Here is a 120,851-nt window from a genome sequence, read left to right as displayed (position 1 = left end):
TGAGCCATCAGCCCAGAGCCCGACACGGGGCTCGAACTCACGGACCGTGAGATCGTGACCTGAGCTGAAGTCGGACGCTTAACCAACTGAGCCACCCAGGCGCCCCACGTTATCACTATTTTCATTATCAGTTCATGTCGTGGGAGACCCGCCCCATCCCAAGACTCCTTCTCAGGCACAGTGGCGGTGATCGACTGTGCAGATGAATTCCCACACATACGCTTCTAATATGAATATTTTTACGTGCTCACAAAATATTTCTTTAGGAGCTTTCAACCTTTTGTGGGTTTGGGGACCCTTTGGGACTCTAATGACAACTACAGACTTTTGTATGTGTGGTTAGTCCATACCCTTCTCTGAAAATTGCCCCTGGGTGCACAGGGATAGGTTCCTGCAGCTATGCTTGGACTCTGTGGGTGTTGGTGGGCCCCCACAGCTCGCAGGCAGCCTGGCTCACCCTAACGGGCATCCGGGGCTACTTTATCCAGCTTTCCAGCTGTGCAGGCTGTATACTGCCCCACTCTAAGGGGCGCCATGATGTAGACTACAATTCACAACCCTGGGGTTGTACAACATGGAGTCTTGTGAGCTTCTGATCCAGACTGGGGCTCCCCAACTCTCTCTCTCCCAAGGGAGTTTACGTGTTGAGAGTCTAAGATTAGTCTCTACTGGCAGCTCAAACTGAGGATACGTAAATGAAGACCATTTGGCCCTGGAGAGCAGCTGCTCTTGACTCTTGAGTGCTTTCCAGTCTCTCGTGGGACTCCTGGGTAAGAAAGATCTTGCACAACTTGAAACCACAGGCTCATGGAGCTCACAGTCTGGCAAAGGGTGGGAGTGGGTCCACACACACACACACACACACACACACACACACACGTGCACACGCGGGAAGTGAGAGGAAAACAAGGAAACATGAAACGTAATGAGAAAGCTCGGGAGCCTATGGGAAGGGCACCAAACCATCTCACAGCCTCAGGGAAGGTTTCCTAAGGCAGTGATATCTGTGACATCTGGGTCATGAGGATGAAGAGGAAATGGCCAGGCAAAGAATAGTGCAGGGAAAAGTAACAGCCAGAGCGTGAGCAGAGAGGTGGCGGTCTGCTGGCCTTAGGAATTGGGCAGAGGTCAGTTTTCTTCTCCTGAAAGAGAGGATTGAAGAAGCAGATGTGGCTAGAGGGGAAGGGGCTTGTGGTCTTGCAAAAGAGTGCAGACTTGATCTTGAGGCGGGGGGCGGGGGGGAGTCCCTTTTGCATCCATTTTCCCTCGGCAATCCTCATTTTCACTTCTGGTCTTTGGTCTCATCCCATCCCACGACATGCGATGTGAATTCTCTACTCCCTGGAGCTCAGCCTCGAATCTTCAGAAGGTAGATTGTAGAGCAGTAGAAGAAACAGGGATTTTGACATTAGATAAACCTGGATTCTAATCCTCAGGAAACTGAGGCCCACAGAGATTAAACAATTTACCCAAGGTAGATAGCAAAGGCAGGATTCAAACCCAGGCAGTCTGGTTCCAAAGCCTGGGTACATAACCAAGCCCTAATAAGGAAAGGAAGTCCCCCCTTTCAGAGAACTTATATTCTAATGGAAGGAGCAAACAATAAAAAAATAAGACAAATAAGAAAAGCAAGCATGTTACAAGGCGTAAATGCTAAATAGGAAAAAATAGAGCAGGGTAAGGGTGACGGAGAGTATGGCAAGAGACCGGTGGTTGCAGTTTTAGATGAGATGATCAGGATAAGCATCATCAAGGTGGTGACAGTTGAGCTAAGACTGGAAAAAAGTGAAGGAGTTGACCACGTGCACATCTGTGGAAAGAGCACTCTAGGCAGGGGGCGCAGCCAGTGCAAAGGTCCTGTGGCAAGAGTGTGCCTAGTATATTCAAAGAACAAGGAAGTCAGTGTGCCTGGAACAGAGGTGGAGAACAAGGGGAAGAGTAAGGGTAGATGGAGTCAGAGTGAGACAGGCTTATACAGGGACTTGCAGGCCATGTGGAAACTTGGCTTTTAGTCTGAGTGAAATGGGGAGCCATTAGAGGGTTTTAAGCAGTGAAATTACATGACATTTTGTATTCTGACATGATATTTTAAAGGATCACTTGTTTCTCTGTTGAGGGTAGACTATAGAGGAGCAAGGGTGGAAGCTGAGAGACCAATCAGAAGGTTCCTGAAGTAATCCAGGCACGAGATGATATGGCTTAAATCAGGCTGGTAGCAGTGAAGTGATGAGGAGTGGTGGATTTGGAATCGATTTCGGGTATAGATCCAACAGATGTCTCGATGTGGGGAAGGAGGTTTGGGGGGGGAAATCTAAAGTTCAGCTTTAGATACGTTAAGTTCAAGATGCCCCATCTGACTTCCAGGATCTTCAAGGAGGCAGATGGATAGAAGAGGCTGAAGTTCAGGAGAGAGGCCCAGGCTGGCGTTACAAGTTTGGGAATCATCAGGATCTGAATGGTATTTAAAGTCATGGGACGAGGTGGGATCATCAAGGGCCTAAGCACACATAGGAGAGGAGGTGACCAAGGACCAGGGTCCTCAGTGTTAAGAAACCAGAAAGAACAGGAAGAACTGACATACACAGGAGATCAAGAAGAAGTCACCAGTGAGGGAGGAAGAAAATCAAGACAGTGTGGTGTCCTGAAGGCCAAAGGAAGAAAGTAGCGTAAGAAGGCACAAGGAAGCTGCTGGAGGCCACGCAGGGTGAGAACTGAGCATTGACCACTGGGCTCAGCAATATAAGGGGTGTAGCAGTGACCTTGATGAGAGCAGCTGCAGTGGCTGGTGGGGGCAAGATTCTGATCAGAGGGAACGTAAGAGAATATTGAAGTTCAGGCCTCTTTCCAGAACTCCTACCTCTGTCCCCTGTGGCTCCGCGGCGCATGCTTCTGGGCCTCCCTGAGCTCGTCTCTCACCCTCCCCACCACTCAATCCCAGCAATATCCTGGGTTCTCCCGTTGATAGATGCAATTTGCCTGCGACCCGAAATTGATCGAAGTTATTTTACCGGAAAGAAAAATATTGGAGGAGAGGAATTGGGTACGGTGAATACAGCAGTGACTTTCAATCACTTCAGCTGCAAAGGGGAGCAGAGAAATGGGGCAGTGGCTGGGGGGAGAAGTCAAGAGGAAACGTTTTATCATGTGAGCTGTTGAGGCAAGTGTCTGTGCTGATGGGAGTGGTTTTTCTGTATTGTCTTCCTTCCCTGTCTTTGCTCATTCTGTCCCCAGCTCCCTCAGATCCTTCGGGGCTCAGCTCAGGTGCCCTTTCTTCTCTGAAGCCTCCCCAGCTTCCCTGAGCCACACGTGGAAAGTCTCTCTTTTCCCCTCCCCCACGCCTAATTCTCAGAGCACCTCTTTTTTTTTTTTTTAATGTTTATTCATTTTTGAGAGACAGACAGAGCATGAGCAGGGAAGGGGCAGAGAGAGAGGGAGACGCAGAATCCGAAGCAGGCTCCAGGCTCTGAGCTGTCAGCACAGAGCCCGACGCGGGGCTCGAACTCACGAGCTGTGAGATCATGACCTGAGCCGAAGTCGGGCGCTCAACCGACTGAGCCACCCAGGCGCCCCTCAGAGCACCTCTTCAAGGGCCTTTACAAGTTGCATCTTCTGATTATTTGAGTACAAGTTCCTTGAGAACTGCTCCATATCTTGCCCATCATTGTAGCCACAGCTTCCCCATTCCTCATTTTCCACTCAGGAATACACCTAGAATTGCTTGATGAATGTTGAGTGAACGAGTAAATTCCGGAGAGTCAGATTTGCACAGGCTGGTCCAGGAACCTTGAGACAGCTATTTCATAAGGAGTGTGCCTCAAACGCTTCCTCTGAATAGTCCTAGTAAAGTGAGTGTTTATGTAAGGGTGGTCTGGTAAACAACTTGAAGCAACTGGAAATTTCCTTGAAGGCACATGTTTTCTCTGGAAATTCCCCCAAATTGTGTAATTTATGCTGACACAGCCCTGGGTTTGTCTTATTTCCCCCAAATACTGTAATTTACTTAATGTTTGTTATTTCGTTTTCTCCCCAAAGTCTTGAAATAAAACTTATGCTTCAGAAAGGGGGCCACCATAGTAGCACGTGTCTCTCAGTTTGAGTATCCGATAGAGGGTTTGACATTTGAAGTAGTTGCTTCACAAAACAGGAAGGAATTTGTTAGCCTGAAAGATATTACGACAGTATTCTGTCGTATATTTTTAAGTTTTATTTATTTTGAGATAGCGCGAGAGAGCGCATGAGCATGGGAGGGACAGAGAGAGAGGGAGAGAGACCAACCCAAGCAGGCTCCATGCTGTCGGCATGGAGCCCCATGTAGGGCTCCATCCCACCAACCATGAGATCATGACCTGAGTCAAAACCAAGAGTTGGGCGCTTAATCGACTGAGCCACCCAAGCACCCCCAAGAGGCAATGTTTTCAAGTTAGGTAACATAGTTTGGTGATTAATAATAAAACAAAACAAAAAATAAACTCATGCAGACCTGGGTTGGGTTGGAATCTTGGTTATATTACTTGTTCATTCTGATTTTATACCAATTAACCTCTCTAAGCTTTAGCTTTCCCACCTGTAACACAGAGACAGTAAGAATAATGTTACCTGCCTCACTGGGTTGTTGGGAGTATTGAGTTAACTATTACTTGTATAGTCCTTGGCATTATGACCGGTACATAGGAAGTTCTGGATAAATAAATAGGTAGGCCGGAGGCCCAGATCAGCAAACAGGTGGTTACAGTCCACAGTGAGAACTGCTGTAGCGGGGGATACCAGGGTCTGTAGGAGTGCCTAGAAGGACATTGGGGAAGACTTCCTGAAGGCAGTGACATTGAATTTGGGCAGTTGAAAGGAGGTCAGGGGGTGTTATGGGTCAGCAGGAAGAATATCAAGAGGGCTCAGATCATATCAGGGATGGGGTGGTGAGAGATAAGGCAGGAGCAGCTAGCCATGCAAAAAAAAAAAAAAAGCTGGACTTCATCCAGAAAGCAATGGGACCATTGAAGAGCTCTAAGCAAGGCAGTATCAGATCAGACCTGTAAGACTGGGGGCAGGCAGACCCGTGAGGAGATAAGAGGTGGTATGGACTGGACTGGGGTTAGCCCAGAGAAGGTGGCCACATGTGTGAGACATTACGAGGCAGTGATAAGACTTGATTGAGTGGAAATTGGTGGAAGGAAACAGGGAGGATGACCCCGAGGGGGTGCATGGTGGTACCTTCCACTAAGACAGGGACAGAGAAGAAGCCAGATCTGAGGGCAGGTTCCAAGATGGCAAGTTCAGTTTTAGACATGTAGAGTTTGAGAGGTCTGCCTGTGATATAATCATGTGAAACCATCCCATAGGCAGTTGGATGCATAGATCTTAAACCAGAAAAGGGTCCAACGTGGAGAGAGAGCCTTGGAAGATGTGGTGGGCTCAATAATAGCCCCCAAAGATATCCAGGTCCTAATTCCTGGAACCTGTAAATGTTATCTCCTATGCCAGAAGGAATTTTGCAGACGTGATTAATTTAACGATCCTGAGCTGGAGAAATCATCCTGGATTATCTGGACGGGCCCTAAATATAATCACAAATGTGCTTATAAAATGGAGACTGAGGGAGATCTGACCATAGAAAAGAAAGCAATAGGATATGACACAGAGACAAGATGCCCTTGAAGATGGAGGAAGTCCGCTAGAGGCCAAAGGATATGAGAAACGCAGTTCTAGAAACTGGGAAACGCAAAGAAATGGATGCCTACCTAGAGCCTCCGGAGGGAGTGCAGCCTTGCTGTACTTTGGTTTCAGCGCAACGAAACTCATTTCAGAGTTCTGACCTCCTGAGCTGTAAGAGAATAAATGTGTGTTGTTTGCAGCGATTTGTTACAGCAGCAGCAATAGGAAACTAACACAGAAGGCGTCAACATTAATGGTATGAAGGAAGCTGGTAGGGATGGACAAAAGTGTCCAGGAAGCCTGGGTAGAGTGAGAAGAACAAAGGGTCTAGCAGAGAGCTCCCAAAGATCCCAGCAGTTAAGATACATGCAGAGGAAGACCATCTTAGAAAGGGCCCTGAGATGGAACAGCCAGAAAGGGAGAAAGACCACCATGGAAAATAATTGTCTCAGAATTCAAAAGAAAAAAAGTGTTTCAAGAAGGACAGCGTGGCTAACAGTACAAAATGCTCCTAGAAGTTAAGAAAAGGGCCTGTTGCATTTTAAGAGAGAGATCCTAGTTGACCTTGAAATAACTCTGTAGGAGTTCTGGCTGAAAACCAACTGGAGTGAGTTGAGAGGTGACTGGGGGTGAATAAGAGTTGTATTTCACAGCATATTTGTCCTATCTCCTCCACCAGACTGTACACATTGTTTCAACTTTAAATTCTATTATGCAAGTAGCATATGCTCCTTACAGAAAAGTTAGGATATACAGATTAGCCAAAGAAGAAAAATTACTCATAATGTCCTCAGCAGGTAATATCTTAGTGTGTATCTTTGTAGTCCCCCCTCCCCCCAGGTAAAGCATGTAATACTTTCACTCGCCTTGTGGAGTAAAATATTATTAGACCATTTGAAGAGTAGAAAATTCAGGTTTAGAGAAGCAAGCCCTTTGCTCAGCTGCACACAGCTGGTCAACAGCAGCACCGGGATTGGAACTTAGATCTATCAAATTCCAAAGCCAATATTGCTTCCCCGATTTTTTAACTGAAGAAATCTTTTCCGTAGGACTTCAGGCTCCAGAACGAAACCTAAGTAGATTTCTGAACCTCCTCTCTCATCCACCCAAGGACATAGATGGTTTCTAACAGGCAAGGGTTAATAGTGGGGGAGGAGTGGCAGTCTTCAGCCTGGTCAGGACAGTGAGCTGGGTTCCGGAGTGGAAGGCACCATACTGAGCCCAGGAAGAATGAGGGTGCAGCGAGAGGATCGGGAAAGGGGGAGCGGGTTGCAGAGCGCTTACTGGGTACACGCAAGGGTTAGGCTCTTTCCTCGCAACATCACCGTTAAGTGGGCAGCAGGCTTCTCACCTTGCAGACAAGGAAACTGAGGTTCCAAGAAGGAATGTACTTTCCCCCAAATCACACAGCTACCCAAAGGCACCGAGCCACACAGACTCCGCAGGGGCCAAAAGCCAAGGCGGGAGGGGGGGGAGGGGGGGAGGGGGGGGGAGGGAGGTGCGGCTCAGAGCCGAGGCTGAGAGCTGAGTGTACGAAACAAGGGAGGGATGGTGCAGTTGGGAGCGGAAGGGGGGCGCCGAGACCGGGTGGGCCTGGGGGGAGAGATGGGGGCCTGAGTCGGGGTAAGGCTGAAGGGGCGAGGTCAAGGGGGCTGGGAACGAACCCATAGGAGAGGAGAGGTAGATGAAAGGCTCACGAAGGGGGGGGCGCGGAGGGGGTGGGAGGGAGGCAACCTGGGAGGCCCAAGAGACGGATGAAAAGGGGAGTAGCTGCAGAGGGGCCGGGAGACAGATGCGGCTGAGCTTCCAGGGAGGCTGGGGCGGGGTTAGTGAGTTAGGGGCGGAGCTATCGGCCTGGGTGGCCTGGGGGCGGGGCCGAGGAGCCGGGCAAGGGGCGGAGCTCCTGGGCCCGGCGGCCTGGAGGCGGGGCTGGGGAGCCCGGCGGGGGGCCGGGGGCGGGGCAGTGAGTCAGGAACCGAGCTCTCAGGGGCTGTGAGGCCTGGGGGAGGGGCTAGGGAGCCCGGCTAGAGGCGGAGCTCTAGGGCTAATAGGCCTGGAGGCGGGGCTGTGGAGCCCGGCCAGGGGCCGGGGGCGGGGCAGTGAGCCAGGGGCGGAGCTCTGGATCTAGGAGGCCTGGGGGAGGGATTGGGGAGGCTAGTGAGGGGCCGGGGTAGGGGCTGGGGAGCCCAGCGAGGGGCTAGGGCCGCGCTGTCCTGGTTAAGGTCGGTGGGGAGAGGCTGGAAGGCCGGGGGCGGAGCCGAAAGGCGGGCGGGGTGGGAAAGCTCCGGGCTCCCAGGACGCGAGGCGAACCGGCGGTGCGGGTCGGAGGCAGTCGGGGGCGGGGCGGGGCGGGGCGGAGGGGGCGGGGCGTGCGGAGGCCCCTACGGTGCTCGCGGCTGGCTGTGAGGTCCGCCAAGCGCGGTGCAGCGAGCGCCCCCCGCGCCCCGCTCCGGCAGTCCCGGCGCCCCCACCCCGCGCCCGCCATGCCCGAGCAGCTCAGCGTTGCGGAGTTCTTGGCCGTCACCGCGGAGGACCTCAGCTCCCCGGCCGGGGCCGCCGCCTTTACCGCCAAGATGCTCCGGTGCCGTGGGGCTGCACTGGCGCGGGAGGAGGTGAGGGGGCCCTGGGCGGGCGGGGTCGGGGGTCCCGGCAGGGCCTCTCCTTGACCTTCACCGACGTGACCGGCGCTTCGATGGCCCTTACCCCTCCCCGGAAACCTGACCCCTCTCTAGATCTGTGAGAATCGAGCGCATCTCAAACATCTGCGCCCTCCCCGTTGAGTCCGCGGGGGGGCCCGCGGGGCCGTTTGGGGGGCGGGGGGCTTGAGTTCAACTCGATGAAGGACTTCACAGGTCAGGGTCATAACCCCAGTGCTGTTGTTGGTCGGTCCGGCCTCGTGTTTGCTCAGCGCCTCACTGCATCTGTTTGCGTTTTCATCTTTGGAGCCCCACAGATTTGTTCCCCCAGTCACTCCCCTTCTGGGAAAGAGGCCTTCCCGCCTCAGTCCTGAACTTCTCCCCGGCTGCAGGGAGGCCACCTCCTGCTGGCTGCTGGTTCTGAGATTTGGCCGGCGCTTGTGGGATGAATGCGAATGAGAAGGCGCCAGGAGCCGGGGTTCACCTTGGCCAGGCTGTTGGCAAGTTTGTAGTCTCCCCTCCCCTCCCCTTTCCTCTTTGTCTTTCCCAGCAACGCGTCCCAGGCCTTTTCTTTCGCCCTTGCAGGCTGCCCCACCCCATTCCCGTCCTTCTGGAGTTCCTTCCTCTTTCTGGACCTGCTTGCTGCACTTTCCTGGGCCTCCTCTGCAGGGACTATTCTAGGGCAGACACCCTGTGGCTTTGGGCCAAGGGAGAATAATGTAGTTTTGCCGTTCCCTTTCAGAGGATGCCCCAAACTGGATGGCATTTTGGACCTCAGCAGGGGCTCTCATCTCCCATCCTTCACCTTAAGAGTATTGAGCACCTACTGTGTGGCAGATACAAAGCTCAATAGTTCATAATACCCTGGGCCAATGTCTTGAGGAATATCTCCTTCTCCTCCTCTCCCTGGCAGGCTGAACTCCTATCCCAGAATCGGCGTGCATCTCTTTGCAGGGGTGATAGAGGATTGTGGAAAGGGCACTGATTTTGCAGGAGGCAGACCTGCAAATTCTGGCCCTGCAGTTTGCCAGTTGTGCGAGCTTGGGTATGTGACCTGATCTCTTTGAGCCTCACTTTTGGCATCTATAAAATGGGATAATAATGTTTACCTCACAGGGCTCTGGTATTACATGAGTCAGTGTGTGTTAAGCATGCGTCTTGATGAATGGAATGGCTATCAGGTTAATTGATGGACCTTTTTAGACAGTGACTGGGTCCCTTTTGTCCTCATTTCTCTCGCAGAGCCTCACCTAGTGCTCTGTACCTAGTAGGGTCACAGGCTTTAATTAAAATAAGAAGAAGCCAGTGACTTTTTGGCTTCTTTCCTTGGGCAGAGCCAGTAACTTAGAGTCCACTGCCTATGAATGTGGATTCTGTTTTTCTGGGAGGTTCACAGGGAAACTGTCATCTCGAGGGGAGAGACCTTCCTGAAGTTTGTCTTCACAGCCTCCCACGTCAAGACTTGGAAGACTTAAGTGCCATTGGTACCCTTAGGGCTTTCACAGCTCTCCCTCCTCTCTGGGTTCTTCATTAAAATGTTAAATCTGAGCTGGAGCAGGAGTAGGGGCTGTACTATGAACCTTTCTCCAGGGACAGAAATGCCCATTTATCCCTGTGCATCTGGCCTTGCCTGGCTCGGTGTGTGTCAGCACTTGTGTGTGCTGGGCCGGAGGTCGTGGGGGGGGGGGGGAACTCTTGGAAGGGGTCTGGAGGCTGTAATGGGCTCTGGTCAGAGCTCAGCTTTGCCCCGGTTCAGGCCGGACAAAAATCTGGGCTCCTTTGCCTTCAGGACTTTGGTTTGATGCATGCAAGCATTTTTTGTTTGTGCGTTTTTATTATTTATTTATTATTATTATTTTTTTAACTATATAATTTATTGTCAAATTGGTTTCCTGCAAGCATTTGTTTTTGCAGCAGGGAGGCTGGGGCACCCAAACACAGCTTTTCTCTTCAGCATTTCGGTGTCCAAAAAGGTTAGAATCTGACCTTTGGATTGGACTCTGCTGAGGTTTCCTGTTTGATTTTGCATTCATGTTTATAGTTACATGCAGTTTGATGCGGGCATCTGCCCACCTCCACCCTCCACTCCATCCCCCCCCCCCCATTCCACCCCTACCCCCATCCTGGGCATGACTAACCCACACCCAGGCTTGAGGTTCCCTTTGGCTGAATTAAAATGCAACAGATTCTTAAAGCAAGGCTTCCAGTCCCCGCTGGTTTCCTGGGAGTAACTGGAGACTCTTTCCCGAAACTTGCAGCCCCTTTTTTTGCAGTCCAACTAGGAAGGACCCTGGGCAGGCCACTGAAAACTGGAATGTCAGCATTGAGCAACCCTTTAAGATAGAAATCGCCTAGGAACTCTCATTGAAGTTGGGGAAACTGATGTCCAGAGAGTACAAGAGACTCGTCTAAGCTCCCATATCTAGGTAATGAAAGAATTGGCATTGGCACCCAAATATTCTAACCCCTGCTCCGATTCTATTTCCTTCTAAAGCCCAACTGCCTGTCCTCCCTATGTAACTTCTCTGAGCCTCAGTTATCCCACCCTTAAAATGGGTTAATAATCCCTCCTTGTTTACCTCTCTAGGTTGTTAAAGTTTGGTTTTGTTTTTTAACGTTCATTTCTTTTTGAGAGAGAGAGCTCGAGCAGGAGCGGGGCAGAGAGAGAGGGGGACAGAGGATCCAAAGTGAGCTCTGCGCTGACCGTAGTGAGCCCGATACAGGGCTTGAGCTCATGAACCGTTAGATCATGACCTGAGCTGAAGTCAGATGTTCAACCGACTGAGCCACCCCGGCGCCCCAAAAGTTTTTTGTTTTTAATTGTGAAACACTATACAAATGTGAGGGAGTGTTAAGACAGATGATCATTCTGTCAACCACTTTCCTGTTCGGGGCCCCTTTACAGCCATCATCTTATTGGTGGTCACAATACCACAGGTGACAGTGGGCCCGAGAAGGTTAAGGCAGTTGTCTCGTGTCACATGGTGGGTCTGTGACTCTGAGTCTGTTCTCTGTCCCGTTCCCTGTGCCATCTCTGGGCTAGGCACCAGGGACATAAAGATGCTACCCTGGTTTGCTGGCTGATTGGGGAGATGTAGCCTATCTTAGGGAGGTCAGTAGGAATCCCAGGAGTCTATCCTGAATGCCCAGAGAAAGGTACAGAGAGGCCAGTGGGGTGGGGAGCGAGAGAACAGTGAGGACTGGTGTCGTCAGGGAGAGCTTCCTGGAGGAGGTGACTTCCAGATGGGTCTTGAAGGATGGAAGAACTCCATCATTCAGTGGAGAGCATAAGTGAGTGAATTTGGAGACTGGTGGAAAGAAAGCATATTCAGGAACCAAGTAAACTGTTTGACCAGTGCTGAGAACTCATGCTATATTGTGCATCTCAAACTACTAGTGAACTTATTTTTCCTATTAGATCTTGGATAAAGCAGTCTTCCGCAAATAGATCTGCCAAGACTTGTGTTTCATATGTTTATTTGAAGGTTAAGGGAGTTTCAGTTGCACAAAGGACATCATTTTTATGAAGTTAAAATTTTTAATTCCAGTATAGTTAACATATAGTGTTATAAGAACATAATCATTTTTAATTAAAAAATTTAGGGGCGCCTGGGTGGCGCAGTCGGTTAAGCGTCCGACTTCAGCCAGGTCACGATCTCGCGGTCCGTGAGTTCGAGCCCCGCGTCGGGCTCTGGGCTGATGGCTCGGAGCCTGGAGCCTGTTTCCAATTCTGTGTCTCCCTCTCTCTCTGCCCCTCCCCCGTTCATGCTCTGTCTCTCTCTGTCCCAAAAATAAATAAAAACGTTGAAAAAAAAAAATTAAAAAGAGGGGCGCCTGGGTGGCGCAGTTGGTTAAGCGTCCGACTTCAGCCAGGTCACGATCTCACGGTCTGGGAGTTCGAGCCCCGCGTCGGGCTCTGGGCTGATGGCTCGGAGCCGGTTTCCGATTCTGTGTCTCCCTCTCTCTCTGCCCCTCCCCCGTTCATGCTCTGTCTCTCTCTGTCCCAAAAATAAATAAACATTGAAAAAAAAATTTTTTTAAAGATAACAGAAAAGGCAAAAGTCACCTCTGCCCACGCCTCACAATCCTTATACCCTCCCCGGAGGTAATTGCTGTGGAAATGTGTGTGCTTCCCAATGTACGTCCTCAGAGAAAACACATTATTGTAAGGGGATGGTGGTTACGAGGAATGTTTACCTCAATTAGTATCATGTCTTTTGTTTTGGTTTTTTTTTGAGAGAGAGAGAGAGAGAGAGAGAGAGAGAGAGAGAGGCAGAGTGTGAGTGGGGGAGAGAGAGGGAGACACAGAATCCGAAGCAGGTGCCAAGTATCATGTCTTATATTACATAGTTTTCAGTTTTATTGGAGTCAGATCTGTCTTTTCCTTTGTGACTTTTGCTTTTTTGGAATCTTGTTCTAGAAAGAACATTGCTGATTCTTTTTTTTTTTCTTTTAATTTTTTTTTCATTTTATTTATTTGAGAGAGAGAGTGAGAGGATGGGGCAGGGGGGAGAGAGAGAGAGAGAGAGAGAGAGAGAGAGAGAGAGAGAAAGAGAGAGAGAGAGAGAGAGAGAGTCTTAAGCAGGCTCCATGATCAGTGCAGAGCCCGAAGCAGGGCTCGATCCCACGACCCTGGGATCATGACCTGAGCTGAAACCAAGTTGTACACTCAACCGACTGAGCCACCCAGGGGCCCCCTCATTGCTGATTCTTAATACCCTTGTGACTTTCACATGGTGTTCCATCACGTGTCTTTATTTGTTTGACAAAAAATAATTAGAATTATGCAATCTTAGCGATTGTTTGTTTGCAGGAAACATAAGGCCTCTCAAGCTGTTTCTGTTGAAGGGAAACTTGTTTTAAGGACTCAGAGGTGCCTCATGGGACTGAAGAGGTATAAGTAAACGTGGACCTCGCCAGGGCCTCACTGGAGGCCGGGAAGCTGTCAGAACATCATTTTGGTTCTCTTGCCTCTCTTTCTTTCTGCACATCTGAACACTGCTTTTGCTCCCTTGTCATCACACAGGCCCCGAAGGGTATCACACAGTCTTCTGGGGAAGACAGGTGGCTTCAGCCCCCACACCCATGTGACCTCAGTGGTCTAGCCTCTGAAGGTGACCAAGCCAGTCTTGTGTCCCACTTCCCCGTTCCTGGCGGAGAGCTTGACGGCCCAGCTCAGCTTCTGGATGGGTTCTAGAAGTGGGTTTCCACCCCTGGTTTCATCAGCAGAGGTCATGGAAAGAGAGACTCAGGCCATGTATGCGTGTCTACAGAGACTTGTACTGCGGAAGGAACACTTCTCAGAGAAGAGGGGCAGAGCCTAGAGAGTCCCCACCCCCCAAGTATCCATGGCAATGGTGCTTCGTTTGGCACAATCGAAGATCCAGGGAGAGGCACTGTGCTCATCTTGTTTTCTGCCTACTTGGTTATCCAGGGGCAGATGAACCCCAGTTTGGAAAGCTCAGGTTTAGTGGACTTAAAAAGACAGAGGGCTAAAGGGTGTAGCATGACTCAGAAGGCCGTGAAGGCCAGTTCGTCACTTGGGCTTTTTGTTGGACAGTGGTGACCGATGGACCCAATCCTGTTGTCCAGGGAATGGATGAGGCCAGCCCTGCTGAGGGACACAGCGGCCAGTGAAGTACCTGGGGACTGCTCCATCGCGGGCCCCGTATTAGGCACTGGGTAGACACGTTGCTTATGAAAAGAGATGTAGGTCTTTGCCCTGTTGAGCTTACGGTCTTCTGGGGAAGACAGGTAGTCAACGGATTAACAAACAAATAAATAATTGCACATTGTGATAAGTGGCATGACGGCTCAGGTCCGAGGTCCTAGCCCCTCCCTAGCCCATCTCATCCACATCCATGGCTTCAGTCCTCTCTCATCTTTAGGCGACTCACACATCTGTATATCCAGCCCAGACCCTCATGTTCAGGTGCCCACTGGGCTGTTTCACTTAGACATCTCAGTATGTCCAAAACCACACTCGTGACTTTCCCCGCAGGCTGGCCCTTCCGGTATCCCCTCCTCTGTGAGTGGTACCTCCCTCATAGGTATATTTTGTATTTATTTGTATAATCATTTATTAAAATCTGGTTTCTTGGGGAGCCTGGGTGGCTCAGTTGGTTAAGTGTCCAACTCTGATCTCGGCTCAGGTCATGATCTCACGGTTTCATGAGTTCAAGCCCCACATCAGGCTCTGTGCTGACAGCGTGGAGCCTGCTTGGGGTTCTCTCTCTCCCTCGCTCTCTGCCCCTCCCCCACTCACACTCTCTCTCTCTCTCTCTCTCTCTCTCTCTCTCTCTCTCTCAAAATAAACATTAAATTTTTTTTAATAAAAACATAAAATCTGGTTTCTCACTAGATTTGGACTTCCATGAGAATAGAATCTAATCTCACCACTATACCCCTAGTATTTACCATAACACCATAGTAGGTGCTCAGAAAATATTGGTTGGCTAACAAATAAGTCAAAGAAGAAAACTAAAAAGGAGCATTAATAGAGAATAGTGGTGTGAGGGTGCTCCAGATGGAGGGAAGAGCTTAAGCAAAGGCCCTGAGGCAGGAAGGAACCTAAAGTATCTGTGACACTGAAGGAGGTCAGAGGGAAGAAGCATAGCGATGGGCAGATGAGAAGGGCAAGACCAGATGGGTCTGGGAAGGCAGGCAGGGGCTAGATCATACTCAAGCTTGTAGGCCCTGATAGCAAGTGTGGATTTTATCTCTTTTGCAGGCCAGCAGCATGATCCAATTTCTATTCTAGAAAGATCATATCAGCTGCTGTGTAGACTAGACTGGAGGGAGCAGGGGAAGACCCAAGGAGGCTGTTGCGGCTGTTTGGGGAAGAGATGACGGCGGTGTGGATAGTGTCACGATTGGTGGAGGAAAAAAATGGACAGATTTAGAAGTATTTTATAAGTAGTAACACCACGATTTGCTGATAGAGTGCGTGTAGGGAGTGGTCAAGAAAGGTTCCCGGGGTTTCTGAGTGGCTCAGTCAGCTGAGCGTCTGGCTTCGGCTCAGGTCATGATCTCACAGTTCGAGAGTTTGAGCCCCACACTGGGCTCTGTGCTGACAGCTCAGAGCCTGGAACCTGCTTCAGATTCTGTGTCTCTCTCTCTCTCTGACCCTCCCCTGCTTGCGCGCTCTCTCTCTCAAAAATGAATAAACATTAAGAAAAATAGAAAAAAAATAATAAAAAAAGAAAGGTTCCCAGATTCCCAATGGAAGAGTGCCATTTACTTTTTCCTAGGAAGGGGAGCTCTGGGAGAGAAACTGTTTTGGGGGGAAAGTCAGGAATTCTGTTTGTACATCTTACAGGTCTTTGAGACATCCAAGTGGAGATGTCAAGAAGGCGTTTTAGATATACGAGTTTGGAGATGAAAGGAGGAGGCTGAAGATACACACTGGAGATTGTCAGGGTTGAGAGAGCGAGTTTCAAGCTTGCATCTATGTGAGAACCACCCGATACCATTCCCAGAGGGTCCAATTCAGTAGCTGTGTCTTTCTTAGGCTTCTTATTACAAGTAACAGAAACCAACCTGAGCTGATTCACATAAAAAAGGAGTTCCCTGAAAGGGAATGCTCAGTAGTTTGCAGAATTTCTGGGAAGCTGGAGAACTGGGGTGAGGCGGCAGGCAGGATCTCCGCCAAAATCATTCCAATGAGCCAGTTTGGCGAGGACACTGTTGCCATGCGCTAAGTGCCACAGCTTGTTACTGCCACTGTCCCTGGAGACGGGGCTCCTTTGTTGCTGTTGCCACCAGCATAAGTGCGGATCTTCCACTCTCTCCTCCTGATTGGGATCCCAGTGCCTGCTTGGCCAAGACTAACTCATACACCTGTACCCTAGCTGCAAGGGAGTCTGGAAAAGCAAGAATTTCACCTGGTCAGCTTTTGTAGGACACAAGCTCTACCAAGACTTGCACAGCAAGTCGTTTTTCAGGTGGAGGAAGGAAATTCAGATGTCTCACTGGCAAAAACCTGGCAAATGCCCTCGGCAGGTTTGCCAAGCACGCAGGAGGGTGCCTGGGAATCTGCATTTTAACCACCACCCCAGGAGATGCTCGCACAGGCAGTCCACAGACCACATATGCGTACGTTACATTCGCTGGTGTTTAAAGCTGAGCAGTGGATAAAGTCACCCACGGAGAGGGATGAAGAGGGCCCAGGTCCAAGCTCTGGGGAGCTCCAAGGCCCAGAGATTGGGAGGGGAAGAGTAGTTAACGAAGGGGGCTGAAAAGGAACTGCCAGCGGGGAAGGAGGGAACTCAGGGCCCCAGAAGCCAGGAAAGGAAGATTTCAAGGAGGGACCAATGCTCAGCTCAGTCAGACGCCGCCTAGATGTCCAGAGGCAAAATAAGAAAATGGCAGATGCAACCCAAGGTTAGCAACACCGAGGTTGTTGATGAATAGGTTCCAAACAGGATTAGTGCTGTTTTCACCTCGACGCTGGCGTGGACTGATTTGAGGAGGGGGCAGATGAGAAGTTCTCCTGAGCTGGGGAACAGAACCATAGGATGATGGCTAGGGACCTGCATCCAGAGGGTCTTTCAAGATGGGCTTGGAACCCAACCTCTTGGTTGAACCCCACCTGAGCCCAACCTCTTTCTGTATCTGCCTCCGCACAAGAGCAGAAGGTCTTTCCCGGGGTGTCAGCCTCACGCCCAGCTTTGTGGAGTCTCCTCCCCTCTCTAAATTTCGGTCTTCAGTGTTCACTTCCTTGCCTGGTGTTCAGCTGTTTTTGGCCACTGAGGTGACACAAGTAGGTTTGAGGACAGAAACTGGAACCGCAGATCATGGCAGAAGGAAAATGCTTTCCCCGAAGGCAACTTGGTAGTCTAGACCTCAGACAGGCATTGTTGCTAGAAGATCCTTTTTTTTTTTCCTTAACTTTTTAAACGCTTATTTATTTTTGAGAGAGAGAGAGAGAGCATGTGTGTGCGAGCGGGGGAAGGGCAGAGAAGGAGACAGAGGATTCGAAATGGGCTCCACGCCAGCAGCAGAGAGCCCAATGTAGGGCTCGAACACATGGAACCACATGATCATGACCTGAGCTGGAGTCGGACGCATAACCAACTAAGCCACTCAGGTGCCTGGCTAGAAAATCCTTTTGATGGGCCTAGTGCCTGGGCTCAGAGCACCTGAGGCAGTGAGGCCCGTGGAGGCACAGTGAATGCCCCAGACTCAGAGGCAGGGCCCTGGGCTCCCTCTACCATGGGAACACTGTGCCTGGGCCTCGCTGGGGTCAGGGACGGGGCCTCACGGTGGAGGGTATAGGAGGCTGAGCTGGGAACAGCCGCTAAAGGTTCTCTAACTCAGCTGGCTTTTGACCTTAACTGAGCTTTTAAGAACTTTGGATGCTGTAGCCTCTACCCAGATGTACTTTTTTTAAAAATTTTTTTTAACGTTTATTTATTTTTGAGACAGAGAGAGACAGAGCATGAATGGGGGAGGGTCAGAGAGAGAGGGAGACACAGAATCTGAAACAGGCTCCAGACTCTGAGCTGTCAGCACAGAGCCCGACGCGGGGCTCGAACTCACGGACCGCGAAATCATGACCTGAGCCGAAGTCGGCCGCTTAACCGACTGAGCCACCCAGGCGCCCCTCTACCCAGATATACTTTATGAAAATCTCCTCCCGGGGGGTGGGGCCTGGGCAAGTGAGCAGTTCAGAAATTCCCCGGGAGACTGATGAGCAGTGGGCAAAAACTGTTGTGGTAAGCTGTGACCTGCCCACTTAAGGTTATTGAACTTATCCAACACCTGCTGTGAGCACAGGCGGGATGGCAGGTTCTAGGGGCATGGAGATGACAAGACAAGGGCCCCGTCTGGAAAGGAGAAGGACTTACACCCATGAAAGGATGACTGACAACCCACGGCATACAGAGATGTGGCTGAGGTCTATGGAGAGAGTCCAGTGACTGAGGTCAGACAATCCTGGGTTTGAATTCCTGTTGGTTGTGTGACCTCAGGCAAATGAATTAACCTTTCTGAATCTCAGTTTCCCCCTCTGTAAATCATGCGTGATAATAACTATCTTGTGGGGTTCTTTGAGGAGATTACATATAAAGCATCTAGCATATCCCAGGCACATAACAGATACTTAACCTTTGAAAATTCTCTTTTACTAAAAACACAATATCACCTGCACATGGGATAGCTAAGGAGATCAGGAACCACACAGTGAAAATGGGATCATAGCAACAGGGGTGAAGCCATTACTATGAGTGAGTGTTAAAATTGTGCTGTCCTGACACCAGGATAAAAAGAGGAATCTCACGTCCCCCACAGGTGTCCAGGAGTAAAGAGCTGAGCCCAGTTCTGGACAAGGCAGGTTCTCCCCTTAGCTCTGCCCTTTGCTGTCTCCCATCCGTTCATTTCATCATGAAATGTTTATTGAGAGCCTACCTGAGTCTCAGTCCTAACTGTACATTACAACCTGGGTTGCTTTTAGGTAGATTTTTTAAAAAATCTTTTGTTTTTAATTTTTTTTTAACATTTATTTATTTTTGAGAGAGAGAGGCAGACCATGAGCAGTGGAGGGAGAGAGAGAGATACACACAGAATCCGAAGCAGGGCTCCAGGCTGTATGTCAGCACAGAGCCCGACGCGGGGCTCGAACCCACGAACCGCGAGACCATGACCTGAGCCGAAGTCGGACGCTCAACCGACTGAGCCACCCAGGCGCCCCTAGGTAGATCTCTTGAAGTCGAGATGAAATTCACCATATGAACCATTTTAAAGCACTCAGGTTGGGACACCTGGGTGGCTCGGTTGGTTAAGTATCTGACTTCGGCTCAGGTCATGATCTCGAGGTTTGTTGAGTTCAGGCTCTCTGCTGTCAGCACGGAGCCCGCTTCGGATCCTCTCTCGCTCTCTGCTCCTCCCTTACTCGTGCTCTCTCTCTCTGTATCGGTGGAATCCTACAACATATGGCCCCGTGTCTGGCTTCTTTCAGCGTAATGTTTGCAAGGTTCTTCTGTGCCATCTGGGTTGCTTTAAAAGTTATGGAAATAGAAACAGACACCAGGCAGTGCTATAAGCATTTCCCGTGTATAATTTGTGTAATCCCCATAAGGAAACAAAGGCACAGGGAGGAAATAGCTTAGTAAACAGGATTGCCAAATAACATACAGGATCCCCGCGCAATATCTGGGACACACTTACGCCAAAAAGTTATTCCCTGATTATCTGAAATTCAAATATAACTGCATGTCCTGTATGTTTGCTGAGTCTGGTAACCCTACTAGCAGTAAGTGGCAAAGCCAGGATTTGGACTTGGCACTTGGGAGTGCTTGACCTCTTTCTCCACGGGTCATGCCTGACTCTGATTTAACAGTTCTGAAGTGAGGCTCTGGTACCCTTCTTTTGTTTTAGGTTTATTTATTTTGAGAGAGAGAGAGAGAGAGAGAGAGAGAGAGAGAGAGAAAGAGAGCAGGGGAGGGGCAGAGAGAGAGAGAGAGAGAGAGGGAGAAGAGAATCCCAAGCAGGCTGCTGCTGTCAGCACAGAGCCTGATGCAGGGCTCGAACCTACCAACCGTGAGATCGAGACCTGAGCTGAAATCCGAAGCCGGATGCTTAACGGACTGAGCTGCCCAGGCGCCCCTGGTACCCTTATTTTTTAAGTGCTGCAGGAGACTCCCCTGGCCAGCCTGGGGATTTGGGTCACAGGGCCCAGGAGCACAGAGAAGGTGTTCGCCGGGTCAGGATAGCTACCCTGCAGCCCTCCCTATATGCAGGGGGCTGGGCTAGGTGCTGGAATGCCTGACTGCATTCAATCCGGTGAAATAGATGCTGTTCTTATCCCATCTGACAGATGGAGAAATAGAGGCTCTGAGAAACTAAGTCACTTGCTCTAGGTCACACAGCTTAGACTTATTGGAAACAGAATTTGGACCTCAGAAGAGTGTGATGTAAAAGCTGGAGTCCTTAACCCCTGCTGCTTTTTCTGCATTCCCATAGGGCCTTGCTAATAATCACCCATCCACTCATTCATCCTTTCCACAAACGTTTGTTGCTACTCATGTGCCGGGTCCTGTGCTGGGTGCTGTGGATGCGAAGGCAGATGAGCCAGTCCCTGCCCCTTTATAGAGTTTTGAGCCCCATAGGGAAGTCAGATGTGCATGGTACATAAGGGCCATTAATGTCCTGATAAACACGTGTAGTGGGCATAACGTGGCATAAAGGCAGGAGGGATGCGTTCTGGAAGGGCCGGTTCTGTTGAGGTAGGGAGGTGGTGACCTGTAAGTGGAGTCAGGAAGGACTAAGTGTTTACTCGATAGAATGGATTGGGGGTGGGGGACTCTCCAGGCGGCTGGAACAGCACGAGCAGAGAGGCCTGGCGGCTGGGAACAGCCTGGCGTGTTGAGGACAGTGCAGAGCTGGGTAGGACTGGGGTTTACGGGATTAGTGACGGACATCCAGTCGGGCACAGGGAGGGATTCATCCAGGCCAGTAAGGGAACCCAGAAAATGGGAGGCAGGGGACCCTCTCCTCCTCTATCCAGGAGGGCAGGCCAGGCTGTCCGCAGAGTTGGGTGGAATTCAGGGCTTGGAGCCAGGAGCCAGACGGGAATCTAAGGCGGTCGGTCCGACAGAGTTCTTGATCTCTTAGCTCATCACTGCCGAGCAGTCTCCCGAGGAAAATCCCAGCCAGGAAACTTGGGGTTTTCAGGGGCCTCGGCTTACGTCGAGGGTGCGGCTCCCTTCCTGCAGCCCCCCCTCCCCACTTCCCAACACCCTGCAAGGGGCAGCCAGTGAGGCCTAGCAGCTTCCCTGGCTGGGGAGACATCTGCAGGGGCCCAAGTGAGGGGGCCCACGGCTGGTCATGGGCTCCAGCAGCGCAGGAAGGAAAACAGCAAGAGGCCGAGGGACCCTGAAATAATAAATGTCAGAGCTGGCGGGAGCCTTCCGCATCCCGCCCAACCCCTTCATTCCAGACTCCAGATGAGAGTTGAGGAGTCAGCCTGGGAGGAAAGGAGACTGAACAAGGTCACACCAGGGGCAGGGGTAGACCGGGGGCTGGCCCCAGACTTTGCAGCTTAGCCAGTGCAGGAGCGCAGGCAGGCAGGGCTGGGGCCCCTCCACATGGGTGATGCAGGGGGAAGCTGGGAAGAGCCCTGCCCTGCTCTCTGGCACCTCCTTCTGACTGCCCCCTCCCCCCCCCCCCTCCCCCCCACCGACTCTTGGGCCCTGGGGGGCAGTGGCCTTGCCTATCCAGATGAAAACCATTTGGAGATGTGCTCTTGCTGGTGGCTGAGGTTGGAGCGGCCTCGCCAGGTACGATTATTAACAGGACTCCGAGTCCCAGAGCACTGACCTGGAAGGGGATTTAGCAGCCGTGTCCGCCGGCTGTAAGGTGTACAGATGGGGAGACTGAGGCACAAGAGGAAGAAACTTGCTCAGAGGGGCTAGTGGCAGAGGCAGACCTAAAATTCAGTCCCTCTGCCTTCCCTCAGCATGTTTCTGTATCGCCTCTCAAGATGCCTGGCATCCACCATTAGACAAAATATGGCCACAGTACTCCTTACAGAGAGAACAGGTTCCGCCAGCTGGGACTTCCCTCGTGGTTGGCTGTAGTGTGGGATAGTGGGAGAAGGTTCTGGAAGCTAAAGGCTCTACGCTTCCTAGAGCTACCTACATGACCTTGAGCCAGCTGACCAACCTACCCCAGCCTCTGTTGCCTCATCTGTAAAATGGGAAGGATAATAGCTACCTCACAGTGTTTCTGGGAGGGATACATGAGGTAAAAATAAAGTGCGTGCCCCAAAGTGCTCACTCAGTAAGCGGGGCGGGGGGGGGGGGGTTGGATTCATGTTAATAAGTAGACTCATTCTGGGACCTTGGAATCCAAGTCCTTCCCGTTGTGTGATCTGCTTTGCACTGGGTCAGGCCGTGTTCCCCATCACCCTGTCGTGCCTGGGGGACGCGTCTGTACCCCTTTCTTGCACTTGGGCACTGGTCTGCAGCCAAGTCCTAGAGCTGATCTTTCTACCGTGAGAATTTGCCAAGTCCCTCCTCTCTTGTCCAGAGCCCTGCAGGCGCTCCCCATTACTTGTGGGATAAAACCGAGGGCTTTGGTTAAAAGTTCGGACTCTGGAGGCGCCTGGGTGGCTCATTCGGTTGAGCGTCCGACTCCGGCTCAGGTCATGATCTCGCGGTTTGTGAGTTTGAGCCCCAGGTCGGGCTCTGCGCCGACAGCTCAGAGCCTGGAGCCCGCTTCGGATTCCGTGTTTCCCTCTCTCTCTGCCCCTCCCCGGCTCGCACTGTGTCTCTCTCTCAAAAATGAATGAACGTTAAAAAAAAAAAGTTTGGACTCTGGAGCCTGCCGCCCTTGGTGTACGTCTAGGTTCCTCTACTGACTAGTTGCGCGAGCCTGGGCAAAAGCCAGAACTTCCCGGGGCCTCACTTTTTCCTCATCCGTAAAACCTCCTGGGTTGTTGAGAGGACTACGTGAACTGGTGCAAAGTATGTCATGTAGTAGATCGTGCAACTCGTGAGCTCGGGGTCGTGAGTTTGAACCCCACGCTGGGGGTGGAGATTACTTAGTAAATAAAGTTAAAAAAAAACCCAAAGTCTGTCACAACAAGCCTGGCGTCCAGTAGTGATAGGAGCATCTGCTCAACTCTCACTGCAAGCGTGGCCTCCCAGTGGGTCACTCTGGGCCCTGCTCGGCCCTGGGCCTCACTGCTCACCACACCCCGGCCCTGGTAAGTGCTGCCTCGGGAAGCTCCTGGCTGGTCCCCGAATGTGGGAAGCGTGCCTTCCAGGGACTTTGCCAGGTACCTCCCGTCTGTTAGAATCGTCTTCCCCCCGCCTCTCTTTGTTCCACTGACGTCTCCTGGTTTTCGAGGCCCTGGTGAAGCATCACTTCATCTCAGTGTGCGGTGGCTGTGGCTGCTCCGTTCTGTGTCCCCACACGGACTCCTCTTCTGCTCTGCGTTCGCCAAGCGCCTCTTCAGCTGTTAGCGATCGTGGCGTATCTCCCACACCGGGGACCTCGAGGGCAGGGCCTGAGCTGATGTCCCTCTCTCCCCAGCACCCACACAGGGCTTTGGGTACAGGCAGGTAGGTGCTCGGTGTGTGCGAACGAGCTCCTTCTATGTGCCAGTGACCGTGAGAGACCTCATCGCAGCTGCTCCCTCTGCCCCGCTGGGTGGAGAGGGTGGGTTTGTAGATTTGAGCGTCCAGAGCGTGGGGCGGAGCGGGGCTTGCCCCGAGGTGGGGACGCTGCAAATACTTCTCAACCCCACCCTTTCCCTTCCTTGCAGACCACCCAGGACGGGCCCAGTGGGGCCCCCCTCCTTTCTCTGGATCTGGTGGTTGGGCAGGTGGATGAGAAAAAGCAAACCATCAGAGCCTGACATGAAGAGGACCGCTCACGTTTGCATGGGCTATAAACTTCCCCGGTCTTTATGACTCCATTCTCAGTGGGAGGGGACTGGAGCAGCAGTGACTGTTGTTCCCGCTTTGCAGGTGGACAGCCTACTCCCGAAGCCGCCGGGGACTTGCTCAGGGTCTCGGAGCGGGTGAGAAATTGGGTCTGGAATAGAACCCAGGCCTCCTCCCTTCACATCATGCGCTTTTTCCACGGTGTGCCCTTTTGTAATCAGGCCATGGAGTGTGGAGGCTGCCTCGAGCCAGAAGGTCAGCCTTTACCCCTTCCTGCCTGCCTCTCAAAGACCCTTCTGCCTGATCCTTGCCCTCCATTGGCCCTGGGCCCCAGGCCCCTGGCCTCCCTCAGGCCAACGTCTCCAAACCCACTCTCGCATCCCATCTCCCTTGTTGAAAGCTATGCCCAGACAGCTGTCCGTTGAAAGGGGTCAGTTCTGCGCACCTAGGGTGTCAAAGGCTAGTTTCAGTAACTTAGTGCAGTGGTCCCCTACCTTTCTGAATATAAGAACCCCTTGTCTTTTTTTTTTTTAATGGTTATTTGCTTATTTTGAGAGAGAGAGAGGGAGAGAGAGAGCGCGCGTGTGCACGCTCAGGAGAGCACGGGAGGGGCAGAGAAAGATGGAGAGAGAGAGAATCCCAAGCAGGCTCAGCGCTGTCTGTGCAGAGTCTGATGTGGGGCTTGAACTCACGAACCCTAAGATCATAGACTGAGCCATTCAGGCGCCTCGAACCCCTTGTCTTCTTGTATTAACTCAGTACTGTAGAAATCTTCAAACATGCCCAAAAGTAGACTCGCCCAGTTTCAACAACTATGAATATTTTGCCGATCTTGTTTTTTTCATCTACTAGCTCTCACTGTTTCCTGATTATGGAGAATTTAGAATTGTCACGGAGACAGAACACGATGGTGAACGGCCTCCATTTACCTGTGACCCGGTCCTGCCCCGACCTCACCCCCACCTGCTTCCCCGGCTCTCAGTTTTGAAGCAAATGCCGAGCATTTGCTGAAATTCTAAAGAAGTTTAAAAAGCAAAGTAAGGTCCAAGTATTGCCTTTGGTCAGTGTGTGTTTTGAGCCTCTTACGATTTGTCCTCCATCATTTGTGGTTTCGTTTTCTACGATCCCCTTGTTAGAGAAGCCAGCGGCTTGTTCTGTAGTTTCACGCGCTCTGTGCTCACTGCTGCATTCCCCAGGTGTGGGGTCATGAATGTCTCCATCTGTGTTTCCTGAACATTGGTAGGTGGATGTAGAAATGAGAAGCCCTAAGGCCTTTTCGGGGTTTTTCGGTGGCTTTTGTTTTTTTGCATTTTATCATTTCATAAATATTATAAGTGTAACTTGGCTTGCTCATTAAAACATAGTATTTTCATTTTCACGTTTAATATGTAGTACATACAATTTAATCTTCTTTGTGGACATCAAGGCTTAAAGGAGCCAAGATTCTGCCCACTCACAGGGGGACCCCTTTTGTAAGAGATTTTTTTTATTAAGTTTATTGGCTTACTTAGAACAAGCAGAGTAGGGGCAGAGAGAGAGGGAGAGAGAGAATCCCAAGCGGGCTCCACACTGTCAGCGCAGAGCCTGACATGGGGCTCAATCCCACCAGCCGTGAGATCATGACCTGAGCTGAAACCAAGAGTCGGATGCTTAACTGTTGATTTGAGTGATCCCTTTTTTTTTAATTTTTTTTTTTTATTTTTTTCAACGTTTATTTATTTTTGGGACAGAGAGAGACAGAGCATGAACGGGGGAGGGGCAGAGAGAGAGGGAGACACAGAATCGGAAACAGGCTCCAGGCTCCGAGCCATCAGCCCAGAGCCTGACGCGGGGCTCGAACTCACGGACTGCAAGATCGTGACCTGGCTGAAGTCGGACGCTTAACCGACTGCGCCACCCAGGCGCCCCGAGTGATCCCTTTTTAATGTCAAAGTTTCATCGACCTTCCCACAAAGTCATACTTTTAGTATTGCTTGAGAAATTTGGAAAAGGACCGAAAGTTACCATGAATTCAAGAATGCTTTTCTGTTATGTTATGTTATGTTATGTTATGTTATGTTATGTTATGTTAATGTTTTATTTATTTATTTATTTAGAGAGAGAGAGCAGGGATGGGGCAGAGAGAGAGGGAGAGAGAGAATCCCAAGCAGGCTCTGTGCTGCCAGTGCGGCCCGATGCAGGGCTCCGACTCACCAACTGTGAGATCACGACCTGAGCTGAAATCAAGAGTTGGACCCTTAACCAACTGAGCTGGTCCAGCCCACCCTCAAGAGTGCTTTTAAAGCTTTTTTTGTGTCTTACTGATCATAACAGCTGCATGCAGGTGTGGAATGTGGTCGTGCTAATCTGTGAGACTGTTTTTATCGGTCTAGGGTGCTTCTTGGACGTGTGGCTTCGTAGGGCCCCGGTACTGACTCTGTGGATGTCACGGGTCTGGGGTCCAGAGACTAGACATGAACAAGGGGGTTAGAGTCTAATGATTTGGGCGCCAGGTTCATTTCTTCTCCTTTGTGGCTGTGTGAGCCCAGGCCACTTCCTTCACCTCCCTGAGCTTCACTGACTCTTCAGCCAGATGGGAACAATGCCCCGCTGGGAAGCTGGGAATCGTAGAGGATGGACGTCAAACTGCTTTATAAACTGTAAAGCCCCGTGAAAGTGTTGGTTTGCGTGCTTTCCTCAGTTCGTTTGCATTTCTGGTGAGACCCGGGGCAAGAAACTCATCCGACTCTTCGCTGTGCAGTCTGTAAGATGAGAAGGTAATGTTAGATTATCTCTAATATTCCATGACTTAGTCCTCTGGGGGACAAGGTCATGGCCCAAAGCAAAGATGGAAAATGGTTTTCATCTCCTGTGCTAACTCTAGTTTCATTGTTACCTAAAGAGCCGTCTTAAAACAAAGCAAAACAAACAAACAAAAAAGAGCAGTCTTAACAGAATGATAAACTGAATCCAGGTTTTCCAGTGGGAAAAACACTGTGATTGATTAATGGTGCCACAAAAGTGGTGCCTATGTCCCATATTAGAATAGTCCAAAGGAGTGAATGTCTAATGGTGAAATTTAATCGGCAGCTCCCAAGGCCTGAGCTTTTGCTGCTCTGCTCCCTTGGCTGAGTCGTCATGGTTACCACAGCTGGCTCTGGGAAATCACAGGAATGAAGAATGGGTCCTATTGATGAATCCTGACCCAGGAGGGGGGCAAGCAGAAGGCCCTTCCAAGCAGGGCAGCTGGGCATGGCCCTAGTGCTGCCATCTGTGGTCTTTTGCCTGCAGAGAACACGGATCAGCGAGCCAGAGCACTGTGTGTGTGTGTGTGTGTGTGTGTGTGTGTGTGTGTGTGCGCGCGCGCACGGTGGGAGCAGTGGCACTGGGGGAAGTAGGGGCACAAAGGGCAGGGCCACCAGCTGGAATTCAGGCTTTGTCTCGGGCCAGCCAGGCAAGGCTGACCAAAGGACTCTAGTCGGTTTTCCAAGTTTAGTCACGTCCCTGATGGTCTTGTGTCTCGTCTCCCCTGCCTCTGCCCGATGCCTGCCCAGGCTTTGGAGCCATTTCAGAGAAATCTAAATAGCCATCACTGCTGATCCCAAATCCAGTGCCCGAGTCATGCTCTGCCACCTGAAGTCCTTGCATACTTCAAGTGGTGGGGAGCTCACCGCTTAGTCTTCCTGAGGAACGCCTTCCTCTGTTTGAGCTGAAATTTGTTTCTGTCTCCTTAAACTCCACCGCTCAGTCCTGGGAACCCTCAGGTCCAATTTGAACAAGTCTCTATTCTCTTCAGGAGGATAGCCCTTGGGATATTTGTAGTTGGAGCACCACCGTCAACCTTATTTTCTTGGCACAGGTCTCTCCCTGCCCCATCCCTGTTTGGGGGATGGTGAGAGGATATGGCAGAGGTTCTTGAGTTGGAGTTCCGATTCAGAGGCAGATCTGGTCTTGATATCAAAGGGGCCATGTCCCTTAACCTCTGCGGGGCAGCTTGGTGGTATGGAAGGAACATGAGCCCTGGATTTGGCCAGACCTGGTTTTAAATTACAGCTCTACCACCGTTCAGAATTATGGGACCAGAACATACCTGGACTTGTGCCTTCCTCCAGCAGCTTCATCTATAAAATGCCAGTGGCGATGCCTGCCTCAAAGGGTGGCTGGGAAGATGACAAGAAATGTGTATTCAGAACATGTTGTATACGACTGCCCCGTGGCAGAGGCTCCACTGTGGCCCCTCTGCACCTGTCATTCCCACATCTTGTTGAGCAGGATCATGGCAGGGTGGGGAGAAGACCTTTAATTAGCTCAAGGAAGATTGAGAAACTCCAAACCAATTCAGGTTCATTTTGGAATAAGTAACGTTATTAGCTATGAAACAATAATAGGTTCTGAGCACTTTACTATGTGGATTCATTTCATCTCTCCCAACAACCTTATGCAGGAGAAACTATTATCAACCTCATTTCATGAATGGGGACACGGAGGCATGGAGAAGTCACACAGCAGGTGCCTAGTGGAGCTGGAATTCAAAGCTAGATAGTTTGGGGCCAGCCTCATACTTTTAGCAGTGATGATTTACTGTGTCTCTGATAGAATCTGATTCCCAAACTTTAGCATGCACCAGATTCACCTGGAGGGCTTGTTAAAGCATAAATCGCTGAGCCCCTCCCCTAGATTTCCTGAGTCAGCCGAAGAATTTGCATCTCTTCCAAGGTCCCAGGTGGTGCTGCTGCTGCTGGTTCAGAGACCCCACTTTGAGGATTAAATGGACCCACCTGAATCCAGAGGCTGACTTTTGTTTTTTCTAACCTAGCCAGTCTTCGACACAGAGAAGGAGGGCTGACCTCATACAGAGGCAGAAAGCAAACCACAGTAAGGATCGTACTCATATTTTCCAGATGCCTCAGGGCTTGGCACGTGCTGCCATGTCTGCGATCTCATACAAGCCTCACCAGTGACTCTGTGAGTGAAGGAGAGGATGGATTTTCTCCCCGTATGATATCATTTTCCTACTTTTTTTTTTTTCAACATTTATTTTTGGGACAGAGAGAACGGGGAAGGGGCAGAGAGAGAGGGAGACAGAATCGGAAACAGGCTCCAGGCTCTGAGCCATCAGCCCAGAGCCCGACGCGGGGCTCGAACTCACAGACCGCGAGATCGTGACCTGGCTGAAGTCGGACGCTTAACCGACTGCGCCACCCAGGCGCCCCCATTTTCCTACTTTAAAGAAGAGGACGTTTGGAGCACTGCTGTTCTAGTATTGCCCAGGGAGATAGTTTTAAGGAGAATGGGGTTAGAATCTCAGCTTGCGACTCATTGTGCTATGGTAGGGTCCTTACATGAGGTCTGGAAACCTCTGTGCCTTTCCCCAGATAGCTTCCCATCCCCAGGCTATGATCAGAATTTCCTCCTTAAAACTATAGTTCTAGGGGTGCCTGAGTGGCCCAGTCGGTTAAGTGTCCAACTCTTGATTTAGGCTTAGGTCATGATCTCAGGAGCAAGAGACTGAGCCCCGTGTCGGGCTCTGTGCTGAGTGTGGAGCACGCTTGGGATACTCTCTCTCTCTCTCTCTCTCTCTGCCTCTCCACCCGTTCTCCCTCTCAAAAAAATAAACACAACTGTATTTCTTTAGCTTAAGTCTTTGCCCCATTATATCATAGAGGGTAGTTGTTAATCAGCCGTTGATACCCTAGTATGAGTGGTGTGCAAATATTTTCTTGGGAAAAGGGTGATCAGAACTCTCCCGTCTTTGTGCCCACTTCAGGCACTTGCGTGGTTATGTGTCTGGGAGCCTCTTGAAGGAAAGGGCCATGCCTGGCTAAAATAGGCACCAGTAGGTGCTTGTTGGAACGAACGAATGAATGAATGAACAATGTTCCTCTCCTTTCCCATTCTTCCCAGGGCAAGCCCTCCTCCTTCAGCAATCCTACCATTTATATCACGCACTCCCCACAGCACCTCACCGTGCAGTCTTAGTCTCTTTCCTGCCTGTCCCGGGCCCATAGTCAAGCATCACCGAATAAGACTTTCTCTGTTCTTCCTAAGCAGACACGGCTGTCCTTCTCCTGGGCTCCCGAGTGCCTTGTCCACCTTACATTATAGCCATAGTCACATTGCAGGTGTCTGTTTACTTGGCTCTTTGCCCCTTAGATGGTGATGTCCCTGAGAGCTGAGTCTGTCTTTTTTTTTTTTTTTTAATGTTGATTTATTTTTGAGAGAGAGACAGAGCGTGAGAGGTGGAGGGGCAGAGAGAGAAGGAGTCACAGAATCCGAAGCAGGCTCCAGGCTCTGAGCTGTCAGCACGGACCCCGACACAGGGCTTGAACTCACGGACTGTGAGATCATGACCTGAGCTGAAGTCGGACGCTTAACCAACTGACCCACCCAGGCGCCCCAAAGTCTGTGTCTTTTACACAGAGTGTGAATGCAGGCACACAGTAACTAGTGAGTGAGTGAGTGAATGAATGAATGAATGAATGAATAGCTATGTGAACCTTGGTTGCTAAGAGCAGTAGGGGCAGAAATGGTATCTTGCCAGGAAGCCATTTCCTGAGATATGTCTGACAAGGGCATCAAGTGATAGTTTATTGGTCATTAGGGTGGCTTGCCTACCCGTAGGCAAGTGGGAGCTAGCTTCAGTCACGAATGACAACATACCCCGCATAACGTGGCTAAAATAAGATAGACATTTATTTCTTTTATAAATGTTTACAAATAAGTGGCCCAGGGCTGATAGGGTGGTTCCTCAATCACCAGGACAAGGCTACTACTTTCTTGCTCCATCGTCCATAACAGGTGGCTTCTACGTCGTGGTCCAAGATGGCTGCCTGAGCTCCAGACATCACCAATGCATTCCAGCCAAGAGAAAGTTATGACAGAGGGTACCCCTCCCTCTCTTCCTTTTATCCTTTTCTTTTTTTCCCCCTCTTTGTTTAAAAAAAACACTTTATTTTTTAGAGCACTGTTAGCTTCCCAGCAAAATTGAGTAGAAAGTACAGAGTTCCTATATACCTTCTACTCCACAAGTAACCTCCCACACTATCACTATCCCACACCGGAGTGGCATATTTGTTATAATCAGTGAGCCTACACTGACACGTCGTTATCACCCCAAATCCATAGTTTATGTTAAGGTTCACTCTCGGTATTGTACATTTTATGAGTTTTGACAAATGCATAGTGACCGTATCCACGAGCAGGCCCATGCAGAATCGTTTCACTGCTCTAAAAGTCCCTTGTGCTCCACCTGTTTATCCCTTCTTCCCCTGGCAACCACTGATCTTTTGATCGTTTCCACACTTTGGCCTATTCCAGAACGTCCCATAGTTGGAATCACTATGCAATTTTTTCAGATTGGCTTTTTTCACTCAGTAATATACATACATCTTTTAAAAACAATTTAGTTTTAAGTCATCTCTACACCCATCATGGGACTCGAACTCACAACCCTGAGATCCATAGTCACGTGCTCCACCAACTGAGCCAGCCAGAAATATATATTTAAGGTTCTTTTGTGTCCTTTGTGACTTGGGAGCTCCTTTTTAGTGCTAAACAATATGCCATTGTCTGCAAGTTCTAGCAGTTATGGATAAAGCTGCTGTAAACATCCATGTGCAAGTTTTTATGTGGCGATAGACTTTCAGTTCATTTGGGTAAATACCAAGGAGTGCAGTTGCTGGGTTGTATGGTAAGAGTATGTTTAGTTGGGTAACAAACTGCCAAGCTGTCTACCAAAGTGGCTGTAACGTTTTGCCTTCCCACCAGCAGTGAAAGAGAGTTCTGTTTCTCCACATCCTCATCAGCATTTGATGTTGTCATTGTTTTGGGTTTGGGCCATTTTAATAGGTGTGTAGTCCTTCCCTTCCTTTTTTTAATCTATTCGTTTTGAGGGGGCGAGGCGCAGAGAGAGGGAGAGAGAGAGAATCATAAGTAGGCTCTGTGCTGTCAGCACAGAGTCCGATGTGGGACTCGATCCCACAACCCCGGGATCATGACCTGAGCCGAGATCAAGAGTCAGACACTCAACCAACTGAGCCACCCAGGGGCTCCCCCTTCCTTTTAAGAATACTTTCTGAAAGCTAACAAATGAAATCTCTGTTGTATTACATAGGTCAGCACTTCGTCATATGACCATATTCACCTGCAAGGTAGGCTGGGAAATGTCTCTATTGCGAGTGGCCGAGTGGCCGTCGGAAAAGCCAGGGTTCTTTTTGCTAAGGAAGAAGAGAGAATGGACGCTGGGAGCCAACCAGCAGTCTCTGTAGGGAAGAGAGATCCTCTCAAACCAGCTTAAGCACTTAGGGGAATTTGTTGGATGGATTCGGGGATATTTCATGAAGACCCAAGGACAGGAAGTGTAGAGGAGCCTCTCAGGGTGCGGGATCGGGAGAGGTGCCAGAAACCAGAGCAGCATTTTTCTAGTGCTTTTCTGTGGCCGCATGGGTCTCGTTTGCTTCTTTTGTACGTCTGCTTTGTTCTTTTCCCTTTGCACACGATGGGAAAGATGTCCCAGCTTCAGTACTTCAGATCAGTTAGCTAACTTCCCAGAGCCTGATTCCGAATTCCTTGGAGAGAGAAGCTGGTTGGGCCAGCTTGGGTCAAGTGTCCACCCTAGTCCAGTCACCTGTGGCTAAAACAAACAAGGTGACAAGGGCCCACCGCTAGAGGGGAGGAGGGCAGTTTTCAGAGAATCTGTGTCGTGGGATGGGGAGACTCTCCGAAAAGTATCGCGGACACAGACTTCTCAGGTGCATGTCCCAGGACTTTGCAAAACGTCATTCATTTAGGTAAACAATTATTGGGTATTTTCTGTATGCTAAGCACACGGATCTGCCTTCTAGGGAGTTTTCTAAATCTCTTTGGAACTTGTTCATATCTTTAACCTATGCTGTCGTTTGGAGTAAAGTCACAGCTCCTTAAATTAATCATCTCTTAGCTTTCCCTTTCAAGTCTCGAGGTGGGGATCGAGGGCTTTGGCGAACGCATATTCCCTCACCTAGGTCTTTGGGAACTGTGGTGATGTCCCTGTCCTCCCCCTCGTCTTTGTTTCTCCAGTAGAATGTCTTAGTTCTTTAGCTGATTCAAATATGGCCTCCTCTCCCCCCATCTCCCTAAATCCTTGACTCTTTTCTTCATCCCTGGGATGAGCCTCCATTGGTCCCATACATGATGTTCATACTCAGGATTTCCTCCATTTCCCAGATAGCTAATCAGGAAGCTCAGAGCAAATAGGCAACTTGCTCGAGGTCACAGAGCACCTGGGCAGGGGAGCTGAGCTTCAAACCCAGACCCCCCTCCCTCTAGAGGCTCCCTACATGCCAGAGGCTTCGGAGAACACCCCACATTGCCCCTGAGGTCGGCCCTGTGCGTGTCCTCCTGTGAGTATCACTTAGAATCTTTGGAGATACTATGCCAAATGTGTTTGCTAACCCTGGTCACGTTGAAGGTAACTCTTTGAAAATAAACTCTGATCCCTTTTTTGGTCACGGGACAAAAGAGGTGGGGCTGGGGTCAGGGCGGGGCTGCGGCGTGTGGTTGGGTGTGTGGGTGAAGCACGGTACTGGAGCAGCCCCTGGAAACCCAGCTCTGCTCCTGCCCCGCTGTTGGACTCCGGGCAAGGCGCTCCCCTCTCTTGGCCTCAGTTTCCTCATCTGTGGTTCTATCAGCCCTTCTCAGCCCTAACATTCTATAATTTCCAGCTTAACGAAGCATTTCATAAGGGCTCCATGGGGTTGGGGCTTCTGTACCCCAACTGAAAGAGGAGTGTGTCTGGGAGGTTTTGATCTGAGCTGAGCCGAGCCCCCCGTGCCCAAGGCACGCGAGTCCTGCTTCTCACCATCACATCTCCTGGCCTTCCCCACAGTCTGCTGTCTGTTCCGCAACCCGCAGAGATGGTTGTCCCACCAGTTCTTTCCAGTTGGGGTCGAGTGCGGCCCCTTCTGCTTCCTGAGCCTGGGATTTGTCTTCGAGAATAGAGATATCCACATTCTCTCCTCTGGTCTTTTGCTAAGCGTTTTGCGTGTACAACACAGAGCCCGATGTGGGACTCCATCCCACGAACCACGAGATCCTGACCTGAGCCGAAATCAAGAGTCGGATGCTAAGCCAACTGAGCCACCCAGGCGCCCCAGGCGTTTTGTATATATCTGTAAAACCAATCCATTTGCTCAGCACCTCCAGGAGTCTATAGTATCGTCTCCATTTTGCAGACAAGGTACCCAAGGCTCAGAGAAGTTAACAGGTGTGTCTAGATTGACGCAGTAGGTAGTGCCAGAGTCGGGGTTCCAATCCAGGTCTGGCTGTCCCCACTGTGCCACGTGCCTTGCAATCGCTGTGTTCAGCTGGCCTGCACTGGAGTTGGGGAGAAACGTCTGTGGTCTTCTGGAGTGGTGTGACCGATCTATGTTTCCCATGTGGTCTGGGTGGAAGACGGTGGTCTATTTATGTTTGGTGGGGGGTGCAGGGGGACCCCGGGGAAGAAACGTTATACGTGTGTTTCTTTCTTTTTTTTTTTTTTTTTAATTTTTTTTTCAACGTTTATTTATTTTTGGGACAGAGAGACACAGAGTATGAACGGGGGAGGGGCAGAGAGAGAGGGAGACACAGAATCGGAAACAGGCTCCAGGCTCTGAGCCATCAGCCCATAGCCTGACGCGGGGCTCGAACCCACGGACCGCGAGATCGTGACCTGGCTGAAGTCGGACGCTTAACCGACTGCGCCACCCAGGCGCCCCTATACGTGTGTTTCGAGGGTGGGATCATGGAGTCCGGCACTCCTCCCAGCTGGGCATCCCTGAACTCTATCCACATTTGCTTCCAGATCCTAGAAGGAGACCAGGCCATCCTGCAGAGAATAAAGAAAGCTGTGCGGGCGATCCACAGCTCCGGCCTTGGTGAGTGAGCCTGCTTGACGCCCAGCCTGGCCAAGGAGCCCCTTCCCCAGCCCCAGCCCTAGCATGGAACGAACTCTGCCTTTCTCTCTGCCTCCACAGGCCACGTGGAGAATGAGGAGCAGTACCGAGAGGCTGTAGAGTCCTTGGGCAACAGCCACTTGTCCCAAAACAGTCATGAGCTGTCCACCGGCTTCCTGAACTTGGCCGTGTTCACCCGCGAGGTGGCTGCACTCTTCAAGAACCTGGTGAGGCCCTGTTCCTTTCTCACGCAGCCCTTAGCCTAGGCTCAGGGTACATCAAGTGGGCTTAAGAACTTGACTGAGAAAGGTTCCACCCTTCTCTGGGGTTGCTCTTGACCTCCAGTCTCCCCTGACCTTGACCAGAGACCCAGTTCCCTTTCCGGTTCTGACCTACCATTTGCATTCCTCTTCTCCTCTGACTTTCCCCCCATGTCTTCTCTTTCCCGCCTTCCCTCTGACCCTGCCCTCCTCTTTCTCTTCTGTGCGAGTACCCAGCAGCAGATGGGCCTCACAGAGGGGAAGAGCCCCACGAAGAGAGGGCTTCCTGGAGGAGGTTCGGGAGAAGGGAGGGCAGAGCCTGGGGTTCCTGCCTTTGTACCACTGCCTCCCCGTAACCCTCTTTGCCCTCTGCTTTCCCAACTGCCTCTGCTGTGTCCACAAAGCCTGGGAACGACCTCCCCTCAACAAGCCTCTCGGCTCCTGCACGTGGTCCAAGATAGAAGCTGTTCCCCTGAAAGGCACGGTTCTCGGTGCCTCACGTGGGTTAACTCATCCAATCCTGGAGCACAGCTCTGTGGGTTTGGTTTCACTGTCTTCCGCGCTTTACGGGCTAGGAAACTAGGGCACGAGGTTAAGCACCTGGCCCGAGTTCACGCTGCCGGAGTTGAACCCAGGTTGTCCGGCTCCAGTGTCTGAACTCAAGCCTGGCTGTAGCACCTCAGGAAAGCCCGTCGCTCCCCAGGCCCCATGGCTTTGGGACTGGCTGTCATGGCTCCAGTCCCTCCCTTGCCCAGGCCCTGGCTGCATCATCTCTGAGACGCAGTTTGCTCGGTGGCTGAGCCCCCAGACCTCAGGCTTAGACTCGGACCCTGCTCTGCGGCTCTCTGGGTGGGTGTCCCTGGCCAAGCCACTCACTCTGCCTGGGCCCCGTCTGTAAAATTGTGCTCATAATGGTACCCACCTCACAGAGTTATAATGAGGTTATGCAAGTTAAGTGCCTACCCCAGAGTAGGCGCGCAGTTAGTGATAGATAATATTGCCACCTGTCATGATTGTACCTCTCTGCGTAGCACTGCCTCACACACTGTCCCGTATGTAGGGCTTCAGTGTTTGAGTTCAACTGAATTAGCGACCTCTTTTGTCTTGACCTCTCCTCCTGCTGTTTTCAGTCAAACTAAGCTTTGCTGAGGGTCTACTCTGTGCTGGGCATCGTACGAGGGGCTGGTGACACAGGGAAGAGGCTAATGCCTTAGAGAGCCATAGTCTAGTGGGAGAGACAGGAGCTGAGACGTGGGACGACACCAAGCATTACCAGTAGCTTGGCACAAACTCAAGGGCCCAGCGAGTTGGGTCAGAGGCTGCCATGGTTCAGAAAGGGGAAGGTCAGCGTAGACCATGGGGAGGAGCAATCAGGAAGGCTTCCTGGAGGAGGGGAGACCCAAGCTATACTTTGAAAGGTGAACTAAAATATCAGACAGGCAATTTGGGTTGCCAAATGATAGAAACTCAATTCAAACCAGGATTTTTTAGGGGCGCCTGGGTGGCTCAGTCGGCTAAGTGTCTGACTTCAGCTCAGGTCATGATCTCGCAGTTCGTGAGTTCGAGCCCCGTGTCGGGCTCTGTGCTGACAGTTCAGAGCCTGGATCCTGCTTCAGAGTCTGTGTCTCCCTCTCTTTCTGCCCCTCCCCTGCTCATACTTTGTCTTTCTCTCTCTCTCTCTCAAAAATAAAAAATAAAAAAATAAACATTAAAAAATTTTTTTCAAACTAGGATTTGTTATAAAGAGAATTCATTGGCCCCCGTAATGGGAAATCCAGGTATGCAACTGGCTTTAGGCTTCTTCTCTTTCTCTTAGATAGTTTCTCTCTGTGTCTGCTCAGTGGGCAGGATGGCCCAGCAGACCCAGATTCACAGTCTCACCAGAAGAATGACCCAGTGTTTCTCCCAGGACTCTGGCAGAAAGTTCCAGGAAGGATCCTGATTGGCCAGCTCGAATTGCGCACCTGAGCCAATCCCTATTGCCCGAGGATGGGGTGCTCTGGTCAGCCCTGACTCCTGTGTTTACCTCACGTGACCACAGGGGAAAGGGTTCCCCACACGATAGGGGGAGAGGAGCTGGCCAGACACAAACAGCAGATGGCCACTTCAGAGTCAGAGGGGCGAGGGGAGGGTGCTCGTGGCAGAGGAATGGAGATGGGCTGACCGTGGATATTCCTGGAGCTGTGAGGCGATGAGGCCGGGGTTAGTCAGGAGAAGGGGAAACAGCGCTTTCAGGGGCCGGCTCTGCCACCCCTTCTGCCCCCCACCCTCACCCCAGGGTCCTCCTTTGCCCTCTGACCCTTCCTTGTGCCCTGTAGCCCCTTGGAGCTCGACAGATGGTCACCCAAGATGGGGGATGGGGGTCTCTGCTCTTTCCAGGTTCAGAATCTGAACAACATTGTCTCATTCCCCCTGGACAGTCTATTGAAGGGGCAACTGAGGGACGGGCGACAGGTGAGTTTCCATTCGGGGAGTGGAGGTGCCCAGAGGTGATGGGATGGAGTAAGAAAGAGGTGGGCAGGGGACCGAAGGGCAGACAGGGCTGGGCTGAAGCCGGAGGTCAGGTGAGGCTGTCACAGTGGGAGTGCTGACCCTCGGAGGGGCGGGAAGACCTGGCTTGGGGTCAGTCTGGGAGGGCTGAACTGTTGTCTGCCGGGGCCCTTACGGGAAACGGGTCAGGCAATTCTTACAACAACCCTACGAGGTGGGTTCTGTGGGTACTGCCGGCCCTGTTGTGCAGTTGAGGAGATCGAGGCCCAGGGAGTTTGGTAACCTGTTGACAGGTCACCTGGCTCGTCCAGGAGCCAGGGTGGGATCTGGGGCTGCCGACTCCAGTGTTGGCTGCTCTCTGCACCTGGCAGCTCTAGCCTCCAGGCAGAGCAGAACTCAAAGAAAGCGACAGAATAATCTCCCCGAGAAGTCTGCCCCAGAAGGCCCGGGGGAGAAGCTGTCCTCCTTCCAGAGACTTCCCTCTTGCCTTAGGCCGGCCACCAGCCTGGGAACCGCCCAAACCAGCCAGGCAGCTTTTTCACTTGGCTGACGGGGACAGTTCTGGAGGGTGTGAGCACTCCAGCTGGATGAGGCTCAGGCAAACCAGGCCAGAGATCAGCCGGGTCTCACCGGCTTGCTGTGTGGCCCTGAGTAGACTCCTCAGCCTCTCTGTGCGTGTGTCCCTCTACGTGTACCCCTCCTGTGGAGAGGATGATCTGGTTCCAGGCACAAGAAAGGGTGGGATAAAGTTAGGGGAGGAGTCTGACTTCCAACTTCCTCATTCTCATGGCGATCTCTGCCTTCTGAGAAAGAGGACTCAAAATTCTTCCCGTACCTCAGGCCAAGGCCCACCAAACCCAGCTGATTCTTAGCAGCTATAGGAAGAGGTCAGGTGGGAGAAGGGGCTCAGTCCTGAGAAATGGTGCTGGTCGGGTCTCGTTTCGGGGGGTGAGGTTTACAGTAGGGGCTATGGGGGCAGGGGTTGGTTGGAGTATGGCTCTGAGCAGCATAGGGGAGCATGAAAACACAGGGTCCCCCTAAAGGTAGCAAAGCGTACTGTTGATTCCAGCCCCCAAGTGCCCCTTTGGGCAAATTGTTCTTTTTTTTTGTTTGTTTTTTTTTGTTTTTTATTTTGAGAGAGAGAGAGAGAGAGAGAGTGTGTGTGTGTGCGCACACACACTCCCATGTGTAAGTGGGGGAGGGGCAGTGAGAGAGCATTCCAAGCAGGCTCCCCCACACGGGGCTCCAACTCACAAACCGTGAGATTGTGACCTGAGCTGAAATCGAGAAGAGTCAGTCGCTTAACTGACTGCGCCACCCAGGCGCCCCTGGGCAAATTGTTCTTTTTAAACCACAGGATTCCAAAAAGCAGCTGGAGAAGGCGTGGAAGGACTACGAAGCCAAAATGTAAGTGGCTGCGGTCAGGGTGGTTTGCCCAGGGGAGCGAATCTTGTGTTGCAGAAGGAGGCTGGACAGGGGGAGAACCTCAGTGCTGCCAGGACATGTCACCCAAAAGCGCATGGCCTCTCACTCTCTAACATTTTTTTTTTTTTAATGTCTATTTATTTTTGAGATAGAGAGAGTGTGAGCCAGGGAGGGTCAGAGAGAGAGGGAGACACAGAATCTGCAGCAGGCCCCAGGCTCTGAGCCTGGACACACGAGGCCCGACGCGGGGTTCGAACTCACGAACTGTGAGATCGTGACCTGAACCGAAGTTGGTTCAGCTTAACTGACTGAGCCACCCAGGCACCCGCCATCTCACTCTCTGGAGGCATTTACAGAAGGTGATCTATGCCCCGACCTGACAGGAGTCTGGGGGCTGGACTGCAGGACCACCAAAGGGGGGCAGTGGTGAAGGGTCCTCGAGATCCTGCTCTCAGAGACCCATCTGCTCAGGGTGCTAGAAGTGGGCAGAGAGAGGGAAAGGCTGCATGCCAGTAAGTCTCCACAACCACCCAGCCTGTGCGGGGTGTGTTAGCATCCCAAGCGTCAGGAGGAATGGGAGGCTCAGACAGGTTAAGTCGCCTGCCTAAGGCCACACGGTGAGGCGGAGGCAGAGCTGGGGTTCCCGCCCCTTCATCCTCTTCCTGCAACACCAGGTGGTTATTTGTAAGCGTTTAGTCGGACATAGAGGAGGAAAGGGAGTCAGTGTCAGACCCACGCTTCTTGTGCGCGCCTCACGATGCTCCAGACCTCTCACTGGCTACTGGCCCATCATGGGGACAAAGGGAGCCAATCCCCCCAGAGCAGAGACTCCTCGGGCCCTGTCTATAGGACTCTGCCAGGGCCCAGCCAGGCCCGCCGTACCTCAGAGCTCTGTTTACTATTTGTAAACTGTTGTCTTCTCTTGCATTTTGCAAAAGCAGTATGCGTCCATTGTGAATAACTCAGGAAATGAGGAGGAAAGAAGAAAAAACTTTAATTATCCTTAGGAGAGGATGAGGGCCCTGTGGGGAACAGCTAGTACTTCTGTTATTTGAGTGTTTTTACACAGTATGGGCGGATGCTCTGGTTTTGTCCCTTAAAAAAGTGGGAGGAGGGGAAGCTACCAAAGACCAAGAGGAAAATTCTTTAAAAAAAAAAAAAAAAAAGCTTATTTATTTTGAGAGGGAGAGAGAATCCCAAGCAGGTTCTGTGCTGTCAGCACAGAGCCAGACAAGGGGGTCAGACTCACAAACCATGAGATCATGACCTGATGGAGATCAGGAGTTGGATGCTTAACGGACTGAGCCACTAAGAGCCCCGGAAAAGCTTAATTTCCAAGACCAAAGTATTAACAACTTTCTAGTCATTTTCCTATATATAAAGAAATATTTTTTACAAGACTGAGAACATAATAATCATATTGAGTTTTCTTTACTTAAAAATACATTGTGACCCGGGCGCCTGGGTAGCTCAGTCATTAAGCCTCTGACTTCCGCTCAGGTCATGATCTCACGGCCTATGAGTTCCGTCCCGCATCAGGCTCTGTCTGCACCGACGGTGCGGAGCCTGCTTGGGATTCTCTCTCGCTTCCTCTCTCTTTGCCCCACCCCTACGCATGCTTTCTCTCTCTCTCTGTCTCTCTCAAAATAAATAAGAGAATAAAAATAAAACTTAAAATACATCATGACCGTCTTTCCACCTCATTGCATATTCATATACATCGTCACTTAAATGGGCACACTGTGTTTCAACATACGCATGATCCGTAATGTATTTCTTCCGCCCCAGTCTTTGGGGAAGCATCCTTGGAACTAAATGTTTGCTCTCTCCCAGAATCATTACTTCTGTAGGTTCAATTCTAAGAAGGAGATCCTGGAGCTTTATTGTTCCTCCAGCCCCAGGGAGGCTGAAGGAAGGCCAGGACTCCCCGCTCCAGCAGCGCTCAGGTCTCTACTGCTGTTGTGCCAGTAGACCCTCCCCCCCCCCCACCTTCCGCCTCGGGGGAGTGTGGGAGCTGTGGTGGGCGTGGCCATCTGCTCTCTTTAGAGGCCCAGAGAGGGGCGTGGCCACGCAGGCAGTCTTCCTAGCAATTTGATGTGGGGCCACCACATGGTCTGCGTCTTCCTGAGTTCCCTTGACTAAGCCCTCAGCCTTGCAGGGCATCACCTACCAAGTGGAAGGAATAAGCCCCACCCTGCTGACCATCTCCAACCAGCTCTGCTTTTACCAGATTTACATATACATACATATACATATGTTTTTGTATATGATTTTGTTTGTAAGTAATCTCTACACCTCACATGGGGCTCAAACTCACAACCCTGAGATCAAGAGTCGCATGCTCCACTGACTGAGCCACACTCAGGCGCCCCGTACCAGATTTACGTATCGATCTTGCCTGCAAGGTTTCGTTTAAAGAAAAGACTGTGTAATTGATAGGGAGAGGGGCTTGGTGAGGGTTGTTCAGTGAGTAATCAACAGGGCCTGGACTAGAACTCAGTGCTCTTTCTGCCCTGCTCCGCGGTCTCCTGGCTCCTGCCAGGCACGTTACATAGGCTGAGCTACCTGTCCTGGCACAGGCGTCTGTTACGCTCCTTTTTATGAGGGCTTCAGGTATAGCTAGATATTGGTGCGCTGTGAGTTACTGTAATTTCCACCTCATGCTTACCAAACCAGTCTGGGCAGCAGCTGGAAGGGCCCAGAATGGCGTCTGTTGGATACCACCAGGAGCCTCACTTCCTGGTTGTTCATATAGGAGGAGGGCTCCCCTGTCCACCTGGAGCGGCGAAGAAAGGCATCCCTTGGGCAGGGACCTAGTTTTTCTAGGGTGTTCCCCGTGCAAGTCTCTTTCCTCATCTGAGAAATGGGGCCAGTGATACCCTTGCAGGGTTGGTGTGGAGATGAAATAAACACAGTGCATATGAAGCACCTGGTGCTGTGGCTCCACAAGTATTTATCTGAGCCAGATAAATCTTTCTGAGCCAGAACTGCGATCAGAGTAACACAGCAAGGGGCTGACAGGCAGGATCCCAGGCCTCTGCTCCTAGCATTTCCCCTGGCCAGCTTGGGCTCCTGGATAGTCCCTTCCCTCCTCTGGGTCTCAGCTTCATCTTCTGTGAAACAGTCTCTGACTGTGGCCTATCAGAAAAGACAGCGTGGGCGTGGGTGAACTAGGTGATGGGGCTTAATGAGTGCACTTACCGTGATGAGCAGAGAGTAATGTCTAGAACTGTCGAACACTGTATTACACACCTGAAACTAATAGAACACCATGCGTTAACCATACTGGAATTAAAATTTTAAAGTTAATAAAATAAATACAATTTTTTTAAAGAAGAAAAAAAAAAAAAAAACAGAGACACTGTGCCTGTCACCAGCAGAGGGAACCAGACAGGGAAGGAGGGATGGGGCAAATCTGGGACACAGCGTTGGTTACCAGTGCCGTCCCCAAGCCTCGAGCATCCGACAGACTGGATGGTGGCTTGAATCCAGATGCTGGATTCAAATCCTAGCTGCGGCAGTGACGAGCTGAGAGATTTGGACATGTGACTTGTCTCGACCTCAGGCTCCTCACCTATAAAATGGGGTGATGATTCCTGCCTCCTGGGGTTATCACTTTAGCATGTGAAGAGTCTAGCAGAGTGCCCAACACAATATCAGTGCTTAAAAATAATAATTAGTAATAATAGCAGCTGGTACTTATACTTACTTATAAGCTTCTTTTACCTTAGGTACCATGATAAGCTCTTTACATCTGTTATCTGATGTATTTATTCCCCTTGGCAGGGAAAGGGGCTGTTATTATCCCCAATTTATAGGTGAGAAATAAGGAAGAGAGTGCCACCCCAATCCCTGCCCTAGTGGATCCCACTGGTTTGTAAGCAAGAAGAGAGGTGGGTGGATAAATAATGAAGATACAAAGCGACGGTGCCGTAAGAATAGTGTTGGCATTGAGGCGGCAGACAAGACAGGTGGTTTCGATCGGGTGGAGGGAAGGGTGGTAGGGGGAGGCATCACAGGAGAGGCGATTCCAAGGCATCAGGTCAGCGGGTGCATGGTTCATTTTGATTCCTTTCCTCTCCTCCATCCTCCTCACTGACCCCCTCACTCCACCGGGAGTGCCTGCTCCCCGTCTGAATGCTACACTGCTCCCCGAAGTCCCTTTCTCCAGTTCCCTTGGTCTTCTCAGTAACTAGCATTTCACTGCTTTTCACTCAATATTCATTTCACTCCTTCTGCTGCAACTCCATTCAAAGGAAATAAAATATTCCCAGCATGGGAAATGTTGCTACAACATTGGTGATCCTTTGAGGACAGGGAGGGAATAGGAGTTGCTCTTTTCTGGGAAGGGTGTGGTGGAATAAAAAGCAAGTCCCCAGCTAGTAGTCTGAGGTCATCTCAGACCTGGTAGGGTATGGCTCTGTAGATTACCTTAGCTGAGGCAGGGACAGAGCTGTGGTAATTCGTGAAGCCATTTACACTTTACAGCTTGTCTCTATCCTGAGCTAACTAGCTTCTGTCCTTTAATCTCCACTAGAGCCTGTACGAAAAATATTAAATAAATAAGGAAGTACCCCATGCTAAAAACAAACAAACAAAACATTATCTAAAGGAATCACCAGTAGTTACTAGTCATCAATATCATTAGCATCATCATAATCCTGACGGCTTACCGTATGCCAGGGACTACTGTACCGTGCATTATGCCATCTGAGAACAGGCAGCATTTGTTTCATTTTGGAAATGGGAGACATTGAAGCTTAGATTTATAAAGGTTAAGTGAGAGAGCTGTTATTCAAATCTAGAACACACATTTCTAGCCACTGTCCCATGTTGTGCTTCCTTTTTGCCCATTTACTCTTGAGCAGACGTCTTTCCAGTACGAATAGATCTTCCTTATCCTTTTTAACGGCTGCATAGTATTCCTACAGAGGGCCAGAGCATAATGTATCTATTTCCCACTGATAGCCATCTAGCTTATTTTTCACTTTTACTAGTGAAAGATGAGGTTAGCAGTGTGCATGGGAGATGCCCCCACCACTCCCAGCCGCTCTGCCTGCTTTGTCTCCTGCCCTCTTAGCAAGCTGCCAGGCTCACTGTGGGCACACCACAGCCTTAGCCATTGCCCCTCCCTGCTGCTCATCTTCTGATCCCCTGAAATAGCATCTGCCATGACCCTCGCCCCCTGCCGCCCCGGCCCAGCTCACAGGGTCAGTCCCCACCCTAACTCCACCAGCCTGCCACAGACTCCCTCTCGGGGTATCATAAAGCTTTAGGGGAAGGAAAAATAACCACTCCTGAGAAAAAAATTTTTTAAACCTACAGACCCCCACTCTAGAGCAGTGGGGCTCACTCAGGGGCACCCCCTCCCCCCAGTAGACATTTCTGGCTGTCACAACTGGGAGATGCTACTGACATCTAGTGGGTGGAGGTCAGGGGTGCCGCTAAACATCCTACATCTACTGAACGGCTCCATATCAAGGAATTATCTGGTCAGAACATCCGTAGTTCCACGGTCGAGGAATGGCCCAACAGGTCTCCAGGGACAGATCCTGCATGTAAACACTGACCTCAGTAGGGCCTGGAACTTTAAGGCCAGAATGGACCTGAGGACTCTGCCTAGGCCTTTGCTTCCCTAGTTTACAGACAGGAAAACCGAGGCCTGGAGGGACCTATGATAATAATAGCTGTAGGGTCGTCCGTGTGCTAAGTCTTCTGCATACTTTGTCTCCTCTGGGTACAGATAAGGATCCCCATTTCCCAGCTGAGGAGACTGAGGCTTGGGGAGGGGTAGTGATACTTGTAATGTATCCCACAGTTGTCATCTTTGCTCAGGGCTGGTACCTACTTGGAAGCAAAACTGATAAGCAAGACATCTCCTTTACAGAGGATTTGTGGTTACATGTGCCCAGCCCCAGATGTGGAAACACTCTCCCGGCTGAGAGTGGGTGGTCTGATGGGCGTGGGATTTCCAGGAAATCATTTACAAACAGATCCAGCCACCCCCAAAGAGGGAAAACAGCCAACCCTCGAGATCTGTAGGGGGAAGGCCCAGGTTACTCTTAGCTACAAGCTGTCTTTGCTCACAAAGAAAAAGACAAAGGTTTTCTAAGCTTTAGATGGGAAGCTCCATGGTTCAGAAGTATGAAGGTACCTACTGATCCTCTGAGCCACTGATCCTTCCAGCAAAATCAGACTGGTCACCCCAAACCCCACCTGGCCCTAATCTAAGCCTGTCGCCTTCCTGCATAAAAGCCTTCAGCTTCTTCCCATCGCTCTTGGGAGCGATGATCTGAATTAGGCCCTGCGTGATCTGGCCCCTCTGTGCCTCACCTGGAGCCCCTTCCTCTCCATCTCCGTCCCTGAGCCCTGATGCCCCCTGCCTCCGGCTACCACGTGGTCTGATGCTCCTAGCTTCCTCCAAGGCAACCTCTCAGCCTTTCAGATCTCACCTCAAACAGCACTCCCTGAGCAGCCGGGCGAGGTCGGATCCCCCATTTTAGTCTTCGCGGCTGCGATTTGATTCACGTCTTGCTCCCCCACCTGGGTCCTCCTTGTTCACCATTGTACCCCAGCCCTACCACACAGCTGGCACCCCGGAGGGCCCCCTCACTCTCGTGTGCCCGTGGCAGAGAGCGGCATGTGGAGGTGGTGGGTCGTGAAAGGCCCAAGAGTTGTTCGGGCCTCTCTTTCCTTGGGGCCTAGGGCCAGGCTGGAGAAGGAAAGGGACCGGGCCAGAGTGACAGGAGGGAGCCCTGGGGAGGTGGCCCAGGACACACAGAGAGAACGGCGCGTCTTCCAGCTGCACATGTGTGAGGTAAGGGGCGCTGCAGGGGTGAGGGGAGGTTGGGATGTGCCTCTTCGCCTCCTGAACCCCCGGGGTCCTATCCAGATGGCACTTGAGTTATCACCGAGGTTCAGTCATGGCCAAGGTTAGCCCGGGGTGGGGACAGCAGCCCCTTGCCCCCAGGATTCAGCTTCTGCACACGCTGCACACTTAGCCCTGCTCTTTCCCCAGTATCTGCTGAGAGCCGGGGAGAGCCAGATGAAGCAGGGTCCTGATTTCCTGCAGAGCCTCATCAAGTTCTTCCACGCCCAGCACAAGTAGGTTTCTTCTCCCTTGTCCCCACCCCCACCCCCACCCCCACCCCGTGGCCCTCACCATTAACCCTTCAGACAACACAAAACAAGGCCCATCCCCAGGATCTGGCACGCCCTCCAGGACTCCGCCTGTGCCTTTCTAGGGAATGCTTTCTAGGGCTCCTCTTTACTGGGGGCCCCCCATGTATCAGGCACTAGGTACCTTTACACGTTTGCGCTCACTCAGTCCCCCAACAGCCCCGCGAGCCTGGAGAAACCCCCATTCGTCCTCAGAAAACTGCAGCTCAGATTTACTAACATCACGCAGCTGGGACGCGGGATCTGGACCCAGACAACTTTGACTCCAGAGAGCTTGCTCGTGACAGGCAGGCTGTACTGCCCCCAGGGGCCCTGTGATCCTTGGAGCACCTTCTCTCACCCTTCCTGCCTCCCTCATTCTCCTCTTTCTTGTGCCCCGTTTGGCCTCACGCCTCTTAGCTTTTTCCAAGATGGCTGGAAGGCCGCTCAGAGCCTGTCCCCCTTCATCGAGAAGCTGGCAGCCTCTGTACATGCAGTAAGTCGGGCCTCACCCTTGGGCACACGGTCAAGTCCTCTGTCTTCCCGGGAGAATCTGGGGGTGTGGAAGAGCTGGCCCCTGCCCAGAGAGCAAGGCTGCTGCCCTGCAAGTCTTGGTCCGGGCTGTGCACCCGGCACATCTGTGGGCTGACAGCGGGGTCCTGCCTTCTGTCCCATAGCTGCGTCAAGCCCAGGAGGAGGAGCTACAGAAGCTGACCCAGCTCCGGGACTCCCTCCGAGGGACACTGCAGCTTGAGAGCAGAGAGGTCAGCCCCTCAGTCATGCCCACATGAATGCCTTCTCCCAAGGCCGGCCGTGGAGGGAGGGAGAGAAGGAAGACCCCGCTTCAAGGGGCCCTTGAGAAGTCTCCCTGAGTGAGACCCCTGCGCAGCGAGGCTCTTCCCAGACGCCCTAAGGTGTCCTTTGCGTGTCCGAGGAACAGGAGAATCTGAGCCGGAAGAACTCAGGAGGTGGCTACAGCATCCATCAGCACCAAGGCAACAAGCAGTTTGGGACGGAGAAGGTGGGCTTTCTGTACAAGAAAAGTGACGGGTAAGTCACTCAGAGAGCTCAAGTAACTTGCCCAAAGCCACACGGCCAGTAAACAATGGTTGGGAGAGCCGCCCCCGGGGGACTGTTCTCATCATTTGCATAGACTCTGAGGCTTCCGGCACCCTCCGTTCTAGCAGTGCAATATCTTCAGAATCCTAGGCACATGAACTCCTGCTGGAACTTACTGGTTGTTCTTAACTTGAAAAAGAATAATAGTAGCAGCTAGCCCTTACTGAACACTTATTATGCCCTACGCTGTCCCCGTGCCTTCACCCTTAACCGCTCTAATATACGGAATATGCCTGGAAATGAAAGCGTTGACTGTGCCTTGCTCCCTGGTGTAAAAAAAAAAAAGAAAAAAAAATCAGTCTGTGAAATGCAAAGGCTCCGGGGGATGTGGTCATGTTTCTGTTTACTAATCAGCTTTTATCAGAGAAGAATAGCTTTGTTATACCAATTAATATTCACCTCTTAAAGAAGTACTAAGTAGCTTTGGATTGTGGGTTTGCTAATTTCTGTTTTGGGGGTCTCAATATCTATCTTGCTTTATCCTTAATCATAATGCATCGGTGTGGTCAAGGGCCTGATAAGGGTTGGGAGCAGTGTCTCCTTCATCAGACTAGAAGCTCTCAGAGGGCCAGGGTCACATGTTCCCCTTTAGAATAAGGATTCCCAGAGAGTGGGGGCTGTGTTTCCCCCATCAGACTGGGAGCTTCCTCAGGGCAGGACTAGGTCTCCTCCATCAGAAGGGAGCCCCAGAAAGTGAGGGGTGTAGGAGTCAGGGGATGGAAGAGGTGAAGAGGTGTGGCTGGGGTCATACAGGTGGGGCTGGAGACCTGGTCCAGGGCTGCGTTTTCTGATACGGGGGAGTTGGGCGTGAGCCTTGGGTCAGTGTCTCTCTGTCCCTCTGGGCTCTAGAATTCGAAGAGTCTGGCAGAAAAGGAAGTGTGGAGTCAAGTACGGCTGCCTGACCATCTCACACAGCACGGTGAGGCCTGGAGGAGAGGGGGTCTCAGGGCTCAATAGGTCCTCTCTTCACTGGTCAGAACAAGCCCTCCCTCTAGCACTGGCCCCCAAACCTGGATCCAGGTGGCTGGAGACCCCCTGTGGGAGGAAGGATGGGATTGAAAGCTCCCAACGTAGTCTTGGCCCACACTCCACAATCCATGAGGTGCTGGGAGAGAGGAGATGTGAACTGGAACAGGACTATTATAGCCATTTAGCAGATTGGGAAATAGAGGCCTAAGGATTTGGGAGGCGCAGAGGGTAACATGTAAATCCTCTGTCCCCCAATTCCCACAGATAAACAGGCCCCCCGTGAAGCTGACCCTGCTGACGTGCCAAGTGAGGCCAAATGCTGAGGAGAAAAAGTGCTTTGACCTGGTGACCCGTGAGTAGTCCCTGTCTCCTCTCCAACAACTGCCTAGGGCTTCTCGAAGAGACCTGTCAGCTCCCAGGAGGCTTCAGTTAGGGGTCTCTGTCCAATCCCACGTGTGTTTATCAAATAGCTGCTGCTGCGGCCATCAGACTCCTTAGGCCCTGGATGCTCTTTTTAGAGGGTACACCCCACATCCCATTAAACATTAAAATGTACCCACATCCCACATTAAATACGATTATTTCTGTAAAGTATATTTGAATGGATTGGGGTAATTGGGCTTTCAAAATTATCATTTCTTTAGAAGTTTCAGTCTCCATCCTTTGGAGGCTTTGATGCCAGGCTTTACATGGGGACCAGTGCAGGCTGAGAAAGACCCAGATCTCATCCTAGGGAGCTCTCTCTGGCAGGGATGTATCCAGAAGAGAGGTGCAGATACAGCACTGTCAAAGATTAGGGAGCGGAAGCCCTGCCCTGCTGTGAGGAATCAGGAAAGGCTGTTTGGGCCAGAGAGCATTTGAGTGCAGCCTTGAAGAACACACAACACAGAGTTTGGGGGCAGACATTTCAGGGGACGGGATTGGCATGATGAAAGACATGGGGGCAGGACAATGGGTCTGACCAGTCTGGCCAGAGTGTAGGGTTCACAGAGGAGAGCGATGGGAGATGAGACCCGGGAAATGCCTCTTAGAGGTTTCGGCCTGATTTCCTGGTAATAGGGAGCCACGGGGTGTCCTGGAGCAGGGGGTGTCATGATTAGATTGGAACCTTGGGCACAACAATCTGGCAGCCGGTACAGGTTGGGGGAAGGGGGAGTTGGGGAGCAAGGAGACCAGACAGGAGGAGGCTGAGGGCCCAAGTGGGGTGATGGCAGTAGGTTCGGAGGATACTCTGCCTCTGAGCTGGGTGGGGTCTTGTTCCCTGGACCCTGTAACTGGGGTTTCACACAGAGCCTTCTTGTTGTGACTTCTGAGAAACTGCCTGTGCTACTGGCCACTGTCATTACCCTCCCCACCCCAGCTCTGCAGAGCCTGGCTCCTCAGGGACAAAAGCACCCCCCCCCGTCCCCCCCCCCCCCCCCCCGGGCCCAGCTGTTTGGTTGAGGACTCCCTGGGCCCAGGGAAGGTCCATAGGATTTCTGTGGACCAGACACACGTCGGTCTCCCCACAGACAACAGGACATACCACTTCCAGGCAGAGGATGAACATGAGTGTGAGGCGTGAGTGACTCCCCACGGCCAGCCTGGGGGTGGGGTCCGGGGAGCCCTAGCTACCTCCCAGCCTCTGGGGACCCCACCCCCGCGGGTGTCACTCCCGGGCCCCCGCCCCCGGCATGCTCTCCGCAGGTGGGTGTCAGTGCTACAGAACAGCAAGGACGAGGCCTTGAGCAGTGCCTTCCTCGGGGAGCCCAGCGGCGGCCCGGGGCCCTGGGGGGGCGCTGGGCTGGATGGGGAGCCCCAGGACCTCACGAAGCTGCTCATCGCGGAGGTGAAGAGCAGGCCCGGAAATGGCCAGTGCTGCGACTGTGGAGCTGCAGGTCAGCCAGTGGACGTGGAGGGGAGGGGGGGAGGGGGGGAGGGGGGAAGGGTCCCCCACCCCCCACCCCCCACCCCCAGGCTCAAGCTTCTCCACCTTGCAGACCCCACGTGGCTCAGCACCAACCTGGGCGTGCTCACCTGCATCCAGTGCTCCGGCGTCCACCGCGAGCTGGGTGTGCGCTTCTCCCGCATGCAGTCCCTCACCTTGGACCTGCTGGGCCCCTCCGAGCTGCTGGTGAGGGTGGGGCGGGGCCAGCGGTGACATTGGGGGCGGGGCCTGGTCGGAGGCTGGACTGGGTCCACTGGCTCAACCTGCGATTGCGGGCCCTGGATAGGTGGGGCAGGATCCTGACGCGCTGGGAAGGGAGTGATGTGGGGCGGGGAGGGGGGCTTCCGGAGGCTCAGTCCTCCAGGGGGCGCTGTCCTAACCACCGGTCTTACCCCCACCACTTTCCTGCGACCCCAGCTGGCCTTGAACATCGGAAACACTCGCTTCAATGAGGTTATGGAGGCCCAGCTGCCCTCACATGGAGGCCCTAAGCCCTCCGCTGAGAGTGACATGTAAGGGGATTATCCGGTGGAGGGGGGGCGTCCTGGCTGGGGATTCTGCTTTTCCAGCTCCCGTGGTCTCAGGAGGGTCTTGGACCAGAAGTCTGGGGAGAAGGGAGCCTCAGATCTGGAAGGTCTAGGACGTGGTTCTGGGGAACAGGAGATCCGTATCTCCTGTGGGAGGGTTCCAGGGGTCAGCTGGGTGGAAACGGCCCTTGCTCTGAGATTGTGGTTGACTTCGGCAGGAGCTCGCGCAGGGACTATATTGTGGCCAAGTACGTGGAACACAGGTTTGCCCGCCGGTCCGCACCCGAGCCTCAGAGACTGCGGACGGCCATTTGCAACCGGGACCTCCTGTCAGTACTGGAGGCCTTCGCTAACGGGCAGGACTTTGGACAGCTGCTGCCTGGGCCTGACGGCCAGGTGAGAGCCACCTCCAAGGGCCACTTAGACCCCACCCGCTCTCTCATACTCCCCAGCCTTTCTCCAGGATCAGCTATTCCCCTCACCCCCTGCCCCGCCTCTGACATCTGCTCAAATCCCACCCGGCAGAGGGGTAAATGGGACGGAGCACTTCAGTCGAGCAGACCTGGGCCAGACTCCTGGCTCTCTGGCTTTTCCAAGCTGTGTGATCTAGAGCAGGTTACTTAACTTCTCTGAGTCTCGTTTTCTCATTTGTAAAATGCGTTGATGATAGCACCCACAGGGTAGAAGTGAGAATTAAGTTATGTGTATATAAAGGGCCAGGCATATAGTATGTGTGCAGTGAATATTAGTATCTTTCTGTTTCCTCGACTAGCCTTGGAAATGGGTAAGGGTGCGTCCGAGTAGATCAGGGAAGGCTATTGCATTGGCGACTCTAGTGAGCCGGGAGGGGGTGAGTCAGAGGGGAAGGGTATCAGAGACATGTGAATGGATACATTGACAGGAGTTGCTGACTGTACATGAAAAAAATCGAATGTCATGTCTCTGTGGGTGGGGCTTCCCAGTGGGCAGCGAGGGTGCAGCACTGAGGTGAGGTAAGAATTTGGAACAGCCTACACATGAGTGATACAGCTGAAAGTATGAGGTTAGCTGAGGTCTCAAGGGGCCAGTGAGAGAAAGGAGCAGAGAGAGCCCAGGGCTAAGAACCAAGGCTGGGAGGCACCTGTTATGGGGGGTAAGAGGAGGCAGAGCCAATGAAGGAAGCAGTGAACGAATGGTCTCTCACCTCCCTCCCAAGCACGTTCCATCCCTGTGGTCTCCTCTCTCAGGGTCCTGGCAGCTTTATGTCGGGAGGTGTCCAGGGCAGCGAGAGTTCAGGAGGGTGATACTGGATTGGGGGCAGGTGAACTGGGGGAAACTCAGAGGTGTGGCTGTGTACCCAGGCACCTGGAGAGCTTGCCCTGCACTTGGCTATCAGAGTCGCCACCCAGGCCTCCCTGCCCCTGGTGGATTTCATCATCCAAAATGGGTGAGAACCTCCCTGCCCATCTGCCCACCTCCTCATACTCCCCCTTGTTCCTTTCTCTTCTCCGTTCCCCTTCCCCCTTCCCTCTTTTTCCCCCCTGACTTTGACCCCTTTGCCTGTCTGTTCCCCTTCCTTCCTCCCCGGCCCCCCACCCCCAGAGGTCACCTGGACACCAAGGCTGCTGACGGGAACAGTCCCGTGCACTGCGCTGCTCTCTACAATCAGCCCGACTGCCTCAAGCTGCTGCTGAAAGGGAGAGCTTCGGTTGGCACAGGTGGGGCCCCGACGCCTCCTCTACCAGACTTCCGGTTCCTTACTACCCCTCGTGTGGCACTTCCTGCCTTCTTCCCAGATGGAGAGCACTGGTAACAAGCATGGGCTTTGCAGACAGACTTGGGTCCTAATCCCAGCTTGCCTCTGACCACCTCTGTGACCTTGGGATCTGTCCATTCATCTGTTGAACCTCAGCTTCCTCATGTGCAAAATGGGTATAATACCACAGACCAAGTAGAACTGCTGAGAAGATAAAAAAAAAAAAAAGAGAATGTGTCTGAAAGTATTTAAGCAAATGACTATTAGCTGAGTTCAAATAATAGTGATTATAGTAGCCACTATTTATTTACTGTTTAACATGTGCCTGGTAAGGTGCCAAGTGCTCTTGGCACAAGAGCCTCACAACAACCTCATCAGAAAGGTATGAGTATTATACTCATTTTGTAGATGAGCAAATGAAGGCCCAGAGAGGCTAAGTGACTTGCCCAAGATCACACAGCCAGGAAGTAGCAGAGCCGAGATTCAAGCGCAGTCTGATTCCAGAGGCCCATCTTAACCTCTGATCTATAATGTCTTTTGACCCTGACCCCTAACTTTACCCCTCACAGTGAACGAGGCAGGAGAGACAGCTCTGGACATAGCCAGGAAGAAGCAGCACAAGGAGTGTGAGGAGCTGGTGAGGTCTAGGAAAGGAGGGGAAGCCCCTGACCCTTCCTCTTTCTCTGCTGAGCCCCTGACCCTCTGAACTGCCAAGGCTTTGTTTTTGGCAGCTGGAGAAGGCCCAGGCGGGGACTCTCGCCTTCCCTCTGCACGTGGACTACTCCTGGGGACTCTCCACAGAGCCTGGCTCCGACAGTGACGAGGAGGAAGAAGAGAAGGTGGGTCCTCACCCCATCTCTCGGGCCTTCGTGAGAGAGCAGATGGAAAGAGCCAGATCGGACCTGCTGTGGGGAGGGGCAGGGCTGAACTGGAGGAACCACACCATCCTTTCTCCCATACCTTTGCCCCTGCAGCGCTGCCCTCTGAAGCCCCCAGCCCAGACCCGCTGGGCCAGTGGGAGGGTCGACCTCAGCAACAAGACGTACGAGGCCATCGCCACCCTGGGACCAGCTGCCCCTCAGAGCGAGAGTGAGGCCTGCCCCCCGCCCTTGCCGGTCAAAAACCCTTCTCGGACCATGGTCCAAGGGCGTGTGGGACATACCAGTGGAGGTATGACTGGCTGCCCAGGAAAATGCTCATCATACCATTCACTGTCACCAGCGCATTGAGTCAAGGGTGCGTGTGTGAGCTCATGTCACCCTCACAGTCTCTTGTCAGGCAGAGGTCATCACGTCCCCCTTACAGGTAAAGGGGCAGAGATGTGGAGGAACATCCCCCAAACCCCACAGCTAATACGTCCCCGATGTGGGATTCAAACCCAGGTCTGTCTTATTCCAAATTCTTCAATGCTTTCCTTAAATAAAAAGAGAGAGAAGCATTTATTGACCATCCACTGTGTCTCCAGTATTTGGGGAGCTACACTGAGACGCAGTCTAGTGGGGGAGATAGAAGCTGGAATGCAGTTCATTACAATAATAGACACAACGAGGGGCGCCTGGGTGGCGCAGTCGGTTGAGCGTCTGACTTCAGCCAGGTCACGATCTCGCGGTCCGTGAGTTCGAGCCCCGCGTCGGGCTCTGGGCTGATGGCTCGGAGCCTGGAGCCTGTTTCCGATTCTGTGTCTCCCTCTCTCTCTGCCCCTCCCCTGTTCGTGCTCTGTCTCTCTCTGTCCCAAAATAAATAAAAAACGTTGAAAAAAAATTAAAAAAAAAAATAATAGACACAATGGTATAGAATGTAAATCCCCGCCCCCCCCCCCCCCCAAAGAATGTAAATCTCAAGAGGACAGGAGTGTTCCGTTGACTAGTATTTCTCCTGCGCCTAGCACAGCACCTGGCTCTTCTCAAGAACTGTTTGTTGAAAGAACGAACAGCCTTGTTCTGGGAGCTCAGGGGAGGGAGGGAGCGTGTGCTGTTGGGACTGGGGAGTGGTTGAGGAAGGCATCCTGTCTGGGTAGCATCTGCGTTGAGCCTGGGGAATGAGCAGGAGAGTCCAGACTGAGACTGAGGGGCAGGAGGGGTAGAAGCCAAAACTGCATCAGTGTGGCCTGGCCATCATAGCAAATGAGACTGGGCATGGAGGGGAGGAGCTGAAGGGGACCACCGGGGAGGTGGGTGGCATCCGGGAGTGGGGACAGCCATAGATCCTTGAGGCCAAGGACTGCTTTGAATTGAGAACAAAGTGATAAAGACAGGCTTTATCATTTCTGATTCTAGATCGTTCCGAAGTCCCCAGCCTGAGCTTAGAGCCTTCTGGGGCCCCTGAGAGCCTGGGCAGTCCAGCCTCCACCCCTTCCAGCCTCACAAGCCCTGGGGAAGCTGGAGGTCCCAGCCAAACCCCCCCACCGAGCTCTGAGGAGGGCCTCTGGGAGCCCCCGGGCCCCTCCCGCCCCAGCCTGACATCTGGAACCACCCCCACGGAGATGTATCCCCCGGTCAAGTTCAGGTGAGGGCCCAGCTGGGCAAGTCTCCCCCATCCCTCTGCACATCATGTATTTCCCCACCTGTCAGTGGTGCCTACCTAAGGCCTGGGATACCTCCCTGCTCTGAGGCCCATGACTAACACGGAATGCTAGCCCTTGAGTGGAGGGTGAGTGGGCCCCCTGCCCCTCACACATCTGATCCTGAGTCTGGGAAGGAGCCTGAGACCCAGACTGCTGGAGGCCAAGTGAAGGCTTAGTCCCTCCTGTCTAGAGGCGGGAGTCTAAAGGCTCTCAGTGGGATCTCTGCTGTGTTCCCACCTCCAGCGCAGGATCCAGTCCTCCCTTCCCTGGAAACAAGCCCTTTCAGTTTGCAGTTTGGGGGGTAGATATGGGGAAATCTCCAGAGCCCTCGGGAGTCAGTTCTAAGCCTGGGGGCCTCGAGGGGTTCTCTACCCACCTGCTTAGGCCCCAGCCTATACCTGAGCTCTTTTCCCCCACACTAAGGGGCTCTCAGTGTGAGGTCACATTGGCCTTTCCCTGCCTTCCAGCTCCGAGAGCACCCGCTCCTACCGGCGGGGTGGGCCGGAGCCTGGAAGACTGTCCCTCAGCCAGACAGCCTCTGTGCAGAAGGAACACGCTGGTATGAGCTCTGGGACCATGTTTGAGGGGCGGTGGCAGGACACGTGGGAGGCAGAGGGGGTCAACGGGAGGCGGTTGGGGTGGGGGACCTCTCCCCATGACTGGGGTACATATGAGAGCAGGTGGCCGCAGTTTGGTCAGTGCCTGCCCTTCCCACCACAGCCCAGGACACATGCAGCTGGGGAGAGCCCAGGCCTTGAGGGATGGCAGAGGTGGTGATGCCCAAGCCCTGGTTTCTCTCCGGGGAGGCTGAGCGAACCCCTGTCAACCAGGCTGGAGGCTCAGAGAAGGTCTCACCTCCCTGCAGATGAGGCAGGATTAGGGTGGCTGTGTACCAGTCTTTAGTGTGCCCGACTGTCCCCTTGTAGGAATCTGCTGAGACTGCCAACTCCCAGGCACAGAGGCATGTGAAAGGGACCAGGCAAGGGCTCTCATCCTTAATCCGACTTCTCTCTGCTGGATCACGAAGCCTCTCACAGCTACCCATAGTTAGTTGAGGAACTGGGAGTGGGCACAGGACAGAGCCAGTTGGGCTGAGAATAAAACTGCTCGCTCCTTGTTCCCCCGGGGATTCCTCAGGGGTGGTCGCGGGTGTCAGTGCTGGGAGCGGGAGGCAGCAGGGGCAGGATCCGGGTCTCTCTGAGGAATTGCCACCCTCACTGTATCAAAGTCAGGCACCAGACACAAATCTGTGTCCACAACCAGGTATCTGTCACCCAGCATTTAGCCGATACTTGTTGAGACGTGCATGCTAAGAAGAGGCCGGGCTTCAGAGTGTGGAGGCCTGGGAAAAGTGGCTTCACTTCCTTAAGCCTCAGTTTCGTTGTCTGTTAAATGGGGATAATTTCATCTATCCATGACAGGACGGTGGTGAAACTGAGTGAGATAAACAGCTGGTGTATAATAAAAGTACTTAGACGGGGCGCCTGGGCGACTCAGTTGGTTAAGTGTCCGACTTCAGCAAAGGTCATGATCTTGCGGTTCATGAGTTCGAGCCCTGCGGCAGGCTCTGTGCTGATACTCAGAGCCCAGAGCCTGCCTAGGATTCTGTGTCTCCCTCTGCCCCTGCCGCTGCCCCACTTGCATGCTCTCTCGCTCTCTGTCTCTCAAAAATAAATAAACATTAAAAAATTTTTTTAAAATATATAATATAGGTACTTAGAAACTATCAATTTTCATTCTTCTACCCCCAGGTTGGCTTCACTGAAGGAGAGGGCTCAAGAAGGGGGGTTCTCCTGGAAACTCTGCGCAGCTTTTGCAAGACTAGCTCCTTGCTGGCCTTTGCATGCCTGAACTACCCCCATGTTTGGGCCCCAATGTTCAGAGCTAGGACTTGAACCCGCAAGACTGGGGAACTGAGGCGTCCGTTCCCTTGGGTCTTGCTGTCTCTGTCCCTTGTGCCTCCGTGGCTGGCCTTCCTCCCTGCCGTGGACCCATACCCCTTGCCCAGGACACTGGGCCCTTCCATGTTAGGGCTAATGGTGGCTCCTTCCCCTCTATGCCATCACTGCCCAGAGGCCAGGGAGCCAGAGGGCTGGGTCTGAGATTCTTGAGCTACTCTCCATCTTGAGAATTCTCAGTCTCTCATCAGACCAGAACTCTGCTTCTTCTATCAGTCTGGGGGCTCCGTAAGATTAAGACTGGCCTACCCTCATGCTTCATGTCCAGACCAGGGATTCTACCAGACAAAGGGCTGCCTTCTTGGACATTCATTAGTCTAGGACTCCTTTCCTGAGTTTCTCTCTATGTCCAGATGTCACACAAGTAAGACAAGGGTCTTGCAGATGTGGTCCCTTGCTAGGAAGCTGGTCCCCAAGGCTGGGCTTGGGAATGGGCAGGGCTAGATCCCAGGGGATGGTCCTCGGCCCAGGGGCAGACAGTCGGCTGGCTTACACCGATGAGACCCTGCAGTTGTCTGTAGCTTGGGTGCCTTCTGCTTGGCCAGTGCTCATGCTGAACTGGCTGTTAAGTAAATAATCTGAAGAGTACTCCTTTCGAGGGACAGCGCAGCCTTCCCGGGCACCTCTGTTATATACCCCAGCCGGGAGGTAGACTAGGAGTAACCCCCATTTGCCTACTCTCCTTGATTTAGCAGGAAGAAAAGGAATGGTCGGAGATGATCGATCTTCACTTCTCTCCTTTTTCTTCGGTCAACTCAGGAGCCTTCCAGTCTTGGGGGAGGAAAGAGCTAAGAAAGGAGGAAGGAAAATAATAGGAAGGGAGGCAGGAAATAAAGTTTCTCCTTCCCCTTGCCAGAAATTCCACCATGACTTTCAGCCCCATGTTAGAAAACAGGTACACTTAAGCCATCATCAATCTCTAACAGCTTTATGGGCACTGGGCATGCGGCCCTGGCAAGGATGGGCCAGGCCAAACAGAAGAGGCTGGAGGGTGCCAATGGCCAACGAAGCAGTCTGGCCCAGGAGGCTGAACTGTTTACCCTGGATGGAGACCTGACTGGTCTGGGATCCCACAGGAACAGGGTTGTCTTCTGAGCCTCCAGTGTCTGGTTTTGTTCATCTCAGACTTGTTATTTCACTCATCTCTAATAAAAGATTTTTGTTTTATTAAATTCCAGTGGTTTCATTTATGTGATCTGAAGAGCATTAGGGAAGGGGGTGGGAATACTAGGACCTGGAACTCTTTCTCTGGACCCGCTAAGGGAGCTGGGCCTGGTGTAGAACAGGGATGATTTTGCCCCAAGGGACGTTTGGCAATGCAGAGACTTTTTTTTTTTTTTTTTTTTTTTTTTTGACTATTCCCAACTGGAAGGCGCTGCTGGCATCTAGTGGCTAGAGGTCAGAGATACTGGTCACCATCCTGCAATACACAGGTCAGCCCCACAACAATGTATTATCCCATCCAGAATGCTAGTGGTGCCCAGGTTAAGAAACACTGGTGCAGGGGCGCCTGGGTGGCGCAGTCGGTTAAGCGTCCGACTTCAGCCAGGTCACGATCTCGCGGTCCATGAGTTCGAGCCCCGCGTCGGGCTCTGGGCTGATGGCTCAGAGCCTGGAGCCTGTTTCCGATTCTGTGTCTCCCTCTCTCTCTGCCCCTCCCCCGTTCATGCTCTGTCTCTCTCTGTCCCAAAAATAAATAAACGTTGAAAAAAAAATTTTTTTAATAAAAAAAATAAAAATAAATAAAAATAAATAAAAATAAATAAAAAAAAAGAAACACTGGTGCAGAGAAAGCCTGTTGGACGGGGAGTCAGGAGACCCGTAGTTGAGGTCTGCCACAGCCCTTGTCTCAGTTTGACTTTCCCTGAGACAAAGCTTTGGGGACCAATAGTTTATTGTGACGTGACCCCAGGAAACATAATAAGGAAGTAGGGAGTGGAACCGTAGGTCAAACGCAGTAGAAGTTGTATTAATGAGGGGCTACCACCGGGAACAACTAGGACTTATCTTGGGGACTGTGTTGATTAGAACATATCTTCAGGCTCCTGGCTGGCTCGATCAGTGGAGTGTGCCACTCTTGATCTCAGGGCCGAGAGTTCGAGGCCCGTGTTGGGCATGGAGATTACTTACAAAGTAAATAAATATATAAGAACATGTCTTCAAGTTGTCCCACTGAAAGTGAAAACATTGGTGTGTTTACCATCAAGTCTGGTCTCCCACTGGTTGCGGGGTCCTTCCTGGGGGGTGTCCATTCCCAAGCCTGCTCTGAACCCTCATTCAGGACACGTGGGAAGGTGTTGGATGTGCGTCCAGGAATTGCCTGCTGCGACCTCCAAGTGAGGATAGGTAGACAGGGAATATGGTGGGTACCGACAGTGTCTAATATGGCTGAGCAGTGCAACCCTGGGCTCCTCTAAGCCTCAGGCTTCCCACCCATACAATGAAAAGGTTGCACTGGATGTTTTCTTAGGGTCCTTTGAGTCCCGATGATGTAGGAATCTTGGCTTCTTTTGATGTCCTACAACTCAGGGTGGGAACTGTGTGGAAGTTTGAGGAAAATCAAATGTTGTTTTTAAAAAGGCAATCCTGGGGCGCCTGGGTGGCTCAGTCCGTTAAGCGTCAGACTTGGGCTCAGGTCATGACCTCACAGTTCATGAGTTCAAGCCCTGCATAGGGCTCTGTGCTGGCTCTCTGCTGTCGTCATGGAACCCGCTTCCGATCTTCTGTCCCCCTCTCTTTCTGCCCTTCTCCTGCTTGTTCTCTCTCTCGATAAATAAATAAACTTTAAAAAAAAGGGGGGGGGGATAATCCTAAATAACCAGATGGCTGTCCCTTCAACCCAGAGGTTGGTTGGGAATTGGCCAAGAGACTGTCCCACATACCAAACTGATAAAAGTCTAACCTCTAAGTGGTCCACATTGCTAATGTAGTCAGACCCCACCCACCTGTGGCTTCCTGCCCCGTTTGCCCCCAACCTACCTCTGTGCTACAGCCCCAGCAATTTTTCAGTTCCTCCAACCCTGACATGCCAAGCACACCCCCATCGCTAAGCTTTGCACATTCAGAACTCCAGGAGGACTGTTTTGTTCCTCTCTGGATGCTCAGGGCTAGAACTGCCTGGCACATAGCAGGTGCTCAATAAATACACGTTGAATGAATGAATGTCTCTCCATCTCTTACACAAACACTCCCTTCCTCCTCCCCTCAACTCCCACCCTGCACTTCTGCCCAAAGTTTAAACTTCACTGCTTCAGAGCAGATGACACCTCAACTGGTGCAGGTCCCCTCAAATGTGTTCTTCAAGTATCCTCCCCTTCTTCCTGACCCTCGCCCCAGTTGTGATCATATGGAATTGATTGTGTCCAAATGTGCTTAGGCTTTCTCTTGCCCATAGACTCAATCTCAGACTTGCTGGGACTAGCCTGTCTTGTTTGTTGCTTGGACACTCAAAAAGCATTTGTTGAATGAAAGAAAAACCTGCCCGTTCCTACCGAAGTCCCAGGCCACACAGCAGCAGTCAGAAGCCCATGAGTTGTGACCGAGGCTGGCTCAGGGTTCTCTAGAGTTTTCTCAAGAAAGTCTGGAGATGTCACTGAACACCCCATGCCACAGTGCCCTACTCTGTACACACTATGAACCACTTTTCATGCTTCCCTCTCAGGTCCCTTAAAGCCTCTCTCCCGCACAAGGATCACTAGTTTAGGACTTTTCCTGGGTCTGCTGGGGACACTTGGAAGGTCCTTCCACTGGAATCCAGATGTGTGCACAGCTGTGGGGGCACAATTCTGCTTCCTTCCCTTCACCCGAGATGGCCCTTCCAGACCCAATCCCAGTAGGGAGGCAGTGGCCTGACCCTGAATAAAGGGCACCCACGCACCTGGGTCAGGATTTCTCAAAGCCGGGTGCACCTAAGTATCTCCCAAACCCTCGCTACTCAGAGAGCAGTCCTGGAGGCCGCTCCGCCCGTTGCGCTCCGGAGAGCTTGTTAGAAATGCAAAAACCTCACTGCAACAAACAAAATAGAAACAGAGGGCCTGGATACACGCGTGTCCCCAGGCCATGTGCACGAATGAGTGAGCAGGGGGTACAGCAGAGATGGATTTAACGATCGTGCACGAAATATAATCCGAGGGCACCAAGATGCCTGCACCTGGGCATAGGCGCGGAGCTAGGTCCCGCTTTGAGCTGCGATCGTGCACCGACGCGGGAGCCAGGACTCCTCCTAGAGCGCCCGGGGAACCCTCAGGCGCCCCCCGCGCCGCGACTGCCTCCTGGGTCCGGGGACCACGGCCTCCCCACTTGCCAGAGAGCACTCCTTCCCAAATCTCCCTTCGGCAGAAGGGCCCAGGTGGCGGGCGCTCTCTCGAAGCCTCGTCCCTCTCCGCAGGCCAGGCCCGGCGGCGCGGGCAAACTTTGCCCGGGCGAGTCCTTGAAGTCTATATTTAGTGCACGTCACCCCTCCCCCTGCGGTCGAGAGGCAGGCGGGCCGAGAGGGGTGTGGGGGGAGAGCCCCGCCCCCGCAGGCGTGTGTGTCGTGTGGGTTTGGGGCCCCGCGCGGTTGCGCGCGCCCTCGGCCTTTGCGCCTCCCGCAGCCCCGGCGCCCCTCGCCCCGCCGGGCGTCGTGCGCCAGCATGGGCCAGGAAGAGGAGCTGCTGAGGATCGCCAGAAAGCTGGAGAAGATGGTGGCCAGGAAGAACACGGTGAGGCTGCAGAGTTTGGGCCACAGCCCCCGCCCCCAGGAGGCGCGGCGCGTGCGAGCCTGGTGTCCCGGGGGCGCGTGTTGGCGGCGCGCCCGGGAGGCGCGTGCGGGACTCGAGGGAGGCGCGGCTGACGCAGGGCTCAGCGCCCCTTGGGGACTGCTGGGGACCCCAGGGTGGGTGTGTGCACGGCCCAGGGCGCTGGGCAGGATCTTGCGGGACCGCAAAGACGAGGCTTGTGCATGCCCCTCTGGACAAGTGGGGTTCGGGGGCGCTGGGTAGCTTCTGCAGGGCCCGGGAAAGCGAGCGAAGAGACCAGGACCTGGAAAAGGACTTTCAGAGTCCGGGGACTCACGGCGGCGGCGTGTGCAAAGCCAGGGGAGAGGCGGCGACAGCGGGGCGGGGGAGAAAGGGGAACGGGGGAGGGGGGATGGTTTACAAAATCCTGGATGGCCCGAGAAGGTCCAAAGAAACTTGAGCTGATGTGGGGTGCTGAGCCGCCTCTATCCCTCACCCCGGTAGCGGATCTGGAGGAGAGCAGCAAGGGACCTCCGATCCCACAACCTCACAGCTTGGGGCGCCAGGAGCGGTTCTATTTGCAACTTTCCCTTAACTTGGCCGCAGGGTGGGGCCCCGGGCAGGCGGGGGCCGAACAGGTGCTGGGCAGCCGCTGCGTCCTAGGGGGGGAAGGGGGGGAAGAGGGGACGGGCTGGAGGCCTGGGCTGTCGGGGCCGGGGGAGGGGGAGCCGGACCCAGAGGGGAATCAGGACTGAGGGCCCTACCTGCGGGCACCTGGACTCTCAGGCCGACTTGAAGTTAATGTTTGATCCTCTCCCTGATCTTTGCCTCAAGCTGGAGGCCACCGGGTTGCCTGGCCAGAGCAAACTTGGCCTTGGGTCTGCGAGGGTCTGGGCACACCCAGAGAGGGAAGAGAGGAGAGGGTAGCCCATGGGACTGTCCCCCCACCTCACCCTGTACCAGGGCCCTCCCAGTCCCATCTTCCATAGCTAGGTGCTGGAACAGGACCTGCCTTTCCAGCCCATTCTAGATGTGAGCTTGGGGGAAGGGATGGACCTAAGAGAAGTTTTAGAGCAGGGAAGATGGAAGAGTCCCATGGAGTGTCAAGCTACCCTGGTGTAGACAATGAGTTGGTGTCCATACAAAGGCCAGAGTTACCAGTTTCCTCATCTGTAAGAAAGATACGAGATTATCTGTCTCCTGGGCAGGAGTGCCTCTGCTGGCAGTGGTGAGGGTGGAGAGATGTAAAACGTTCTGGAGGACTTGAACTAGTGCTGGGTAAGAGTTAGAGAATGACGCCTGCTTTTGCACAGCCAGGACGGACACAGAAACCTGCCGAGTGCTGGGAACCCCCTCACCCACACATTCCCAGCCTCCACCCCCCCCCCATGCCGGGATCCTCCAAAACCAGTGCAACTGAGCCTCAAGTCAGAGGGCACTTTCCCAACTGGGGGTGACGGAGCTCAGCCCGGGTCTTCTGAGCTCAATTCCACATCACAGTCCCGTCCCTTGCTGACTCCAGACTTGAGCCATGAGATTCTGGGCTCCGGGGCGGGGTGGGGGAGGCCGGGACACCTGAGGAAAGGCAGTTTTGGGGAGTAGAGCTCTGGCTGAGGAGGAAGCCACCTGCCTTGGGTTCCCTCTCGCTCCTTTTATGGCCCTATGCTCACCACTCTGCTTCCCTCTCTGGGCCTCGATTCCCTCTTCTGTGAAATGGGAAGCGGAAACTGTGTCCCTGGGGGATGGATTCCTGAGGAAGTACCCAGAGCTGTCTCCCGGAAAGAGGCAAGCCTGGCCACAGGGTCTCTGTAGCACAGAGCTCGTCTGCAGCCACGTCTGCGCCTGGGCTCTTGGCAGCATCTGGGTGGGCACAGAGCTCTGGGCCTGTGGCCGACGGAGGTGGAGACTGCTCTGGGAGCAAAAGTGGGCCCGCCCAGCAGTGGTTAGGGAGAGGAGGACACACTTCCTGTAAGAAGACGGATCCTCCACGTTGCAGCTCAGGCCTGGGGTTCACTGCCAATTACTGAAGTCCCAGCAACTTTCTGAGGGCTTTTGTCAGACGCTGTGCGTGTGCACCAACTGGAGCAGCTTCAGACATACACCAAACCGTCACAGCTACGCATACACATAATTACACGCAACAAACATAGCCACACGCGCACAGCCACACACAGCAATAGCTAGACAAGCATCTATACACATAACTGCATGTGAGTCGCGGCACTGGTACTGACATGATAGATACACGGACCCGTATGTTTACAGAAAGACACGCACGCGTGCACAGCACAGCTACCCCCGTACTTGCAAAGTTACGGACTTAGCAAACAGCCACAGTTTCACATCACAGGCATCTCCCACAGAGACAAACAGACACACGGTGCTTCGAGCCGCATTTACACAGCTCCACACACGGACTAAAGATACTGCTGGCTGCACGTCCCATCCCTGTACACAGACAGACACCCAAGTCAGCTCTTGCACACGGCTTCGCAAGCCCGGCTGCACTGAGGCTCCTGGCTGTTCTCCAACATGACCCAGTTGTGCAGCGTGACATTCAGAGATGCACACCCCGTGGTGAGCTAGAATCCGCTTAATGTCCAGTGTTGATTTTTTCAGGAATTTTGCAAGCTGGTTGTTAAATACGGCCATTATTTTATTTGATTTTTCTTAGTTGACTAGCGTTGACGCGCATTGCCACTTTGGTTTCAGGTGTACAACATAGTGATTCATCAACTCTATATGCTATGCTGTGCTTACCATGGGTGTGGCTACCTACCATCTGTCACCATACAAATGCCGTTAAAATACCATTGACTAGGGGCACCTGGTGGCTTCGGCGTCAGGCACCTTAGGCAAAGGTGATCCAACTTTGGCTCACGTCATGATCTCACTGCTCGTGAGTTTGAGCCCCACGTCTGGCTCTGTGCTGATAGCTTGGAGCCTGGAGCCTGCTTCAGATTCTGTCTCTGTCTCTGTCTGTCTCTCTCTGCCCCTCCCCTGCTCATGCTCTGTCTCTCTCTCTCTCAAATATAAAATAAAACATAAAAAAAATTAAAAATACCATTGACTATGTTCCCTGTGTAGAGCCATTATTTTAAAAATTAAATGAGGGGCGCCTGGGTGGCTCAGTCGGTTAAGCGTCCAACTTCGGCTCAGGTCACGATCTCGCGGTCCGAGAGTTCGAGCCCCGCGTCGGGCTCTGGGCTGATGGCTCGGAGCCTGGAGCCTGCTTCCGATTCTGTGTTTCCCTCTCTCTCTGCCCCTCCCCCGTTCATGCTGTGTCTCTCTCTGTCTCAAAAATAAATAAACGTTAAAAAAAATTAAAAAAAATTAAATGATATGCTTCCAATTAAATAAATCGTATTAAAAACAAAGGACATTTAAAAATTTTAAAAATAAAAACAAAGGTAATACACACTCCAGAGTCATCACTTCTAATTATTTTACTACATTTCACTCTCCATGGTCTAGAGGTTCTGTTATATCAATATGGTGGAAATCCTAGTATAACGGCATGATAGTGTACATTTCTTCCCAGTGCCTCCTTTTAGTTCAGTGACAGCATATTGGTAGCTTGAAATTGACCTACAAATCAAAAAAAAAAAAAAGAAAAAGAAAAAGAAAAAGGGGGCGCCTGGGTGGCGCAGTCGGTTAAGCGTCTGACTTCAGCCAGGTCACGATCTCGCGGTCCGTGAGTTCGAGCCCCGCGTCGGGCTCTGGGCTGATGGCTCAGAGCCTGGAGCCTGTTTCCGATTCTGTGTCTCCCTCTCTCTCTGCCCCTCCCCCGTTCATGCTCTGTCTCTCTCTGTCCCAAAAATAAATAAACGTTGGAAAAAAAAAAAAAAGAAATTGACCTACAAATCAGGTGGGTTTTTTTTTTTTTTCCTTTGAGAGCTGGGTGTTGAATGTTGACCAACATGGCACCACACCTACTCACGTTGATATTCCATAACTACACACATCTAGACAGCTTTTCGTCCATACCTACACAGGTTAGAGCTGAAAGGCCTGAGTTTGAATCCCAGCTCGATGCCTTGTAACTTTGGGCAAATTATTTAATCTCCCTGTTTCTTGGGTTGCTCCTCTGTGAAAATGGGGTAATAATTCAGTAAGAATGAGAGTAGTAACAGTACCTACCTCGCAGGGCCAGTGTGAGAGTTAAAGGAACTAATGCAGGTGAGATACTTGGAGCGGCGCCCAGCACAGAGCAAGCCTTTCATTGGTGGTCCGTGCTTGCAGGGTTACACGCAGGCGTGCACATCCACAGGTCACGCCTCCAGAAACATACTGCTAACCCACGTTCCAAGGGAGGCTGAGGGCTGACAGAGGGCACCCCTTGGGATGTGGTCCTGGCAAGGAAGCCTGGCAGGGCGGGCGTTGGCTGCTGGAACCACACAGTGAGACCAGGGCAAGGGGCATACAGGACACAGTCAGCTGGTGCTCCCCAGGGAACCCATCTCAGGCCAGGGGGCGGGGCTGGCCTCTAGGAAGTGGGTGCAGGAAAGAGAAAGCTGAAATGGGGCATGGGTGGCCCAGGGCCTGGCAGCCAGCAGATTTTCAGATCTGAGGCTCCTTTCCTCCCGTCACCCCCTCCCGTCCCACCTTCCGCTCTCTGCTTTATTCATTCACTCAGGAAACGCTGGGCTGTGTGCTAAACCCTGACGTTTTAGAGATTAAAACGGTCCTCCTTACCCAAGAGAAATGAAATGAGAGCGTATGTCCACACAAGGACTTGTACATGAATGTTCCTGGCAGCTTTATTTGTGGTAGGCCCAGCTGGAGGCTAGCCCAAGTCCCATCAACAGGTGGATGGATGGCGGAGCCTGGCTGACTCAGTCGAAGGAGTGTGCGATTCTTGATCTCAGGGCTGTGAGTTCAAGCCCCATGTTGGGTGTAGAGATCACTTAGATGAATAAACTTTAAAAAATCGTTTTAAGTTAAAACAAACAGGTGAATGGATAAGCAAATTGTGGTGCGTCTCTACAATGGGAAACAACTCAGTAATAAAAAGAACTATCGATCTACACAGCAACGTGGGTAAATCTCAGTTACCCTGAGTGGAGGAAGCCAGATGGGAAGGCCCCCTGCAGTACTCTTTATATGAAATTCTTTAAAATGCAAGTGCTTCTAGGTGACAGAAAACAGAACCATGGTGGCCTGGGCCTGGGCTGGGGTACAGGGAGGGTAGGTTACAAGGGGGCACAAGGAAACTGGGGGGTGATGGTTATGTTCTTATCTTGATTGTGGTGGTGGTCCCCTGGGCATACACAAACGGCAAACGTGCGGTTCGTTGCATGTCACTTACACCTCAATAAAGCTGTAAAAAAAAAGCCATGGCCCTCACTGTGCAGAAGCTCCCAGTTAGGAAGCGGGAGGATGAGGAGGCAGACACAGAAGCAGTAACAAGTAGCCACAAAGTGATTAATCTTAGAGGCGAGATGGGCATGCATGGCCAGTAGAAGGAACAGCAGAACGAGTGGCAGGGGTCAGGGTGAGCGGTTAGGGCTGGGCCCCGTTCAGAAGGGCGAGAGGCCAGCTGGGTGGTGGGAGGTGACGTTAGAGAGCTGGTCTGGGGCAGAATCTTTTGCCTCTGTCTCTCTGTCTCTTTCTGTCCCTTGCCTGGCCTTCAGCCGCTTGCCTCCCTATATCCTGTTGCTGGGGCAATCTCCCCCTACCTCCTGCACCCCTCTTTCCCACCGACACCACACAATGTCAGAAAGGGGCCCGGCGCAGAACCTATGTCCTCTGTCCTCACCTTGTGGCCTCCCACAGGAAGGGGCCCTCGACCTTCTGAAGAAGCTGAACAGCTGTCAGATGTCCATCCAGCTACTCCAGGTGGGGCGGGGGTGGGAAGCCTCGGGGGCAGTGCCTGGGGATGGGGAAGTAAGAGCCGGTGGGGGCGGGGGGTGACCTCCAAGGTGGAGTCTGGGAGGAATTTCTAAGGGGAGGACCAGGGGCAGCGGAGGTCTTGGGCTCTGAGGGTGGAGACTGAGGCATTTAGATGGGGGCAGGGCACCTTTCACGCATAGGGGGTCCTCTGGGTCTGTGAGAAAGATCGGTTTGCTTTCCTTGAATACCCCAATTCCTCAGGCCCTGGGGCTGTGGGATCCAAGGGGCCAGTGATGCAGGGAGAAGGAAAAGTCACCCAGTTTTAGATCCTCCCCGTGTCACCCCCACAGCCCCCAAGCATTACCAGAAGCTCTTGGCCCTGAAAAAAATCAACACAGATCCAAGCTGTAGTAGCCAGAGCTGTGTCTTAAGCTGAAGCTTGAACTCAAAGACGCCAGGAGGTGGAAATGGTGAGGGGTCAGCAGCAGCAGCCCAAACCACCACTGCCGCAGCTTTTCACCGAAGCTGCAGTCATCCGTCAGTGCACAGGGCTGGGCCTTGGGCACCGGACCTCACAGAGGGCCACAGGTCAGGGCCTCAGGTACAGGACCAGGGCTGTGACCTCAGCCACGGGTTAGGGCTGAGGCCCCGGAGAGGCTGGGGCTGGGGCTGGGGCTGGGGAAAGAGGGTGCGGAGCCAGGGCAGGACTTGCCAGCTAGGGCAGCCCATCCTGTGTGTCCGTGCCAAGACCAGCCCCTGACCCTCTCGCTTTGCAGACAACCAGGATTGGAGTCGCCGTTAACGGGGTCCGCAAGCACTGCTCAGACAAGGAGGTGGTGTCTTTGGCCAAAGTCCTCATCAAAAACTGGAAGCGGCTGCTGGGTGAGAGGGGACAAGTTTGACTCTGGCTGTGTTTTGCTCCCAGTCCCTGGGAGGGGACCATGCCTGGCGTATAGCAGGCACTCTGTATGTTTGTTGAATGACTTGACAAATGACAGGTGACCTTGTAAGTGGGGAATGCCCGTGTTTGTCTACACAAATGCAACATTTGTAGACGTGTGGGTTTTTGTGTACATGTGCCTATCTGTGTATGTATTTGTGTGTGCTTGCGTGTGGACGTATACAGCACATGTCTACATACACACATTTGTGTGCAGACGTCTTTCTGTCTCGCTGTGTGAGCGTGGATTTGCACACAGATGGCATGTGGTATAAATGTATTCTTGCGTGTGTGCATGTGTGTTGGAGGCACGAGCGACTGTTCCTGTCCCTGCCCTTTGCCCCTCCCTCCCCCAAATCCCGCGGGGATCTGCTGAGGCAGAGGTGACTTTGAGAACAATGTCGTGCTTTCATTTCCAGACTCCCCTGGACCCCCCAAAGGAGAAAAAAGAGAGGAGAGAGACAAAGCGAAGAAAGAAAAAGGGCTTAACTGTTCTGATTGGAAGCCAGAGGCAGGCCTTTCTCCACCGAGGAAAAAACGGGAAGACCCCAAAGACAGGTATTTTTTCCTGGGGTGGAGAGAAGGGGGCCGGCATGTGTCACATTCTCTGCCAGCATCTCTGTGTATATAACTCATTTGATCCTCACGCCCCTGGGAGGTGGCTGTTGTTCTCATCTCCTGCAGTGCCCCTCCGTGGGTCTTGTTTGGCTTAATCAGACAGACTCAGAAGACCCAAACGGGCCATCCCTGGCACTGGCCTCACCTAGAGGGCTGCAGGGGCAGGAGACGCAGTGTGCCAGCAGGGTCGGCCCAGGCGTTTCTCGTCTACTAGGGAACCAACCACACAGTGTCCAGACCTAGACTCGCCTCCCCAGGTACAGGGTGATGACGCACACCACAATGTTGGGGGGTCTTTGTTAGAAGACAAAGCTGCCAGGATCCCAGCAAGGGCAATGACCAGCTCCAAGATCCACCGTACTTGGGGCAGCCCAAAAGCTATGCTTTTCTACCTATTATTTATATTTCATTCAGAGCCCTTCCTGTCTAGATGTCATTTACCCACCAGGGCTCACTTGCTAGAAACAGTGTTGCCTAGAAACACAGCTGACATCCCACCCTTGTCAGAGTTCCAGGGAAATGGGGCTAGGCGCTTACTTAACCATAGAGAAAGAAAGGTGTTTTGTTGGCTCTTTGTTCAACATTTCCATCTCGTGACAAGGAAGCTGAAGATTGGGGAGCAGAGACTTCCCCAAGATCACACAGCTGTTATGTGGCTCAGTGGGAGTCCGGTCTTTGTCAGACCTCCCCAGACCTCTGCTGAGAGGAATAGTTGTTTTTCTCCACTCTGTGCCCCTTCCCCCTTGCCCACCTAGCCAGGGTCCCCCAAACTGCATGACTTTCAGATAGACCCAGATGCCTTACCCGTGACAGTAGATAAAAGCCTTCATCAATGTAGAAATAAATCCTACCTGTTCCCTGTCTGACCGGACCACTTAATTCCTTGGGTGGGGTGGGGGGTCTATCTGTGTTCACCTAAGAGATGAGAAGGCAATATTAGATGATACTGAACAGTCTCTGGTAGTACTAGATAATGGTAGGTAATATGGATAATACCGTCTGTGATTTATCAACATCTTTAATGAACACACCTTTGACCCAGGCTAGCCACTTATATAAGGAATCATTTTAAGGAATTAACCAGATTAGGGGCTCCTAGCTGGCTCAGTCGAAGAGCATGCAATTCTTGATCTTGGGTGGTGAGTTCAAGCCCCACACTGGGTGTAGACATTACTAAAAAAAAAAAAAAAAAAAAGGAACCAGATTAAAGCATAAACACTATATAGGTGTAATATTTTTTACTGTCATTTCTGAAACATCTTTAATCTCTGAACCCCTTTTAAATGAATGTTTATTATAATCCTATAAAACAAGTGTTTCACAGAAAACACTTTAGGGAATGATGCTATGGAAGGAAGATCTCACCCAGAGGGAGACATACCTCCTCCAGGTTACTCCCAGTGTGGGTTGTGAAAATAGCTGTGGGGCAAGATGTCCTTCCGTGCACAGAAGAATCCCACAGACTGAAAAACCACCTACTATGTTCAAAAAGCCCAGGGAGAGGCAGTGCTGGATAGAAAAATATTTAATGACGTGGGAAAATGTTCACCAAGTATTACGAGAATCTGTATGTATGATATAGTATATATAGTATGATCCCGTTTTTATAAAAATTAAGAAAGTGAGAGGCACCTGGCTGGCTCAGTCAGAAGAGCATGTGACTCTTGATCTCGGGGTCGTGACTTTGAGCCCTACGTTGGGTGTAGAGTTTACTTTAAAAAAAAAAAGTTAAAAAAAATTAAGTGAATTTTGTGTGCATGGATAGGAACAAAGACGGGAAGGATATATACTAGGATGCTAATAGTGATTATATCTGGGTGGTAGGATTGAGAGGTTTTTTTTCCTTCTTGTTAATTGCTGTCTTTCTCATTTTTTCCAATAAATACGTACTAATTTTTACAGAAGAAAAAAAAGAAACTTAAAAAAATTTTTAAAGATTTTTTTATTTACTTTTGAAAGAGAGAGCCAGAACAAGCGAGAGAGAAGCTGAGAGAGAGAGAGACAGAGAATCCCAAGCACACTCCATGGCGCAGTGCAGAGCCCGACGTGGACCTCGACCTCACGAGTTGTGAGGTTATGACCTGAGCCGAAACCAAGAGTCAGACGCTTAACCGACTGAGCCACTCAGGTACCCGAAACTATTTTTTTAAAAACAAAAATATATCAGGGTGCCTGGGTGGCTCAGTCGGCTAAGCGTCTGACTCTTGATTTTGGCTCAGGTCATGATCTCACAGTTTGTGGGTTCAAGGCCCGCAATGGACGCTGCTGACATTGCAGAGCCTGCTTACGATACTTTATCTCCCTCTGTCTCTGCCCCTCCCATGCTTGTGCGCACTCTCTATCTCCTCTCCCTCTCTCAAATAAATAAGCATTAAAAAAAATTTTTTTAGGGGTGCCGGGGTGGCTCAGTCGGTTGAGCATCCGACTTCGGCTCAGGTCATGATCTCACAGTCCGTGAGTTTGAGCCCCGCGTCGGGCTCTGTGTTGACAGCGCAGAGCCTGGAACCTGCTTTGGAATTTGTGACTCCCTCGCTCTCTGCCCCTCCCCTGCTCATGCTCTGTCTCTCTCTGTCTCAAAAATAAATAAAAACATTAAAAAATTTTTTTAAACACAAAAATACATCTGTGATTATAATTAAGAAGAGCCTCATAGTCTACTTTGTACAATAAAATTGTAAAATCTGTCTTGTTGGGTTTCTTTTCACAATGATCCCATATCGCTTTTGAGATCAAAACAAATAATAGCATTTAAAAAAGTAAATAAGTAAGAGTGATAAAAATCTGTCGTGGAAATAATGGAAAATATAGAGAAGTAAGGGAAAAATCACCCACATTCCCCCCACCTAAAGATAATTGCTCGATATTTTGGTGTATGGGTTTTTAAAAATTTTTTTTGCGTGTTTTTATTTTTGAGAGAGAGAGACAGAGAGACAGAGCAAGTGGGGGAGGGGCACACACACACACACACAGAATCCAAAGCAGGCTCCAGGCTCTGAGCCATCAGTGCAGAGCCTGACAGGGAGCTTGAACTCCTGAGCTGTGAGATCATGACCTGAGCCGAAGTTGGACGCTTAACCAACTGAGCCACCCAAGCACGCCTCTGGTCTTTCTAAAGTGAAATACTTGTCAGATGTTTCTGTAAACTTTTTTACGTTTGTTACTTTCATATTGCTCATTTTGCAATTTTGTGCCACTTGGAGAAATCCTGACATTTAACTTTTCATATGGCGTGTTCTGTTTTTGCAAAGGGGCTAGAAGTTTGGCTGGCAGGGACCCCCTGAGCCCCACGGTGTCCAGTGCGGAGTTAACGCTGACTGCATATTGCTAGGCCAACTGTATCAGCACTTCCTGTGTTCATGCTCGGGCTGGTCTGGTCACAGGTGGTTCTTAGCACCTTAGCTAATGAAGGACCAGGACGGAGAGGGGTCTTATGGGATGAAATTGAACGACTAGGGGCTGGACCATTGGGAAAGGATACCAAATGGGATATGGGACTAACCTGTAGAATAGGCCATGAAAACATCTGGGTAAAGATAGCAGCCTGAGCACATGTGTTTCCTTTTGCTCCATCCCTGAATCCCACTAAATGATCATTACAGCGATTTTTTTTTTAAAGAACTACAACATGACAAGTATGGGAGAGGAGACATGTGGAGAGCAGAAGGCCAAGTCCTGGGCTGGACTTGGTCACTTACACCCCTCCCCCCCACCCAGTCTCTGAGACGGAGTAGTGTGACCTGAAAAATAGGCATTATTTTCTCAGGTTTTTTTTCTTCTTAACAATAAAATGTTTTATTTGTAATACATTCTAATTACATTCAATGTTTTAATTTAACTATTTTGTATTATATTTATTTTATTATACAGGTTTTTACTTGCTCGCTGTAGAAAGTTTTAAAAATACAAGTAAGAAAGTAAAAAATCCATCGTCTAGAGACAAGCACATATAATTATGTATAATCATCGTGTGTTTAAATACAAATATCATTTATGTAATCATTTGTATCCTTCCAGACTTAAAAAAATTTTTTTAATGTTTATTTTTTTTTTGACACAGAGAGAGAGAGAGAGAGAGAGAGAGAGAGCATGAGCGGGGGAGGGGCAGAGAGAGAGGGAGACACAGAATCCGAAGCAGGCTCCAGGCTCTGAGCTGTCAGCACAAGAGCCTGACGTGGGGCCCAAACTCACAGACCATGAGATCATGACCTGAGCCGAAGTCGGACGCTCAACCGACTGAGCCACCAGACTTTTTTGTATGGGTCATCACTACCCATAAAAGACTTATTATATCAATAACATGGAAGTATGCTCTGTATATTATTTTGTAACCTTTCTGCCTACATATATTTATTTCAACCGGAAGGCATGTGTACTGTAAAAAGTTTAGAAACTAGGGTGGCTCAGTTGGTTAAACATCTGACTTCGGCTCAGGTCACGATCTCATGGCTTGTGAGTTCAAGCTTCGCGTCAGGCTCTGTGCTGACAGCTCAGAGCCTGAACCTGCTTTGGATTCTGTGTCTCCCTCTCTCTCTGCCCCTTCCCCACTTGCTCTCTCTTTCTCTCTCAAAAATAAACAGTAAAAAAAAAAAAAAAGTTTAGAAAGTCAAACACAAAAGAACAGAAATAACCACCATTAACATTTTGATGTGTATCTTTCTCATCTTTTGAACCTATAAATGTACATTGGAAGGGCACTACATAGACGGTTTTGTAACCAGCATTTTCCATTTGACAACATCTTGACCACTTTCTTGGGACGTTAAGCTGTTAATGCTGGTTCACTTTTCGCTGTGAGTGAAGCCGCCGCTGAGGCTGAGCGGGAAATGGGGAGGTGGTCTCCCCACCTTGTGGGGAAAATTAAGTCGGCAGGGGTCCAATTTCAACTCTATTGGTGAACTTTTTTGTTTTAGTTTCCTTAATGAGGATTCATTCTGATTATTATGTAAACGCTAACCACATTGGTGACGTTTAAAAGAAAAATGGAAAATATTTGTCGACAGTGTGCCTCTTCCATCAACCAAAACATCTTCTCTCCCTGTCCCGAGCTATTTGCACGCATTGTTTTTCCGTTCCTGTAGGGAAAGTGTACAAACTATGACCTCCCTGTTTATTTCCCTTCCTATTGTATCCTAAGCATTTTTCTTGTTCCTGAATACTTTTCATAACGCTCATTTGCCGTAACTGCAGAATGTTTCTCTAAAAAAGAAGCAATTTCGAGCATTTGCTCTCAAAATGAAGCGATGAAGAAGGGCCAGAATGGGAGGAGTCTTGGAGGTTGAGGCTCATGGCTTCCCTTCTTTCGAATTCCAGCTTCCCGGTCTGGCCTGCACCTGTCCATCCCCGTGGGCATTCGGGGAGGAACGCCAGAGAGGAACTTCCGGGGCTCAGTGAGGGACCAGAGGGGTGTATGAAGAAGGGTCTCTCCTCTCTCTCTCTACCTCTTCCCCCCATGTTTAAGCAGGGGTGAAGGTCTGGAGGTGGATGGGTCTCGTCCACGGAATAATCAGACCCAGCCCCTGAGGCTGCCTCATCCACTGTCTCCCACACCACCTGGAGGACGAGCAGGAAGCTGGAAATCCATGCAGGAACATTGCACCCTCTGGAAAATGAGAAATCAGACAGCCTAGGACTATGGAGCATGGAGGGCTTCTTTGTTCTTCTTCTTCTTTATGTTTATTTATTTATTTTGAGAGAGAGAGAGAGACGGTGGGAGCAAGGGGAGGGGCAGAGAGAGAGAGGGAGGGAGAGAGAGAATCCCAAGCAGGCTCCATGCTGTCAGCACAGAGCCCAGTGCAGGGCTCGAACTCCTAAACCATGAGATCATGACCTGAACCGAAACCAAGAGTCAGGCGCTTAACCAACTGAGCCACTCAGGTGCCCCAGGACTTCTTTGTTCTGGAAGCTGCTGTAGGGACATAAATGTCCTCTTCCCAGCCAGCCCCGGGACGCAGATGCTTTCCTCTCCGTTTGACAGGGGAGGGAACCTATACTCAGAGAAGACTGGGATTGCAACTCATGTCATTGCCTCCCTTTTCAGAACGATAACTGTTGTATCGGCTTTATGCACATGGAAAATGAACTGCAAGGAATGACGCTAAACTTAATACTTGTTACCTCGGGGGAGCTTTCTTTTCCCATTTTCAGTTTTTATATTTCTGTATTGTTTGACTTCACGTTATCTGGCAACAAATATTGATAGAGCACCCACTCTGTGCTAGGCACTCTCTTATTTGCTTGGGGTAAGCCAGTGAATAGATTAGATTGGATTCCCCAGGAGCAGAGCCTGAGACAGATTCAAGTGCAAGGGGCTTACTTGGGAAGTGATTTCAGGAAATGCAGACCAAGGAGTGAAGCAGTGAGACAAGGAAGGGAAGGACACCGGCCCAGGGTCTGTTAGTGGGCAGGCTACTGCTGTGGGCAGCCAGGGCTTAAATCCTGCTGGGAGCTCTGGGTGACGGTGGGCAACACACCCACTGGAGGGCTGAGGATGCTAGGGCTTTTATCCACCAGTTCCTACGGGTCTGGTTGAAGGTTGCTCCTGGCACTGGCTGGCACAGAGAACTCCCTCGGGCAGACACCCAGCAGGAAGCTCTGGGGTCCCAGTGCACTGGGAGAGTGAGTGCCTGAGGGGACGTGGGCTGGGCACCAACAGTGTCCCCCACAGTGAACAAACTCCCCTGCCAACTTTGTGCTTGCAGAACTTACATGGGAGCTGGTGAGATACTCTACGTGATAAGCAAGCCAATTATTATTTTTTTTAAGTAATTCTTTTTTTTTTTTTCCCAACGTTTATTTATTTTTGGGACAGAGAGAGACAGAGCATGAACGGGGGAGGGGCAGAGAGAGAGGGAGACACAGAATCGGAAACAGGCTCCAGGCTCTGAGCCATCAGCCCAGAGCCCGACGCGGGGCTCGAACTCCCAGACCGTGAGATCGTGACCTGGCTGAAGTCGGACGCTTAACCGACTGCGCCACCCAGGCGCCCCTTTTTCTTTTTTTAAAGACGTGTTTTTATCTTTATTTATTTTTGAGAGAAAGAGAGAAAGAGGATGCGAGCGGGGGGGAGGAACAGAGAGAAGAGACACAGAATCCGAAGCAGGCTCCAGGCTCCGAGCTGTCAGCACAGAGCCTGATGCAGGGCTCAAACGCACGAACCGTGAGATCATGACCTGAGCGGAAGTTAACCCCTTAACCGACTGAGCCACCCAGGCACCCTGATATTTATTTATTTTTTAAGTAATCTCTACACCCAACGAGGGGCTTGAACTCACAACCCCGAGGTCGAGTCGCATGCTGTACCCACTGAGCCAGCCAAGGTTGTATTTTCTTTCAATTTTTTTTTTCTTCTAGGCATTGGTTTTCCTGTGTGACTTTACAAACAGTATACACCTAATTTTGTGCCCTTTTTCACTTGCCATTTTAACACAGCTCTTCTGTCTCCAAGGCCCATGTGTCCCTCTCCTTCTCCTAAGTAAGGTGCCCACAGGGGAGTCTGAAGCTGATCCAGCTCCTCGTGAGAATAGGCAATCCCGGGAATTTCAGTGTCTGCAGCTAGCCAAGGCCTGCCTGCCTGATAGCAAGAAGGAAGGGAGCCCGCTGAGAATTACTTATTAATAATTAGTAATACCAAAAAAGGGGGGTGGGGCACCTGGGCGGCTCAGTCTGTACAACATGGGACTGTTGACCTCGGGGTTGTGAGTTCAGACTCCACTTTGGATATAGAGATTGCTTAAAACTAAAAAGTGTTTACTAAAAAAAAAAACTAAAAAGTGTTTACTTATTTATTTTTTTAGAGAGAGCGCGCGCGAATGGGGGAGAGGGGAAGAGGGAGAGAGAATCTCAAGCGGGGCTTGATCCCGTGGCCCTGGGATCACAACTTGAGCCAAAACCAAGGGTCAGACGCTCAAGCGACTGAGCCACCCAGACACCCCTAAAATCTTTTTAATTATTAGTAATACATGGCATAACACAGTAACGTATCTGGTACATACTAGGCTTCCTTCCCTTGATTGCTTCGTTTGATGGAGGGTAGGTGCAGGTGACCAACCCACATCACCTGGAGCTTCCTCTCCAGGCAGCTGGGGTCCAGGTGTGTTCCATCATCCTCATCCCGGCAGGCCTGGCTTCCGGAAGCTTTCTCCCCAGCCTCTGAGCTCTCTAGCTCAGTAGTGGGGCTAGCCTTCAAGAGAATCTCATCTCCAATTTCTGTTCTTTCAGGAGAGACTCTGTGGACTCCAAGTCATCAGCCACCTCCTCTCCAAAAAGGCCATCGATGGAAAGGTAAAGGAAGCCATGGGTTTCTCCATCCCAGAAGTTCTGTTCAGCATGTGTCCCTCTCTCTGCTTCCATGGAGGAAGCCCAGGGCAGGAGAAAGGAGGAAACTTCATACATTATGTTGCTTCCAAATTCTAGGACCCACGCAGCAAGTGGGCCCCTGAATCAGAGATAGGGCTCCTTCACTGGGGTGGCTGACCCGTCACTGTTGCCCCATCACTGCCTGGGGAACATTCTCAAGGTCAAATTGAACCCAGTGAGGACAGGGGTCTTGAAAGTCTATAACTGGAGTGTGATCTCTGGGTTTGGTTACCCAAAATAGCATAAATCATCCAGTTATTTATTCATCAAATATTTATTGAGGGGTGACTATGTGCCAGGAACTGTTCTAGGTTCCTGTCCAGGGATATAGCTGTGAGCAAAAGGAAAATCGCTGTGGTCATGAGGCCTATGTTCTAATAAGGAGTGACAGGTAATACATAAATAAATATGTGACCGGCGCTATGGAAAACAGCAGAGTGAGGGAGGTTGAGAAAGATGGTCATCAAGGTGGTCAGGAGAGTCCTCATGAGCAAACCCTTCAAAGAGATGAAGGAATTAGCCATGCAGATATCAGGGTCATTCCAAGCTGAGGACCCTGTGTGGCAGGGGCAAGAAGCAGTGAGGGGGCCAGGGCTGGAGCAAGTAAGCGAGGTGGGAGAATTGGGGGACAGAGTGGCAAGGAGCCACAGGAGGAAACTTACCGGCATGCCTTTGGCTGCTGTACTGAGTGTGGATTGTCAGGGCCAAGGTCAGGAGCAGAGACCAGCCAGGGGGCCATTCAGTAAATCAGGCAAGATATGATGGTGGCTTGGACCAGCATGGCAGCAGTGAGGAGAGAAGTAAAGGACTCCGGATATATTTTGAAGAGAGAGCTGGCAGGATTCTCTGACAGACTGGGGAGGGGTACAAGAGAATATGAAGAGTCAAGATGACTCCAAGACTTTTCGCTTGAGCACCTGCGAGGACGGAGTTGCCCTTAGTTGGGACGGGGAAGACGGTGTGTAAATCAGGCTACGGCGGGAGATGCAGGGCTCAGGTTTGGATGCGCTGGGTTTGAGGGGTGTCCTAGTCATTCAGGTGGAGAAGTTGAATGGGCAGTTAGGTTACACTAAGCTAGAATTCAGGAAGAATGTCTTGGGCTAGAAATCTAAGTTTCAGAGTAATTAGCACGTATCTTGTATCTGAAGCCACAAACCTGAATGAGATTGCTAAGGAGAGACTGGCTAAAAGAGGGAGTGTGAGCTGTGTTCCGGGGAGAGGTCTGAGGTCAGAGCAGGGAGAGGTGGCTTAGAGGTGGATCAAAGCAAATGATTTGTGTCCAGGGGCCATACTGGATGCTGGGGCAACCGGGTTAGGATGGTAAGGGTGTTGGCTCCTAGGAGGCTATGGGGAGCCGCTCCGTTGTTTTAGACCTAATGGACCAGTGAGACTGACACTGGAAAGAAAAGAGGCACAAAAATTAGGTCATTTAAGGCTTTCTGAAGATTCAACAGACCCGAGATGTTGATGGGGCTGCTGTTTGCTCTGTTCCAAAATGGCTCCGGGGGCCAGCTGATGAGTGGAGGCTCTGGTGAGTGCTGCTTGGGAGTGTGTCTGAGGCCCCATCCTGCCTCTGAAGAGAAGAGTCGTGTGGTCCCCTGGCACTGTCTTCCATGAGTGAGGTCTAAGAACGGAGGCTCCGGCGCCATCCTGGTTCTACACCAGTGGTTCTCGTTGGAGAGTCATTTAGAAACTTGTGGAACACTTTTGTCACTCTGACTTGGAGGGGATCTCAGTTCAGGGTGCTGTAACAGGACGTCATGGACTAGGTGGCTTAAGCAACAGACGTGTATCCCTCACAATTCTGGAGGAAGGGAAGACCAAGATCAAGGTGTGGGCCAACTCAGTTACTGATGAGGGCCCTATTCCTGGCTGGCAGACGGCCACCTTCTCACTGCCTCTGCACCACACACACACACACACACACACACACAGGGAGCTCTGATTTCTCTCCTTCTTGTAAGGACAGTGATCCTATCGTGGGGCCCCCACCCTCATCTAAACCTAATTACCTCTCAAAGGCCTCCCCTCCAAATTCTATCACATTGGGGGTTAGGGCATCAACATGCGAATTTATGGAGGACACAAACATTCAGTCTGCCATGGGAGAGAGGGAGGAGTGACGCGGCATTTTGTAGGCAAGAGCCAAAGATGTTAAATGTCCTAGAACACGAAGGACAGCCTTGCATAATGAAGGATTGATTGTTCTATCCCCAAAGGAAACACTGAGCATTAGTCTGGCTCTGGGCGTGATGTTATAATAAAAACAGTTCATGTTTGTGTAAGGATTTATACCTCCATACTCCTCCCCTGACTTTGTCTGGTGACCTTGAAGTCTCCTGACTCCCTCCCATAATGCACTCTTTTTCTGAAGGTCAGTCAAGCAGACCATGTTTGTCTTTAGAGCAGTTGCACTATTTCCTGCTGGTTCCGTATTGGGAGGGGAATCCAGAGGGACAGAAGCGAGTCTTGCAAATCCACCTTGTCCGCTACCCGGACTGTTTTCTGCACTCTCTTCCTATTTCGTCTTTCCCTTTAACCCATCCATCGATCCATCCATCCAGCACGTTTGTTGAGCACTTCCTTGCAAAGTTAGCATCCTCCGGGAGTCAAGGTCGTGTTCACCCAGTGGGTGACTAGTGGAGACCATGGCAGACTGGAAAGCACCTGCCTGTCTGAAGGGGGCGCTCACTGCCCAGCCCAGCTATTTGTTGCTTTATGGAAATGCAGGCTCTGTGTGCCATGTCTTCTGATTTTTTAAGGAAAGCGGGACATCTCAATTTTCATATGAAACTCCCAATTTTAAATATTGGCAACATGTTCCTGTTTTTCTAAGACACAGTAGGGCAAAGAAAACACATCTGGAGCCCACCAGTTGTGGCCTCTAAGCCCAGGCAAAGATTTAAACTCATGACCTCTGCCTTTATAGAGCTAATCACTAGCATGGAGGCAGACACTAAAATACTTTGTTTTTATTTTCCAAGTGCTTTTTTTTTTTTTTCAAAAAATGTTTTTCAAAGCTATAACATTCGATGGGGACATAGGAAGAGTGTCTCAATATGACTTGAGAAGTCAAAGAAGACCTCATGGAAGAAAGTGTATTTGTGCTCAGAACTGAAAAATAAAAAGGAGTTTGCCTGGTAGACAAGCCAAGTATCCCGGGCAGTGGGAATAGAACATGCGAAGGTGTGGTAACGTAAGTGAGCATGGTGCTCTGGGAACTGTAGCTGGGGCATCAGGGGGCAGAGCACAAAGGGCACCACTGTGACAGTGAGGAAGGTTGCACTTTATCAGCTGCCCTTAGAACCCGGGTGTCTGGATTGACTTTTCGCGGAACAGTCGGGCTTGCCTGGCGGTGTAGTAACGGCAGTGCCCTCGAGGTGGCGCGCAGGAGCAATGAGCAGGCCTCCCGGTGCCTCTGCTCCTACCTGGGGCGGGAGAATTTTTCTAAGGGCTTGGTGATGTCAGATCACAGACTGGGTCTGGCGCTGGCACATCCGGGGAGCAGAAGGAAGCTGTTGATAAATCCGACGCCCCACCCCCACCTCCGCCAGTGATGCCTTCTCTGCAATTTGTCGCAGTTCCCACTCGTGTGCGCTGAAAGCAAAATGAGCCTGGCTGCCTGAAATGCCACCGCCGCGTGAATTCCAGCCAGCCAGCCGGCTCCTGGCCCGAGGGGAGGGACGCGGGCTGGGAGCGCCCTGCCAGGAAGGGGCAGTGGGTATGCAACAAGCAGCCTAACCTAACCTGAGTAAGGGGACTCTGGAAAACTCTCTGCCTTTTAGGGACACAGTGAGATGTGTTGAAAAGAATTTGGAAGGCAGGCAGATCTAGGTTTGTGGTGTAATTCTACCGTTTGCTAGTTGGATGACCTTGCGCAAGTCAGTTCAGCTCTCTGAACCTCAGTCTGTTGATCTGTAAGATGGGGATAATTATGACCCCCTTCCAAGGTCCTTAGAAGAATTAAATGGGGTAATAAGGGGCGCCTGGATGGCTGAGTCAGTTAAGTGTCCAACTCTTGATTTCGGCTCAGGTCATGATCCCATGGTTCGTGAGTTCGAGCCAGGCTGCAGGCTCAGTACTGACAGCACGGAGCCTGCTTGAGATTCTCTCTCTCCCTCTGTCTCTGCCTCTCTCCAAAGAAACTTTTAAACACACAAATGTGGTAACAAAACGCTTAACGCTGTTCCTAACCCATATAAATGCACAATAAATGCATAATGCTTGGTGATAATTCTGACGCTTACTGTGCAAGCTATGTAAATTACCTAACCCTGCATTACTAGAATTCTCTTAGGTGCTTTAATCCTCTCAGAAACTCTCTGAGATGGGTACTGTCGCCATCCCCATTACTAGCCCAAGGTCACATAGCTACAGAGTGGTGGTGTCAGGCCTTGACCCCCGAGTGTGGCTCTGGAGCAGCTTGTTCTTGATAAGTATACCACTCAGTGTGGGCATCCCCAAGTGAAAACTGTTGTTATCATGACTCCTTCCACGCAGCATGCGCCAGGCTCCCCTGTGTCGGTTCCCTACTAATGAGCCCTATAGACACCGAGGATGTGGTGGTGGGGTTTGCAGGTTACTGAGGGGCACCAGGAAGAATCTGGGGCTCCATCATGACTGGAGGTGAGTTGGCCTGGGTTGTGGGAGTTGACAGGCACTGACTCAGCTCCCTCTCTCGATCTCAGGGGGCAGGGTCACCAGCCTTCCAAAGAGCACCTGTCGCCCACCCAATTCAGCTCTATCTAGGCCCTGTGGGTGTGCCTTTCATCTCTTTGTGGGCGACTCCCTCAACTCACATTCATTCATTCAACAAAGGTTCATCAAGTGTTGGCCCAGAGCACTGTTCCAGGTGCTGGAAAACAGTGGTGAACCGGCCAAAGGAGTCCCTATACTCTGGAATCTATCGTCTGGAGATGGAGGCAGACAGTGTTTATAAACACACAAACAAGTTAATTATAGACTTGGAAAAGTGCTATGAATGAAAGAAATCAGGTCATGCGCCAGAGAGTTACAGGGCAGGAACAAGCTGCTGGGCTGGGCTGGTCAGGGGAGGCCTTCCTGAGGATGTGATATGTGAGCCGGGCCTGACTGGTGGGGAAAAGGACCAGTTGTAAGACAATCTGGAGGAGGAAGAGCCTTCCAGGAGGAGGGAGCGGCCAGTGCAAAAGCACTGTGGTGGGAGTGACAGGTGTATTTAAGGAAGAGAAAGAAGCTGTGCAGTGGGGGGCTTCAGTGAACTGGAGTGTGGCATGATATTAGGTCAGAAGGAAGGCAGGGGCCGATGTGGCAGGGTGGGGGGCTGGGAGGCCAGAGTGAGGAGTTTGGCTTTATACTGAAAATGATTGGAAGTCATTAGAGGGTCAGAAGCGGGGAGCTATGATATCAGCTGTGAATTTTTGAAAGGGTTCCCCTGGGCTTCTGTGTGGCAAATGGGTTGTAAGGGGGGCAAGAGGATGTCGAGAGACCAGCTTCAGGGCTACTGTGGCTGCGCAGGTGAGAGCCCCGCGGCCAGGACTAGGGTTGGGCGTGGGGAGATTCGTTCTGGTTGCAGGCAGCCCCTTAAGCTCTAGAGTTTACATCCTTCCCAGCCTTCCCTCCCCCACACCTTTCCCTCCCACTGAAATCTGACCCCAACAGACAGCAGGTTGGGGCTCACATTCCCCATCCCCTGTGCCCACTGCCAGGCCACTCAGTTGTCAGGCAGGGTTGGGTCGAATCCAGGGTAAGTTGGCCTGGAACAGAAAGGTTCAAACTGCACTTAAAAAATAAAGGCCAGGAAATCCCTTTGGACCAAATTTTTGGGAATTCCAAATATAAACCTTGGAAGAGCAGAGGCTTCCCTTCCCAGCCCACCTCACTCCTGAGGCAGCACTGAGGCACCTTTGAGGAACGTCAAGGCTCCAGAGAACACAAGAATCCCAGTGGTCCAACGGTGTCTGTGGTGACAGAGGGCATCCAAGGTCAAGGCAAACAGCAAGGGTTGAGGAACGAAGAGGTCTCCGGCAGAATCTACGTGGAAGAGGGCTCAGCAGGATGTCAGATGTAGGATCTCGTAACCCCATATTTTTAACACTGCAAAGCCTAGGCTACTTGGTCAGCCTCACTCTCAGGCACAATTCCTTGGGCCTGGCTTTTCAGAAGCCCAGCATCGTCTTCCTGAAGGTAAGAAGTGCATCCATACCTCCAGAGCTGCCTGGTGCAGCTGCCCAGGCTGTGCTCTGTACAACTCCAGGAGGTACCCAGCTGACAGTGTGAATGGAACTCCCTGGAATTAAGAAATGCAGCAGCCCTTGAGGACCTTCCACAAGAGTTCAGTGTGGTAAGACCCTGGAGCGGAGGAAGGGACTCAAATTTCTTCAACTCTCATGAGTCCGGTTTTCCTCGGAGGCCTGAGGGCTGGCCTGAAAAGAGCCAAGACGTGAGGTCGGAGGCGTCTCGACTGCCTGGCCCCACCCCAAGGGTAGTGCGGAAGCAGCTCTGAAAGGGAGGAATTCGTGCAACTATCGCTCCAGCCTCTCACCTGTACCTGTGTCAGCACTTTGTTCTTTTTGTCTAACTTTCTTTTATTGTGAGAAGATAGTGTGTAACAGCATGTGCCATTTTAGCCTTTTTTTCAGCATAAGAAAAAAGATATTTCATCAGGCTGAGTGGAGTAAGGTTTACCAAATACGTAAGACAGATGAGTGATCGTTGTGTATTTCACATTTGATGGTTATTCTTATTCAGTGAAGTTCCTATATAGATTTATTTTATTATTTAAAAAAATTTTTTTAACGTTTATTCATTTTTGAAAGACGGAAAGAGACAGAATGGGAGCAGGGGAGGGGCAGAGAGAGAGAGGGAGACACAGAATCCGAAGCAGGCTCCAGGCTCTGAGCTGTCAGCACAGAGCCCGATGTGGGGCTTGAACCCACAAATCGTGAGATCATGACCTGAGCCAAAGTCAGAGACTTAACTGAGTCACCCAGGCGCCCCAGATTTTTTATTGTGTCAAAATAAACATACCATAAAATGTAGCCATTTTAACCATTAAACATTTTTTTTAATGTTTTATTTATTTTTGAGAGAGAGAGCGAGCAGGAGAGGGGCAGAGAGAGAGGGAGACACAGAATCTGAAGCAGACCCCAGGCTCCGAGCTGTCAGCACAGAGCCCGATGGGGGCTCAAACCCACGAACTGTGAGCTCATCACCTGACCCGAAGTTGGACATTTAACCAACGGAGCCACCCAGGCACCCCTCGTTTTAACCATTTTTTAAGTGTATAGTGGTATTAAGTACATTCACATTGGTGTGCAGCCATCACCAGAACATTCTCATCTTCCCAAACTGAAACTGTCTTCCCATTAAACATTATCGCCCAATTTCCCCCTCCTCCAGCCCCCGCATCCACCATTCCCCTTTCTGTCTCTATGCATTTAACTATTCCAGGTACTTCACGTAAGTGGAATCATACAAAATTTGTCCTTTTTCTTTTTAAAAGATTTTATTTTTATTTGAGAGAGAGAGAGAGAGAGAGCATGCAAGCAAGGGAGGGGCAGAGGGCGGGGGGTGGGTGGCGGGGGACAGAAGATCCAAAGCAGGCTCCGTGCTGACAGCAGTGAGCTCAGTGCGGGGCTTGAACTCACAAGCCCTGAGATCATGACTGAGCCGAAGTCACATGCTCAACCGACTGAGCCACCCGGGCGCCCCCAATATTTTTGTCCTTTTGTATCTGGCTTATTTCACTTATAATGTCTTCCATTCATGGAGATTCATCCACGTTGTACCAGGTGTTGGAATTTCATTCCTTTATATGGATTCCACTCCTTTCTGTGGCTGAGTAATATTCCATTGTGTTATCTACTACATTCTGCTTATCCATCCATCCGTCACTGGGCACGTGGGTTGCTTCCTCCTTCGTTGGCAGCTCCTTGAGAACAGGAAGACAGGAAGCCTGTCTGAGCCATCCGGTTAGAGTGACCACTCATGATTCTCAAATGTTTTCCTTTTAATGCTTATCTATTTGAGAGAAAAAGAGCAAACAGGAGAGGTGCAGAGAGAGAATCTGCACTGTCAGCACAGAGCCCAACACGGGGCTCGAACTCACGACCCATGAGATCATGACCTGAGCTGAAGTTGGGCGCTAAACTGACTGAGCCACCCAGGCGCCCCCCGTATATATATATATTTGTGGGTTTTTAAGCCCAAACCAAAATGAGATCATTCTTAGGCAGTGAGTGAATCTTAGGAGTTAAGAGTGGAGACTTTGCAATCGGACAGACTTGGGTTCAAGTCACAATGATGTAACCGGTTCCTCATCTGCAAACGAGGAAGAGAAGAGTATCTGATTCCTAGAGCTGCTGTGAAGATTAAATTAGAAAATATTCCGAAAGTTGCCTGGCACATGGTAAGGCCAGCCCTCTTCAATGGTGGTAAATTCACCATTCAAGAGGCTGCCGGCTCCTTGAGGAAGGGAGCTCTCCTAACTTGTCTGCTTTCTCCAGACCTGTGGAATAAGTGTCTAGTAAGTATTTACTGGATGAGTGAGTAAATGGTTCAGTAAGAAGATAGAGCACCTCGCATGGTATCTAATGGACTATAGTATGATTTGCAACCCTGTTATGATTCCCTGTAACCAGCAGAGCAGAGTGGTTGGTTAGGAGCCGAGGCACCGGATTTCAACTCCGGTGGGTTTTAGTTCTGGTTCCCCCACGTGTGTGACCAGAGTCAAATTATTTCAAATGCAACCACCTCTGCAATTCACTTTAAAGTGCAACTCGAAAATGGAGATAAGAATAGCACCAGCCTCATGGGGGGTGTCGTGAGGATTAAATGAGATGATCCGTGTCAAGCGCCTAAAAATAGCACCTACCTCAGAGGGCTGTCATGAGGAGTAAGGGAGATCGCCCACAGAAACATCCAGAGTGTGCTCAGTGGATGCTTTATTCGCTTAATGTCAAAATGTCTATTACTGTTTGTCATCCTCAGATCAAACAGCAGCAAATCGAAAGCAGAGACCCCCAAAACACCCACCAGCCCCTCGACCCCCACCTTTGCCCCCTCCATCTGCCTCCTGGCCCCCTGCTATCTCACAGGGGACTCGGTGCGGGACAAGTGTGTGGAGATGCTCTCAGCAGCCTTGAAGGCCGAAGGTGAGAGGGCCTGGGCCAGGGGCAGGGGAGGGAAGGGCTTCCCAAGGGCAAATGAGATGCGGTCTTTCTCAGTGCCATGGGAGTGGAACAGGATGCTACAGTCCCCTGTGTGGGCAGGCTCCACTGCCAAGGTCATGTCTGGCTAATGCCTGTGCTTCCTGAATCTCTTTTAGATGATTACAAGGATTATGGAGTCAATTGTGACAAGATGGCATCAGAAATCGAAGATCATATCCTTGAGCTGTGCCAGGGCTGTGGGTGCCCGGACGCCAGGAGCAGGTCTCCCAAGTGCAAGGGACCCAGGACAGTGAGGGGGAGGGGAAGGGCTCGGGGCCAGCCCCCTGCTCTGCCTCTGAACTGGAGTTCTTCATTCTAGCTACCATTTATTAAGTCTTGCACCTGCCAGCCTCTTGCTAAGCTGTGTATGAGCAGTACCTCGTTCAAGGTTGAGAACAATCCCGCAAGGTAGGTTCACCGATTAATCCCACTTTACAAGTGTGAGGCAACAGGCCCAGAGAGGTTAAGTCGCTTGCCAAAGCTCCTACAGCTAATAGTAGTGGTAGACTTGGGATTTGAACCCAGAGAGTGTGACTCTAGAAGCGGAGGGTTCAACTGCTGTGCTAAACAGGTCGGGTCATCATATGGCTGGGTTGCAATGTCAAGTGTCAGAGCAGGTGGGGAGGACAGCGTTTCTCATGCTCAGCCTTCTCCCCTCTTCCATCCTCTGAAGATATCAGCACCCATTTTTGATTCCCTACTATATACCAGGCACTGTGATGGGCAGTTGAGACTTCCTACTTCTGCCAATTGTCACAATCTGTGTGAGGCAGGGGCTGTTGTTCCCATTTTACGGATGAGGAAACCGAGGCTCGAGAACTACTGGGTGTCACAGCTTGACTAAAAACCTTGGCCTTTGGATTCCATGTCCTGAGTTCTTTACATATGGCCCGTTCTCCCCCTTTTTGAGGGGGGGGTTGCCGTATAGACAGAGGAGGTGACCACTGGAGGGATGTGGGCTCATTGCACCGAAAGATTGTTGTCTTGGGAAAGAAAATCCTACAATGTGCCCCAATGAATGCGTGGGCTATCTTTTACTGGAGAGACAAAGCTTTGCCTATCAAAGAGGGAAGGGGACAGAATCCCCAGGGGAGAGGGGTTCTGAGCTACCTAGGGAGCTCAGTCTGTTGGGGAGGGTCCCTGGTCAGTCTGGGCTGACCGCGGTCAACAAGCTTGCCTGTTGCCACTTCCTGCCTGAGTCCTACCTTTATATCCTCTGACATATTTTCTGGGAGTTCCCCTCCACCATCATTTAATTATGAACGGGCATGTCCCGAGCTGTCCAGCACCTCACCAGATACATTGTCATAAATCCCCGTTGATCCAGGAGCATAGAGCACCAGGTATCAGAACGCTGAGCTTTGTCTTTGTTTCCTCCAAACAGTTGTCCCTTCAGACAGGTCCCTTCTACCTTCAGGCTCAGTTTGAAACAAAGGTGGGTTGGGGCACCTGGGTGACTCAGCCGGTTAAGCGGCCGACTTCAGCTCAGGACATGATTTCGAGGTCTGTGAGTTCGAGTCCCTCTTCAGGCTCTGTGCTGACAGCTCAGAGGCTGGAGCCTGCTTTCAATTCTGTAGACGCCCTCTCTCTGCCTCTCTACTGCTTGCTCTCTGTCTGTCTTTCTCTCTTTCTCAAAAATAATAAACGTTAAAAAAAATTGAAACAAAGGTGGGTGATCCGGTTCATAGTTCCACACCTGGCCTTTCCTCCTCCTCTTCCTTCACTGAATGTCCCTCTCCTGAAGGATAGGAAATCAGAGCTGCATCGAGCCCTTTGTTCTTAGAAGATGGGAGGTAAGGGGGCGCCTGGGTGGCTCAGTTGGTTAAGCGACCGACATCGCCTCAGGTCATGATCTCGCGGTCCTGAGTTCAAGCCCCGCGTCACGCTCAGTGCTGACGGCTCAAAGCCTGGAGCCTGCTTTGGATTCAGTGTCTCCCTCTCTCTCTGCCCCTCCCCCACTCATGCTCTGTCTTTCTCTTTCTCAATAATAAAAAACGTTAAAAAATTAAAAAAAAAAAAAAAAGAAGATGGGAGGTGAGGAGGAGGATAAGTTCGGGGGCTTGAATGCTCTGTGTCCTAAAAAGGTCTGCTCTCTTTGGAGTGACCTTGCACTGACACGGCAGTGTAGGGCCGTGCTCCTCTGAAGGGGTCAGTGACCCCCAGGCCCGTGCTCCACCTCATCCTGCTGCCCTGTGATCTCAGGAAACGGAGCCAGAGTCAGGGAGAGGCTGATGACAGTGCTGCCGGCCCTCCTGTCCCCCCATATCAAGCAGATGCACACCTCCAGGAATCCCAAACGCACATTTTTAAACAAATCTTTCGACTTTCAAATGCATTATGGCACGTGCTTTCTTTTCAGGCTTTTACTGTACAAACAGCATGAACACGGCAGGAATAGGAAAAAATAGATAACAGCACCTTGCCTCCCACTGCTTGTAGCAAGTCAGCTGTTTGCATGTGTCCGTAGTCCCCACAGACTCTTTCTCGTATGTGGCTCTTCCCAGCAGAGGGCTTGCCTTTCTGACTCTGCTTGGCGTGGGAGATGGAGAACACGCGGCTGTGCTCCCTGCGCTCCTCCAGAGGATGGAGAAGGGAGGAGGGGGCGGGCGGCCTGTCTGGGAGGCAGCATCTGGACAGAGAGCTCACCGTGGTCGGTGGTCAGGGGCGACTTCCTGCTGAGTGAGTGGAGAGAGCATTACCGTCAGGAGGGGGTCTGGCTTCCAGCCCTGTCTCTGCCGGGAATTTGCCACGTGACCTTGAGCAAGGGCCCACATCCTTTCTAAGCCTTTAGCTTCCTTATCTGTTCATGAGAGAAGTAACTCTGACCAGCAATTCCCAAAGTGGGTCCCATGGCATGGTGGTCGGTATTCCTAGAAAGAAAGGGGGAAGCGGGGAGGTGTCTCTATCCTGTAATATGTTGGAAACACCAAGTTAAACACAATGATGTGTTTATTGCAATACCTCTTAGAGCCTTCAACCTGTGCCTCCCAATCTTACGTTTTCCTCCGGTAGCCGGACTCATAACGTCCAGAGGCCCTTCAAAACTGGGGGATATCTTTATCAGTGTCCTCATCTTCACAGCCCCTACGTGTTGAGCACTTGATGTCCCAGACACCAGGCTGGTGCATCACGCGGTACGGCTTGCTGAATGCTCGGCACAGCCCTGTATTTTATAAATTAGGAAACAGAGACACAAAGGAGTCGCGTGACTCACCTGAGTCACACAAAAGGCTCGACAAACGCAGGATGCCCATCCCTGGGGTCCTGACACCACAGTGCTTGCTGTGGCCTGATCTCACCAGAGAGACCGTCTCTCGTTCGGGATGCGTAGCTGACCCCAAATGCCCTAAGCGAGATCGCCGCTGTGGGAGTCAGAGGCCACACGGGTGCCCAACCCCTGTACTAGTCCAAGGAGAGGAACCGGCGGTCCTGGGGCTCCTCGGGCTTTGGGGAGTGGCTCCCCAACCTTCTGTGCCCCTCCACGAGTGGCTCGCTGGCCCTTGACTGTGTCACATATCTACCAGGAGCTCAAGAGCACGGACATGAAGTACCGGAACCGGGTGCGCAGCCGGATCAGCAACCTCAAGGACCCCAGGAACCCCAGCCTGAGGAGGAATGTGCTCAGCGGGGCCATCTCTGCTGGGCTCATTGCCAAGATGACGGCAGAGGTGAGAGTGGGGCTGGGGCCTCTGCACGGTGGGGCAGGAGGCCAGGCCCCGCCGGCTTGGCCCACGCCTGAGAGGCAGCGGCTCGTGACTCGGTGGAGATGAGCCGGGGGGCTTTTTCAGCCAGACCACTGCAGACTCCCCTTCCCTCCAGGCTTCTGGGCCATCAGGATAGCTGAACACAGCGCATATGAATTAAGCACTGCGCTCAGTGCTTTGGGCTCATCGGCTGATTGTATCTTCACACTAGGTAGAAGTTGTTTATTGTCTTCATTTTACAGAGGAGGACACGGAGGCTCCGAGGAGTTCGCTGAGTTGGCCATGCACACGGCTAGAACATGTCAAAGCCAGGGGCACCTGGCTGTCTCTGTCGGTAGAGCAAGCGACTCTTGATCTCAGGGTTGTGAGTTGGAGCCCCGCGTTGGGCGTAGGGTTTTCTTTGAAAAAAAAATTTAAATCTTTAAGAAAAAGAAAATGTCCAAGCTACCTGGCCCCAGAGCAGCCACTCTTTACTGCTTTGCTATCTACCTCCTTCTTTTGCCTCGTTCAGTTCTATATCCCATTATGCAGCTCTGGGCGCAAGCCAGAGTAGCGGTCCCTATCCCCATGGAGCACAGCCCTAGGTGGGGAGACAGACGTATTTTCAAATGTATACATACAGAGGTGGTAAGAGCCGCGACAGAGCCACCAGGGGGACTTACAGGAGGGAAGGATTGACCCAGCTTAAAGGGGTCATTAAGGGAAGGAAGAGGAAACAAGCCTGTTGGAGGAAGTCTGTGCAGTGTTTAGCAGCTTCAGAACTGTGCCAAAGTGCATGAGTTTGAGTTCTGCTTCTCTCACTTAGCTGGGTGGTCCTAGACAAGCTACTTAACCCCTCTGTGCCTCAGTTTTCTCATCTGCGAAACAGGAATAATAAGAAGAACCGCTATCTCGGGAAGGATTGAGGAGTTAATACATGTGAAGTGTTCAAGTTAATATGTGTAGAGTGCTCCCCAGAATTTGTATACGATAAGCTCATTCACCGACCATTTCGTGTAACCCCCCAGCACCATGCTGTGGAAGAGGAAATATTATGCCCACTGTATGGCTGAGAAAACTGAGGCCACACACAACTAGTAAGTGACAGATGAGAGCTTGAGCCCAGATCTGTTTATTTCAGAGCCCACGCCTTGGAAACACCTTTTGTACACCCTTAGGTATGAGCAGCTCCCTGTTGCCAGCGTTGATAGAGGGGGTTTCCCGCAAGCACTCGGATCGCACTGCTGAAGCACCTCTCAATCCAAGTGGCCTAGACAAGGGGAGGGGAAATGCACTGGGATCCTGGCGTTCCGGGTGCGCTCAGGATGTCTGGGAACCCTCTGAAACCGGTGGCAAGGGTGTGCCTCTGTGTGTGTGTGAAATGTAGTGGGCGCGTGTACGTTTTTCTGTTCGTTGGCTTCCTCAAATATCTCAGATAAGAGAGGGCCCTGGTTTTAATGATAAAATGGGGAGCTTGGCACAGGTAGACCAGGATTATCTTTCTGCTTAATTCAAAATATCTGATCTTTTTAGGCAAACAGCAACACATGCCCAGAGTTACAAATCGCAACTTGGCTTTACGGTGTATTCTTTCCTTGCGAGGAGGAGCTGGGACTTTTCGCGAAAGCCGAGCCTTGTGTTTCCTCCTCCCTGGCCCTCACTCTATGCCTCTGGGGTCCCTCTACTTCTTTGTGTACGCATTATAGGAATGCTATCAAGAGACTCTTCCGGGCAATCCAAGGCATTGGGAAATCGGGCCCAGGAGAACCAAGAGCAAGGTGTAGACACAGGTTTGAGCCAAACCCAGCAAGATCGCAGAAGCTAGAGGTCAGAATGCAGCTGTGTCTGGGTTAAGGCCAAGGCAGGCTCCAGAAGTCCCAGCACAGCAACTGACCAAGCCAGACATGTGGATGGTCTAGCCCCACCCAAGGACTGTTCACTAGAACAGAGCAAGAGAATCAGGCGGTCAACCCAGGCCCAAGAAGAGGCTGACCAGACCAAGAGGAGCAAGCCAAGAACTTAGCAGGCCCTCCACAGGGCCAGCCACCAAGGACCCTGTCCCCTGCCAGTAACCCAAGTGCTGAATCAGAGGAGACCTTCATCTTGGGGTCATCTTTTGCCCCAGGCAGGAAGTTTCTATAAGAAATAGAAGACCATTTTTGCTCCAATAAGAAAAATAACGGTTCCGGGTTGGGCTATCCGTTGTGCTGTGGCTCAGGGGACAGGGAGTTGCCATCAGGAAGAGCCTGGGACAGCGGATGCCTGCTGCACGGGTGTCCCTCACGGCATCCTGTGTCTCCCTGCTTCTTCCTCATTCTTCCTTTTCTCTTCTCCCCTCTACCCAGACACATCACAGAATGGGGTCAATTCTGAGATGTTCTTTAGAGCTGGCGAGTGGGTCTACTGTCAGCACCGTGAGGAGACGGGTTTTGTCTGTTCTCTGCTCAGCCGGCACTGAGACCCATGCCTGACCCGTCATAGCTGCGCCACACGTTGGGTTCATATTCGGGGTCCTCCTCTAACGATGTATACACGCGAGGATCAGTGTCCTCTCCCACCGTACTTTCCTCATTTCCTACCTTATTTCCCATAGCGCTGTGCTTCCTCCCTGTGGCCTTGACGTTGCCTCCTCCTAGGCGAGGCAGGGCAGAGATAGGCCAATGGACTGGTGAGTGGGTGTTTCTCTGTTCTCTCTCACACAAGACCCTCTTTCCACAGTCCGCCCCCCCAGCCACATCTGCCACACTCCTCACCTTGAACACACGCAGACACCCTTCCCCAGATGTGTTATTCCGGTCTGATCTTTTGCGTCTGCTGTTCTCTTTCTCTATAGCTGCCATCTCCCTTGGGTACTCCTGCTTATCTTTCGAGACTGGTTAAGGTGTCTTCTTTAGTAAGCCTCCCCTGCCCCCAAGCAGTCAGCCACAGTACTCTGGGCTTCCCCCACCGTGTACTTTGTATACCTTGGCTTTAAGTACTTCATATGCTGTCCTACAATCCTGTCTAAACACTTGGCTACACTACCAGATTGGCATTGCCTGGGGACAGGAACCAGACCTTGGTATCTGAATCCTTAGGGCTCAGGGGCAGTGGTCTGCTGGGGCCAGCGTTTATCAGCTCAAGAGAGGTGATTATGCGTAGCTATTCCCAGCTCTGCGCTCAGTCACATCGCATGAGCAGCTGCAAATCGGCCATGGTAGGAGTATTTACACTATGGAAATTGGTCACCCCTCTGGCTTAGGCCCGTTCATGAGCACACAAAATGCAGCTAAAGGCATTCAATAAATTGACATCCAATACATTTTGAACGAATGCATGCATTGAGCTCTGGGTGTCCCTCCAAATTAAAGTCAGCTGCTTTTTGCTTGTATCGCCCCGGGTTGACTTGTTTTCCTGTATACCCCTGCCAATGGTTAGGACCTGGTCCTTGAACTTAATACGGTAGGACTTAAACATCTGCACCCACCGGAATAACTTGAGGGCACTAGTAAAATTCCCAGGCCCGCCCTTAGAATTTTGGATTCATAGGAATGTGCATTTCATCAGGAGGCCCAAGTGGTGATAACTCCGTGGTCGGCACACCAAAATCACTTGACCTTTGTGCCAGCTCCGTTTTCCGTGGTTTAAGCAGTCAGGATAGACAGCAACAATGACAATGTTTAGCCAGTACCAAGGCCTCATTTTAACGTTAGCTCCGGCTGCCCTCCCTCCCCCCAAACCAAACTTACCTAGAGCTCTCTCCAGTTTGAATGGAGGAGTCAGAATGGCCAGGCAGGTGGATCAAGACAGGATAATGCAAACACTGAGTGTCTGCAGTAAGCTGATGGGAGACAGGAGACTCTGTTCTATGGGAGCTTAAAGACAAAGATGTTCTGTGATGCAGGTGAGCAGTTAAGCTTGTGCACCCAGGAGCTTCAGGTCCCACTTGGGTCAGGGTAGCAGCAGTAAGTCATGGATAGTTGAGGTCAAGGTCTCCAGCAGGCAGAATGGACTAGGCAGTGATCACTGTTTGGATCAAGGGCCCTGGGTCAAGTCCAAACTGGAAGGATAAGGGGAACGTGACAGATCAGGTGGTCACGGTCCAGCCAGTTCAAGCAGGAAGGTTTAGGCAGGTACCCGAGGTCCCGGCCGGCAGGGTGAGCACCAGATCTGAGGAAATGTATACAAGATGTTGACCCCGGGCTGGAAGCTATCTGCCTTCTGCTCGCCGGCACGCGCCCTACCGCTCGTGGCCCGCTCAGAGCCCGCTCAGGTTTGCCCGTCCACCCGAAGCAGAATGGGGGCTCTTTGGGAATGGCCTTTCCTCAGCTGGGCCAAGGCCAGGACTCCAGGCCTCCCTCCGGCTCCTTGTCCTCAAGCCAGCATGTTCCCCTCTCCTCTGTTCAGGCTCCCTAGAAACTGAATGGGGGGCAGGGCTCCTGGGACTCTTTATCCCTGAAGGGCAGACTCATTTCTTTCCAGGAAATGGCCAGTGATGAGCTGAGGGAATTGAGGAATGCTATGACCCAGGAGGCTATCCGTGAGCACCAGATGGCCAAGACTGGCGGCACCACCACTGACCTCTTCCAGTGCAGCAAGTGCAAGAAGAAGAACTGTACCTACAACCAGGTGCGGGAGAGGAGGCCTTGGGGGCACAGGGAGGGGGACTGGGGGGCGGAGCCAGAGGGAGCCTCGGGGAGAGCCCGGGGGAGAAAGGGCTAACACCCCAGGCTGCAGAGAGAAGGGCACCTCTCAGTACATCAACATGATGCGCCGTGGCTTCTAGAAAATGTTCTGCTGCACGGAGACTCACCTAGATTCGTGTTTATGAGGCTCTGGCCTGCCCTGAAGCCAGAAGAGGAGGAAGCAGACTCACCAGGCGTAGACTCGTGGAGAGTCACAGATGGGATGGTTGGAAAGAAACTGAGCAATTGAAAACTTAGCTCCCTCTTTATACATGGGGAAACGGAGGCCCGACAGGGCTCAAGCTCCGCAGCTCTGTCCAAGATGGCCAACGTGGTCCTCAGTGGCAGACATGGTGTTAAACCCAGATCCAGACTTTTCTGCCTTCGGTACGGCCAACTTGGCCAGTAAAGCTTAAGGGATTCGGCCCCAAGCCCTAAGGGTGAAGACCCCTATCCTGGCACAGGGAATTTAGAAGGCTGGGGAACCCCCTTCTCTGAAAGACTTAATGCCCGAAAACTGACTTCCGTTTCTGGGTTGTACGTGTTCTGTTCTTGGGACGCCAATATTCCTGGATTCTAACTTGTACCTAGTCATGTTAGAACTCCACTCATCCCTCCGTCTGCTGGACACGCCAAGATTTAGCAAGAACGCTTGCCCGCGGGAATCTTTGGCTGCAGCAGAAATACAGCCGGCCTTGCCATTCGGGAGAAGTCTCTCAAAGAATTCCCGTTCAGGAATTCAGAGGTGTTTTTGTAAGCCTCCTGCTTCCTTCCAAGCACATTTCCACGCGTAGTGATGTGCTTCCTGTGCAGTGATTACCTCCCTACCAGAAAGAAGTAAACGGCCCATCAGCAGAGCTCTCCCTGCACAGAGAAACCCCAGTGTTACCCTCCTTCAGGTGTTACTGCTGTCTAGTAACGAGGCTGGGCTAAGCGGGGTCCTCCTGACCCGCTGCTGGGCTCCCTCGTGAGCCGGGCAACCACCTCCCACCGCACAGACTCCCAGCTGACATCACATTCACAGGCGAGTGTTGGCAGAGGGACATGTCGTGGTCACCCAGGGTCAGCTGTAGAAAATCAGAACAGCAATTGTTAAATCTGGAAATTCAACAGATTTGCCGAGAAGCCCGGTGCCTGCATCTGCATGGTTTGGGTATGGGGATGAGAAACCAGAAAACATGGTATTAACTAGTCCCCGTGATCCAATGATCTTCAAATTCCTGTTCCTCTCTGGGCCTCAATTCTTGCAACTCTAAAATGAGGAATGAACTCGATGGTCTTTAAGGGTGCTCCCAGCTCACTCAAGTTCTGATCAGTGGAGCACAGCCACGAGGGTGTGTCCAGAGGTGAGTCAGGGAATCATTCCTGTAGGAGCTGAGCCTTGAGGCAAGAGAAGAGAGATCAGTTCAGAAGGATCGAGGCCAAAAGTGAAAGTGCAGAGGGCTGGGTGAGCCAGAGAGGCACTAGAGGTGAACTGATGGACCTGAGAGAGGAGAGACAAGGATATGCTGCTCTCAGTGATGAGGGAATTGCCAAAGTGGGGCGGGAATAACAGTGCCAAGCTCTGGGATTTGGACCTTCTGCTACAGACAGTGGGAGCTACGGCAGGTCCTAGAGCACAGGAGTGAATGCCTGAGCGGCTCTGTTCTCTCTCAGGTGCAGACACGCAGTGCTGATGAGCCCATGACTACCTTTGTCTTATGCAATGAATGTGGCAATCGCTGGAAGGTCTGTATGTCTGTAACCTTCTCCCTCCCCTGTCATCCACAGCTGCTGCCCCACATAAGGAATAGTATACCCACAGCCGAGGAGGGGGGCTTCCCAGCCTGCAGAGCTGGAGATAGTGGTGGGTGGTTGCTGGGGAGGCGGGGAGAGAGTGCATGTGCATGTTTTTGTTGGGGAAGCCACCCGGCTGGGGTGGAAGCAGCAGCCCACATTTTATCACAGGATGGGCAAGTCTGTCATTTGAGCACAGATGCAATCAGCCTCCTGAGATCCACAGAGGGGAGGAAAAACAATAGCACTCTGCATTTGGGCCACACCTCTTTGCAGAGTTCTTTCGCAGATGCAATTTCCTTTGAACCCTGCCCAGCACAGCCAGGGGTGAGCGCCAGGCTGAGCCCTGTCAGGGGGCGTTGCCACCAAGTGCTCCCAGGTCATCTTCCCTTCATAAGGCAGCTCTGGAAAAGCCCTAAATTACCCAAGACTGTCATCTGGGCTGCTCCAGCCCCTGCAAAGGCAGAGGTTTTGTTTTAGGGCATGGGAACCAAGCAAAGACTCCTACCAGAGTGCTCCTTCCTGCCACGTCTTCTGAAAAGACTCAGTGTGGTCATGTGATTCATGTCAGTTTCCAGTACCGTCTGACTTGCACGTGCACTGTGTGCAGCCTGGGCCACCAGGCAGGCTGCAGGTGCCCCGAAAGTTCTCAGGTACTTGGCAAGGAGCCCAAGACTGACTGGGAGTTGGGAGCCCTGGTTTTAGGTCCCCCCTCTGCCCTACCCACTGTGTGGCCCTGAGCATGCCATGCACCTCCCTGAGCAAAAGGGTGATGGTGATGCGTTTCTCCCATGGTTGATGCGAAGATCATCACGTATGCATACACGCTTTGCAAACAACTATGAGAAATATTCCTCTCGCTCTCAGGCGAGGAAATTGAGCCACTGAAAAATACTTAGCGAGCATAAAGCCGGCACAGTTTGGAGCACTGAAAGACAGTACTCCAAATTCCTGATCGATTGAGTTTTCTGCAACCTTACTAAAGGCCTTGATAGCCCTGGGGCCTCATTAGAACCGCTATTATTTTTTAAGTTGAAAGTCAGATGATTATGTATTTTTCCTTTATTCACTTATTGAACACTTAGGGATGGGGCCAGTGTAGTGGCCTTGGGGTTTAGAGCATGGGCTTTGATATCAGTTTCGGATTCTAGGTTTATCACTTACAAAGCGACTTTGCTAAGTGACCTGAACTTGCCAGGCCTGAATTTCATCATTTATAAAATGCAGGTATTAATATCTAGTCCACAGAGCTGTTTTGAGGATTAGAGAAGGTAATACAAATACAACATTAACAGGGCTTCCGATAGCACATATGGTATCTTTGTCAAATCGGAAAAGGGTCTCCCTGCCTCCAAGTGAACCCAGCCTTGCACCAGGATACAGAACTAGGCAGACGGGGCAGGAGCTAAGTTTCAGCCCCAATTTGCCCTGTGGCCAGGCTCTTTTGTGCAGTGAACAACCTGTACAACTATATCAAAAAAAAAAAAAAAAAGCCCTGAGCACATATGTGCTGACACCTAGAAACTACCACTCTTATTATGGTCCGTTTGTTACCTACTGGTATTATGGGAGTTTGAGTAAGTCACTTAACCTGTCTGAATTGCTTCCTTACCTACAAAAATGGGAGTGACATATAGTGTCTACCTCATACAGTGATGGTGAGGATGCAATATTGCCTATCCCAGAGGAAGTGCTCAACAAATGGTAGCTCTTGTAATTTTTACAGTTGGGAAAAGGACATTCTGCATGCTGTGAATCCAGCTCCCCGCCCTCATCTCTTAGTCGGAGAGGCAGGGCTCACTAGAGGTAGTAGCTACATGACTTCTGATTTTCAGGTAGTGTCCATTGCCATGTGGGAGGCTTAATACTAATCGCAGCGATGTTTTTGACCATGAATTAAAAGCCCACCACATACCTGGCATCAGATTGCCACTCATTTATTACCTGCTATCTTCTTGCATTGGCCAGCGCTCTGATCCCATTTTACAGATGAGTGATTTGTTCAAGGCCACACAGCTAATAATGGCAGAGCTGGGATTTGGATTCTGGTCTGCGTGGCTCCAGATACTACCTTCTTTTTCATGTCCCCTCCGTCTGCCCCCTGGCCTCCTTGGGTGACACAGGGAAAGCTCTAAAATGTTACTGCCTTTTTGATTTTGTAGTTCTGCTGATGGAACCGCCAGCCAGGATTTCAGTGAACAAGGTGAGGAAGAACAAAGAGAAAGCACTAAGCCAATCTAGCTGGAGAAAAAAATAAAAATTAAGATGAAGAAAAATGCCGAACTCTGAATGGGGTCTTAGGGATCAGAGGGAGAAGTCTTTTGCATGTTAATAATCAGTTATTAATATACGCTAATGGGTAGCATAATTGGGGTGCGACGCTAAGAGTCTGTGTTGACAAACCTCTTGCAGGAGCTTAGAGGCTTCATGCCCGAGGTGTCCTGTCTTAGAATGTGGGCTGGCAGTCCTTTGCTTTGAGGCGCCTCCCTCACATCCCAACCTCTCAGCTTTTTCAAAATTGAAAAATACCAACCGGACACAAATCTTACCACTCCCCCAACCCCCCAGAGTCACACGTGGAACAGCACGCACACAGTTTGGCGTAGGCAGATGGGACTCCCGTGCCGTGTAGAAAGATTTTTACTTCTCATCTCTTCCCAGACTCTCTGCGATGCCCTGTTTATGCTGGCTTTGGGCACCTCTAAGGACTCCAGACCCAGTCCCTCTAGGCAGGGAGCAGATCATCTTGAGCTCAGGCTTTGTGAGCGAAAGGTACAGCAATGCCTTTGAGTTCTGCGGTCCCTGGGAGATCTGGAGGCTTGGAGCCTGCCTGGGCCCTGGCAATGCACTCTTCACAGCTTACAGGGCACAAGGCCCCTTGGAGTGCTCCTCCTGCAATGATATTGGCTTGCATTTTATGCTGATAGGAACTTTAGGCAAAGCTGGAACCTTCTAGAAGAACCTTGTGAGCAGGTCTGGTGAGCACGTCCAGGGTCTCAGTCTCTGGCTATCTCTGGCTTTCTGACAGCCCCAGGCTGAGCCTCCTAGACCCTGTGTTTCCTCAAATAGCCAAAGTACAGGGGTCTGTGAATTCATGAGAGCTTGGGAAGGTCACTTAGCCTCTCTGGGCCTCTTTCTTACCTGTAAAAGTAGGAGTGGCATGAGTGCCTACTTCACAGGGTCATTGCGCAGAGGCCACGGGTTTCCATCCGCCTGGGTTCACTGTTAACAGCAGCTGTTGGGCGTAACTTCAGCCCAAGCTCCGTATACGCCCTGGCATCATCCGGGGATTGGTCATTGCCTTCCTCCTTCCAGCCATCAAGCGCCTCCTTGTATAGATGAGCCCTGTAAATAAACCGTGCGCGGAAATCTGCCACCACCTTCAGCTTTGCGACAGCCAGATTTGGGGCAGGTCCTCTGGAGGGACTGAAAGTCTTCCCACGGAAGATAAAAGACAGAGCTTGTAAGTGGCAGAACCAGGACCGAAACCCTGGTCTTCTGCTTCCTGTCACTGTGCTCAATGCTATGAAAGCCCCAGAGTCCTACACAGTGCTCAGCCCCTCCCTGCCAGGAATTCCAGGCCTGGCAGGGAAAGAAACCATAAGCAGTCTTCCATGCCCGACAGGATGTGATAAGAGCTGTACCTGAGGGAGGCATATTACCCATGGAAGTATGGGCCGGTGTTGCCTCCAGAGCCAGGTGCTTCTGAAAGTTCCGTGTGGATGGGAACCCCCTGGGGATCATGTTAAAAATGCAGATTCTGATTCGGTAGGTCTGGGGGAGGGTGAGATTTTTCATTTATTTATTTTTTTCTTTTTTTAGTTAAAAATTTTTAAAAACGTTTATTGTTGAGGGAGGGAGAGAGAGAGAGAGAGAGAGACAGAGTGTGAGCGGGGGAGGGGCAGAGAGAGAGGGAGACGCAGAAACCGAAAAGGGCTCCAGGCTCCGAGCCGTCAGCACAGAGCCCGACGCGGGGCACGAACTCACAAACCACAAGATCATGGCCTGAGCCAAAGTCGGATGCTCAACCGACTGAGCCCCCCCGGCGCCCCCAGATTTTTCATTTCTAACAACGTCCCGGGTGATGTTGTTGCTGCTGGTCTATAGAACACACTTTGAGTAGTAAAGGTTTAGATATCCAGATTTTTCTTTGCATGATCTAATCCTCCATCCAAATGCCTAGAAACCAGAAGCAACAATTACCAATACATTCAGGTCAATAAATGTTACTTTGGGCTGTTTAAAGTGGCACTGGGGGGGGGGGGGCGGGTTTCAGTAGTCACGGTGTCCGTATCCATTGTGCTCCCAGTGTCCCAGGGAGTTACAGCACAGGAAAAAATACAAAAAACCGAATCTCCACCCTCAATGACCTTACTGTTTACAAAGGAGATGAATCAGATTAAACAGCAAAAAAACAAGTCAGCTCCAGTCTGCACATCTATACAGTACACATCTACATTCACAAAAGGACCCAGAAAAGCATGAATAGGCCTCAGACTGTGTTCATCACCAGACATCAATACCCTCCCAACTGGTCTTCCTGTGTCTGCTCTGGACCCGCTCCAATTCAGGCTCTCCACTGCGCTGACCAGAATGGGCTTTTCAGAATCGCAACTCTGGTCATGTTAGAGTCCCCCCACTCCCCCACCCCCATTCCAGGCCTTCCATTTTCTCCCACTGCGTTTGGCAGGGTCCACAAGGCCCTGCGGGGCTGGCCTCTGCCCTGCCCCCACACTTTGTGCTCCAGCCACACTGGCCGTGCTGTGTTCCTCCTTGTCATGCTGTCTTCGCGCAGACTGTTGGCTGGGACTCGTGATTTAACCCCATCTCCTCCTTCATGTCAGAGACAAAGAGGGGGCGAGCGGCAAGGGAGTTAGCATGAACTTCTGCTACCAGGAAATCTTCCTGGGGGTGTGTGTCGGGGGGCGGGGTGGAGATTGCTACCTTACAGGAGGAAGAAGACCAGGTCAGGTGAGGTGGAACACTGAGGCGGCACGCTTGGGATGGGGGAGAGAGCGTCTCACCAGCGATGTTATGGCCCAGAGACCTTGAAAACAAAGTACTTTCACGATCTTATGACCAAGTTAGAAGATATTTTCAGAAGGTTACAGGATCCTCAAAGACTATATCCGCTGAGAAGTCTTTCGTAGACTATATCCAGACTACCAAATCTCCGTCTTTAGCCCTGGATTCCTGGAGCTTAAAACGTAATGTCACTAAGTATTTATCTAGATTTCTCCTCTCAATACACTGGCCCTCTCAATACAATTAATCTGAAACTGAACTCACATATTCACGTTCTTAAACGCCTTCTTCTGTCTTGTGTATTTGTCAGCTGGTTCACTACCTAGAAGCATCTCTGACGCTTTCCCCTTGCTCTCATTACTTGTCAGTTACGGATCCTATAGTCCCTCCCTTGTCCAACCCTTGTCTCCATTGCCATCGCTTGCAACACTGTCTTTCAGGTTTTCTCTTTCTTGCACCGATGCAAAGACCTTTTACTGATCTCCCGACTCAAGGCATCCTTCCCTTACCTGCATGTGCCTCGCATGGCTCTGAGCATTGTTTTCCCAGTCACCTCCACTGGATTTCCACCAGCCGTCAAACTCAAACTCCTTGGTTTCACTTTCAGAGCTCCTCTCCTGTCTTGGGTGGCTTATCTTCCACCTCCGCTGCCCCTTTGCTCCAGCCTAAGGGACATATTTGCCCTTGAAAACCTGATGGACCTTCCAAACTATGCCTGTTCTGATTACTGCTTCCCCCCCCCCTTCACCCTAATCTTACCAATCTTCAGCGGCTCACTTGAGATGCGTGTTTTAAGTTTATGTATTTTGACAGAGACAGAGACAGCGTAAGTGGGGTAGGGGCAGAGAGACCGAGAGAGAGAATCCCAAGCAGGCTCCATCCACACTGCCAGAGCAGACCCCGATGAGGGGCTCAAACCCATGAAGCTGTGAGATCATGACCTGAGTTGAAACTGAGTCGGACACTTAGCCGACTGAGCCACCCAAGGCACCCGTCTCTCCACACTGGGTGTGGAGCCTGACATGAGGCTTGAACTCACAACCCTGAGATCAAGACCTGAGCTGAGATTGAGAGCCGGATGCTTGACCGACTGAGCCACCAGGTGCCCCCGTCTTTTTTTTTTTTTTAAGTACAGTTGACACGCAGCGTTATGTTAGTTTCATGTGTATAGCATAGTGATTTGACAATTCCATACATTACTCAGTGCTCATCACAGTGAAGTGTATACTCACCATCTGTCACCGTACAGCATTATGCTATTGACTATAATCCCGACGCTGTACTTTTCATCACTGTGACATCTTATAACTGGAAGTTTGTACCTCTTAATCCTATTCACCCACTTCACCCCTCCCCAGATGCACATCTGTGAAGTCTTCTCTAACCCCTGGCCACAAGGGATATTCCTCAGAACTTGCACAGTGCTGTGAGACTGTCATAATTACACTGCGTTCTACCATGAAGATGATGGTGATGATTTCTTTGTATCACAGTATCAATAATATCTAATAATTATTGAGCATTTGCTAACTGGGTATCTTGGACACATTATGTATGCCTCCATTTTTCGTCTGTAAAATGGTGATGATCACGGCACCTGGTTCAGAGGGTTTTGAGGACTCATTACGATCATACCTGACACAAAGTACTTGGTTAGGAAACATTAGCTAGTGTAATAGGGGCGTAATTTACATTGTCTCAACTCACCCTCAGACCCATGAACTGCTTACTGTTATTATACTCTCTTTTTTAAAATTGGGATAACATATATATAACATCAAATTTACAATTTTAACCTTTTGGGGGGATTTTTTTTTGCATTTTTTCAAGTTTTTATTTAAATTCTAGTTAACATACATGGTGAAACTGGTTTCAGGTGTCGAATTTAGTGATTTATCACTTACACATAACACCCAGTGCTCCTCACAAGTTAACGCCCATCACCCATTTAGCCCATCCCTCACCCACCTCCCTCCGTCAACCCTCTGTTTGTTCTCTATAGTTAAGAGTCTCTTGTGGTTTGTTTCCCTCTCTCTTTTTTCCCCCCTTTCCCCTATGGTCATCTATTTTGTTTCTTAAATTCCACATATGGGTGAAATCATATGGTGTTTGTCTTTCCCTGACTTATTTCGCTTAGCATAATACACTATAGTTCTATCCACGTCATTGCAAATGGCAAGATTTTATTCTTTTTGACGGCTGAGTAATATTCCCTATATATATATATATATATATATACCACATCTTCTTTGTCCATTCTTCAGTCGATGGACATTTGGGCTCTTTCCATAATTTGGCTATTGTGGATAATGCAGCTGTAAATATTGGGGTGCATGTGCCCCTTCGAATCAATATTTTTGTATCCTTTGGGTAACTTATCCAGCAATGCAGTCACTGGTCGCTGGTCGTAGGGTAGTTCCATTTTTAACGCTTAGCGGAGCCTCCATACTGTTTTCCAGAATGGCTGCACCAGTGTGCCTTCCCACCCACAGTGTAAAAGACTTCCCCTTTCTCCACATCCTTGCCAACATCTGTTGTTTCCCGTGTTGCCGATTTTAGCCATTCTGACAAGTGTGAGGTGGGTTGTTGTCGTTGTTGTTGTTGTTTTCTAATGGACTGCTTCACGGAGTTGTGTGTCATCCTTGCACAGGGCCATGCTAATCTCTGTATTGTTCCAATTTTCGTATATGTGCTGCCAAAGTGAGCCCCCGTCTGAACCATTTTTAAGTACGTACAGTTCGGTAGTGTTAAGTACATCCACATCGGTGTGCAGCCAATCTCCAGACCGTTTTTCATCTTGCGAAGCTGAACCTCTATACCTGTTAAACGGTTCCCCATTCCCTCCTCCTTGAGGCCCTGGCAAGCACTGTTCTACTTTCTGTCTCTCTGAATTGTTATTACTACACTCTTTTTACAAAACTGAGGACACCAAAGTCCAGAGAGCAGTTTGCTTCTAGGAGACAGAATCTGGACTTGAACCCGGGTCCTTGTTCACGCGCTAAGCTGCTCTGAAATACGGCTTCATCTCACAGAGCATCTGTGATGTGTTTTACTTCCCTCATAACAGTCATGGCCGCCGTGTGGCCAGGCCCTCTCTGTGCCCGTGTTTTGTAGCCATTCTCAAATGTAATCCTCACGACAGCCCTGCAGTCACCGTGAGGGCGGTGTCCTATCTCCCCGCAGTGTCTGGTACAGAATAGAGACGTGTTCAGTGACTGTGGGCCTCGCAATGCCTTTAAGTAGGCTCAATAATGCTACGTAAGCTGGTTGTACATTTTTTAATGCAATTGTTTACATTTTTGGAAAATGTTGATCCTCTCGGGAGAAAACTAGCTGAAATGCATGGGTTCCTGAAGAACTTCCCTATCCTTTCCACTCCCCGCTCCTTCTGCAGAGTCAATCTGCTCTTCTCACCCCAGGCCGCAAACCCCCCCCCCCCCCATCTGTACCTCATCACCGGCTCTGCTGATCCACAGCCAAAGGCGGAGACAGGCAGGCAAGGGGACACAAGAGACTGTCCCTGCTCGGCTTCCTCCTCCTGCCACTCCACCTCCACACCCTTCCTTCTAGCCATGCACAGTCCTGGCTATCCTGGAACAAGCTTTGTCCTTTCACGCCTCCATGACTTCGCACATGCTGTTCTGCAAGACTGGAATGCTTTCCCTCCCCTCTCTTCTCCACCTCCGAGACTCCTACAGTCTTTGCAAGCCAGCTCAGATGTCACCTCCTCTCTGAAGCCTCCTCCCCTGCCCTCTGCTCTCAGTCCGCCCCCTCCTCGGCACAGACTTGCTCATCATGCACTACAGCAGTTGGACTGCAGGGACTCCTAGTCACTGCAATTGTCCCCGTGTCCCCAGCTCCTTGTGCTGTGATCAGGCTTCCTCTCTGCTCCTGGTGGGGGTGGGGGGGGCGGGTCAAGAGGAGCCCGGGGCACTTTGATTTTTTGATGTGCCTGGTATTTTTGAAAATGAGGAGATGGCAAAACAAGTTCGCAAATACCGAGGCAAGTTTTTCCATGTTTAATAAATTAATGCTTCTAAGAATACAAAAAAATACAACATAATTGTGCTGCTCACAAGATAATGATAGGATTTATTGAAATATAATAATTTATAATGCACCACAGGCCTAGCGGTCTGTTAATGAGAAACAAGTTTAGGGACACAGACGGAGGGTCTTTGATCAAGCCGGTCAGTGGATCTGCCATAATGTGAAATCCCGTTTGGATATTGTGTCAAAAGCCTAATTTGGAGACCCTGGCCAGAAGGTTCTTCTGGCCCCTTTCTGTGCTGATAGGCTGTGCTGCCACCTCTGTACGCAGTAGGCGCTCACTGTTTGCTGAATGATTGGCACACGTACAGCTTTGCAAGTTAATTATTGAAAATTCACATACAATAAGTATTCCTGAGAAACAATGAAGTCCTGAACAATGGGGCAGGAAGCCACCTCCTTCTCCAGTAACCCCAACCTGAGTCCAGCTGAAGGCTGCAGCAGGAAACCCCTCACCCCCTGTCTTTCCTACCCTTCCTCCTCAAGGGCACCAAACGCACCAATCGCCTCTCTTCTCCTCCACCCTCTTGAGGGTCCCAGGTGAAGAGAGAGAAAAGCACTCAGAAGGAGGCAAGCAGCCAAGCTGGGCTGGGAGAGGAAAGTTGTCCTGCCCCCAGACAGGCCTGAGGAATAAAAGAAACAGAGGGAGGACAAAGAAGGACTTAAAGCACCGGAGCAAGGGGGAGAGAGGCCTAAGGAAGTTTACAAAGCAATCTGTCAGAGAAGGGCTGAAAAGGGAGCCCTGCTGGGCTGAGTGGCGCAGGCGCTCTACTCACCTTAGGCCCAGTTAGAGATGTGCGTTTACGCAGCCAAAGTCGTCCCAGGAGCTTCCCAGAACACGAGCGAGGGCTCCACTGGCCGGGTTCTGGCAACCTCAAACACCTCTGCTCTAATGGGCTCAATACATCGGTTTGCTTGAACCCACCAAACTGGCCCAACTTCCAATTCCCTCTGGATTTCCGACAGAAACACTATGTGGGTGAAGGTCACCAGCACTCTGACTTCCCAGATTTTCTGAGCCGGTGAAAATATTCACAAGGCCTTTCTGGAAGTCTCCCCTGCCACCAAAGGCAGGATTAATAATAACAGCTACCATCTGAGTGTTCATTCTGTGTGGAGGGCTTTACCCCATCTCACTTAGTGCCCACCACCACCTTAGGTATGATTGCCCTGTTTTACATAAAGGGAAATGGGCCTGGAGAGACTGAATGACTATCTAGAGGATAGACAGCCTGGATTCCAACTCAGGTCTGTTTGACCTCGATGCCCACCCTCTTCGCTCTATGGATATTGTCTCTTGGGAATCCTCTACAATTCTTCTTTCTTTCTTTCTTTCTTTTTTTTTTTTTTTTTTTTTGTGGTACCCAAATAAATTTCAGATGGGGTAGGATGGTACAATTCTGAGCTATCTAAAGAATTCCTAACCTCACAGCTGGGGATGGGAAGAGCAGTGGGAGTGGGAGTCTGCCTCGTGGCTGGGTAGGGTCCTAGTTCTTTTTAGACACTTGAGTAATTTAACCATAAATAACTGGGCACTGGGAACAGGACACTCACTAATAAAAGCATAGCCTGGAGTCATGTTGGGGGGGGGGGGTAGAATTCAAGTCACTCAGTGGGTGGATGTATCTGCAAAACAAAAGAAAAGCCCCTTTCCCAGCCCAGGCAGAGAAATCTCCTGTAAAGTTAGAGACAACAGGCTTCTGGGCACGTAGCCAAGGTTCTGGGGATATTTATAACTTGAAGAGGGTGGGAGTCCCTAATAAGCTGCTATATTCTTTTTCCATCACTTCCCTCTCCAAGGCTACAGCGAGCTCAGAGCTCTTCCCCACGCAGAATGCCTGCTTTCCCCAATGTTCGGCTTCCATTGTCTAATTTTCTCATCCTGGCTGGGGAAAGGAAAGGCTGCAAGTCCTTCCGTTCGGAAGAACTCCAGTTGAATGCAGCTTAGCCGCTGCTGGTGTTTCTTGGCTAGCTGCTGTGGTCTCGGGGATCTGCCTATGAGTGTGTGGTTTCCCTAAGCTGCTTGAGAGTCTGTGAGTCTTTGGGATCCGCCTACGATCTCTGCGCTTTGCCTGCAAGTCTACGGGTTTGAGATCTACCTGCGGGTCTGAGATATCCGGGATCTGCCAGTGATTTCTAGAATCCTTCCAAACACTCGAAGTCTCAGAGAACTCTGCGGATTTGGAATCTGTTTGAGGCCTCTCAGATCTTGGAGTCGGCGATCTAGTGGATCTTCTGCGGGGCAGGCGGTAAGTCTGTTCTTTCCCAGCTTGGTTTTTCGGTTTCCCACCTTCAGCGGGTCAGGGACTACTAGCATCCTGAGGGCCCGCCCAGCTCAGGCCCTCAGAGGCCCAAGAGCCCATCCGTGCAGGAAACCGTCAGAAATCCTCTTAGTAGACAAGCCCCCAGGGATGATCAGGACGGGTTTTTTCAGCCCTGGGGCTTGACTTGCTCCTTCTTATGCGCCCTATCCTCCACCCTCGCTTTTGATTTCCCTCGGGTTTTCTCTTCTCTGCTGGACGCAGCTCAGCCCGCCCATCAAGCGGCGCCCTCTTAAGAAGGACAAGGTTGGATGCCCGTACAGGGTTAATAGCAACAGGGCCGGGACACCGCCTGGCCGAGCCGCGGACTCCACTAGCCAGCGCACTGGAGGCGCGGGGCCTCCTGGGAGTTGTAGTCTGAGTAGCCGGGTGAGAGTGCCGCAGGCACTGCTGGGAGACGTAGTGCGTGGGCGGAGCTCAAAGTTCCAGCGCGGCCGCCGACTCTCCCCTGGGGAGTGGGCGGCTGCCGCTTTTCTCTCAGGCCCCGGCTGTCAAATTAGGGCTAATCCCAGCAGAACTCAACACAAGCCAGCGCCTATATTAGGCCCGACGTCGAAGTTAAGGCCTGACTCAAGACAAGCATAAGGTCGTGAGGAGATGCAGGGCAATCCCTCTGGCTTAATCGGGCCGTGGTCTCCAAGAGACGAAAGCGGAAGATACTCCTCCCTGGCTAGGAGGACGCCCTTCCTTCTTCACCCTTTTGTTCTTTTCCCTCCTTGGTTTTTGGCCTCTGACTGGCCTTTGTACGCGGGAATGGAACTCCAACTCCCGGCAGGCCACGGGAGCAGGCGCAGGCGTGATCGAGGTGCTCAGCCACGCTACAAGAGGCGGGCCTAGTGTTCAGCATCTAATTGGCAAAGCCTTTTGCAACCTTCGCTCGCTGATTGGCTGAGATAGCTGCCGGAAAGGGCCAGCCTCGAGATGGGAGAGCGGAGGCGTTCTGTGGGCTGGGCTGAGAGCCTCCTCCCCGAGACAGCATCGACTTGACCCCCGGCCCCGGAGGGCCCGAGCTAGGGGGCTGTCTTAGTAAATTCCGGCAGTGCCTCCACCCTCCGGTGGCGGAGACACAGAGGGCGGGTCGCACTCGAGGGTCAGGAAGGAGAGTGACCCGGCCCGGGTCCCGGGCCCTCCCCACCCGCCTGGCGGCCAGAACTCCAGCCCTGGGGAGTGGGCAGGGCCTATCTTCTGTGCCTCACGCCCTGCTTTTCGCCTCCTTTAGCGCTGTCTGCTAGCTGCTTTTCCTGCTCTCTCTTCTGGGAGGCGAATCCTTGAGCCCGAGATGGCAGCCACCCTGCTCATGGCTGGGTCCCAGGTAAGCCGGGGGTGGCTTCTCGGACCCTGCCTCTGCTTACCGACCTTGTCCCGGCGTTTCTTCGCTGTGCAAATCCCTGTTGGAAATTCCCTGGGATTAGTGATTCGCTCGCTTCGGTATTCTGCCTCGAGAAACCTCAGTACCAGGCCAGTATAGCCACGAACAAGCATTTATTGAACACCTGCTGTATGCCTTTAAATCCTAGGAAGACAAAAGATGGATGGAACAGCCCCTCCCCGCCTGCTCACAATCTGTAGGGAGACAGACGCATTCGTTGAACTGTGATACAACGTGATAACAGCTTTATTTGTCGTAGAAACAAAGTGCTGTGGTGTGGGAACCAAGAAGTTGGGGTGATTAATTCTAAGGAGCCTAAGGGAGGAGTGGAGCGGAGCAGGGGGCCAGGGGACACTGAAGAACTGTCTGTACTGCAACAGGGCCTTAAAGAATTGTAAATTTTCACTAGTCTGAGACATACTACGGGGATAGAGGAACAGCGAGTAAAAGGTATGTAGGGATGTGGATGCTACGTGTGTTCTGAGAAAAGTACCGCTAGAAGATAAAGTTCTGGAGTGGACAGGACTATCTGGCCATGGGACCAGAGCAGTCAGCTGGTAAATGGATCCCTTCTCTCCCACATCTCTTTTTTTGGGCTGTTTATTTCTTCTTTGGACTCTTCAGATCAGACTTGATACCTTTTGCCTTCGCAACAGTTCTAGCCATGTCTCTAATTTCAAAAGGAGGAATTAGTATTAACCTTCTGGATACCCAGTAATGAGGAAGCATTGTGTGATTTCAGGCACCTGTGACATTTGAAGATATGGCCATGTACCTCACTCGGGAAGAATGGAGACCTCTGGATCCTACACAGAGGGACCTTTACAGGGATGTCATGCAGGAGAATTACGGAAACGTTGTCTCACTAGGTAAGTAGGGATTCTCTGCCTTTCTTCGCTCCCACGTTTTTGAGACTCAAAAATGGCTTAGCCCTTTCAACACGACCAAGTTGTGTGATTTTTAAAGCATTGAATCAGATATTGGTTTGAGTTGAGTCCTCAGGCAGATCTTGGGGTGTGGGAACGTCAAGGTCATATTGTCTAAAAGGAAAGACCGTTTCTGCCCATTTTAGAAACATTCAGATTTCTTGTGCCCTGAGTCATCTACCATTCTCCAGCCTGTTTGTACAGATCACTGACCAAACAGGTCTGACATAATGGTGCTTGCCAGGATATAAATGCCCATGTAAATGGTCGTTTTACTAGAAGATGAGGAGGGTTCTGACTCAGGTTCATGGGAGGGCAAAAGCCACATTTTTGTGTTTGTTTTGTCTTCAGAGCCTTAGCTTTGCCAGAGCTCCTTTATTTGTCTGGAGCAGGTACCTGTCTAGAGATGTTTCAGAGTTGATCGTAAATTTTGAGTGTGTCAAATGTTGTTCCAGAAAAATCCTGAACTCAACGAGATCACAAATTCTATTAGGAAGAGAAGTAATTGTTTTGATGGTTTGTAAACCTGTCTTCTCTTAGCTATCCTTTGGTCTGGGCGTAACTAGAATAAACAGTATATTCTTGAGCTGAACAGTCTTTTGGCTCACTTTGCCTCCTAGTAAGACTTGATAGAACTTAGCAATCATATATGGTTCACTAGGTCATCTGCCCTTCATTAGGACTAATTCTTATTTTGAAATCTTTATTTCTATAGCCTTTTCCAGGACAAAAGGCAAATAGGAGGGGTTTCCTTTTTACCTTGGGCTCTCCCTGATGTTCCAAGATTCTTGGATCTTTTCTTTAGAAAAGCAACTAAAATTTATTTACCTAGATGTAGTGGAGTCTCTCATCCAAATGTTCATCTTAATCCAACAAAAGCAAGCAGTGAGAGTCTTAAAGAAATGTGAATTTGTATGGCTCTGCCAGCCCAAGGAGTACTTGTTAGAAGGACGGAAGCATGGAAGGACACACACACACACACACACACACAGAAAAATAAGTTCTTTTCTCAAATAAGTTTGATACTGGTAAATACCAGTATTATTGGTAAATAATATCTACAGGGCACCTGGGTGGCTCAGTCAGTTGAGTGTCCAGCTTCGGCTCAGCTCATGATCTCATGGTTCGCTCGTTTGAGCCCCACATCAGGCTGTCTGCTGACAGCACAGAGTCTGCTTCAGATCCTCTGTCTCCCTCTCTCTCTGCTCCTTGCCCACTCATGCATGTGCCCTCTTTTTCTCTCTCTCTGAAAAATTAAAAAAAATTTAGTAAATAATTAAAATTTACAAGGCTTCTTAACCTCAGTACTCTTCAGAACCTTTAATGTGTTACATGGCGTGCCCATTTCTAAGAAGAGATGTTGAATGCACCATTTACCAAAGTAGTTTATCCATAGACCCTTTTCTCCCAGCATACATAGTAACCTCTAGGTTGATGAGTGTGCTAAGTAACACAACTTGGAAAAACAGTGTCTGGTAGAAAGTTGCTTATAGATAGTGGTTGTATATTTTCTTTTTCATTTTCATTTGAAGGCTGTGTTTAGTTAATGTCAGGGATGTTCTGAGCCAGGCATCATTTGTGCATTCTCCAACCTTCCCTCCTCTATTCACATCTAAAGGCCGCTTGGGGTGCCTGGGTGGCTCAGTCGGTTGAGCGTCAAACTTTGGCTCAGGTCATGATCTCTTGGTCTGTGAGTTCGAACCCCGCATTGGGCTCTGTGCTGACAGCTCAGAGCCTGGAGCCGGCTTCGGATGCTGTCTCTCTCTCTCTGTGCCCCTCCCCCTCTCATGCTCTGTCTGTCTGTCTGTCTGTCTCTCTCTCTCTCTGTCAAAAATAAATAAAAATTAAAAAAAAAATTTTTAAAGGCCACTGGAAGGAAGCAAGTAACATTTGGCAGTCACTTTTCCTGTCAACTAAGACTTGATATAGCTAGACAAAAATGTTTTTTCCATCCTAACCCAGTAGATTCAGAGTAAATATCATCTAATGATAATGATGAAGGCTTGGAAAGTTTAAGAACGTGCACACAATGCGATCACATGTAAAACATCTAGGTTCTTGGCTTCTAGGCATTCTAATATACAGTCTTTTATGTTTTCTGTTCTGGTTCTTTGAAAACACCAGGAGCATATACAATTTTCATAAAGAACCATTAACGGTAATGGTTCAGAGCATGAACTGTTATCAGACAAACCTGGATTTGAATCTTAGTCCCACCACTTACTACTCTGTGAACTTTTTGCAAGTCACTTCTTGGGGTCTAGAATTTACTATCCATAGGGTAGAAATCTCTCAGGGTGCCTGACTCTCAGGGTGATTGAAGTAATTTGGGGAAAGAACTTAGCACAATGCCTGGTACACAGGAGACAAATTTTGTGTATTTGCCGGGATTATTATTATTATTATTTACCCTTTATTACAGATTTTGAGATCAGGAGTGAGAATGAAGTGAATCCAAAGCAAGAGATTAGTGAAGATGTGGAATTTGGCACTGCATCTGAAAGACCTGTGGGGAACGCTGAGGAAAATCCTGAAAATGAAGAAGCCTTTGAAAGCAGGGAGAGACCCGAAAGACAGTGGGGAGATTTAACAGCAGAAGAGTGGGTAAGCTATCCTCTTCAACAAGTCACTGACCTGCTCGTTCACAAAGAAGTCCACACGGGCATCCGGTATCATATATGTTCTCATTGTGGAAAGGCCTTCAGTCAGATCTCAGACCTTAATCGACATCAGAAAACCCACACTGGAGACAGACCCTATAAGTGCTACGAATGTGGAAAGGGCTTCAGTCGGAGCTCACACCTTATTCAGCATCAAAGAACACACACCGGGGAAAGGCCTTATGACTGTAATGAGTGTGGGAAAAGTTTTGGAAGAAGCTCTCACCTCATTCAGCACCAGACAATCCACACTGGAGAAAAACCCCACAAATGTAACGAGTGTGGGAAGAGTTTCTGCCGGCTGTCTCACCTCATCCAGCACCAAAGGACCCATAGCGGGGAAAAGCCCTATGAGTGTGAGGAGTGTGGGAAAAGCTTCAGCCGGAGCTCTCACCTAGCTCAGCACCAGAGGACCCACACAGGTGAGAAGCCTTACGAGTGTAATGAATGTGGCCGAGGCTTCAGTGAGAGATCTGATCTCATCAAACACTATCGGGTGCACACGGGGGAGAGGCCCTACAAGTGTGATGAGTGTGGGAAGAATTTCAGTCAGAACTCCGACCTGGTGCGCCATCGCAGAGCCCACACGGGAGAAAAGCCGTACCACTGTAACGAATGTGGGGAGAATTTCAGCCGCATCTCGCACTTGGTTCAGCACCAGAGAACGCACACAGGGGAGAAGCCGTACGAATGTAACGCTTGTGGGAAAAGCTTCAGCCGGAGCTCTCACCTCATCACACACCAGAAAATTCACACCGGAGAGAAGCCCTACGAGTGCAATGAGTGTTGGCGAAGCTTCGGAGAAAGGTCAGATCTCATTAAACACCAGAGAACCCACACCGGAGAGAAGCCCTATGAGTGTGTACAGTGTGGAAAAGGTTTCACTCAGAGCTCCAACCTCATCACCCATCAAAGAGTTCACACGGGAGAGAAGCCTTACGAATGTACTGAGTGCGAGAAGAGTTTCAGCCGGAGCTCGGCACTTATTAAACATAAGAGGGTACATACTGACTAAGTCCTGTAATTACAAGAAATGATTCACTTGAAGGTACAATTTTATGTGATAGCAAAGAGCTCTCTCAAGACGGAGCTGCTTTTACCGTAGTGAAGTTCCTTGCCGGCCATCGTTTGAAACATCAAAGAAGATAAGCCATTTGAAATTCTGACCCACAACTTTGGGAACGTTCCCCCCTTCTCCCAAGGAGTGATTTTTTTTTTTATTCACTGAATATTAATGAAGTACTTCATCAGAATCAGCTCCACAAGTAACTGGGAATCTGAAGACCAGGGGATGCATGCTGGTAAATCCTCAGGATTGGAAATGGAGTCAATCTTTAAAAGTTATCTCTCTCATCCGTGGCCCAAAGAACTATGCTAGGGGAAATGTTGGACTGTAATAGGGTGGTCACAGCTGCTTCGGAAAAAGACAACCAGAGACTGCCTGAATTGCCACACCTGTTCACTCTCCATAATTGTTGGGCACGCACATCTTCCCCTTTGAAAGGCGTTTTCCTTGAGTTGCGTATGCATTTGTATCTTTCCATCTTCCTGAGAGCAGGATTCTGCACGATGAAGGCAATGATCGTAACTGTTTCCCTCATTGTTCCTAATTGCCTTTACTCAAGCTTGCATCTTTGCAAAAGCTAACTACAGATGCAGATTAAAAGGAAACATGAGACACAGGTTTGGGGACCAAGGACTCATCAATGGTGGTGACTTTAGCAAGAGCTGGTTACTGTTGTTATTGCCACTAATCAAAATGTATTCCTTTTCTTTGGGGGATCACTGTAGGGGACAATGTAGGGAGGGTATCTTCAAGGAAAGATAGGACCATACTGGCGGTGGAGTATAAGGAACAAGTGGAATTGGCCACTCCCGGGAAGGAAACACAGAGTTCCTCCCCGAGGACCACCACCATTCCTTTCTGTGTTCTTCCCCTTCTGCCTTGAGAGATCAATTCTACTGCTAACTCTAGGATTTGATAAGGGCCACATCCCAGTGTTTCTCTTGGCTTGCATAAGGGCATGTGTATGTACAGTAAAACGTGTATTCCTGTAATTTTTCCAGTAGCGGAAACTGAATTCACACAGAATTAGCATGTTCCTGGGTGATGTTGATCATGTGACAGAACTACAGACAACTCCAGTGTGAGAAATGTCCTTTCGTTTTCTTTTTTTTTTATATAAAGGAAAAATGTTAAACACTAGTGCTCTAGTGTGCACGCTCCTTTAAGATCTGTCTTTGTACAGAACTAAGCACTTGTTTATGTGTATCAGTCAATTGTGGGAGATAATAACTGGACAGATAGGTTGAGTGTCCTGTTCTCAGACTGAATACTCTTCTCTTTGGCCTACTCACAAGGAATGAATAAACCCAGATAGGAATGTGTTTCTATCCTGTCAGTCTACAGATACATGTGGTTAAGATGAAAGTTGACCCAAATTAAACCTGTTAGCGTCAGTTCTCCTAATCTCAGCCCACATAGGAGTTAAGAAATACCCCAGGCATTGGTGCTTATCCAGGCATTTGGGGGTGGAAGTGTGAGGGGGAGTGGACTAAGGAATAGATCTTTTTCGAGAGTGCCCCAAGCTATTTCTACTGTGCTTTATTGTGAATGCTGTAACATTTGAAAAATATTTCGCCATAGCTCTTTGGGACTTGGTGTGTTAAAGGAGCCAGAGGTCTCTCTCGGGTAGTATACTACGTCGAGTCATTAGGAGCCACAACTGTGTGGGACTGCATCCTTTGCAGGGACACAACCTTGAAAGGAACAAAATGAAACACCACTCCATCAAGGAGGTTTCTTCATGTTGCCACTCCTGTTTAAATACAAACTCAACTCGGGCAGGGAGCATGTTTTGTGTCCTGTACAAAATCTAGCCGATCGTGGGTATCCATATTTTAATTGTTGAATGACTCACATGTTCTTGATGACTGAACTCGAATATGTCCTTTCCTGTATCAGTGTTGCTAATGGTTTTAACAAATATCAGAGTTCTCCTGTTGTTTCTGTGAGGCACTCTGGGCATCAGCTTTGGAGTGGCCACAGAAGACAGCATCCTCATGACCCAAGGGTATTTCACTCCCTCTTTCTTCCCTACTCTCCTGCCCCATCCCAACCTGTTCCTGCTGGTGCTTTTGGCTTCTTAGAGGTGAGTGGCTCAAGAAGAGGCTTCTTGGTGCCCCAGCCATCTCTCCATACATGTACACTCCAGCTGGGAAGCTCAAAGGGCAAGGGCCAGACCAGCTGTCTCCTGTCTTTCTGCCAACCGCTGCCCATTTGCCGTGTTGAACTTTTGTGTAGAACTTCTGCATCAGACTCTCTTTGCTAATGCTTTCTGCATGTTTCCTGCTCCCAAGTCTCTGGCCGCTTCTGCACATACCCTGAACACTTTGTGCCTGTTTTCTATGGTTGTGGAGAGTGAGTGAACAAGTAAGTATGTAGAGCAGTTTTTCGTAGGGTATTGGTCGCAGTTATGCTAGTGTCTATCTACATCTGTATTCTAACAATATTCTATAATTAAAAGTATACTTTTTAAAAATCAAAACGCTGAGAATTATTTTAGTAATCCAGCACCGATTCATAAACTGGTTTCTCGTCAGATTCACTAAGAGTGGACACAATTGTCTTTACATTGATGCATTTGTACGGATGTTCTGGTAGAAATTTGGGCGCACATTATTTTCACACACTGGTGGGCCCTCTGGATATTGCCATTATTGTAGGAAGATGCAAAAATCTGGAGAGTTTCCTGTGAAGATTGGGTTGGAGGCAAAGCAGCGTGGAAGCATTTGGTATGAGTGTCTCGTTAACTTTGGAGAAGGTGAAACACAAACACGTCCAAAAGCAAAAATGAAAGGAGGCCTTGTTGCTTTAAGGAGATATTTTTGGATATCTGTTAAGAACACTAAAACAATTTCTTCTGAACTAGTATTGGAATCCCAGAACAGATCCCTCTTAGAAATAGTCAAAGGCTCTCTATTCATGACACAGTTTGCCTAAGGCAGTGATTATATATTACTAAGGTGTGGCCACAATTTTCAAATTACTTACAAGTAATTTTCTCTTATGAAACCTTTCTTTAAATGGCGGGCCAGTCTAGGCAGAGGTAGGGAGTCGAAGTGCTTTAAATTGGGGAAAACGACAAAGATGAAAGAAAAACTTCAATTAAACCTATACCCAAGACTTGGAAAGAAAAGAGATTTTATTAAAACATCGTTTAAAGCTCTCTTTTTCCTTGCTACATGTTCAACAATTTTTATTTCTGGGAGGAAACGTTAAAGGAAAATGCTGGCTCACCTGGAGCCCCCCTCTAAGGGTATTTGATATGTTAATATTTTGCCATTATTATAATGGAAGCAGATTTCCTTCTGTGTGAGCTGTTCTCTAAAAGGCCAGGTTAGGGCTTTGCTTCCAGGCCGTTAGGACACCAATGAAGGCACTGAAATGATAATTTGTTAAGTGGTTCCCTACTGTTTCAAAAGTTAGTATTGTTTGAAAAGGAGTTCCTATGCCCTGGGAGGAATGGACTTTTTGAAGCATTGGTTAGATACCCGTCTCTAGTGGCGTAGCCTGGGCCCTGTGTATCTGTAGGAGACTTCAAGATAAAAGGGCATTAGTGAAACACAACTGAGGAGGAAAACTAATAGAAGAAAATTACCTTGTCGTGGCCTAAAATTGTTTCATAGTTAATCCCATTTTTTAAATATTTTATTTATTTTTTAATGAGTTTTCCATGTCTTTTTTTTTAAATTTTTTAATGTCTATTTACTTTTGAGAGGCGGGGAGAGACAGAGACAAGCAGGGGAGGGGCAGAGTGAGAGGGAGACACAGAATCTGAAGCAGGCTCCAGGCCCTGAGCTGTCAGCAGAGCCCGATGCGGGGCTCGAACTCATGGACTGTGAGATCATGACTTGAGCTGAAGTCGGACGCTCAACCAACTGAACCACCCGGGCACCCCAAGATTTTATTTTTAAGTAATCTCTACACCTAACATGGGGCTCAAACTTCAATCCCAAGATCAAGAGTCGCATGCTCTTCCGACTGAGCCACTCAGGCGCCTCAAGCTAATCTCCTTTTTTTAATGTTTTCCTAAATGCTTTGTGTTCAAAGTTTTAATCATTTTCAGCTTCTCCAAAGGTGGTTTTGTTTTTCCTTCAGAGAGAGACTGAGGCTGATGACCTCAAAATCCCACTCTGAATTTCACAACAGCCCCTGCGCCTAACTGATTTATGGACATCCCCGTTTGGAAATTACCAGGCACCTTAAAATCAACCCCAAACTGACCTTACCGCTTTCTTCCACCCCCCAGCTGCTTTCTCCTGTATTTAACTCAGCCATTGCCTAGTTACACAAGCTGGAAACTTGGATATCACACTCAACAGCTCCTGTTCCTTTCGGCCCCTTCCCCAAAACAATAAATATTAGTTGAATAGTCATCCAGCCATGACCAACCTTGCTCTTTCTACTTGCTTTCTCTCCACTTACCATGCAACCTTAGGCAAGTTCATTAATTTTCTGTTCCTTGGATTTCCCATCCATAAAATGGGGGTAATTATATCTACCTCCTAGAGTTGCAAAGATTTAAGTGAGATAATGGGGTTTGAAATATCAGCTGCAGTTATTCAGACCATCACCAGGCCACATCCTGCTGACTTTTTAAAAAGTTTTTTAATTTTATTTTTAAGTAATCCTACACCCAATGTGGGTTCAAACTCACAACCCTGAGATTAAGAGCCACACGCTCCTCTGACTGACCAGCCAGGTGTCCCCACCCACATCTTGTTTACTGAAACCACCTCCTAATGAGTCTCTTTCTCTCTCTCTCTCTCTCTCTCTCTGTCTTTACAGTTCATCCATTTGTTTTTGAGAGAGGGAGCATGCGTGAGTAAGGGAGGGGTGGAGACGGAGAGAAAGAGAATCCCAAGTAGGCTCTGCACTGTCCGTATGGAGCCTGATGCAGGGCTCAAACCCATGAACCATGAGATCATGACCCGAGCTGAAATCGAGAGCCAGCCGCTCAACCGACTGAGCCACCCAGGCATCCCATGCATCTCTTTTCCATTTGCAATCCCCTCTGGTCTATTCTGCCTAGCTGGAGCTAGATCTTTCTAAAGGGCAAATCCTTTCTTTGCCACTGTTCTGTGTAAAATCTTCTCATGCTTCCCATCGCCCGTTGCGTATGGTGAAACTCTTTTGGTGTAATTTTTGAGGAGGTCATCCGTGCCCTGGCCTCTGCCACCCTCCACTGCCCTCAGCTTCAGTTCTCTGTGCTATCAACGCTACAAGCCGAATCTCTTTCTCTCCACTCCTGGCCAACTCCTTGTCCTTCAAGTCTCATTCCTAACTTGTTCTAAGAACCCTTTCCTGATCCCACAAGATGAACAGGTGTCCCGTTTCTGTGTTCCATGAGTTTGTGCCAAAGCACTTTATCCCTGCTTCATAACTGCCTGCTTACTTTTTCATCTCCTCCATTAGACTTTGGTACCCTTGAAGAAGTCATTGTGTCTTGCTCACTATTGTATTAGCAAATGTTTGACTTAAGATATAGAGTAGGCAGGCAACAGATATTTGTTGGATAAGAGAGAGGACATTATGTGTAAACTTCATTCCCCTCAGCAGAGCTGGTGACTTCAGTTCCAATTTGTCACCACACAAGCTACTCACCAAAGAACGTTAGAAGTTCTGTTATTGGATATCTGGTGGGGCCTTATGCAAGATGAAGAAGGCTCCCAGAGCCAATATGACCTATCAAAGACACCTCCCAGCCTGTCCCCCAGATAAAGCTGGGATAATAAAGGCAGCCACCCCTGGTGGTTCCTGTATTTGATGGGTCATTGTCATCTTCTCTCTAGGAATAGATTCTTTATGGCAACTTTGGAGCTGTGTTGCAAGGTAGGCTGTCAACACAGGAAACTTGGGCAGGATTTTAAGCTCCCTGTTCTAAGTTTGGTATTTGATCAGCCTCTGAATTCTTCAAGCAGAGCACATAAACAAATAAGTGGTGGGTAATCTTTTGCAGGAAGAATCCAGATTCCTATGAGAATCTAATGAAAAGTTTCGGATCATTTGCTTTTATTGAGTTTTCAGAATTCTTTATATGTTTCGGACACAAGTCCTTTATCATACATATGACTTACAAGTATTTCTCCCAGTCTTTGGCCTTGCCTTTCATGCTCTTAATAGTGTCTTTCAAAGAACCAAAGTTTTAAATTTTGATCACCTGCAGTTTTCTGATAGGATTTTTACCCCAGGTTTCCTTTTCTAGATCTTCACATTGGTATCTTGAATCATAGCACTTAAATCTTTGTTTTTTTAGCAAAGGAAGGGAGAAAGCACGCTTTCTGGACTTCATTCTTGTTTAGTTACATCCACTCTACTGGAGTTTGAGTTTTAGCCTAGGTAGTACTGCCATTAGATCAGGGCAGCAGGGCCACCACCCTGAGCCCTGCTCTTTAAAGGTCCCTGATCTGGCTTAGCTCTAGTTGCACCTTCGCTCATGGGGCTAAGGATGTGCCCATCTAGAGCTCATACCTCCTCCTTCCCTTTCTAGATCACAAACTCTAAGTATCCAGGACCTTGGAATTCTTTGCCCAAATAGCTCCCTTTCAAGTGTCTTCCCAGGTTTGTGTTCTTGAAGGTAAACCAATCTGCACGTGTGTACCCCTAGGCCTTAGGTTTGGGAGGATAGACTGAGATTACACCTGCAGGTTGCGTAGCCTCACGCATGTGGATGTTAGGGCCCACCTAGAACGGGACAGATACAGAGTAGGGAAAGAAGGGGACAGGCCTCTATTTGTACTCTTCTTCAGTCCTGGTTCCAGCTGTCCTATCAAAAATTTCTAAAAAAAAAAAAAAAATTCCAGGGCACCTGGTTGACTGAGTAGGAAGAGCATTGGACTCTTGATCTCGGGGTCATGAGTTCGAGCCCCACATTGGGTATAGAGATTACTTAAAAAAATAAATACACTTAAAAAACTTGAGTGCCTGGCTGCCTCAGTCAGTACAGCATGCAACTCTAGATCTTGG

At 50.6% G+C, this 120,851-nt stretch overlaps 3 protein-coding genes and 1 non-coding gene across 6 annotated transcripts; 3 read left to right on the top strand and 1 right to left on the bottom strand.

Annotated features, from left to right (window-relative positions):
- Positions 1 to 8,007: 8,007 nt before the first annotated feature.
- ASAP3 (ArfGAP with SH3 domain, ankyrin repeat and PH domain 3) lies at positions 8,008 to 57,869 on the top strand. The gene is given in 27 exon segments (XM_043574082.1): positions 8,008 to 8,261; positions 34,476 to 34,548; positions 34,648 to 34,793; positions 37,206 to 37,280; positions 38,674 to 38,723; positions 45,447 to 45,558; positions 45,760 to 45,845; positions 46,320 to 46,395; positions 46,577 to 46,663; positions 46,840 to 46,949; positions 47,868 to 47,937; positions 48,252 to 48,339; positions 49,499 to 49,547; positions 49,674 to 49,864; positions 49,967 to 50,100; positions 50,332 to 50,426; positions 50,660 to 50,837; positions 51,782 to 51,867; positions 52,023 to 52,138; positions 52,746 to 52,813; positions 52,908 to 53,015; positions 53,151 to 53,346; positions 54,453 to 54,681; positions 55,207 to 55,237; positions 55,239 to 55,298; positions 56,491 to 56,518; positions 56,521 to 57,869. Coding segments are annotated over 27 exon segments (2,715 nt in total). The 5' UTR covers positions 8,008 to 8,132; the 3' UTR covers positions 56,565 to 57,869.
- Positions 57,870 to 61,212: 3,343 nt separating this feature from the next.
- TCEA3 (transcription elongation factor A3) lies at positions 61,213 to 98,747 on the top strand. 2 transcript variants are annotated; one of them, XM_043574079.1, is made up of 11 exons: positions 61,213 to 61,397; positions 67,188 to 67,250; positions 68,021 to 68,126; positions 68,604 to 68,742; positions 77,020 to 77,082; positions 86,128 to 86,291; positions 86,465 to 86,521; positions 89,862 to 90,016; positions 94,493 to 94,639; positions 96,352 to 96,423; positions 98,634 to 98,747. In XM_043574079.1, the coding sequence occupies exons 1-11, from the start codon at positions 61,329 to 61,331 to the stop codon at positions 98,640 to 98,642; spliced, it is 1,044 nt and encodes a 347-aa protein (XP_043430014.1). In that variant the 5' UTR covers positions 61,213 to 61,328; the 3' UTR covers positions 98,643 to 98,747. The 2 variants fall into 2 exon arrangements, with proteins under 2 accessions (XP_043430014.1, XP_043430016.1); XM_043574081.1 differs by lacking the exon at positions 67,188 to 67,250.
- A 5,354-nt stretch (positions 98,748 to 104,101) lies between these two features.
- Positions 104,102 to 104,204, bottom strand: LOC122482293. The gene has a single exon (XR_006297091.1). It is a non-coding gene; the product is annotated as a U6 spliceosomal RNA (small nuclear RNA).
- Positions 104,205 to 107,306: 3,102 nt separating this feature from the next.
- On the top strand, positions 107,307 to 116,370 carry ZNF436 (zinc finger protein 436). Of its 2 annotated transcripts, XM_043574077.1 has the most exons (4): positions 107,307 to 107,795; positions 109,087 to 109,179; positions 109,979 to 110,105; positions 112,585 to 116,370. In XM_043574077.1, the coding sequence occupies exons 2-4, from the start codon at positions 109,147 to 109,149 to the stop codon at positions 113,835 to 113,837; spliced, it is 1,413 nt and encodes a 470-aa protein (XP_043430012.1). In that variant the 5' UTR covers positions 107,307 to 107,795; positions 109,087 to 109,146; the 3' UTR covers positions 113,838 to 116,370. The 2 variants fall into 2 exon arrangements, with proteins under 2 accessions (XP_043430012.1, XP_043430013.1); XM_043574078.1 differs by lacking the exon at positions 109,087 to 109,179.
- Positions 116,371 to 120,851: the final 4,481 nt, after the last annotated feature.

The sequence above is a fragment of the Prionailurus bengalensis genome, chromosome C1, assembly GCF_016509475.1.
Source record: "Prionailurus bengalensis isolate Pbe53 chromosome C1, Fcat_Pben_1.1_paternal_pri, whole genome shotgun sequence".
Taxonomy (NCBI): Eukaryota; Metazoa; Chordata; class Mammalia; order Carnivora; family Felidae; genus Prionailurus; species Prionailurus bengalensis.
Note: the sequence above shows the minus strand (reverse complement) of the source record. Positions and strands in the feature narration are given on the sequence as shown.

Coding starts and splice junctions, on each gene's coding strand:
- ZNF436 (XM_043574077.1), top strand. CDS start 109,147: ATGGCAGCCACCCTGCTCATGGCTGGGTCCCAG. Junction 109,180..109,978: donor TGCTCATGGCTGGGTCCCAG/GTAAGCCGGGGG, acceptor GTGTGATTTCAG/GCACCTGTGACATTTGAAGA. Junction 110,106..112,584: donor CGGAAACGTTGTCTCACTAG/GTAAGTAGGGAT, acceptor CCTTTATTACAG/ATTTTGAGATCAGGAGTGAG.
- TCEA3 (XM_043574079.1), top strand. CDS start 61,329: ATGGGCCAGGAAGAGGAGCTGCTGAGGATCGCCAGAAAGCTGGAGAAG. Junction 68,127..68,603: donor AAACTGGAAGCGGCTGCTGG/GTGAGAGGGGAC, acceptor TTTCATTTCCAG/ACTCCCCTGGACCCCCCAAA. Junction 94,640..96,351: donor AGAACTGTACCTACAACCAG/GTGCGGGAGAGG, acceptor GTTCTCTCTCAG/GTGCAGACACGCAGTGCTGA.